Source organism: Phlebotomus papatasi, chromosome 2, assembly GCF_024763615.1.
Source record: "Phlebotomus papatasi isolate M1 chromosome 2, Ppap_2.1, whole genome shotgun sequence".
NCBI classification, from domain to species: domain Eukaryota; kingdom Metazoa; phylum Arthropoda; class Insecta; order Diptera; family Psychodidae; genus Phlebotomus; species Phlebotomus papatasi.
In genome coordinates, this window is record NC_077223.1 from 54683954 (window position 1) to 54805849 (window position 121896).

At 34.1% G+C, this 121896-nt stretch overlaps 8 protein-coding genes and 1 long non-coding RNA gene across 14 annotated transcripts in view; 4 read left to right on the top strand and 5 right to left on the bottom strand.

The window, feature by feature from the left end:
* Window positions 1-19160, bottom strand: part of LOC129801725 (protein Smaug) — a 28084-nt gene extending 8924 nt beyond the window's left edge. The window contains exons 1-4 of one of the 3 annotated variants that reach the window (XM_055847018.1): window positions 18987-19160; window positions 18479-18608; window positions 17916-18409; window positions 4520-5761 (exon numbers count right to left, since the gene is read on the bottom strand). In XM_055847018.1, the coding sequence (XP_055702993.1) occupies window positions 4520-5761; window positions 17916-18409; window positions 18479-18520 (1778 nt within the window). In that variant the 5' untranslated portion in view covers window positions 18521-18608; window positions 18987-19160. Of the gene's footprint in view, window positions 1-4519; window positions 5762-17870; window positions 18410-18478; window positions 18609-18778; window positions 18956-18986 lie in introns of those variants that run through there. The other 2 variants (XM_055847017.1, XM_055847016.1) reach the window with 2 other exon arrangements.
* A 6960-nt stretch (window positions 19161-26120) lies between these two features.
* Window positions 26121-29046, top strand: LOC129801727 (sodium channel protein Nach-like). Of its 2 annotated transcripts, XM_055847020.1 has the most exons (4): window positions 26478-27543; window positions 27646-28133; window positions 28206-28704; window positions 28801-29046. In XM_055847020.1, coding segments are annotated over exons 1-4 (1734 nt in total). In that variant the 5' UTR covers window positions 26478-26797; the 3' UTR covers window positions 28802-29046. The 2 variants fall into 2 exon arrangements, with proteins under 2 accessions (XP_055702994.1, XP_055702995.1); XM_055847019.1 differs by lacking the exon at window positions 28801-29046 and having other exon boundaries at window positions 26121-27543; window positions 28206-28765.
* Window positions 29047-29084: 38 nt separating this feature from the next.
* On the bottom strand, window positions 29085-56683 carry LOC129801728 (uncharacterized). The gene is made up of 9 exons (XM_055847022.1): window positions 56021-56683; window positions 42855-42894; window positions 42401-42652; window positions 36059-36233; window positions 33549-33632; window positions 31739-31872; window positions 31375-31666; window positions 31065-31306; window positions 29085-30999 (listed from the first exon to the last, which is right to left on the bottom strand). Exons 1-9 carry the CDS (start codon window positions 56032-56034, stop codon window positions 30619-30621), a joined length of 1614 nt encoding a protein of 537 aa, XP_055702997.1. The 5' UTR covers window positions 56035-56683; the 3' UTR covers window positions 29085-30618.
* Window positions 56684-62931: 6248 nt separating this feature from the next.
* On the bottom strand, window positions 62932-65678 carry LOC129801729 (uncharacterized). The gene is made up of 3 exons (XM_055847023.1): window positions 65054-65678; window positions 64920-64999; window positions 62932-64738 (listed from the first exon to the last, which is right to left on the bottom strand). Exons 1-3 carry the CDS (start codon window positions 65562-65564, stop codon window positions 64283-64285), a joined length of 1047 nt encoding a protein of 348 aa, XP_055702998.1. The 5' UTR covers window positions 65565-65678; the 3' UTR covers window positions 62932-64282.
* A 68-nt stretch (window positions 65679-65746) lies between these two features.
* Window positions 65747-72107, bottom strand: LOC129801730 (ninjurin-A-like). 3 transcript variants are annotated; one of them, XM_055847024.1, is made up of 6 exons: window positions 72011-72107; window positions 71510-71932; window positions 68863-69166; window positions 67808-67907; window positions 67203-67432; window positions 65747-67130 (listed from the first exon to the last, which is right to left on the bottom strand). In XM_055847024.1, the coding sequence occupies exons 3-6, from the start codon at window positions 69028-69030 to the stop codon at window positions 66753-66755; spliced, it is 876 nt and encodes a 291-aa protein (XP_055702999.1). In that variant the 5' UTR covers window positions 69031-69166; window positions 71510-71932; window positions 72011-72107; the 3' UTR covers window positions 65747-66752. The 3 variants fall into 3 exon arrangements, with proteins under 3 accessions (XP_055702999.1, XP_055703000.1, XP_055703001.1); XM_055847025.1 differs by having other exon boundaries at window positions 68863-69163; window positions 71510-72104; XM_055847026.1 differs by lacking the exon at window positions 72011-72107 and having other exon boundaries at window positions 67203-67378; window positions 71510-71854.
* Window positions 72108-72284: 177 nt separating this feature from the next.
* LOC129801731 (uncharacterized) lies at window positions 72285-78670 on the bottom strand. The gene is made up of 4 exons (XM_055847027.1): window positions 78325-78670; window positions 74129-74324; window positions 72586-72839; window positions 72285-72517 (listed from the first exon to the last, which is right to left on the bottom strand). Exons 1-4 carry the CDS (start codon window positions 78325-78327, stop codon window positions 72455-72457), a joined length of 516 nt encoding a protein of 171 aa, XP_055703002.1. The 5' UTR covers window positions 78328-78670; the 3' UTR covers window positions 72285-72454.
* Window positions 78671-85035: 6365 nt separating this feature from the next.
* On the top strand, window positions 85036-97966 carry LOC129801732 (nicotinamide riboside kinase 1). Its single transcript, XM_055847028.1, has 2 exons — window positions 85036-85182; window positions 92757-97966. Exon 2 carries the CDS (start codon window positions 92990-92992, stop codon window positions 93566-93568), a length of 579 nt encoding a protein of 192 aa, XP_055703003.1. The 5' UTR covers window positions 85036-85182; window positions 92757-92989; the 3' UTR covers window positions 93569-97966.
* Window positions 97967-98159: 193 nt separating this feature from the next.
* LOC129801733 (uncharacterized) lies at window positions 98160-99274 on the top strand. Its single transcript, XR_008751726.1, has 2 exons — window positions 98160-98366; window positions 98425-99274. It is a non-coding gene; the product is annotated as an uncharacterized LOC129801733 (long non-coding RNA).
* A 12576-nt stretch (window positions 99275-111850) lies between these two features.
* Window positions 111851-114548, top strand: LOC129801735 (fibrous sheath CABYR-binding protein-like). Its single transcript, XM_055847029.1, has 2 exons — window positions 111851-113886; window positions 113947-114548. The coding sequence occupies exons 1-2, from the start codon at window positions 112117-112119 to the stop codon at window positions 114181-114183; spliced, it is 2007 nt and encodes a 668-aa protein (XP_055703004.1). The 5' UTR covers window positions 111851-112116; the 3' UTR covers window positions 114184-114548.
* Window positions 114549-121896: the final 7348 nt, after the last annotated feature.

Sequence of the window (121896 nt, forward strand, 5' to 3'; positions counted from 1 at the left end):
AATTAGACAATTCAATCAAGCAATTGAATTGAATCAGAGCAAATAAATTAAATCTAAATCGTGTGCGCAAATTTATTATTAAGTAGTCCTATTTGGCGCCTGTTCTTAGGTCTGTTAAATGCTTTAAGCTACCCACTACTCATGAAGTTACTCTAAAATATGTTTTTTTTTTTTTAAATTAAACAGTAGATTCAGGTGGGCCTTTAGTTAAAGATGGAATTCTCTATGGTGTTACATCCTGGGGATTAGGTTGCGGACGGAAAGGATTTCCTGGAGTTTACTCTCGAGTGGCTTCTGTACGCAAATGGATTAAAAAAGTTGCTGATGTTTGAAATTAAATTAATCGGATAATTGAATTCTTGACTATACAATTATGCAAATAAATTCATATACGGTAAAGGCTCATAATTTTGTCCAGTTTCTTATTTTGGACACTTTTAGGATAAAATTGGACACTAAAAATATTTTTTAAAATTATGGATTTTTATTCCCATATTTGATGAATAGTGATATCTATCTAAATATTTGTTCTTTTTGGAAGATCTTAATGAATTGTTTTTTTTTAAAGAAATATGACAGAACTTCGTGTTTACATCAGTCTTATTTAGCTGTGATGAACTACTAACAATGTTTCTTCGCTTTTTTGAGTGATATTATTGAATATTGTGTTGATTAACATTAATGGTGATTTGTACATTTGACCTGAAGTGAGATTTGCCTTGTGAATCAGATTTTTCGTGTGAAAAATGGGAAATTTTTTAGGACATTCACCAGTGAGGTGATACTCCTTATTTTGGACAGGTGTTTTTCTCACGAAATTTCGTGAAATTTTAGCTTTTGTGATGACTAGGTTGGACAAATGCCTGGAGAAACAAAGGAGCATCATCTCTACGAAAGAAATGTAGCGAGAAATGCCTTGAAAGTCTCCCGGAAATGCCAGGGAATGAACGAATCCGCACGTACTTGGAGTACCGAAGTCAACTCACTTTAATGAATGATATGGAAAGTTTCCGGACTTCTTGTGACATTCTTCCCTTACATGAACAAGAAGAGGACTTGGTAAGATTGGTTCATGAAATAAAGAACAATGGGCATCCTGTTGAGGCAGATTAGCTGTCCAAATTTACAGCCAAGTTGTCCAAATTAATAATCAAGTTGTCTAAAATTCGAGACAAATTCACCTCTATATATCAATTCATTTTTAAACGTATTAAAACTAATTTTAGTAAAAACAAAGACAATAAACCCTTGCCAAGTTTCTAAACAACCGTTCTGAAAAGAGAGTAACATAAAAAGCCAATTATTATTGAAAATATCGCACTTCAAACTTGGAACATCGATGCTTATAAAAAGACTGGGCAAAATTATGAGCCTTTACCCTATATATTTTTTTTTGCTTAAATTAGGAAACATTGGGAAGTTCACATAGAATTCTTAAAGGATTATTGAGATAACTAATACCTAAATAAAAAATGGAATTAACTGATAATAATTGGTCGTTTATATCAGCTAACAACAGTTTATAAATTAAATATTTATATTCACAGAGAAATAATTTGTTATTCACAACAAGAATTTAAAAAAAAAAAATATGATAAAAAAGCAGAAAAAGTGTTCGAATTTACCAAGAGTTTAAAAGCTTTAGTAAAAAGCGAAATATATAGTAACACAAGATTTATTTTCCTGTAAAATCGAATTGTTTTACAGCATCCTTATTAGCCTGGATGTGTCGCTTATTATGTAGTAAAATTCGCATTTCATAAATGTGTGCGATGGTGTGTCAGTTTCTCCAAAATATATATAACGACGGCTCAAATCGATACTATTGTAATTTGAATTAGACACTTTTAACTTTGATAGATGTTATTTCTGAAATTGAGATCTTTATCTGCTAAAAATTTGGTAATTATCCAATGTACGGGTAACGAAATATTCAAATGTTTTCCAAAGATAATAAGTATCACTATTTTAACATCATCAAGCATTTGCCAACTCTTCTAAAATCCCAACCACGAATCTCATGAAAAATTGTCATTTTGAAATGGTATGTAGTATTAAAAAACCTAATATATTTCTGATTCATGTCCCTGTTTCATGTACATAGATTAGTACAATAGCGGGGCTGTACATAGAATGGAATGGAACCGTGGATATATGTATATAAATTAGAAATATTAACGAAAATGGGAAAATAATGAATGGCTTTCCGTTTGTTTAAAATTAAAAAGAAACTGAGAGATAAGCAGTAAATTATCTTGAATTATTTTTTTACATTTATTTTTCGAACAAAGAGAGCAGTATAACTATAGGGGAGACTGGGGCAACAAGTCACAAATCGAAAATTTCAAAATTCAATATCTGCCAAGGTAAACAAGATAGCGGCTCAAAATTTCTTCCATAGACAGCCTCCATTGACCTTCTTCAATGTCGTAAGTTTCTTAGAATTCGAACAAGTAATTTAGAAAATAAAAAAAATCGAAATTTTTAGCCTTATTTTTGAAATATTTTCCGTGCAGGAGACATCAATTATTAGCTACTTATTTTAAATTTGATGCACTGGTGAATATTTCCCAAATTACCTGGATATTCTTTGAATACGAATCCGATATCTATTTTAGAATTTTACAAAGATTCTTTTCTCCAGAAATTCTTTTATTAAAAATGGCCACTTGGGGTAAAAAGTAACAAAAACCGAAACAATTTCTGATGATCCACGGTGAAAAGAAACGTCAATGCTATGTGTCGCCACTTGTTGTTTGCATTGGTCAAACGATTTGCAGTCTTTTGTGTGTGTGTGTGTTTTTTTTTTGTAAAATAGCTTAAAATGCGTTTTTCTCGCTCAGATAGAGAAAACGGAGAAAAAGGTGTTTTACAAAGGTGTAGAAGAACTTGTGGGTATAAGCCGACGTTAATTGCAATCAATAATAGGGAAAACCGGAAGTCGTCGGAACAAGAGACAAGATATTGAAAAGCTCTCCACAATATACGCAGCCTTAATTGGAGCAAATGAAACGGATGGAATTTGATGGTATTTTAGGGGGAGTATGATCTCTGCAGATCTCTGCAGAGAAAACAAGAAAATAATTCAAATCATCAACGGTCAAAAAATCTCGAATGTAAAAACCGTTTCTTCACCTCTGGACTCCCCAGTACTACTAACAAAGAGAAATTCCCAGCAAGATTGAAGACGAAGAAAAAGATCCAAAAATTGTGCCAAATACAAAAAAAAAAAAAAAAATTATAAAATACAGTGTAAGAAAAGTGCCCCCATTCCCTTTTATGCCCTGGTGTAATCCTGACCAAAACCCTGAACGAGTCTCAGAGAAAGATTGCAAGACTTGAGTGAGTTGTTAGAAAATTGTTAATATTTAAAGATCCAAATAAAAACGGCTCCTTCTTCTTTTTACTCCAGCCACTGATGAAGGCTTGGAGACCGAGCCGAAAGCTCTGATGATAGTTGATGTGTTTCCCTGAGTGATTATCTCGTCCCGACGACTTCCGGTTTTCCCTATTATTGAGTGTAGAAGAACAAATTTCCTATGAAAATATGTATAATCTAGGTATTTTACTTAAATTTACGGAATCCCGTAATAAAGCGAATCAAAATATGATAGTATCTTATGCCTGATACTATTTGCCCCAGCATTTTTGAGAATGATCACAAAATTACCTTTTATAAAACAGCTCGATAAATATATTTCCTTACAAAATAGAAGAAAATGACTTTCACAGAGTTGTAGAGCAATAAATTTCCTATAAAACTATGCTAATTAGAAATTTCGGAGGTGCACCGGTAGCTTGTAAAAAAAAATAAAATATCCGTTTTGTTACATTTTGACCCAGTCTTCCCTAATCTCTTGATTTTTTCATCCTCCAAAATTGCCACCTTTCACCTCTCGGGGACCATTTTTTCTGTCCGTCATGATTTTACCACGCCTAGAGCCCAAATGATTAGAGATAGAACTCAGCCTTATTGGAATTTCCTACAAGTCTCAATCTGATCTAACCGGTTATGAATCGCTAATGAAGCAATTATTTTTATTTTATTTTAACATTCTTTTAGGCCAATTTCCGGGTGGTCAATCGGTATAAATCATTTGTGAATTGGTTGTTAAATTGTTTAAATAATCAAAGAGAAATTACATTTGGGGTACACTGAGAGAAATCCGAAAAAGTTAAAATAACATTCTGGAAATGTTTATTTTACCCTGAAGTATTGATCCGAAATCGGTGTAAATATTATGCTTAGGTGTATTAAGGGTTAAAGTTACCCTCTTTCGTGTTAATTTTACACTTCAAAAGGTGTAAAATTAACATTAAAAAATGTTGATATCTTTTTACACATAAAAAGTGTTAAAGTTATGAGGAAAAAAAGTTAATCGCATTCCCGTTTTTTTTCTCAGTGTAATCGAATTCACAAGTTCGAACATTCTACAAGGCTGAAATTTTTTTGCAAGTCCATTTTGAATTAGAAATTTGGCAAAGTAAATAAAGAAGATTAGAAGGAAATTGAACTAACCTTGTTTTTCCCATGGTGCTGATTGGAGTCTTGCTGTAGTGTCCTTTGGAGGAATTTGCTGATAATCCAAACTGCATCTTAATTTTGGACATCTTGTATTTGAATTCCTTCAGTTGATTCGTTTGCGCCACGAAGGCATCATTGTGCAACGCCTTCTCTAACACCCACATGAAGGCTCCAGTACTCTCCTCATCACCCTGCCCCGCTGCTGCTCTACTAACTAAAAGCCCAGCAATCAGTTCGATAACTTTGTACAGTTGCGCTGCCACATCATCTTTGCCATAGTGATTGACAGGCTTCATAGGCGTCAGCACTACATTGGCCAATTCCTCGAGAGCCGGCGTCAGAAAGGTTTGATCCTGAAGCAGACCCTTCTCGATCTCTAGCAGCCGACTGTGACGTTCCCTCAGTTTCTGAATGCAAAGGACCAGTTTATGTCGAGCTCCCTTTGTCACGCCCAGATTCTGTAGGTGCTCTTCTGTGATGTCCATCATCTGCTCGTAGGTGATGTTGGTAAACAGCCAAACATACTTGTGCAGTCGTAGGCTCTTGAGCCACTGTCCAATTCCACTCATACCCGACTGATGAGCAGGATGCTTAATAGAGCTGGGTCTAAAGTCATCCAAACGCGTCTCTGAACCACCAGCTGTGAGACTCTGCACCCCATGGGCACTTTCCACAGTTGTCAGGGAAAAGCTTCGCGGTTTCTGCATCATCTGGGCCAAATTTTCAGCTGAGGCCGAACTCGCAGTAGCCGCCTGTCCAGCAGCTGTCGTCAAACTGTTACTCCTTCTAGTTTTCAGTACCGCAGCAGCTCCATCGAGGAAACTGGGCACAGCCAGTAAATCCCTCAAAGTCAGTGATTCAAAAGCTATCTTTGTATTGGACTTATTTTCGTCATCAAAATCCAGAATTTCCGTACCATTTTTCGAGAAAGACACATCCTGATCATCCGAGGGTGTCTCATACAGCGGACCCCCTCCACCCGTAGCCTTAAACTCCACATTCTTTCCAATAGTCTTCCGAAAATCTTTCAGAGGCGTCGCACCGTCATCACAGAAGACACCACCCCACTTTCCGCCTCCGCATTCACCCTTCCCTGTTGCCGGACTTTGCCACAGTGTAGAGGTGCTCGAATTTGTGCTTCCTCCATTGGCGTCCAAAAGGCAATTGGACTGGGATTTGCTGCTGTACGGAGAACTTATGTACTCCTCCAGATTGTGCATCCAGTGCCCAAGAGATCTATCCGTTGATAAAATGGACCACTTTAATTTTTTTTTTTTAAAGTACTTTTTTTCTTTTTCATTTTGTCAAATAAAACAATTTTTTTCCAATTGGATGAAACATGAATTGAATGAGGGAAATTTTATTGAATGAGATTTCCTATGAGTATCACGTGAGGCGAAGCAAAGACAGCTCTTTTCTTTTGACAAGACAAAAAGACTTGAAAAGCCAGTAATAAGCCAAGATCAGCTTATAAAGGTGTGATTCCTTCGTTGCAAATTCGGATTGTGGTAAACTCGAACGATATTTATACATAAATAATGCAAATTTCGTTTAAATTGTATGTAACTTATTATCGTTATTAATGAGGAAAATTGGATGAGAAATGTATAAAAGTGTCTGAAAATCTATAAAGTAGATTGTCTCTGAAACTATTAGAGATAGAGGCCTCAAACTTTACATCCATTTAGAGCCTCTTTCAAGCTTGATATGTGCAAAATTTAACTTGAAAATAAAAAAAAATTTAATTAGAAATGCATAAGTGTCTGAAAATCTTTAAAGTCGATTATCTCGGAAATTATGAAAGATAGAGGCCTCAAACTTTGCGTACGTTTAGAACCTCTGTTAGCGACCCGTGAGAATCCGCGAAGATATTCGTAACCCACGAGAAATACGCGTCTCGCGAAAATCGGCGAAAAATTACGCGCCCCCCGAAAATCCTCGTAAAAATTCGCGCCACGCGAAAGTCCGTGAAAAAATACGCAACACGCGAAAATCCACGAAAATTCACCCCGTAAAAATCCACGAGAAAAATCGCGCCTCGCGAAAATTCGCGAAAAAATACGCGTCCCGCGACAATACGCAAAATAATTCGCGCCCCGCGAAAATCCGCGAAAAAAATCGCGACCCGCGAAGATCGGCGAAAAAATCGCGGATCGCGAACTGTATATATATCATCTTACAAATCTTCGAATATAGGCTCACTATGTAGAGAGAGAGAGAGAGAGAGAGAGAGAGAGAAAGGGAGAGTGAGAGGAAAAGCTTGTCCGACGCCGCTTCTCCTGCTTTTTTTCCTGCCTTTCGCAATTAGCAAATTTTCTTAAAATTGAAATCTTTAAAGTGAAATATATTGAGAACTGTTCGACGAATGTCTTAATTTTTTTTTAAATTGGTCTACATTTCTGGACTATAACATAAACATACAAAAAATCAAAATCGCATGCTTAGATTTCGAAATAAACTACAAAACGTGATTTTTAACCGATTTAGAACCGGTTTTTCAAAAAACTAATAGCACAGAAATCGTCGTACGCGTGAGTAGATATATTTTAAAAAAAATTATGAAGATATCTCTTTCCAAACTAGAGATATTGCGTACTACGGACGGCCGGACTGCAGCCGGACCTGAAATTGCCGGCTTATGATTTTCGGCATCAGGGATGCTCAAAACATATACCCTGTGAATTTCAGCTCGATCTGAGCACTTTGAGAAAATTCGAGGATTACAATAGGTGTGATTACAAGGAATCACACCTAAAAATTAATGGAAATTGCAATTTTCTCTTGGAAACTCACAGAATTAAAAAGTAGAAATAAAAATTGGTAGCGGGAAGTGGAGGACGTTTAAAATAAGTCTTCTTTCTTCTTAAAACTGGAGTTTTTCAAAATATATTTTAGTTCTATAAACCAATTACGAAGCTAAATTATATGATGATAAGCATAATAAGGTTCAGTTCCATTTAAAAATGGACAACAAAAGCTCAATTTTAAAGCTTAATATTAAATTCAAAGGTGCCCCACTTCCCCCTAAGTAGCGAGTGGAAATTAAGAATTTATTGAACTATTAAAATTTTTTGCTGATCAAAGTGGATTTTTTTTTACTGACCAAAATTAAATTTTTACAGACCATTCGCAATTATGATTCCGGTAACATCTCTTAGATTTTAGGCCTTAACTCTATCGTCTCCTTTGGGACTCTGGGTACTCATGGAAACAACAATTTTTTTGGATTATTTAGAATCGATAAAATTCCGATTCTTGTGGATGAGTACAAACTATAAGGATGTCCAAATCTAGGATATTTTTTCCAGGATCCCAATTAGCTCCTGAGCTTAGATATTTTTGGTCAAAAATCGTGAATTTTCGATTTTCTGCTTCCTTGCAGATATTGTGACTTTTTTGATATTTCTAGACCCGAATAAGGAAAAACCTCTCGGGACCAATAAGTATGATAACTAACAATTAGAGATTACATAAATTCGAAAAACAATTTGTTCTTAAATTTTCAAAAAACTTGTTCAAACTTGATGGGCACTCTCGTCCGCAAAAATCTAGAGGTCAAATATAAGGTTATCCTGCCAATGCCCGCCATTTGTTTTTGACACCAACCTTGTAAGAAAATTCCAAGCGGGAGCGAAATTTTTGCCAATATGGCCGATAATTTTGACATTTGGCAGCGAGGGAGATTGCTTTCAGGGAAGTTTTTCCTATTCTTCCAGATTTTGGTGAATTCTGATTGTCCAGGAAGTGTTTTTTTGGCTCTTGAGAAAGCTTAATGTGTCTGCAATAACATCGTGTTGAGAGAAATGTGTTTTAAAGTGTTTTTGTGTGAAATATTTTGAGGAATCTGTTGGCAAGCAGGAATTTGGTGTCGTCTTGATCACTTCCTGGACATCTCAAAAGATACTGGTCAATAATTCTTCTTGTTTTTGTGATCAATATTGTAAAGGAGTCATTTGACACGCAAAAATAATTCACAAAATTGATATTATTGGCTTTTGGAAAATTGAAGTTTGTCTCCTTTTCGTTCTTTTGGGGACGAGAGTTCCCACGAGTTTTCCAATTTCCCAGAGGCGGAGAAAATTCTTTCTCTACAAAAGTATCATATTTGACCTCTAAGACATACAATAAAGTGAGTTTTACTGAAATTCGCTCGCTGGATATGTTGTGGTCCGGAAAGAGTTAACAGACCAGAGCATGATTTAGCTAAGAGACAGCATAGCACAATTATATTCGCAATAATGGTTAAACTACTTTTCTATTGTTTTCCACTAAGTCATCTCTCGGCTTAAATCGTGAGTCTGCCTGGGGCATTAGATCGTGAAAATATTTTGGTATGAGATCACATCTCTATATTCCTCAAAGGTTTTTACACACGTCTTTCCCATGCTTTTTCTTCTTTTAGGACATCACAATACATTGAAATTAGTTCAATTTAATTTGAAATACCACTGAGTGGTATAAATATACATATCCAAAATATTTCATATAGCGTGGAATAAGAACTTCGTTTTCATGATTTATTTGTAATTTAAAATGTGTGTGCTGGAGTCTTTACTGACCAATAATTTGCTTGACCTTAACCCTCTAACGAGTAAGACCGTCTCCAGGCGGTCTTCACAAAAATCACATTTACAGCGACAATAAAGGTTTTGTTTATTTAAAAGTACTATAGTGTCCTCGGTAATAGTCTTATAAACATCTCTTGAAAGTTTGAACTCATTTGACTCTTCGTTTTGTTTCTATTCCCAGTTTTGTGTGACAGGTCAGAGAAAAAGCAACAAAAAATATTTGTGCAAAAAAACTCATTTCCAATTTCCGTAAAAATACCGATTTAAAGATATCTGACTAAAATAAATTTATTTTTTACTAAAAGATATGTCATTCTACTTTGTATATTTTATTTAAAAAATTTGAAAAAACTAAAAATGTAAATTTTAGAAGCAAAAAGAGTTTCAAAAATTTTTTTATATTTTCTCACCTAGCGCCTAAACTAAAAAAGATAATGAAGAATGGATGGGTTTTTCAACTTTATTGGATCATAATTATCCTAGAAAACATTGTTTTAGAACTTTTTTTCGCATATTAAAGAAAACACCGTTAGAGGGTTAAATATTTTTTCCTAAAAAAAATTGATTTGATGATTTGAAGAAGTATTTTCTCCTTCATTTTGACTAGTACCGTTCTTAAAATACGATACTATGCTTTTCTTAAACACCGCTTGTAGTACTCAGGAATGAGCCTCAGTGACCCTTATATGTAAAAGTGGCGCACTACTAAGATGCTCAGGAATTTCTTTGAGCATTACTGACAAAGAATGTGAAGCATTCTTTGAGAAGATGCTGTAAAACTTAGTAATTTCTTTATTTCTTGATTATACACTCGTTATCACTATACCACAACACGTTTTCACCTTAAAACATTAGCGCAATACAGCAAATCTACTCTTATTGAATGAATTTGTCTGAAAAACACTTCGCAATCCAAACGCTAAACGCAAAATGACAACAACTTCTACTGATTTCCCCTTAAATTTGACTTGGATCTATTAAAGACTTGTAGTATGCTCATAGCAGTCTTTAAAATTTACAAATAAGCGTAAAATTCAGTCGAGACGAAGTTTCGAGGCATTTCTTCATATACCGATTGGATATTAATAAAGAAAAAGAAGATGCGTTCAGCAGATTATTTACAGGGACAAAATGGATTTTCGTGGGTTCGCGGCACAGCTACAGCGACCATCTTTTTTCAGTCGGTATGGTGGTAGGAATGACGGTAATGGTGAACTAATAAATTCCTAAGCACGTTAAATTACATTTAAAAAAAATATAATTACATAAAATAGAATTACACAAATATGTATAAAAACGAAAATTTTTTTGTGATTTTTTTTAATTATTCTGATTATGGTCTTATAACAGGTTCATATCCGTTTATAATATTAAATTTAGAGTATTGCATAAGCATTCTCTCAGAAGATATATAGATGTTTTATACGATTGTCTCATTGAACTCTTCAGTTTCCTTTCACAGTAATGCTTATAGAGTCATTTGAGCCCCTTAACACTTGGAAGGACCCTAGTGGCAGCCGCTGCCAATTTTGTTTTCAATTTTATTTTTCATGATGAAGAATGTATCATTTCGCCAGAAGGTCTGATTGAATGCGTGCAGAATTTATCTGGCTATTATTTCGTTATAAATTTTTTTTAATAAAAATTAAATATTAATGTAAATATATTGCAAAAACAAAAAACTGCAATCGGAAGGACCAAGTGGCATTTTGCTGCCATATGCATTTTATATGGAAGTTTGACGTTCTGCAGATGTAATTTTCTTAATTGTTAGTGTATAAAAGCCTTAAAAGAACAAATTGAAAGTGTTTTTGCAAATTATTGAGAAGAATTAATGGGGAAAGTGACATGCCTTTGAATGCGTCAGTTTTTGAATACTTCAATTTTTCTCTTATTTCCCAAAGCTAAAAATCCATTTTGTTAAGCGAAGTTAATAGAAAATAGTTCATAGTATTAACTATTGTTAATAAAGTAGAATTTTTGCTTTGAAAAATAAGACAAAAAATGAAACATTCAAAGGCAGACCACTTTCCCTTACTCCATGATTCTGATAAAGATGAAAACATCGAATGGTTAAAAATCTTTATATACAGTACCCAAGGAGATGAAATTTCTAATTCAGACACCAGAAAAGAACTGACTAAAGCTCCGAATGTTTAAATATAAGTAAAAATATCAAAAGGGACAGATAATCCTAACCGGCTTATGTAGGTGAGATTCTTAACGTGAGCTAACTCAGTTATCTTGAATAAAATTCGTGAAATTATACAAGTTTTGTATTTGAACCAAAATGTCAAGGATTTGGATGAACTGACAGAAAAGTGTTATATGGGTGAAATGTAGACCAGAATGTTCTCTATAATTTTGCCGTAGAACTTGAACTCATCGATTACTCAGAAGCCAAGATAAGCGAGGTTTTTTGTTTCTTAACTCGTTTTTTCATCCAGAGTGCCCCAAGTGTTCATTTGTTGAACTTCAACTAAATCAAAGAATTGTTGTATTTTGCGGGACTTTCCATTTAAACCCCTATTTTAAGTGTCTTGGTGGAGTAGAGGCAGTCAAATTGGCATCTGAGTGATTTCAAAGCGTTATTATGGGAAAAATCAATTTTTTCACACTTAAACGGCAAAATCGGAGTGATAGCGTAGTCTGAGCGGAAAATGATGTATGGACGAAATGTAGAGACAAATGTGCTCTACAATTATGTTGAAGTAATCATCAAAATCGGTTCAGCGACAGTCGAGATAATTGAGGTTATGTGATATTGAAATTGGTTTTTCGACTGTGGCGCCCCTGGTGTTGGTCCCACGAAGTTCAAACATTCTAGAAAGTTGTAGCATTTAGTGAGATCTTTCGTTTAAGCCCTCATTCATCAAAATCAGTCACATAGAACCGGAGATATGATTTTTTGAATTTCGTGAACTTTGACCCCTCATATCTCCGGTTCTATTGAAACCACAGCGCACATACGCACCATTTTGGAAACGTCCTAGACTGGACTACAACATACTAAAATTTCATTAACTTGCACAATGCCGTTTTTTGAGAAAAGTGACTTTGAATTTCGATGAATTTTGACGCTATCACAGCGCCACCTGTGGTGACTTTTTGAACTTCCATCTGAAAGTGCTCATCGAGACGAAACCAAAAAGGTAAAATTTAGGCCGCTATGTTAATTAGAACCGGAGATAGAGGCCGGTCAATGTTCGAACTTTGACCCCTTATAGCTCGGGTCAGGGGTTATGGATCGACTTAAGGTTTTTTTTGTTTGATAGGTATAATCAACGGCTACAACATACTAAATTTTCAGCCCGATGCACAATGGAATTTTTGAGTTATTTAACTTTTAAGATTTAAAAATTTTCTTTTTAAAAAAAGCGCCCCTAGCGGTGGTTTTATGAACTTGCGATGTTAGAAGAGGAAGTGGCATTTCACGAGAGCTTTCCAAAAAGCCCTCACTTTTTAAATTCTGACAATTAGAACCGGAGCTATGGCCATTTTAAGAAATTTTTTTGGACCCTTATAGCTCGGGTCAGGGGGGTCGGGGGACCTTAAGTTTGGTATTGATGGAAAGCTCTAAGGCCCAGCTATAACATACTAAAATTTGAGTCCGCTGAATTCCATAGGGGCGGAGCTATTGAGAAAACAAAAAAAAGGGGGGTCTTCAAAATGGCGGAAGGAGGGGTGGGGGGTGGGGGGTCTATGCACCAAGTTGCAATTTTCACCCGATATATAACCTTTGCCGAAAACCGCAAGTCGATATCTTTTTTAGTTTAGGAGCTATTAAGCTCCAAAGAGCGGCCGGCCGGCCGGCCGGGAACGTAAAATAGCCACATATATATTCGTGATCAGGAAGTGCTGAAACACATTTTGGCCAAATTTGAGGTCGATCGGACGACATGAAATTTTGTTAGGATTATAGTAGGTGAGATTGTTAAGAATCTCACCTAATATTATGTAAAATTCGATAAATGGCAGCGGCTGCCACTTGGTCCCTCCGTGACACTCTTAGTTAGGGTTCTACGAAGTGTTAATGGTGCGCCACTTTTACATATAAAGGTCTCAACGACTATTTTAGGTAGTCTAAAAGCGTTACTTAAGTAAATCGTTCTTTGAGACTTTCTGATAAGCCATTATTCGGGAATTCTATAAGACTATATTAAAAAAAAATGTTTCTTGGGTAATTCGTTTCTCGGTCCAATGGCCAAGATCATAGTGTACCTAATATGAAACCCTTACCGAAAACCACAAGTCGATATCTCTCTTAGTTCTTAAGTTATTAACCCTTTGAGGACGATTGGGTATCACCGGTGACCCAAAAATGAAACTTTTCCTACGGCTTTCTAAAGTTGTATTAGGTGAGATTCTTAACAATAACACCTAGTATAATCCTAACAAAATCTCATGTCCTCCGATCGCGCTCAAACTTGGCCAAAATGTGTTTCGCCACTTCCTGATCACGAATATATGGGGGACAAAGTTACGTTCCCGGCCGGCCGGCCAGCCGCTCTTTGGAGCTTAATAGCTCCCAAACTAAGAAAGATATCGACTTGCGGTTTTCGGCAAAGGTTATATATCGGGTGAAAATTGCAACTTGGTCCATTGACCCCCCACCCCTCCTTCCGCCATTTTGAATACCCCCATTTTTTTTTTGTTTTCTTAATGGCTCCGCTCCTATGGCATCAATCGGCCTCAAATTTTAGTATGTTATAGCTGGGCCTTAGGGCTTTCGATCAATATCAAACTTAAGGTCCCCCGACCCCCCTGACCCGAGCAATAAGGGTCCAAAAAACAATTCTTAAAATGGCCATAACTCCGGTTCTAATTGTCAGAATTTAAAAAGTGAGGGCATTTTGGAAAGCTCTCGTGAAATGCCACTTTCCCTTCTAACATCACAAGTTCATAAAACCACCGCTAGGGGCGCTATTTTTAAAAAGAAAATTTTTCAATTTTCTAAGTTAAATAACTCAAAAATTCCTTATGCAATCGAGCTGAAATTTTAGTATGTTGTAGCCCTTGATTATACCTACCAAACAAAAAAACCTTAAGTCGATCTAAAACCCCTGACCCGAGCTATAAGGGGTCAAAGTTCGAATATTGACCGGCCTCTATCTCCGGTACTAATTAACATTTTAAACTAAATTTTGTGTTTCTGATTTCGTCTCGATGAGCACTTTCAGATGGAAGTTCAAAAAGTCACCATAGATGGCGCTGCGATAGCGTCAAAATTCATCTAAATTCAAACTCATTTTTCTCAAAAACGGCATTGTGCAAGGTAATCAAATTTTTGAGTATTGTTGTCTAGCCTATGGCGTTTCCGAAATGGTGCATAAGTGCGCTGTGGTTATAATAGAACCGGAGATATTGGGGTTCAAAGTTCACGAAATTCAAAAAATCATATCTCCGGTTCTATTTGACCGATTTTGATGAGTGAGGGCTTAGACGAAAGATCTCAGCAAATGCTACAACTTTCTAGAATATTTGAACTTCGTGAGAACAACACCAGGGGCGCCACAGTCGAGAAACTAATTTAATTATCATATAACCTCAATTATCTCGACACGTGCTTTACTGATCTTGATGATTACTTCGACATAGTTGTAGAGGACATTTGTTTCTACATTTCGTCTATTCTTCATTTTCCGCTCAGACTACGCTATCACTCCTATTTTGCCGTTTAAGTGTGAAAAAAGTGACTTTCCCCATAATAACGCTTTGACTCCAATAAGATTCCAATTCGACTATTTCTACTCGACTATGACACTTAAAATAGTTTTTTTTTTAAATGGAACGTCTCACAAAATACAACAATTCTTTGATATAGTTGAAGTTCATCAAATGAACACTTGGGGCGCTCTGGTCGAAAAAACGAGTTCAGAAACAAACAACGTTGATTATCTCGGTTTCTGAGTAATCGATGAGATCAAGTTCTTCAGCAAAATTATAGAGAACATTATGGTCTACATTTCACCCATATATCACTTTTCTGTCAGTCCATTCAAAACCTTGATATTTTGGTTTAAATAAAAAAAAATTGTATAATTTAACGAATTTGATTCAAGATAATTGAATGGCGTCACCCAACTTCAGCTCTAAATCGAATTTGCATACATTCCGAGTTAGCTCACGTTAAGCATCTTACCTATATAATAAGCTGATCTAGGCTTATCACTAGCTTTTGCTCTAAAAAGTTAGAAAAAACGATTTTTTCGGAACCTCATTTTTTGACCTTCTCGTCCTTAAAGGGTTAAGCTCCAAAAACTGGACGGAAGAAATATTTAGCCCAGTGAATATGATCAGGAAGTGGCGAGACACATTTTGGCAAACTTTGATCACGATTGGAGGACATGAGATTTTGTGGTGATTGTAGGTGAAATAATTAAGAATCTAACGTAATATATTGACCTTAATACATGAAAATAAGTTTTGAGAATTTATCATACTAAATATTGTTGAATTTGTCGGTTAAGTTAATATAATACGATAATATTGAGGAAACACCAGAAAGTTTGCTCCAAATCAGAGTCCATACGAAAATCTCTTTACATGATATCAAATTTAATATTTTGAATTGAATTGTCCGTGTCGCTCATATTTGAGATGTTGAATGAACTTTATTGTATCAAATTCTTCAAATTTTCTAGATCTTGGTCTTGTTGTTAGTCTCAGAATTAAAGCTAATATCGACTTATCAGAATATAGAGTTTATATAATAAAAAGTGTTAAAAGTTCGCTGTAATTATAATGAAACCGGTGGTTATGGAGGGTCAGAGTTCACGAAATTTTGAACTCTATTTCTGCGGTTCTAATTGACCGAATTTTGACGAATAAGGGCGCAAATGAAAGCTCTAATTTTCTAAAACATTTGAGTTTCATAGGACCGTAGTCAAAAGTGATATAGAGCACTTGCTCTATGATCAAGTGTCCCGGGTTCGAATCCCCTTTAGGTCACCAGCAATTTTTCTGGCGTTGTTCCGGATAGCATTCAATAAACTCCACTCCACTTGATTCCACGGGGCATGGGACTGACAATTCAACTTTTTTATATTAGGAAAATAATAATGTAGGGTTAATTAAGTTAATTCAAAACCTGCTTCAAATGGAAATTTTTCGCTACTCCAAATGGACACGTCACTGTTTTCGTGATAAATACAGTACTAAATTACTATAATTATATATTTTCTATACCACTGTTTCATTATTTAGTTAATTTTTCTCCAAATAAAGCGAAAATCCATTCATATTCACAAATTTTAATTTGTTAATTTCTCAGAAAAATTAAAAGTGTACCTTTTCACCATCGAGTTTTTCATCGATCGTCCATGTTTTTCAATGAAAAACACAATGAGGTGACTGTTGTTTATTCGTTTCGTTTAACATTTATGTCATATTTCTGGATAATTTTAGTTAAATTAAGTGCTAATCTTTATTGTTAACGGTACGTGAAGTTTTCAAATGAAATAATTACCTATTTCGTGAACAAAAAGGGTTTTTCTGAAGTGTCTGCAAATGCTTCAATAGGAACCCCCGGAAATATGATTTTTTGAAGAGATTTTTTATTGTTTTAGAAGAGAAAGGAGAAAAGACCAGGAATAAGAACAAATCCTTCACTCAAGAGCAACTCAATAAGGTTTTGGAAGCTTTTCGTCGCGGTTTCAGTTACGCTGTTTGTCTCCAATTAGAAACTTTCCCTTGTCTCCATTTGGATTAATTTGTTTCCAATAGAAGCATTTTACGCTCGCGTATTTTTCTTGTATTTAAGAAATTTTCAAATTATATCTAAAGAATTTTCACTAAACAGTAACATTCTAGAAGAGTCTAGGAGCAAATTTATGTAATTCTCTTCAGAAAAAATATGAACTTAATGTGTTGAATCTTCTGTCAAAGTTAAAGCGTCTGAAAATGGTTTTGAATTAGGACATTTACCCTATGTGTAGAAAATCTCGCTTCAGAGAAAGATTTTAAAGAAAGATCTTTCAACAATTTTCTGACATAGTTAAAGTTCGTCACATGGAGGAAAGCGGCACTCAAAAAAAAAAACCGCTTAGAAACAACCAAATTGAATTATCTATCACCCTTAATTTTTAGTGTTTTTTCCCTTTATTTTTCTTCTTCAGTAGGAGGCAGCTGCCCCTTTTGCCCCTAGTTGGGCTCGTCCATGCTCAAAATTGATACATTCAAGTTAAATTGCATTTGTATTTTGCAAATAATGATTTTTAACAAGCTAAAAATAGAATATTAAATTAGTTATTAATATTCCCCCTGCTAAAACTTTTTCCAGATTTTAGAAATCTATTCAAAATCTTTTTTTTTAGATCAAAATTATGTAAAGACTGACCGAAATATTTTAGCATAATGTATTAATCGATTGGAAAAAAAAATATTGTGAAATCTACAAAAAAAAAATCAAAAAGTATTTAATAAAAAGATGAAGAGATTTTGTGGAATACCACGCATTCGCTTCTACATTTGGAATTTTATTTTCCATTGCTAAATTGGATAAGCAAAGTATTTGTAGGGAGCCGAAGGTAAATTTCCACAGAAAAATCGTCCCAATGAAGGGGTTTTCTTTAGAATTCTGTTAACTTATTGATTGATTTGAATAATTTATATAGCAAAAACCACCGTAATGGAAGTGATTCAATACAACACAGTTACTATAAAAAAAGGTCATTACCAATTGGGAATTGGGACATCCACATAATACCAACAGTTCAAAATTCTGAAGCTGCTGGGCAAACAGAAATTATTTAGAAGGAAATGTATGAAGCAATTACCTAATGAGCAGAGGAATAGTGAGCCTAGTGTTATTGATAAGGTACCTTCTGTCGTCGTTGGTGACGGCTGGATGGATAAGGAGATAGGAGAGTATTTGTTGCACCAGCTCAGCGGGCACCAGCTGCCTCACCGCATCCTCCACGGCTATGGGTACAATTGCCATGTAGACCGCCTTGGCGTCCTCATTTCCTGGCTTCAGTAGTGGCAGGTACGTCAGCAACTCACTGAGTATGTCTTCTTTGCGCTCGCGTTTCCCCAGTGCCTCATATGCATCCGCCTCGTAAATAACCGAGTCCTGAGCATCGGATTTCCCGCCCTTGTAGGCTCCCAGAAGTTTTGCCAAGAAGACGCCGTTGTTGCTGTTACTCTCAAGGATCTGCAGGCGTGACTGGGAGTTGTAGTTCTGAGCAATGTTGTACTCAATGGACAGTTGCAAGAATTTGAGATTCGCAAAGGGAACTCGCTTCAGGAGGGCGTACAGCATCACAGTACGCTCGCATTCATTCCACTGTTCAAACAGTGTCGTCACGGTGCCCATCTTCATCAATTAATGGAAAAATCCATAAATCCTGGAAAATTTCACAATGATCTCCAAAAGATTACTCACCTGCTCGCAGAACACCGTTGATGGATGTCCCGGATATTTCATGTTGGCCTCTTGTCTTCCGGAAACGTTAATTTTGGGCCCTTTCCTTACTCTACCTCCTGCGCTGTCCCTCGCAATCGCTCCTAGGTCTCTAAAACAGTGTCAAAGGGTCAGAAAAAAACCGTGAAGATTAGAAAAGGTATCAAAATCCCAAGCTCAAGTTTAACTGAATTCTATACAGAAGCAACCCTAAAAATCGCCCAAAACTCCTCGATATGACCGTGACAACTGGCTTGGTGGCTAACAGTAACCTAACAGTACCTGGGTACATCTGGCCAGATAACAATGCCTCAGTAATCCTGAGCAATCAGGTTTTTACCACTTTTTCAACTTTCTGCGCGCAATCAAATATGGTGGGTGGACACAAATATTCGCATTTCTCTACTTAATCTTTCACATAATCTACACGACAGTCACAGCAGGATATAATCAATTGACCCAACAATAGAATTAGCGCAAAAATACGTACCTCAGAGAAGTCAGTGGTGTAAAATTTCACAAAAAATATCGGAGTGTTTCACGTTTCGAATCCCTCAAATCACAATCACGACAAAAACACACGAATGCATTCGAACAGAAACCGAAGGTATGGTAGGGTGTCAAAAACCCAAACCTTCAACCCAAAAATCCAATGAATTGCTGCTAAATTCACAATGCTTCTTGCAGTTTTTCGGGCAGTTTAAATTTGAATTAATTTTTAACACTAACCGGCGACTGGAAGCAATTTATTCGAGAATTTATTACACATTTTTAAGGAAAAGAAAACAAATTATTTCGTTCACATATTAGGTGAGATTCTTAATAATCTCACCTACTATAATCCTAACAAAATTTCATGTTGTCCGATCGAGCTCAAATTTGGCCAGAATGTGTTTCAGCACTTCCTGATCACGAATATATATGTGGCTAAGTTACGTTCCCGGCCGGCCGGCCGCTCTTTGGAGCTTCATAGCTCCTAAACTAAAAAAGATATCGACTGCGGTTTTCGGCAAAGGTTATATATCGGGTGAAAATTGCAACTTTTGGTGCATTGACCCCCCACTCCCCACCCCTCCTTCCGAAATTTTGAAGACCCCCCTTTTTTTGTTTTCTCAATGGATCCGGCCCTATGGCATCGATCGGGCTCAAATTTTAGTATGTTATAGCTGGGCCTTAGAGCTTTAGATAAATACCAAACTTAAGGTCCCCCCACCCCCTGGCCCGAGCTATAAGAGTCCAAAAAAAATTTCTTAAAATGGCCATAACAATTCTAATTGTCAGAATTTAAAAAATAAGGTAGTTTTGTAAAGCTCTCGTGAAATGCCACTTCCCTTCCTAACATCGAAAGTTCATAAAACCACCGCTAGGGGCGCTATTTTTAAAAAGAAGATTTTTCAATTTTCTAAGTTAAATAACTCAAAAATTCCATTGTACATCGAGCTGAAATTTTAGTATGTTGTAGCCGCTGATTATACCTACCAAACAAAAAAATACTTAAGTCGATCCATAGCCCCTGACCCGAGCTATAAGGGGTCAAAGTTCGAATATTGACCGGCCTCTATCTCCGGTTCTAATTAACACTTTGAGCTAAATTTTGGATTTTTGGTTTGGTTTCAATGAGCACTTTCAGATGGAAGTTCTAGAAGTTACCACAGATGGCGTTGCGATAGCGTCAAAATTCATCGAAATTCAAACACATTTTTCTCAAAAACGGCATTGTGCAACTTAATGAAATTTTAGAGTGTTGTAGTCCAGTCAATGACGTTTCCAAAATGGGGCGTAAGTGCGCTGTGGTTATAATAGAACCGGAGATATTGGGGTTCAAAGTTCACGAAATTCAAAAAATCATATCTCCGGTTCTATTTGACCGATTTTGATGAGTAAAGGCTTAAACGAAAGATCTCACCAAATGCTATAACTTTTTAGAGCATTTAAACTTCGTGGAACCAACACCAGGGGCGCCACAGTCGAAAAACCAATTTCAATATCACATAACCTCAATTATCTCGACACGTGCTCGACCTATTTTGATGATTACTTCGACATAATTTTAGAGGACATTTGTCTCTATACTTCGTCCATACATCATTTTTCGCTCAGACTACGCTATCTATCCGATTTTGTCGTTTAAGTGTAAAAAAAATGATTTTCCCATAATAACGCTTTGATACCAATACGACTCCAATTTGACTATTTTTACTCAACTAAGACACTTAAAATAGGTCTTTTTTTTTCAATGGAAAGTCTCACAAAATACAACAATTCTTTGATATAGTTGAAATTCACCAAATGAACACTTGGGACGATCTGGTCGAAAAAACGAGTTGAGAAACAAAAAACCGCGCTTATCTCGGCTTCTGAGTAATCGATGAGATCATGTTCTATGGCAAAATTATAGAGAACATTCTGGTCTACATTTCACCCATATATCACTTTTCTGTCAGCCCATCCAAATCCTTGATATTTTGCTTTAAATACAAAATTTGTATTATTTCACGAATTTGATTTAATATAACTGAATGGCGTCCCCCAACTTCAGCTCTAAATCGAATTTGCATCCATTCTAGCTCACATTAAGAATCTCACCTACATAAGCCGGTTAGGATTATCTGTCCCTTTTATATTTGTATTCTAAAATTGAATAAATAAAATGAATAAAATGATATTTTTATATTAATTGCTGAAACTACCATTTTGGCAAACAATATAAGCTGAGACTCCTACCCTTTAGAATCCTGAGGTCAAGTGACTCTCGACCTCGACTCGACATTAATTTTCCTCTACGTTTTACGTAGAGGCAGTGATACCTGATGACAAATTATGAGAATTCACTTATCAGTCTGACATATTTCCAAATTGTGCGTAAGGGCCTTGTCAGACCTGAGGATTAGCCGAGCGAGAGAAGGCTTAGCACAATTATATTTAACATAATGGTTAAACTTCATTTCAATAATTTTCCACTTAGTCGTCTCTCGGCTTAAGTCGTAAGTGTGTCTAGGTCATTACTAAGAATCTCTAAAAATCTAAAACCTGAAAATAGATACTTGCAAAATTATATAGAAGAACTATATAAGTAAATTTGTTTAAATCTTTAAATTTGTGCAATACCTGCGACATTTTTACAAGGAAAAGTGAAAAATAGCTTCACTTTTTATTAGGCTTAATATGGGCTCCTGCTCAGCTTTTTCGGTACGAGGTGAAATCCGACCTTGTCAGATCGAGCCTAAATTTTGGATTCATGAATCATGAAATATCTATATTATATGCACTAAAAATTGATTCTCATGGACGTTTCGTCCGTCCCGTCCCGTCCCGTCCGAAATACAAATGCTTCTGGAGAGAGCACGGAAAGAGATGTACCCTGGCGACCCTGGCATATAACTGTTTTTTACTCAACGGACTCCGGTAATATCACTTTGCAAGGGGATGGCAAGCGCTTTGCATCAAAATTACTCCGATAGTGTCTTTTTCCTATTATCGAACTAAATAATAATATTATTTATTCATATTTTGATCTATTTGACGTTGAAATGGCACCGTTATGTCCAACGCACAATAACTTTTGTTTAGTAAACATGTTTTCGACATTTCAATGAGAGTGAGTGAGATCTAGATCTAGTCGTCTAGCTCATTCTCATGGGCAATTTTGAAAGCATGTTCACAAACAAAAGTTATTGTGCGTTGGGCATTAGTGTACTAACGTAGTATTTTTAACATAAGAATTTATGCTTCGCCATATTTGTTTTATGATAAAATTCTGATATTAACCAATGTAAATATTTTAGAATGCAATAATTTTCTTTTTGTGACTTTAAGCGTTTTAACGAATTGAAAGTTTTTGAACGTTTCGTATATATACCAGAAACATCAAGAAATTCATTTTAATACTAAAAATCCTAAAAATAGTCTTAGGCAACGTAAAACTTCAATTTTAACTTGCTATAAAAAGAGAGGAAAACCGTCCCAAATTTGCGGAGTGCTCGAACTCACGTGTTTATCTTTTCATATGCTTTTGGGTACATACCGCTTTATTACTGATTAAATTAATTGATAAATGAAAAAAAAGCATTCCGAAACATGAAACTGCTTAAGAAAAGTAGATTTTAAAATATTTTGGCATGAGTACCAAGCATACGAACAAATGAAAAAGTAAAACCGAGAAATGTAAATCATTTACGGATGTATTACCGATTCACTACTGATTGAGTCCGATACATACGTATTGGAAATTGCAAGATCTTAAAGAAATTCCAAATTTAAGATAGGTCCACCAAAGTAGTTAAACTTTGATGTTCGAAAATGCGACATCGAAATGGTTTTCGAACATAGGTGTCTAAGGGACAATATTCGACTTAACTACCTCTAAAACATATCCGAAAATGAAAGAAATCGTAGGAGCCGTTTCCAAAATAAACCAAAAAACATGGTTTTTTTGAGCAGGAGGGGAATGGGGGGAAATAAAAAAGACTATGCTAGATAAGGTTGACTTATGAGGGATCGCCGAAGACTGGAAGTCGATATCTCTTATCGTTTGGCCTCTAGCCGTGTCACAAATTGAAAGAAAGTGGATTGAGATTATAACTGCTCCCTCTTTGAGTTCGAGAAGTAAAAAAAGCTTCATTAAGGTAATTAATGGTTAATTCAGAAAAATGTTTTAGTGGAAAAGTCGCAAAACTTCCATTTTATAATATTAAATCTTCTAAATGGAGCATTCTCATTTTTTTAAAATTTAATTTCTTTTGATATTTCAATACGAAGACATTCTCTGGATTATAATCTTTTAAGATTGTTAATAAAAAGAAAATATTTTGATTTTTTTAGTACCGCAAGCATCTAATTGTTCTTTAAGCCATAATTTTAATAGTTTTACACTTTTTACAATAAGATTCCGTCGTTGCGGGTGACTTTGCACGTTTTTTCGCTGTTTTTCAACTTTACCCTCTAAAAGTGGACAGTTAAAGTGAAAGGAGGGGGGTGAATGGGTAAAATTATTTGTATTCAGTTGTTAATGAATGGATTTTGTGCCACTAGCATTAATTTTATAAAATTTTACTATGTTTAAAAAAATCAAGAAAAAAGGCTTGCACTGGGGTTAAGGTGCGGGTGACTTTGCACTTTTTAATAAATACTAAAAAATCAACAATTTCTGTAATAAACGACAATGAAGATCTTCATATCTAAGGGTAAGATGCACGAGATCTACAAGTTGACGTGGTCGCCATCTTGATTTGACGTTTCTGTCCGCCATTTTGAATACCTGTCAAACCCTAAAACTGGTCCGATTGGGTTGAAATTTTAGTATGTTGTAGCTGATGTCAAGACCTTTTCAAAACGTATCTATGTTCCAGTCGACGTCATGTATTTACCTAGATACAGAGGCTCAAAGTTTAATATTTTGTAATACTCATGTTTTGGCGGTCTTTATTTTTTAATCTTAAATATTTGAAACCTAAAGGAAATGCCTCAGTAACCATTAAAAATGGTTGAGGCTTTAATTTTATATATTTATTTACTCTAACATAATTTAAAAAATAAATAAATAAACGAAAAGTGCATTTAATTATTTTTTTATTTTTCATCTTTGCAACTGCAGTTTTTAAGATTATTAAATAATGCGCTGTTATAAACAAAAACATTACTTTTTTTGTTTGTTTGATCTCACCGCCTAACGATAGCGCTGTCTTTTTCGTGATAGTTTTGATAAAAGAAGCTCCCTATAGTTCTGTATTCATGAAAATGTCAAAATTTTGAACTTGGAGCCCCTATATCTAGACAAAAACTTGACCTAGGTCGGATTTTATATATGTTCTGAAAAGGCCTTGGCATCAGCTAGAACATACTAAAATTTCAGCTCAATCGGACGAGATTTTTGTTTTGACAGTTATTCAAAATGGCGGACAGAAACGTCAAATCAAGATGGCGACCATGCTATCTTGTAGATCTCGGTCATTTTATCTTAAGTTCCCACAAAATTGGATAATTTTTAGCCAAATACTTCTATAATAAAGCTTTAGAAAGGCCATTATATGCAATTTTATAACATAAATCATGCGTTCTTAGGAAGATAATAGGGGAAAAAAATATTTTAATAAAAATAATCAACAAAATCGAAGTGGATTATTCTAGCCAGATAAATTTAGATTGAATCTGGGCAATTTACTGCTCTGAAATCGATTTTGGAATTGCACCTTCAGATAACTTTTTCACGGAGGCGTTTTTTGACAAAATACCTATACTAGCATTTCATTGACTATTACTGAAACTACAAGAATCCTTTTGGGGATCATTGTACCTTACTTGGTACATAACATATCCCTATATACTTTGACATGGTAGACCGGATCGGCGAAGACCATCAATAAGTGCTAGAATTTATGAAAGTCTTACGGACAGCAGAGTGCAAAGTCACCCCCCGAGTGCAAAGTCACCCGCAACGATGGTTATTAGAATATTTCAACTAAACCTATGATCACAATATAGGATCGAAGGAACACCTCTTCGACAGGGAACCCCTATTGACACTTTTGTCAAAATGTTGAATTTTATTTAATGCATCCAATAAAATCTGAGTAATATAACTTTTTTCATTAATCTGCGTTTCTCGATAAGGATAAGTGTTCGAATTTCGTATTCCAAATGGTGCGGGTGTCAATAAGTGCCGGCACGATTTCTTAAAGTGTCAATAGCTGTTCCTTTCACCCCAGAAGGATTTTTGAGTAATCCCTAATTTCAAAGTTACTTTTCCTAAATATATTGGAACTTTTTGAAGATCTTACTTCTTTAAAGACTTTAAATAATAAATGATCATAAACACAACCCTCCTTAAGAAAATGTATAAATTTAATTAAAAAGAGTTAGACTTTTTAATTAATTCTCTAACAGTTACCACATGTCAAAGCACGCATCGAAAACACACTTTTACAGCTTCTTAATTTACATTTACTGCCTTTCTTTACATTAATTTACATTAATTTTTAGAAGAAATTTCAGTAAAATTATAAGTAAATGGACAAATTTTAATTTAATAACAAGCAATTTTAATTCAATGGAAACTTTGTAATCGCAGTTAATGTGATTTTTGTGATGACCGTCTTGAGACGGTCTTACCTCATAGAGGTTTAAAAGGTTTAGAATCTCGAAAAAACGGATTAAAAACAAATAAGCAGTAAAAAATTAAATCTAGTCAGAAAATTATAATTTATTCATTAAATTCTAAATTTTTACAAAAGGTATCTAAATTATATAATTGAAATTTAATATTGTTACAGACAAAATTAATATTTAATCAAATTTTATCTTTTGCTTATCATATTTTTTTGATAATTTATAGAATTCCATAAAATCTCGAAAATTAAATTTTACTCGATAATATAATATCCAAAGCTCAAAATATGAAACGAATAAGTCGCGAATGGCCAACTTTGCAGGAGAGCGATTTCAAGCTGAGATTTTACATTCTGAATATAGGATTATCATAAGATTTGAAAACCCTATAACTTTGGGAATAATTAACTTTCCGGTATAATATTCGTCAAATAAGTGAATTTTGCAAAAGATCGACTTATTCAACTTATATTCCGACAAGTCCGACAAGAGAGTATTTTCCGACAAGGGGAAAATACTCTCCCTTCGAACGTTCATGCCTTTGAATAATCTGAATTTTATTTCAGTTTTCCTAAGATTCTTACACGTAAATTGTCACATAATTATAATTTTTACATTATCACATTATTTAAAGGATTATTTGAAAGGGAGAGTACTTTCCCCTATATAGAGTTAGAATTTACCAATAAACGAGCACATATATATATGAAATTATACTTCTTTTAAAATCTCCCATTTTAATTGATTATTTTGGACTGTGTGTCTTCAGAGTTGGATAAAATTAGTTTAGCACTATTAGAATCGTACTGTAAAATATTAAATAAAAAATAAATATAAAGTGTCATTATTTGTCTTTACTTTTGGTTTTAAAAGTTGTTTGAGCACAATACTTACGTATATAAATTATACATATACTTATACACTTGATCACAAAGAAGATGCACTGATTAATTCGCTTTGAAATTATCCGTTCAACCACCTTCTGATTCGACCTGTCTATAAAAACTAACTGATAGTAAAAAAAAAGAGTTCCCAAGAAGTTTGGCTGAACTTTTGGCCTCCCACATTTACCACTCAACAACTTGTCGAAACCAATTAAGAAGGACACTCCAAGTGTTAATTGGTTCATCGCGTGCTAATTAAGAAAGTATAAAAGGGCTCCCAATCCACTAAGGCCTACATAGTTAAAATTGAACCATGAAGGTGACACCGCATAAGACTACACTGAGGCGAAAGTCCAAATTCAGGATTAACTGGGAAACTCCTGTGAAGTTCTGTGTTCGCATTGATGAAAGAAATTTTGTGCTAAAAGCAGTAGCAGACACTTGTGAGATGTTCTGCAAGGAGACTACTCTTCATGGAGTACGCTATATCATTGGGAAGAAGAATCCTGATGGCTACAACAGACGCCTGAAGCAACTCACCATCATGATAAGTCGTTTAGTTTGGATGACTGCTTGTGTTTCTGGGGCAATCTTTGCCATCGCAATGATGACTTTAGTATGGGATCGCTTTCAGACAACTCCTACTGTGACAACAGTTGAAACAACTAGTCATCCAGTTTGGGATGTGCCCTTTCCCAGTGTAACTCTCTGCAATATCAACAAGGTTTATCGACCAAATACACTTAACATCACAAGGATCCTGTTGGATAATGGCATTGAGATGGATGCTGTGCAAGAGTTCCTAGAGAATCTTTCAAATCTGATATCTCCTGAGAATGTTGATTCAATTTACATCAAGACTTATTCTATTCTCGAAAAGTTCGGTTACAACAGTGAGCGCTTGATGATGGAATTGGTTCAACCTTGCGAAAGTTTATTAAAGCTCTGCTTTTGGCTTGGAAATGAGGTTCCCTGTCACAGTATTTTCAAGCTATCCAAAAGTTCAGAAGGATTGTGCTGCTCTTTCAATTATAGGGCTTTGAAGTCCTTTCTCGAAATGTAAGTTGGTTGTTTTATTCTTTAATAATTATAATAATTGTTATTTATTAATAATTTTAATAATAATTTATTAACAATGACTATTGATATTTTTTATTTTAGAGATATGGAGTCCAACGATACAATGGGTGGTACATCTGGTGTTCTTCATGTTAGTGGATCAGGTCGAAATGTTGGACTTCATATTGTTGTTGATATCGAACCTGAGGATTCGGTTGCAATGACCCGTAATTATTATGGAATCGAGGTAATGGTTCATGATGCTGAAGAGTTCCCTCAGTCTTCAGTCACAAGTGCAGTGGCCCAACCTGGCCAGGAGGTTGTGATTGCAGTTAAGCCCTCAGTAGTGTCTAGTCGACCTTCAGTTAGAGGAGTGGCTGTTAACAAAAGAAACTGCTATTTCAACGACGAATACAAACTTCGTGCAACTAAGAAGTATACCTTGAATTCTTGCATTGCTGAATGCCGCGTTGATACAATTGTTAAGAAATGCAAGTGCTTGCCATTCTTTTATCCCGATATATCAGCTTTTGCCAATGAGTATCGCCAATGTGACCTTCATGATGTGGATTGCCTTCGGAATTACAGATGTAAGTACAAAACAGATCAATATGGCAAGATGGCTAAACTTACTTTTATTGCAATCTTTGCTTCCTTTGTAGCGATTTTTGAAAGTTTGCAGCCACCCCTCAATACGCCGGGCTTTAATACAACAATTGACATCGGAATTGATTGTCCTTGCTTGCCTAGTTGCTCGGAACAGAATTATCAGATATCTGTTACTACAGCAAGTCGAACACATACAGGAATTAAGGAACCTCTCTACGGAAATGCAGACCTTACAAATCTCACTTCAATATTAGTTTATTTCAAGGAACTTACTTGTATAGAATACCGTCGAGATCTCTATATGTCATGGGATGGGCTTTTAGCATCTTTTGGGGGGATTTTTGGACTTTGCTTGGGTGGATCAGTGTTAAGTCTTGTTGAAATGCTCTACTATTTCACCATCAAATTGTGCATCAATCTGATCTCTTGCAAGCGTAAAGCAGACTCAGCAGCCAGAGTAACTTTGGGGAATCAATGGGTAGTTCCGTCGCAACCAAGGAAAATTCACATTTCTCAAGACACACACTACAGAGCAAGAAGGCAAATTGTTTGGTAATAATATCAAATTTTGTATTTCAATGAAAATCATTTATTTAAATTCCTATTTACAAGATTTATTTTCTTTATTCTACCATCACCTCTTCCCAGATTTTATATCCTACGACATTGGAATGTCTTTAAATAGGTTTCCTAAGACCAAATTGCCCAATTCTTACACCTAATCTTACGGCTTAATGCATACAGTGAGAAATTGAGGAAGATTGATGCCTGAAAAATATCTTGAGCGTAAAGTTTAAGGGCAAAAGAACATAGGTAGTGTTAAATCCTTGTTCATTCAACTTTAAAGAAAATATTATTATTTAACTAATTAATAAAATTTTAATCAATCAAATAGACTACTCTATGATTTTATAACAAGCATAATATGCATAATATTACCGCGTAAAGATTTAGGGGAAGTGAGGGATGCTTCGCACGCGCGAGCCTTCGATAATCATAAACCTCATCTTCACCGCAAAAATAAGCAACCTAGTCCTTCTTTCCTAGGTTCTTGAATCACAATTGCAAAAATGGTCTAAAATGGGAAATTTTGATGACTCACATTTCGTGTGATGTCTCACAGTTAAATTGATTTTCAGAAATAATCACTTACACCAATAGATGAAGGGTTAATCTGGGTTGATATTTACGTAATATTTTTTGCATCGGAGGAAAATTATTTTCCGACTGGCGAAAAAATCCTAAATACTACACTGCGTATTGGTTCAACCACTGAAAGTGTTATGGTTCGCCAACTCATCAGGTTACTCCAGCAGCTTAAAATCACAAGATAACCTCAAAGAGGAAAACAAAGGAAAAGAAAGATGAAGAAAAGACAGCTGATAAATTTTTAGGGTTGTCACATTTGAAAGTTTCACATTTATTCAGTCGATTTTTCGACATAAATTTTGCAAGAAAAACAGTGCTTCAGAAAAATTAGAAGAAAACTGTTTTAGATACCTTCTTTTAGTGAAATAATGGTTTCCGTGGATTCGTGGAACTTGAATCTAATAATCGGTTAATTATTTTTAAATGTGAGCAAGAGTTATTCCAGGAAAAAATGCAATGACGAACCTTAACAACCCATCGTGCGAATCTTGCCTTCACAGGCAAGGTTCGCACAAATCATCATACTTTTTTCATTTTCCTGTCTAGGAAAAAGAAAAGATTTTACGGCAGTGAATGAGACACGCATAGAAACTTAAAAGACCAGAGATTCTTGTGGTATAGCGCAATTGATTGTCCATTTTACCGTTCAGCCAGAAAAAAATCTTGAATATTAACTTCCAAAAAGCGTGCGAACTATCCCTCACTTCCCCTATTATATGTGAAAATTTATTTGCTATTGCTCGTGAGGAATTTCTTTCAATAAATTTTTCTTTAATATGAAAAACTTTAAAAGAAAATGCTGCAAAATGCGCACTCAAGCTTAAAATTTTACACCTGTAGTTTTCTGTCGAATCAGTGAAGAAGCGTGAAGTTTCTCAATGCTATTATAAGAACTGTTTGTATCACTCTTGTAAAACATTTTATAATTTGTTTCAACCAACAAAACCCATGTTTAAATTCCATTAAACATTCTATGAATAATTTTGTCTTTGTTATCTCAAGAAATTCTTCTTGACTTCTTTCTGCCTCAGCTTTGTCACTAAAATCACTAATTAGTTGCTCAATTGCAGAGGAATATTAAAATTATTATATATTAAAAGATCATCAGTTCACATTGGACTCAAATTTGAGAACCATTTGAAAAGTGTTAATCTACGCGAAAAGTATTTACAAAAAAATTGTTAGATAAATAAAATTATTGATTTGATTTTATTGTGTCCTGTTTGTCCGGATAATACGGAAGAATTTTGATGAATTCAAATAGTAATCTGTGGTGGGTTGTCTTTTGATCACATATTTTTTTTTAAATTAGAATCTTCATTCAATCTGCCCTTTGTGGTTGACATAAGCGTCATAGAATCCTGCATCTGCTTTTCTATATTTGAGTTTTGTGCATGTAGTCAAAAGTGATCCTGCTAAGACGAAGATCACTGCACAACTTGTGGCTACCAGCGTGAAAAGCATAGATGTCTTTAGACATGTTTCATTTGGTGCATCACGCTTCGTGGCAGAGTTGTCGTTAGTACTGCCATCTAAAAAATCATCATCCTCCTCCTGAAGCACTCGTAGAGATTGGAATAGGCTGATATTGTCAGAGATATTATCCCTAGGCGGTGGACTGTTGCTTTCAACAGTTGTTTGATTGGCGATCTCTCTCTTAGCAACGCTCTTAAGATTCCTCCAGTGACATGGTTGACTCTGAAATATCAGGAAAAACAAAATTATTATGATTGTCCTAAGAATGCTTTTTTAAGATTAATTACTGGGCATCTTCCATGACACATCCTAACGTCGCATTCGATGTAAAGGGCTGGAGAACCAGTGAATCTGAAAGTTTTCATGTAAGCGAAGACTTGTGTTTCAAAGATACCGCTTTCTGACCATGATCCTCGAAACCGTGAGATCAGTTTGTCATCAACAGGACAACCAAACTCATCGATCAGTTGTATCCTTTTGTTGGCTCCATTGTGTGCATAGCAGTCGTTAACAACAATATCAAATCCATCTGTACAATAAATTAAACCAATTGTGCCGATTAAATAAAATCATATTGAGGAAAGATCAATTCATTACCATATTTGCTCCTCATGTAGATAATCAAGGTAAGAGGGTCACCAACCCGAACAGGTCCAGCTACCCTCGCTCCATTGATTCCATATCCATTGCGAATTTCCATGTAACACTCCGGAGGACTGAGTGTGAATACAACTGGATTCCCCGTAGCTACTTCAACGTCCAAAAAAGGGAAAGTCACCGTCTTCCAAAAATCGTATCCATATTCGCACGTGACTTTGAAATGCTCATCGAATTCCTCTTCAATTAATGGATTGTATTGGACAGTGATGGTGTTCCACATAAAGTTTTTCTAGCCAAAGAATAATAATTGAGTTGAAGATCAAATTGAGGATCACTCAATGCTCATTTGAAGATTACTCACGGTTGGGTTTTTTCTACTATCTTCGCCATGGGCATTCTTCCCGAGAGTCCCACACCTATTGAGCTGAATGTAAAACTCATAGTAATCCCTTCCGGATCCATTGATGTACATGCAGTCGGGATCGTATGCGTATCCTGCGAAAAAACGACGATGCCTATGTAGATAATAGCTTTGAATGCAATTTGCAAGTAAGTACATTGATTCCCACACGATGTGATTTCGGTGCAAGAAAATGATCACTCAATTAATGATGTGTGTTTTATTTAGGAGGAAAATGCAGTATGAAGGTTTTTTTGTGCCTTGAAAACACGTTGCAGAAAATTTAATGAATCAACCTCCGCACAACAATCGATAGCCAAAGAGTGAAAAGACCCAGAGATTGCCAGAGATTCAAAAGCAGAGTGAAGAAATTTCACGGTCTGCATGATCATTCTGTTCTTACACATTGTTCCTGATGTCACGGTAATTTTATATTTACAGACTCGATGGAACACCATCGAAGGTAATAATCACGATCTTCTTTGCCACTTTTTAGACACTTTTAGTCTGTCTAATTAATTAACCCTTTGTCGAGATCATACTATTAAAGATCGTTGTTTCTTGCCTTCTGTGCTGAGATTTTTTTTTTTAATGATAGAACATGAACTTTTCAATAGAATTCTTGGATATTCTTGAAAGGGTAGGTCATTGAGTTTCTCATTGAGTTCTTTTTACATGGATTCAATTACTCAATCAATGGCTATTTAGAAAAATGCTTAAAGATGATGAGTAACTGAAATTAAAGGATAAAAAAAACATAATATTCTTTATAACAATGTTATAACTTTCATATAAAACAAACAATCCTGCAATTCAACGCGTAAAATCGTAGTACAACGTGTGCAATATACTTTATTGTATATTACAATTTCATACATAGTATTACATTTTTAAAAGTAATTTAATTTAAATCCTCAGAAACACACTATGTACTATACTAATTCTGCCATAAAGTTATTAAGAATCATGCGAAACTCAATGCAAAGTGCAGCATTTTGGGATTCTGCAATACTTTTGTTGACATCATCTTTAAACTTTTATCTGATTTCTGCTCAAAAGAGAGCCCAGCAAGGTCAACAAGTATCCAAAAGGTTGACCCTTAGAAATCATTTGCCTCCGTAGACAAAATCCTGGGAAATCCTAAGCTTCACAAAATTGAGAAAAAGAATTCAATGAATCTAAGGAAGAAAACCCCTTAGAATGAGAGCACACGATTATTCACCTTGTTTTGAAGAACGGTTTTAAAAAATTATTGTCGAAGGGTTAATGATCTAACCAAATAGTCGCATAATATCCTTAATGTAGTTCAATGAACACTTGCAAGTAAAATAATAGAAATGAAATTCTTTAAGAATTATTTTCCCATTGGCGCTTCGAGAGACATACGATGACAAGGTGCAATTTTCCCTTTCAGGTGTAATAATTCAATTTATGGGATCTCTTATGTGAGCAAATGGAAGTCTTTTTTCGTTCGCCTCTTCAGCCTTGTGTGTCGTGTTAATGCTTATAATAGATAGAACTGAAAAGTTCTCATAATAGCCCAATGCAAGTGCATCGATGAAAAGGGTTATAGGAAGTTTTGCAGATGGTTTCCATCAACAATGGAAACTTCTTAATGACAATTTGCACAATGACAGACTCTTCTTTGGCCGCATTCAACACTCTCTGGGCTAGGTGATCGGTCATGATGTAGGGTGCTTTTGGATGAATGAATTGGTGTGTGACTCAATGAATATCACACCGATGATGATGATGGTGGGAAGTCAATTACCTGCTGAATATAGAAGGCCAGCAAATGAACCATTAAATCCGATTCGGATCTTCATGTAATCATCCTGGCACTCGGCTTCAATGTCTGCAAGGAGAAAAAAATAGAAGCAATACAATGTTTAAGATGATGAAGAAAACCAACGAAAAGATTATAAGATGAACTCTTATGAATTACAATAATTAATTGAAATTTCTTCTCTTTCCATGGAATAATCATTTAATTATTGCTGGACATCCACCACAAGAACTCCATTGATATAGACAAAAAAAACCTCTTTAAGAAAAAGCACCATGAATCAAAGAAATGAGCAATGAAAGTGATCGTGATGGACAATTGAGAGGGAGTCTCCTTTGGAATAGTCCACAGAAATGAGATTCTTTTCTTGTTTACCACCACCAATTGTTGCCTCTAATATCTCAATCCTTTCTCTCTAGTTCAAAATACATGATTGATAACAGTTCTTACGGATAGTTCTTGGTCTTTTGTTCCCAAAAGAGCTCCAGAGGAATGCGAAAAATTTTTGTGGGAAGATCACAGCCAAGTTTTACTTTTTTCAGAGGTCAATGTCAAGATTAATGTGAAAAAGTTCTTCAGAGATACTTTATGGATGTATTACCCGAATTTCCTCGAAGAAATCATATAATTCACAGATTAAAGTTATTGAGGTGTAAGAAATTACAAGGTTCTAAATCTTTCATACCACGAACTCTATATATTAAAAGAAATATAAATAATCTTTTAATTTTTTTTCAACTATAAAATTCTGTTCTTAAAGCTTACGGAGCCATATTTTGTCGCTATTTCGCAAAATTTTAATTGTGTGAAAAATGGCAAAACGCCATTTAATTTTTACAATTTCCATAGACTGACTAAACAGTAAGAGGCATCGAGTTATGAATATGAGCTTTTGCGGATACCCCTCTATGATGAAAGCCAAATTTGGGGTGATTAATATGTACTAATATACTCGGTTGTCTGCATATTCTCTTTTATTAAATAATGGCATAATCTACTTCAACAACTTTTAAACATAATTTCACACAAAAAGCAAATGAGCAGCAATTACAATTAAATTTTGTTTGAAATTTGGCAGTATTTCAATTTAAATCTTAAAAAAAAAAAAGTAAAATCGTTATGCATGTTTTCACAAATTATTACACATTATTTGACAAGAGACTATATCTTAGATGTTAATTATATAAATTATTTTATAAGGATTTAAGTCTTTTACTGTGTAAAAGTTAATATTTTACTGATCGAATTTAATTTGACGAAAAAATATTTTTTTTACTGACCAAATTTAACATTTTACTGAACAAGTCAGTTAGTTACAATCAGTTTTTTGCCTTAAGTTTTTATGAACCGCAATGATGCGTGAAAAATCGATTCTAAGTTGAATTTTGGGGGTAAAGAATCACGTCGAGTAAAATGTTCTTGTCGGTCGAAATGGATAAAATTGGCTCGACGCAATTTTTTACATATCAAATTCAATAATCGAATTTTCAAGTATTCGATTTGCAAGCACCCCGAGCTTACCTAAAAAGAATCTCAACTACCATAAGTTTATCTGGATTTATCACTGGTTTTTATTCTATAATCCTTTAGGAAGAGAATAATGTACTTAAGGCCTTATAATACAAATATTTGTATACTATTCTTACGAACGCTAACTATGTTCTTAACTAAATTATAGAATTCGTCCAAATATGAAAGCTTCGCCTCTTTTTTGACAGGAATTCAAACCAGTTCAAAACCATAATGAACGTGATTTTAATCTTAATTTAATTATATTACTTTTATCCTATTTTTGACAGGGTTTAAGGAGATTTATTAAAAATGAAAGGCAATATTGAAATGATATAAATAAATTGTTAGGGTTTTGTTGTACGATTTACGATTACACTTTGTTTATCATATTAATAATAATACACCTTATTACTGCAAAGATTAATATAGTATCAAATTTGATATCATGATGTTATTAATTGACCAGAGTGATACTTATAAGAATTTTAATCACTTTTATTTATATTCCTATTTAAAATTATTTTTTGTGTTGGACATCACGTCATAATTCTGTTTAATATATATTTGCCAAAATGGCGTATTTGAATAAGAACGTTAGCATAGAGTGTTGTTGTTTGAAGACAGTCGAGGTCAGCTGTTTAATAAAATCCTAATACAGTCCTAATTTAAAAGCCAGTACCTTCAACGATATCACAAATATAAAAATGGTACGAAAGCAAACTTATTCAATTGTATTCATATTATTACAAATATTTAGGACCCTGACTTGTCTCGCAAGATTTACCACTTCCGAAAAGTTCTGTGACAACATAATTTTATTGAGAAGAGTGAAGCAGTTTAAGTTTGGATCATGCGTGGTATAAAATTGTGCTAATATGCGATATAATTTATGTTCCATGGGTAAGAGATTGTCAAAAATGGTTTATTAAATTTTTAATTCGGTAATTTCATTATTTTAATAAAATTTTAAATATTAAACTTACGTTGAACTCTTGTGTTGTTGAATCTGTAGCGTCTAGTGTAATCTCTGTCCCAGAGATCTGGTCGCCAGGATTCCAAATCAACAGCTGCTCCTGTATGATAGGAAGTTGCAGCAGGAATTCTTGTTCGGATTGGAGTTACTGGAATGTACCCTGCAGTGTCAGATAAGTAAACTACCTAAAGAAGCAGAGAGAAACATATTTTTGTTATTTTAGTATGTTGCAATTATGATCTAAGAGAATGGGCGACAGGAACGATGGTGAAGATTCGCGTATATGCAGAATTACGCCCACAAAATTTGAATATAATCTGCGCGTCAGGTGAGAAAAGCAGAAGGTAAACTGTTTCCCAATTTCCGGCCCTCCGAGACACCTTAACCGCGAACCATTCAAATTCCATCTAATTGTACAATTATTGCCTCGAAATTAATTTCTTTCAGTTTGTTGGGGTGTTTGGATGGCCTCATGAGGAAAATAAAAGACGCTCGAAGGTTGACGGAGGCCTCTGATTGGAAAGATAAGACATGCCGAACAACACACACTTTCCATATATTAATTATAAAAATAACACTCTTGTGCATTTGTCGACAAAAATTGTGAGGTTTTTAAATTTTTTCGTTGAAATTATTATTGAACTTATTATTGACTTATGATTGAAAAAATACACGAGGAATTATTTTAAAAAATATCAATAATGAATTTTGAGTTTCTCATCCACTATAGGTTTTTTGTATAACATCAATCCATAATTTAAAAAAAAGGGACAGATAATCCTAACCGGCTTATTGTAGGTGAGATTCTTAATGTGAGCTAACTCGGAATGTATGCAAATTCGATTTAGAGCTGAAGTTGGGGGACGCCATTCAGTTATCTTGAATCAAATTCGTGAAATTATGCAAATTTTGTATTAAAACCAAAATATCAAGGATTTGGATGGACTGCTAGAAAAGTGATATATGGGTGAAACGTAAACCAGAAAGTTCTCTATAATTTTGCCATCATAGAACATGATCTCATCGATTACTCAGAAGCCGGGATAAGCGCGGTTTTTTGTTTCTCAACTCGTTTTTTCGACCAGATCGTCCCAAGTGTTCATTTGGTGAATTTCAACTATATGAAAGAATTGTTGTATTTTGTGAGACTTTCTATTTAAAGCCCTATTTTAAGTGTCTTGGTGGAGTAGAGGCAGTCAAATTGGCATCTGAGTGATTTCAAAGCGTTATTATGGGAAAAACCAATTTTTTCACACTTAAACGGCAAAAAGATGTATGGATGAAATATAGAAACAAATGTCTTCTACAATTATGTCGAAGTAATCATCAAAATCGGTTCAGCGACAGTCGATATAATTGAGGTTATGTGATATTGAAATGGGTTTTTCGACTGTGGCGCCCCTGGTGTTGGTCCCATGAAGTTCAAATGTTCTAGAAAGTTGTAGCATTTGGTGAGATCTTTCGTTTAAGCCCTCACTCATCAAAATCGGTCTCATAGAACCGGAGATATGATTTTTTTGAATTTCGTGAACTTTGACTCCTCATATCTCCGGTTCTATTGAAACCACAGCGAACTTACGCCCATTTTGGAAACGTCCTAGACTGGACTACAACACTCTAAAATTTCTAGATAGTTTTCGGCCAGTAAACTGAGTATGAGGGACAGTGAAGAAGGAGGAAAACCCCTCCGAAACGTCGGCTTAGGAAATTAAAAGGAGAAAGGAGCCAAAGGTCAATACCGTGTTTCACTGTCCCTCATACTCTAAAATTTCATTAACTTGTACAATGCCGTTTTTGAGAAAAATGTGTTTGAATTTCGATGAATTTTGACGCTGTCGCAGCGCCACCTGTGATGACTTTTTGAACTTCCATCTAAAAGTTCTCATCGAGACGAAACCAAAAAGGTAAAATTTAGGTCGCTATGTTAGTTAGAACCGGAGATAGAGGCCGGTCAATGTTCGAACTTTGACCCCTTATAGCTGGGGTCAGGGGTTATGGATCGACTTAAGTATTTTTTTTTGTTTGATAGGTATAATAAAGGGCTACAACATACTAAAATTTCAGCCCGATGCATAAAGGAATTTCTGAGTTATTTAACTTAGAAAATTGAAAAATCTTGTTTTTAAAAATAGCGCCCCTAGCGGTGGTTTTATGAACTTATGATGTTAGAAGGGGAAGTAGCATTTCACGAGAGCTTTCCAAAACGCCCTCACGTTTTAAATTTTGATAATTAGAACCGGAGTTATGGCCATTTTAAGAATTGTTTTTTGGACCCTTATTGCTCGGGTCAGGGGGGTCGGGGGACCTTAAGTTTGGTATTGATGGAAAGCCCTAAGGCCCAGCTATAACATACTAAAATTTGAGCTCGATCGATGCCATAGGGGCGGAGGCATTAAGAAAACAAAAAAATGGTGGTATTCAAAATGGCGGAAGGAGGGTGGGGGTGGGGATCAATGCACCAAGTTGTAATTTTCACCCGATATATAACCTTTGCCGAAAACCGCAAGTCGATATCTCTTTTAGTTTAAGAGCTATTAAGCTCCAAAGAGCGGTCGGCCAGCCGGCCGGCCGGGAACGTAACTTAGCCCCCCATATATTCGTGATCAGGAAGTGGCGAAACACATTTTGGACAAGTTTGAGCGCGATCGGAGGACATGAAATTTTGTTAGGATTATAATAGGTGAGATTGTTAAGAATCTCACCTAAAATGTAACATACTTGCAAATTTTCAAAGCTGTTCCACCTTAAGAGCTTCTTGAGGACAAAAATTTATGCCATCGACCATGAAATGATTCAATGTGAATTTTATTGCTGGAGGATATTTCACAATTTTTATCCATTAAAAGTACTTAACAACATGTTTGTCGATCATGGTCGAGATTTGAAGAGCTTTTCTTTGACAAGAAGAATGCTGCATAGGATTTAGCTTATTGCGAAAGTTGGTGAATCTCTTAATGACTTTTCTTAGTAATACATCTTAAGTTTTCAGTAAAATTAATTCAATAAATTATGTGCTAAAACGCCCCCAAAAAATTTCACGTAATTTTTGGGGATTTGTTACTCTTAAAAGTATCAAAAGGGATCTCAAGGTGAAAATTCTTGTATGGGAAAGTGCCTTTTCTCTCCGTGATTTTGAACTACAATCCATACTGTTGATTCCCTCCATGGCCGCTTCGTGTTAAATATCGTTTCGTAATAGAAAAAAAGCTCCCCACCCCATTCAGCACCTCAATTGACCATCAATATATTATTTTACGTGAGATTCTTAACAATCTCACCTATTATAATCCTAACAAAATTTCATGTCCTCCGATCGCGCTCAAACTTGGCCAAAATGTGTTTCGCCACTTCCTGATCACGAATATATGGGGGCTAACTTACGTTCCCGGCCGGCCGCTCTTTGGAGCTAAATAGCTCCTAAACTAAAAAAGATATCGACTTGCGGTTTTCGGCAAAAGTTATATATCGGGTGAAAATTGCAACTTGGTGCATTGACCCCCCACCCCCCACCCCTCCTTCCGCCATTTTGAATACCCATTTTTTTTGTTTTCTTAATGGCTCCGCCCCTATGGCATCGATAGGCCTCAAATTTTAGTATGTTATAGCTGGGCCTATTGGCTTTCGATCAATATCAAACTTAAGGCCCCCCGACAACCCTGACCCGAGCTATAAGGGTCCAAAAAACAATTCTTAAAATGGCCATAACTCCGGTTCTAATTATCAAAATTTAAAACGTGAGGGCGTTTTGGAAAGCTCTCATAAAATGCCACTTCCCCTTCTAACATCACAAGTTCATAAAACCACCGCTAGGGGCGCTATTTTTAAAAACAAGATTTTTCAATTTTCTAAGTTAAATAACTAAAAAATTCCATTGTACATCGAGCTGAAATTTTAGTATGTTGTAGCCGTTGATTATACCTATCAAACAAAAAAATACTTAAGTCGATCCATAACCCCTGACCCCATCTATAAGGGGTCAAAGTTCGAATATTGACCGGCCTCTATCTCCGGTTCTAATTAACATATTGACCTAAATTTCGGCTTTTTGGTTTCGTCTCGATGAGCACTTTCAGATGGAAGTTCAAAAAGTCATCACAGGTGGTGCTGCGACAGCGTCAAAATTCATCGAAATTCAAACTCATTTTTTTCAAAAACGGCATTGTGCAAGTTAATGAAATTTTAGAGTGTTATAGTCCAGTCTAGGACGTATCCAAAATGGGGCATAAGTGCGCTGTGGTTTCAATAGAACCGGAGATATGAGGGGTCAAAGTTCACGAAATTCAAAAAATCATATCTCCGGTTCTATGAGACCGATTTTGATGTGTGAGGGCTTAAATGAAAGATCTCACCAAATGCTACAACTTTCTAGAACATTTGAACTTCATGGGACCAACACCAGGGGCGCCACAGTCGAAAAACCAATTTCAATATCACATAACCTCAATTATCTCGACACGTGCTTAACCGATTTTGATGATTACTTCGACATAATTGTAGAGAACTTTTGTCTCTATATTTCGTCCATACATCATTTTTCGATCAGATAATGCAATCTTTCCGATTTTGCCGTTTAAGTGTGAAAAAATTGATTTTTCCCATAATAACGCTTTGAAATCACTCAGATGCCAATTTGACTGCCTCTACTCCACCAAGACACTTAAAATAGGGTTTTAAATGGAAAGTCTCACAAAATACAACAATTCTTTCACATAATTGAAATTCACCAAATGAACACTTGGGGCGATCTGGTCGAAAAAACGAGTTGAGAAACAAAAAACCGCGCTAATCCCGGCTTCTGGGTAATCGATGAGGTCATGTTCTATGGCAAAATTATAGAGAGCTTTCTGATTTACGTTTCACCCATATATCACTTTTCTGGCAGTTCATCCAAATCTTTGATTTTTTGGTTTTAATACAAAATTTGCATAATTTCACGAATTTGATTTAATATAACTGAATGGCGTCCCCCAACTTCAGCTCTAAATCTAATTTGCGTACATTTCGAGTTAGCTCACATTAAGAATCTCACCTAAATAAGCCGGTTAGGATTATCTGTCCCTTATTTTATTTCTGTTTTAAAAAGAGGATCCGCTAGAGCATGACGCTCAAGACAGCATTTTCGGCACTTCTGGAAGAACATCGTGACAGATTGTGAGGAATTTCCGAGGCAGATGGTCCGCACCAACTTTATAACTTTAGAATAGAGTGATAAGCCTAAATCAGTTTATTGTTGGTGAGATTCTTGACGTGAGCAAGCTCGGATTGCATGAAAATCCGATTTGGAGCTGAAGTTGAGAGGTTTTATTCAGTTATTTTGAATTACGTTTGTGAAATAATACAAATTTTGCATTAATTAAAAATATTTATAATTTCTACACATTGGAAGCAATTTTTGCCAATTGTCTACAAAATGACATGGGAAATTTTCTTTCAAAAAGCGTATTTTTGCAAAAAATGTTCCCAGTAGTGTGCAAGAGCTTTAACCCATTCAGTCAATGTACTATAAATACTTGAGATAGAATGTTCATTTTGAAATTAGTTCCTCACAGTAATAGATGATTTTTTTTGAAAGAAAAAAATATCTATTGTGGGGTAGCGAAGAGCTGTTGTCAAAAATGAGTCTTAACGGTTACTGAATTTAAATTCTATATATTTAATTCATTAAAAATTCTATTGATGGTGTTCGAACATACGTGTTCATGGACGAAATATAATAATAATAATAATAAGAATAATAATAATAATAATTCATTGCCTTCATTGCTAATCTCCAATTTTTGCGTCTGTCGCCGACTTTAAAACCATATTTTTTCCGCAAATATTGGCCTTAACTAGGGGAAAGTACTCTAGGTTGGACCAGAAAAATGCGATTTTTTTGTAAGTAAACCGCAAAGTGAATTTCTGTTTTTTCTATACCGAAAAATTCTTTGCTTTATTAAGCTTCCATAACTATCACATTTAGCACTTACAAGTTGTAAGTTTTTCTTTCCAAGAAAAATGAAGATATGTTGTCAATTTGGTCCAAGGCATGATGCAATTTTTGCCTTCGAAAGTGACGGTACATACCTCTGAATATAGAATTTTCTAAGCAAATATTGCTGCCGAAACACTAAATGAAGTTCTAATCATTATCTTGAGGTCTAATGCACTGACAGGAACCAACACTGCAGTAAAAAACGCTAAAAAATATTTCTTTTTCTCAACTTTTCGTTTCAAGCCTCAGTCTCTTTTATTTTAGAAAATAGTGAATATTGAAATTTTCGTTTTGACAAATTTTGCCCCGTCTCTGCTACATATCTAAAGGAATAGATTTAGTATGTGAATTAAAAAAAGATTTATAGATAGATCTTACCGGATCACTTCCTTCGTGCGAAAGGGCTTCTCTACTCTGGTTTTGACTCTCAATAGATGAAGCAGCGGACTTGGTATCTTCAGCTCTCTTCTGAACCTTCGATGGTGTCTGATGACTAACTGGCACGAAGATCTTTGGAGTTGGCCTAAAGTTCGTCCTGTTGCCGGAGGATTTGCTCACGCTACTTGTGACATGACCAGTAACACTAACGTCCGTGGACGTCTCGAGAGTGTCTGCCCAGCATCCGGTAATCTGGTGGAGGGAAGCGCGTGTTATTGCACCAAGATCCGGCGAAAGTGTACATCTTGCATGTTGAGCAAGGGGGAAATTGACTCATCGCCAAGATTTAAAAAATGGAAGGAGAAGACGCAGCTTCTCAATTGATTCGGATTTATTTGCTCTGCGAGATGTCGGGCAGAAATGGGTTTTGATGTAAGATGCCCCATTGTCTTACCTGGACTATGACGAAAATATAGAAGGCGATCTGGCGCAATCTGTGAAGGAGAGATGAGAGAGACACGTAAGAAATTGCTCTATATTTATTGTTCCAAGAGGGTCTCGATCTTCGGCTCCTATTACTACAAGGTGCTTTGCGATTTTCACCTCAATTGACTCTCTTTCTTCACCTTATTCATCTAATTCATTGCTCTTGAGATGCTTAAAATCTCGGTGAGCATGTATGTATATTGTAGAAGAAACCGTGTTTTACTGAGAGTAGAATTCAAAAGTGCTTTGTCGAAATTATCTTTTTCTTCATATGTGAAATTTTATTTATTTTTAAAATAAAATTACACAATGTACAAAATTTTCCTCGGAAATTCTAACATATTGTAGAAATAATTGAGTCTTTGTGGAGGAAATGCAAAGAAAAATATCTTCGTTAGAAGTTAGAATCTCTGCAAATCATTCACCAAAATCACAATCACGTCTTTTTATACAGCATATTTATACTTTGTTTTGTGAAGAAAGAGAGTTCATCCCGTTTCCTTAATCTTCTTCAAAATTGCATCAATTTTGAATACATTTATTTCACCTTTGAGAAAAATCAATTACACACCATACTTCAAACCCATGATTAAACAAAGTATTGTTATTTTAATAAATGTTCCGTGGTGAGTTGAAACGTGCACAGGTCTTTAAATTTAATGTGACATACTGTTAATTATAATGGATGGAAATCGATGGGAAGTTCGTATATGAACAATCCAGCTACAATCATTAGAATAATTTTGAATTTTGGGATGTATGCTGGCAATGTCTTCGCGAAGAGTAATTTCTCTATTAGAGAGCAATCTTAGAAGTGAATTGCAATTGTAGCCTCATTTTTGAATGGGATGGGGGCCCATATTAAGCAAGACGGGAGCCTCCCTGAGTGGAGAAGCGTGATCGATTAGCATAGGCAAATGATGGTGTGGAATTGAGTACGCGTGATCTACGATTTGATCTAGCTGTCGATTCACCCTGTTCTTCCTTGGGGAAATGTTCTTTTGCTGGGTTCTTGTGCAAAGTGGGTCTGTAGATCAAAAGGCCATCGAGAAGGTGGAAGAAGCAATTTTCCATCCGACAAACACTCTCAATCGACCAATTTGGAGTCAACATTCCTCTACAAAAGATTGTGTGAAATTTTCTTTCAATCGTCCAGAAAAATATTCTTGCTCCACCAAGATTATCTTAATGTAGAAAATTGGTGAATAGCTCGAATTTCAATATAATTATTGATTTTATAATATTTTTGGAATATTAGAAATTTTAACATATCATAACATATACCATGTATTAAAAATCTTCTTAAAATGAGAGCAATTCGTAGCCACGCAACATTATTTTTTTGTTTAGAAAATATATTACAATATATTGCTTATACTGTTTTTTGGAAAATCAAATCAATTTAGCGCCCTCTAAAATTGTGCAGATCTACCTCAGTTTTCCTAAATATGTGACAAAAATTTTGCATTGTTCAGTTTCTTGCATTATTAAAGACAATTGAATAGCTTACAGTTAAATGTTTACTTAAGTTGCAAAGCATTTGCGGTTATAGCTTAAAGTTTGAGAATTGTATCAACAATAAATTCATTGTAATATTTCACCTTCTGACAAAACCCACGCGAGTTTCCGCAAAAAGAATATGCCACAAACAATATTCTAAAGCGCAACTCTTCATCCGCGATCGATGATCTCTATTCTCATCCCAAAGAAAAACGATCAATTCAGTGTTACCGCGTGTTTTTCCCAGGTGATGCAAAACCGCGAAAAAGAGTGGCTGGAAGAAACAGTCACATTGCTGGATAAAGTCAATGTATATAAAAAAAAGAATAATAAACAAACAATCATCAAATTCACGGGAGTCACTCGGGATATTTATTGATGCACGTCTATGTGGTTTTTGCAATTATCCCTCGCCATCCAATTCGATACAGATCGGAAGAAGCTATGTGCAAGAATCTTCTTTGTCTCCAATGTAGAGGATCTCTGTGGCTTTTACTGTTGCTTTTCGATATTAATTTAATTTTGGTTTTAGCAAAAGATATTTTAGTGTCTCGCGATCACGTTATGTCATCATCCAAAGTGGAAGAAACCAGCAAAGCATTAATTGAATCCCGTTTGCGCGCCAAGAATTTTTGCGCCTCTAAAAGAGTATCCCACATTTTCTTCACTACATTGTACATTACCTGCCCCAATATACCTTGGCCTTTATGGAAAATAGTTGTGAAAAGGAGAGAGAGGAGTTATAGAGTGACTTCATGGAAATGATCACGTTTCAATCATCCAAAATAAATTACATAGAGTGTGGAAAGAAAGAAAGAAAGAAATTTCCCAGAGACATTTCCTATTATTAACCACACTTATATTCTACAGCATTCTATATATATTCGACTTAGAAGTTGGGTGAAAAAAGATTCTCAAGTATCCATGGAATCTCCATGTGTGCACATCTCAAAATTGGATGCTTTTGCGCGCGCTTTTTCCAGAGATTGAGACACAAAAGCACCAATTATGGGCGCTTTTTCTGTGCCTCCTCCGCGACCACTTCCTCCATCATAACGGTCCTTTGGCATTCTGTCAACAAAGAGAACTCGCGGATGTCGTGACCTTGACTGATCTGACAACAATTCTAATTCTATATACCAAATGTATCTCAATTATCTGCACAACTCTTCACACAGAATATTGATTTTGACGGAATTTCTGCCAATTGTATATTTGAACATTTCATGGGAAGATGTACCTTCTATGGACGCTCGATGAACTCAAGATATCCGACTGTTTGCAATAAGGCCATGTTGGACTTGTGGGATAGTTCACAGTACGTCTCAAGTTGATATCACTAATCGTTTAGCATGATTATGGTAATGAGCGAAGTTTTGTTAGAAAACTGATCAACTTAGAGTGATCAAAAATATCTTTATAAATCAGGTCAATAAGTAGAGTAAAGAATATTTCTCATCCAGCTATATAAATTACATTATACGTGGATCTTGCAACACAACAAATCCAAAATATCAAAAATAGCAAAAATATTAAAAGATGCATGAACAAATGTATATTGAAAGCTCTCAAGTATTTCACGACGGTTGAGTGAAATAGCGCCATGCTATTTCCATCATCTTCTACCGCATCTGAATTAATATTGTGCATATCTTATAAAGCCGTGTCCAGAAAAGGGAGGCTAAAAGTGATATGTTATTATGGATTTTCTTTAAAACACAAAGAAACGAATAATCTTCTTGAAATTTTAGTATATGTTAATACCGTTAATACATATTTGAAATGCTTAGATAAATTTTTCATACACAAATATCACAAAATGGCGGACTAATGAATCTCAAAAAAATGGCGCCTCTTCAAAAAACTCGCTATTTGGAAGGTAACGTACAGCTCGTAATTCTTATTTGAAAAATACAATCTAAAACAATTTTCAATATAAATAAGTGTATTTCATAGTTAAACTTAGAAAACTGGAAGAAAATCGCGAAATCGGTGCATTTTTCAAAGGTTTAAAGAAAATATTCATATTGGACAAAAAAAATTGACTCTAACATGCTGTAAAACAGAAAAGTTGGCTTTCAATTTTAACAATTCTTTTAGTTCAACTAGAAGAGACTTTAATACCGAAGAGAATAAGCCCTTATTTGTTTCATTCGGTCGACAAGTTTTTTTTCGTAATCTTTCCCGTCAATTTGAAAAAATTGTAAAAATAAGAAGTGGAGAAAACGAACTTCAAAATTTTGGATGTTCGCCCAAGCGCTTGTAAATCTGCTCGGTGCCCTCTGCTGTCGTCCCTCTATCTTCAGAAATATATTTTGAATTGGCCTCTGAATTATTTATTTATTTTTTATTCTTGCATAGTTTATCTATTTAAGAAATAAAAAAAGAGCTCTTATTAATCAATAGAAAAAAGAGATATCTCCTAAAAAGTGGTCAAAACCACTTACGAAAATGAGTGATTTAATTGACGGTAGGGGGAAGTGGGGCACCTTTGAAATTGGGATTTTTCTCTTATTTTTAAGTGGAACTAAGCCATATCATACTGTAATTTAGTTTCTCAATCTGTTTGTGCATCTAAATTATATCACGATAAGGCTCAATTTTATTTAAGAATAGGTGAAAAATCCCAATTTCACAGGTACGCCACTTTCAAAGGTGCCCCACTTCCCCCTACATAAGTATCCACCCATGAGAAGATCTTCTTTTTAATTTTTGCAATTTTTATATTGTTTTTTCCTATAGTTTTAATAGTTTATTATTTTTAAGTATATGATTAAATTTTCAATGGGGAACAGTTTTTGATACTCGCTTTATTCTATTGTTAGAAAGCTTGGCTCATTGCTCTTAGAATCTGGTATATGCAATATGCTATGGGTAAACCATGGTCATCCATAATCACTTATGTCGAAGAAGACATTTTTTGCAACGTCATTTTTGGCCATCTACTGCTGGGATTAGAAGTGACCCACAATTCTAACACATGGACTATTTGTTAGAGGAACTCAAAGAGTATAATGTGTGGAAGAAACTTTTTTTTTGGAAATCTCACTTTTTTTATTCATCGACTTTTGCACGAATTTTGAAATGTTAAACGCAAGGAAAAAATTACAGAAATCCTTCTATCCCATTTTCTGGACAAACCGATAAAGATATCGACTTGGAATGTTCTGAGTATCCCCCCATAACTTGATCCAAAGAATCCAAATGTCACTTCAATTTCATGCCCACGTCTATCCTTCCCCTCCAGAAACTACTCTTTAGGAATATCTCAAGAACCAGACCATCGATGCGTTTCATTTTTGGATATGTTTGAGAGTGTCCTAGCGGATATTTCATCCATACATCTCAAAGACGTCCGACCTCTTCTTCTTGCACATTCTATTCTGGTCAGAAGAGAAGAATTTCTTCTGATCAATTTTCTGAGCAAAAAGAAAAAAATTAGTGAGTTTTATTGCTCTGAGTACCCCCCTATAAAAGTCAACCTAACGAATGCAAACAACACATGCATTTGCCTCTCATCCCACTCCTCCACCAGAAACCATTCTTTTGTGAATATCTCAAGAAATAAACCATCGATCCTTTTTTTTTTTTGGATATGTTTTACACATTGACCAAGGCGGATTTTGTCCTCAGACACTAAGATCATCCAGTGATGGTTTCCTTCAAGAAGTCACCCTTCTTTAAGAGCATTTATGACAAAAATTTCCTATAATGCGTAAACACCTTAAGTATAGGGGAAAGGCTCATCATTTTGTCCAGTTTCTTATTTTGGACACTTTGAGAATAAAATTGGACACTAAAAATAAATTGATTAAATTGATGGACTTTTTTCCAATATTTGATGAATAATGAATTCTATCTAAATATTTGTTCTTTTTGGAAGACTTTAACACTAAATACGTTAAATTTTGAATATGATTTGAGTTGAAATTGCTTTGTTGAACATTCAGTGTGAGCAATTGTTTACGAGAAATATGACAGAAATTCGTGTTTACTTTAGTCTTATTTAGCTGTGGTGAAGTACTAACAATGTTTCTTCGCTTTTTTTTGAGTGATATTATTGAATATTCATTGAATATTGCGTTGATTCACGTTAGTGGTGATTTGTACATTTAATCTGAAGTGAGATTTGCCTTGTGAATTAGATTTTTCGTATGAAAAATGGGAAATTTTCTAAGAAATTTACCAGTGATACTCCTTATTTTGGACAGGTGTTTTTCTCACGAAATTTCGTGAAATTTTAGCTTTTGTGATGACTAGGTTGGACAAATGTCTAAAGAAACAAAGGAGCATCATCTCTACGAAAGAGATGTAGCGAGAAAAGCCTTGAAAGGCTCCCGGAAAGGTCAAGAAATGCGCTAATCCGCACGCACTTGGAGTACCGAAGTCAACTCACTTTAATGAATGATATGGAAAGTTTCCGGGCTTCTTGTGACATTTTACGTTTCCCTTACATGAACAAGAAGAGGATTTGGCAAGATTGGTTCATGAAATGAAGAACAATGGGCATCCTGTTGAGGCAGATTAGCTGTCCAAATTTACAGCCAAGTTGTTCAAATTAATAACCAAGTTGTCCAAAATTCGAGACAAATTCACCTCTATATATCAATTCATCACAATCACAGATTGAGAAGCTAAATTACGTAACGATAAGGCTCAGATCGATTTAATATAGGAGAAAAATCCCAATTTCAAAGCTGCCCCACATTCAAGGATGCCCCACTTACCCCAACTGAAAAAAACTTCTTTTTAACCAAAACGAAAAAGCATCGTCCTTCTCTCTTTCTCATCATCATCTCTTTCTTATCATCGCCGCGTCGAGCGGGCGAGTAGCGATCGGCAATAGTCGTTGAGCTTCGAGATACCTATCGGCGACTTGTATGTATGAGTAAAAATGTCTAGTTTTCGTATATGATAATATGAAGGAGTCGTTGCCAGGAGTATAAATTATTTGTATGTGTGTGACCTGTGTGACTATTCCATAAATTGATATTTTCATTCAGAAAAAAATGTGACCAAACCAGCAAGGGGTTCCATGCTTTGCGAAATGCTCAAAATAGTGACATTGATGGTATTCATTCTTTCATTTTCAACCGCTTATCCCTATTGAGGTCGCGGCCCATGACATACAAATTAACAGCTTATGCTTGTCGATCCTCCGCCATTTCAGAAAGATGTTCGGGTTCGATCCCAAGGCGTTCCAAGGCAAGATTCTGAATTTGATTCAGCCACCTTGTCCTAGGTCTGCCTCGAGATCGACGCCTTCTCACAATGGCTTGCATCGCTTTTCTGGGAAATCTTTTCCTATCCATGCGCTGGACATGTCCATACCATCAAAGTTGTGATCTTTTAACCCGAAGAAGCAGCTCCTTGACTCTTAGTTCCTCACGAACGGCCACATTCCTCACTCGATCTCGACGAGTGATTCCCTTAACCGCCCGGAGGTACCTCATCTCGGCAGCTTGTACTCGCGATCTTATACTTTCGCTCATTACCCAAATCTCATGACCATAGATGAGAATAGGAATAAATAGAACTTTGAAAACCGATAACGTAGACGACAGGCTGAGCTCGGCCTTCTTCACCACGCTTCCGCCAAACTCCCTCATTACTATGCTCATTTGATATGGTATATATGGTATATATCCCTTTAAGAATGAATGGGATACCGAGGTGCCAAAAATAAAAAATAGTTTTTGTTTTTGGGAAATGTAGGGGAATATTGGTATGGTTCGTACAGAGTGAACCTTCTAACAATGCAAATTTTCTCTTTGTATGCAAAGACCTAGTTCGTCATTTCTTAGCCATAAGATAGATCATTATTAGGCTCATTAAATGAGATGAGAAATGGTAGGTCAGCTCTTTGCAAACAAAGAGAAAATTTACATCGTTTGAAGGTTCACTCTGTGCGAACCATGCCTACATTCCCCTAGTCATTTAGCATTTACCGGTTCAGAACTGATTTTAACCGATTAATAAATCACTCAAAAAAATCGTCCAAAATATCTTAGGAATAATAAAATTGAATATAATTTCCAAAGATCCTAATTATCGGCTCATAATTGGTTCATTATCGGTTCAAAATTCAAATGGAATCGGTTCAGTCTTACCAGAAATTTCAAAACTCTTATAACCAACTCAAATACGACTCTATTTGGTTATGAAAGGGACAGATAATCCTAACCGGCTTATGTAGGTGAGATTCTTAACGTGAGCTAACTCGGAGTGCATGCAAATTCGATTTGATGCTGAAGTAGGGAGACGCCATTCAGTTATCTTGAACCAAATTCGTGAAATTATACAAGTTTTGTATTTGAACCAAAATGTCAAGGATTTGGATGAACTGACAGAAAAGTGTTATATGGGTGAAATGTAGACCAGAATGTTCTCTATAATTTTGCCGTAGAACTTGAACTCATCGATTACTCAGAAGCCAAGATAAGCGAGGTTTTTTGTTACTTAACTCGTTTTTTCATCCAGAGTGCCCCAAGTGTTCATTTGTTGAACTTCAACTAAATCAAAGAATTGTTGTATTTTGCGGGACTTTCCATTTAAACCCCTATTTTAAGTGTCTTGGTGGAGTAGAGGCAGTCAAATTGGCATCTGAGTGATTTCAAAGCGTTATTATGGGAAAAATCAATTTTTTCACACTTAAACGGCAAAATCGGAGTGATAGCGTAGTGTGAGCGGAAAATGATGTATGGACGAAATGTAGAAACAAATGTGCTCTACAATAATGTTGAAGTAATCATCAAAATCGGTTTAGCGACAGTCGAGATAATTGAGGTTATGTGATATTGAAATTGGTTTTTCGACTGTGGCGCCCCTGGTGTTGGTCCCACGAAGTTCAAACATTCTAGAAAGTTGTAGCATTTGGTGAGATCTTTCGTTTAAGCCCTCATTCATCAAAATCGGTCACATAGAACCGGAGATATGATTTTTTGAATTTCGTGAACTTTGACCCCTCATATCTCCGGTTCTATTGAAACCACAGCGCACATACGCACCATTTTGGAAACGTCCTAGACTGGACTACAACATACTAAAATTTCATTAACTTGCACAATGCCGTTTTTGAGAAAAGTGACTTTGAATTTCGATGAATTTTGACGCTATCACAGCGCCACCTGTGGTGACTTTTTGAACTTCCATCTGAAAGTGCTCATCGAGACGAAACCAAAAAGGTAAAATTTAGGTCGCTATGTTAATTAGAACCGGAGATAGAGGCCGGTCAATGTTCGAACTTTCACCCCTTATAGCTCGGGTCAGGGGTTATGGATCGACTTAAGGTTTTTTTTGTTTGATAGGTATAATCAACGGCTACAACATACTAAATTTTCAGCCCGATGCACAATGGAATTTTTGAGTTATTTAACTTTTAAGATTTAAAAATTTTCTTTTTAAAAAAAGCGCCCCTAGCGGTGGTTTTATGAACTTGCGATGTTAGAAGAAGAAGTGGAATTTCACGAGAGCTTTCCAAAAAGCCCTCACTTTTTAAATTCTGACAATTAGAACCGGAGTTATGGCCATTTTAAGAAATTTTTTTTGGACCCTTATAGCTCGGGTCAGGGGGGTCGGGGGACCTTAAGTTTGGTATTGATGGAAAGCTCTAAGGCCCAGCTATAACATACTAAAATTTGAGTCCGCTGAATGCCATAGGGGCGGAGCTATTGAGAAAACAAAAAAAGGGGGGTCTTCAAAATGGCGGAAGGAGGGGTGGGGGGTGGGGGGTATATGCACCAAGTAGCAATTTTCACCCGATATATAACCTTTGCCGAAAACCGCAAGTCGATATCTTTTTTAGTTTAGGAGCTATTAAGCTCCAAAGAGCGGCCGGCCGGCCGGCCGGCCGGCCGGGAACGTAACTTAGCCACATATATATTCGGAATCAGGAAGTGGCGAAACACATTTTGGCCAAATTTGAGGTCGATCGGACGACATGAAATTTTGTTAGGATTATAGTAGGTGAGATTGTTAAGAATCTCACCTAATACGCTATCTAGAGCTTTTTTAACTTCTGATCTTCAAAAATCATTATACTGAATGATTCAACGGTATTTTTGTACATAGACAAAATGTGTGCCCTTCTAAAATGTATCCAAAAATGAAAAAAATTGAACGACGGGTTTTCGAGCAATCTAAGAAAAACATGGTCTTCAAGGGGAAGGGGTGATATGAAGGAAAATGAGAAGGATTTTAATGGTTCACAAAAGTTCCAAATCTCTGTCTCTAATCATTTGGCCTCTAGAACTGATAACTTTGGAGGCATAGACGGACAAACAGCGTTAGATCATGTTGCAGAAATCTTCTGAAACGCGAAGATCTGATGAAAAAGGGATTCCAGGGGAAGGGAGAAGATGGAAATTTAGGAGGAAAACATCGAGAGATTTATAATATGTATATGTGTACAGAGCTCTCACTCTGGAGTTCGAGAAGTTAATAAAACATGGACAACACAAATGTTGAAAACAAAATAATATAATATATTAATTTATATTTAAATAGTTATACGAGTTATACAGTCTATCTTATTAATTATGTACAAACATGTCAATTTATAAAATTTTGATATGAAAGCCTTAAACGTATCATATTTATTAAAATTATTTAAAAAATTATTGAATTATTGAAAAATCTTTTTAAGTAAAGGGACAGATAATCCTAACCGGCTTATGTGGGTGAGATTCTTAACATGAGCTAACTTGGAATGCATAAAAATTCGATTTAGGGCTGAAGTTGTGGGACGCCATTCAGTTATTTTGAATCAAAATCGTGAAATTATACAAATTTTGTATTTTTTTAAACCAAAATATCAAAGATTTGGATGGAGTGACAGAAAAGTGATATATGGGTGAAATGTAGACCAGAACGATCTCTATAATTTTGCCATAGAACATGATCTCATCGATTAATCAGAAGACGACATAACCGAGGTTGTTTTTTTCTGAACTCGTTTTTCGACCAGAGCGCCCCAAGTGTTCATTTGATGAACTTCAACTATATCAAAGAATTGTTGTATTTTGTGAAACTTTCCATTTAAAACCCTATTTTAAGTGTCTTGGTCTAGTACAAGCAGTCAAATTGGCATCTGAGTGGTTTCAACGCGTTATTATGGGAAAAGTCCATTTTTTCAGACTTAAACGGCAAAATTGGACAGATCGCATTATCTGATCGAAAAATTATGTATGGACGAAATGTAGACACAAATGTCGAAGTAATCATCAAAATCGATTAAGCACATGTCGAGATAATTGAGGTTATGTGATATTCAAATTGGTTTTTCGACTGTGGTGCCCATGGTGTTGGTCCCAAGAAGTTAAAATGTTCTAGAAAGTTGTAAAATTTGGTGAGATCTTTCGTTTAAGCCCTCACACATCAAAATCGGTCACATAGAACCGGAGATATGATTTTTTGAATTTCGTGAACTTTGACCCCTCATATCTCCGGTTCTATTATAATCACAGCGCACTTACGCCCTATTTTGGAAACGTCCTAGACTGTACTACAACACTCTAAAATTTCATTAACTTGCACAAAGCCGTTTTTGAGAAAAATGACTTTGAATTTCGATGAATTTTGACGCTATCGCAGCGCCACCTGTGGTGACTTTTCGAACTTCCATCTGAAAGTGCTCATCGAGACGAAACCAAAAACCCAAAATTTAGATCGATATGTTAATTAGAACCGGAGATAGAGGCCGGTCAATATTCAAACTTTGACCCCTTATAGCTCGGGTCAGGGGTTTTAGATCGACTTAAGTATTTTTCTGTTTGATAGGTATAATCAAGGGCTACAACATACTAAAATTTCAGCCCGATTGCTTAAGGAATTTTTAAGTTATGTAACTTAGAAAATTGAAAAATCTTTTTTTTATAAATAGCACCCCTAGCGGTGGTTTTACGAACTTGCGATGTTAGAGAGGGAAGTGTAATTTCACAGGAGCTTTCCAAAAAGCCCTCACTTTTTAAAGTTTGATAATTAGAACCGGAGTTATAGCAATTTAAGAAATTTTTTTGGACCCTTATAGCTCGGGTCAGGGCGGTCGGAAGACCTTAAGTTTGGTATTGATGGAAAGCCCTAAGACCTAGCTATAACATACTAAAATTTGAGCCCGATCGATGCCATAGGGGCGGAGCCATTAAGAAAACAAAAAAATGGGTATTCAAAATGGCGGAAGAAGGGGTGGGGGGTGGGGGGTCAATGCACCAAGTTGCAATTTTCATACGATATATAACCTTTGCCGAAAACCTCAAGTCGATATCTCTTTTAGTTTAGGAGCTATTAAGCTCCAAAGAGCGGCCGGACGGACGGACGGACGGACGGACGGACGGACGGGAACGGTTTTTAGCCATCTATATATTCGTGATCAGGAAGTGTCAAAACACATTCTGGCAAAGTTTGGGGCCGATCGGAGGACATGAGATTTTGTTAGGATTATAGTAGGTGAGATTGTTAAGAATCTCACCTAATAGTATAGTAATTCATGAATAATTCCAAGAATTAAGGGGCATGAAATCAATCTTACATTGCTCTTATTTCAAATTTCATAGACGATGTACGTATTGATAAATCAACAAATAATTATGTTAAAAAAAACATACCTAACAAAACTTACATTATGATTCTGAAAAACGGTGGTAAGTTATATTTATTGCCGTAGAAGACAAAAGAGTCTAATATAAAATTATCCTTGGTGTAAAAATTGAAGAATGTTTTTCCCACCATAGTTAGTGTTTTGTTGTAATCTACTCGTCGAATTTCAAGGATTAAGTGTAAAGATTAACAAACTAGAGGGAACGAATCTTCGTAATTTATGGCTTTTGTGATTAATATTGATTGACAGTGATTGCAATTTTGCGTGGTAAAGTGGCTTGTTTAAAAAGAGCTCTTGGTTAAGAGGTGTACATCACATAATCAAAAATATTTTAAGTAGAAAAATTGGATCTGAAATAAGGTCGATTCTTAACACCAGACTTAGATAATATCAGGCGTTTTATTGTGATTGCTGAAATGGATAAATTCTATGAATTCGCAGGAGAGACTTTTTAGTGAATTTGCTAATCTGATCAATCACTATAACTTTCTGGCAATCAATCTACTGGCCCAATTCTTTCTTTCCAATTACACTTTATGAGATCATCTCCTGACCATCAATTAGATAAGAATCATGCACATCATTCTCAAAGATGGAATATAAAATTACTTCATGGGAATGTTTTCTAAGAATTTTCAGTTGAATCCTAAGAAGCATATATAGATAATAGTTTATTTGTCGCTAAAAATTCTCACAAGATGCAACTATTAAAGCATCTAGATTCTAGAAGTAACACAATTGAGGTGTCTCTTAGCGCAATTTTTATCAGCGACAGTGATCGTTTTCAGGGCATAAAAGTGTGACTCTACAGAACATCACCTTTTGTGTTAGAATTTTTTCGTCACTTCAACTATATTTTAGCTCTTTGAGGGCGTTCTTTAAAATTGACAACGCAGTTGACTATAATTATTTCTGGCTCATATTCTTGCGCCTCGATGGAATTCTTGGTTTCTTGGGCCAATTTTTTTTTTCTTTTTTTTTGGGAAAACGGGATCGGGAATTGTCAGATGGGGAGTTCAGTTAGTTAAAATTGCTCTCACCTCTTTTGACACATTTTGACGAATTGCAATAGATTTTTTGCACAAAAGTTTTTTTTCTTGAATTTTAATGCCTCCACAATTTGAGGTTGATGCAGGAAGGTGGGTGTTAGGTGTGATATCAGTCACCACAGAAGAAGCTGTTAAATGCACTACAGTTAGGAAAATCACTCATAGAGCAATTCTTTTGCATCACATGCTCATTTAACCACTAAAGAACTGCAAATCTTGGGATGTTTTCACTTCCAGATTTAAACAAAAAATAGCAAGGAAAATCTCTTAGAATCTTTCACAGAGCTCCAAGCATTTTCCTTTTGGCATTCACTCTAAATCACCTCACAGATCTTGGTCCAAAATTTTCTTACACACTTTGAGCTTCAGGAACGCTCTTCCAGTTTGCTCAATAAACGAATTCCTTGGCCTCAAACACCCTGAGCTATATGGGGCTATACACTATAACCCACACACGAAAAAAGCGAAAAGAGAAGAGCAAAAGAAGTTTCACTTTTAATTATTAGATCGCCGTGGTCATAATGAATTCACAATTGCAAGAGTTGAGTTACGCAAGATGCTGCTTGAATATTTTTCCGCGCCACTGGGAACTCCGATAGCTTTCCCCGGCTCCAGCTTCTCCACAAATGCTCAGGTTTTCCCGCCTCACTCGCGAGCACAGCCGGACAGGTGTGAAACGAAGCGAGCACGCAGGTGAACTTATAAAGCTGCCTCTATAGTCATTTTCAACGAAGACGTCATGTGAAAATGGAGGCGCCCGGTGGAAAAGAGCTTTGATTCGGGCTTTGTTTTTCTTTTGGTATTTTCTGCACAATTGGAGTGATTTATCACTCTATCAATTGCTGAGAAATCGTGAATGAGATGCAAATCGAGGGGTTACCACCTTTTCTTTAACCCTTTAACGACGAGACGAGACACTTTACGAACCGAAAATCAACAATAAAAAGGAAACTAATAAACAAAATCAGTAAAACGTCCTACGGTCCTACATTTACCCTTGGAAAGTCCAACAGAGTCTGATTCGGTGCATTTTTTGCAACTATGAACGATAGGGGCAAAAAAGCCCAAAAATTTAAACAATTTTTTTGACAATACCAATGACGGATAATTTTCACTCTAATGAAAAATTTTAGGTATGAGTATTGTAGTTTTCATTCCCAAAAAGGTTTTGCTTAAAAAAAGTTGGAAGTATAAAAAATAATTAAAATCGATTTTTAAAATGAGAATTTAAAAATTCGTCGTTTTTAAGCTTAAATATTGATTATATAGCAAATAGCTGGAGACTTGCAAAAAATATCCTAGATTTCTTCAACCTTCTACATTGAAATTACGTACAAACATAAGAAAAAAATAACTTTAGCTAGACAGGAAAACATATTTTCTTTATGGGACACTGATGTTCCAATCGTCATTAAAAGGTTAAGCACTCAGTCAGCCACAAAAATATTTCAGAGAAGATTTTCCCGCGCAAAAAAATTGAAATGGGAAGAATTTTTACTGGGCAAATACATATCTGAATAAGGGATAGAATTTACGGTTCTTTTGTGTTTAAAGTGAATTGTTATAACACTTTTTTTTTGTTTCGAAAAAAAAATGAGAAAAAGGACTTACGGAAAATCGAGTTAATGTTACGTGCCTAAGAAAGTATAAAATATAAGCAAAGTCTAATATTAACTCTCCTCAATTCTTCCGGTTCTAATATTCTAAGTGCAATATGTCATTATAAAAGTTATTGATAAGCCTAGATCAGTTTATTGTTGGTGAGATTCTTAACGTGAACTTACTCGGAACGCATTCAAATTCGATTTGCAAAGTTGGGGAACGCCATTCAGTTATCTTGAATCAAATTCGTGAAATTATACAAATTTTGTATTTAAACCAAAATATCAAGGATTTGGATGAACTGACAGAAAAGTGATATATGGGTGAAATGTAGACCAGAATGTTCTGTATAATTTTGCCGAAGAACTTGATTTCATCGATTACTCAGAAGCCGAGATAAGCGCGGTTTTTTGTTTCTCAACTCGTTTTTTCGACCAGGTCGCCCCAAGTGTTCATTTGGTGAACTTCAACTATATCAAAGAATTGTTGTATTTTGTGAGACTTTCCATTTAAAACCCTATTTTAAGTGTCTTGGTGAAGTAGAGGCAGTCAAATTGGCATCTGAGTGGTTTCAAAGCGTAATTATGGGAAAAATCAATTTTTTCACACTTAAAGGCAAAATCGGACAGATCGCACTATCTGATCGAAAAATGATATATGGAGGAAATGTAGCCACAAATGTCGAAGTAATCATCAAAATCGGTTAAGCACATGTCGAGATAATTGAGGTTATGTGATATTGAAATTGGTTTTTCGACTGTGGCGCCCCTGCTGTTGGTCCCATGAAGTTCAAATGTTCTAGAAAGTTGTAGCATTTGGTGAGATCTTTCGTTTAAGCCCTCACTCATCAAAATCGGTCTCATAGAACCGGAGATATGATTTTTTGAATTTCGTGAACTTTGACCCCTCATATCTCCGGTTCTATTGAAACCACAGCGCACTTACGCACCATTTTGGAAACGTCCTAGACTGGACTACAACATACTAAAATTTGACGCTATCTTAGCGCCACCTGTGATGACTTTCTGAACTTCTATCTGAAAGTGCTCATCGAGATGAAACCAAAAAGGTAAAATTTAGATCGCTATGTTAATTAGAACCGGAGATAGAGGCCGGCCAATATTCGAACTTTGACCCCTTATAGCTGGGGTCAGGGGTTATGGATCGACTTAAGTATTTTTTTTTTGTTTAATAGGTATAATCAAGGGCTACAACATACTAAAATTTCAGCCCTAAACACAATGGAATTTTTGAGTTATTTAACTTATAAAATTGAAAAAATTTCTTTTTAAAAATAGCGCCCCTAGCGGTGGTTTTATGAACTTGCGATGTTAGAAGGGGAAGTGGCATTTCACGAGTGCTTTCCAAAACGCCCTCACTTTTTAAATTCTGACAATTAGAACCGGAGTTATGCCAATTTTAAGAATTTTATTTTGGACCCTTATAGCTCGGGTCAGGGTTGTCGGGGGACCTTAAGTTTGGTATTGATGGAAAGCCTTCAGGTCCAGCTATAACATACTAAATTTTGAGCCCGATCGATACCACAGGGGCGGAGCTATTGAGAAAACAAAAAATGGGGGTCTTCAAAATGGCGGAAGGAGAGGTGGGGGGTGGGGGGTCAATGCACCAAGTTGCAATTTTCACCCGATATATAACCTTTGCCGAAAACCGCAAGTCGATATCTTTTTTAGTTTAGGAGCTATTAAACTCCAAAAAGCGGCCGGACGGCCGGCCGGCCGGTCAGCCGGGAACGTAGATTAGCCACATATATATTCGTGATCAAGAAGTGGCGAAACACATTTGGCCAAGTTTGAGCGCGATCGGACGACATGAAATTTTGTTAGGATTATAGTAGGTGAGATTATTAAGAATCTCACCTAATATAAGGCGATTAACGACACTTGAATGATGGCAAGCTAGATGTTGGCTCTTCGGGGAATCAGGAAGGTTTCTAGCCCTTATTCTGACTTGGTTGTGGTGAGTCTCGGACGTGAAATACACTTACTCAGATTTTTATGAGTTGACACTGGGGATGGTGTCGTTGACATTAGGCCGGTCTAAAATTTTTAGTGGTGTTTAAGATTAGAATTTACTTTTGATAGTAGCTGCCGCTGCCAGTTGAGTAAAACTCTAGAAAAACTGTTTTTTATTCTGATTTATTGTAAGGCTTTTATGCAATTTTAATTTTCTTACTTCAAGTCACTATTTTATCTAAACAATTCTTGTTGCATTTTTAACAACATGGAAAGCTCAGAAGTTGCTGATCAATTTAATAGTTTCCGCGTCGTCTTTCACCTCAGTCAGGTGATCTATGCTATATTATGGACGAAAACAGTCCAACTTTATTTTTATTAATTCTTATAGGATGTAAGGAAAATCTATTGACACTTTAAGAACTTGTATCAGGACCTATTGACACCCTCTACTCTGTACCATTTAGCATACGAAATTTAAACATTTATCCTTATCGAAAAACGTAGATTAATGAAAAAACGCCATATTATTTACATTTTACATTAAATAAATTTCAATATTTTGACAAGAGTGTCAATTCCCAGTCGAATAGGTGTTCATTTAACCTAATTCTATTTAATTGCATTCTATTATTTTTTATTTAATCAATTTAATTTTGAATACAAACTTTTCTTTAAGTCCCACTCAACAAGGAAATTTTTTATTTGTGCATTCAATGAGTCAAGTGGTAGAGTTCTCGTTCTGAAGCAGTGTTCCGCCGACTTCAAATAAATCAAACTTTAGGTAAACCAGAAATTTTCTGACATTTAAAGTGTTGGATTGATTCTTCACTGTACTTGATACGCCGGGGCGTGGGACTGAAACTCCAACCGTGTGAAAGTGGAAAAAATGAATGTCCCGAAAATCTCGCTTGCGAAAAGGTCTTGTTCCTCTGTGGAATGTTGCACCACAATAATTATTAAATTTTCTTTTCAAAATAAAGTAAATTTTAAATGAAGATTGAAAAACAAATGAAATTCTTGCACAAATGCAAGTGCTATTTAATTTATCATGAGTTGAAAAGCTCCTTAAAAAATTACAAAGCTGCAAATTTTAAATTGTGCAACAGGCCCCTCTGATATTTAGAATTACTATTTGGCGTCTTCTCATACTCTAAATACCTTCTGCAATCAATTTCTGCGTCTTTCGGTGATTAATTTTACCCATAAAATAGCTGTGAGAGTCACTGTTGAAGGGCGAGTGCAATTGAGATACACTTCCTAATTCACTCTCTTGGGCCAAGGTACCTTCTTCCTTCACACTTTTCGATTAATTGCCGTCACGTTCCTGCGAAATGCCCCCATATCTTCCATCTGAGAAACGCCCTTCTATGCTCTTTTTGCATTCCCACCTGTTCCGGGCAAAATCTGAGAAGGCGTTTATAAATCGTCCGTTTTCTGTTCTCGAAAATCTACCAGACATTTACGGTGGTCTTCTACATCCAAATTCACAGCAATTTATGATAAAATTCTACGTATCACCCAATCAAAAGCGTTCTAATTATCTTGTAAAGCTACTGGAATATGGTAGGAAAACTCAAGAAGGAAGTTTAATTGCCAGCAATATCAATTTGGCTACAGCGGAGGTGCAGAACTTTAATTATATCAGTATGTTTTCAGCGAATGTACTTGAGATCTTCGCTAAATTTGTCGCTCAGTGGATTTTAAAATTGTTGGGAAAAGTTCTATGATCTGGTAAATAAAATTCAATATTAAGCAGCTTTTTAAAGAAATCTCCTTATCCTTAATCGTTTTGCTAATTATAAGGCTTGATTACCGAATATCAGTATACTGATCATTATTGCTTTTAGATGCAGACTTTTTGTTCAGTCCTGTGTGCGTTAGAAAGTATGCAAACCAATTTGTTTAGTAAAAAGTTAAAAAAAAAAGAATATTAAAACGTCCCATGCTTTGCAAAATGTTCGAACACGTGACGTAGATGCTATACCTCAAAAGTACTTTCTCAATATTTACCATCACGATTCAAAATTCGCTTAAGAAAAGCTTAGAAGAGATACAATCGAATAAAAATTAGAATTAGATATTAGTTTATAACCAGTTTATTACCACCACATGACCAATTTGATCTGGTTCATACTTGTCAGAAATTCCAAGATTTTTCCAACGAACCCTAATGTGGTCTTACTCAGTTTATAAATGAGGAGTTCTCAGAGTTAAAAAAAAACGCTCCTTTAGCAGAGAAATGCTTACAACTTGAGTTTTTTTTTTGTTCTGAGCGATATTTTTTTACTCTGCTTACAGTCTTTTCAACCTGTGACCTTGAAAAATATTTGAATAATTTATCGAAATTTTCATATCTGAACGAAATTTTCGCCTAGGAGCTAGAAGATGGAAATTTTATAGGGTGAAAATATTGGAACTGTATAATATATACTGTTGTCTTTGAACTTGCGACAATTTGAACCTTGAAAATTTGTTAACCCTCTAACGGGTAAGACCGCCTCCAGGCGGTCGTTCTATAAATCGCATTTATTGCAATAATATTACTTATCTGAAGTTGAAATATCTACAGTGTCCTCAGTTATAGTCTTACTAACTTATTTTCTGAAGCTGAACTCATTTTGACCTTTCGTTTGCTTACAATCTTCAGTTTTGTGTGACAGGTCAGAGAAAAAACAACAAAATGTCGCTCGCTTAAAAACGTTTAAATAAAATATTCATAACATTCATTTATTTTACTATTTGTTCACTATTTTTCAATTAAAATATTTCAGTCTTTTTATGCCTTAAACGGATATGACCGCCTGAAGACGGTCTTTATCTTTTCTCACCTGGCGCCCAAACGGAAAGAGATAATGAAGAATGGATGGTATTTTTGAGTTCAGTGGACCATTAATTACCCTAGACAAAATTATTTAACTACTTTTTTTTTGGATATTAAAGAAAACACCGTTAGAGGGTTAAAGTATGACAAAAAGTAGAAAATTTAATTTTTACACGTAAACGGTTTTTAACTAGTAACATTTTTGGTTTTATTACTGAAAAAACGAAATCTGGCCATATTAGTATTCTAACAGACATATTTTTTAAGAATATTAAAAAGGCTTTATTTTAATAGTATGATTTGAATTTTATTTATAATCCTGTACTTTGCTAAAAAGTCTGTTTTATTGATAAAAACCTTTTAAATATTTTTTCTAGAAAAAATGTAAATAATTTTAAAATATCCTTATAAATTATTTTAAAACAGAAAGTAAAGTTTAAAATCGATTTATAATCATTTATAATTTTCTTATATTTTATTACATTTTTGTTATAATACACTTGAACTACTTTGGTATAATTTCAAAATTTATAAACGTGTATGACTATTTCAAGTACCGTCAGCTCCAAACAAGAATATTATAAATGTACTCACAGTAGTATAAAAAGATGCTATCGTTGGATTCAGAAACCTTAAACCTACATCCCAAAAAAAATTATACCCGATGATACACAAAAAAATTTATTCATTTTTATTAAATAAACTTAAAATTATATAACCTAAAGTTGAAAATATTACACATAAATTTTCCTACACTAATAGGTATACACAATTAAAATATAAAATATATATTAAAATAATTTTGACTTAAGTCTTTCTCAATAAATTTTATTTGTTATCTCTTATTTTGATAAAAAAAAATAAAATTATAAAATCCATATTTTACGTATTAAATTCTTCACATATTTCTTTTTCTTATCTGATAACAGAGTCTGTCAAAGAAATCGTCATTGAGGATTATTCCAGCAAAAGTTATGAGAAAAAAAATTAAAAATTACTCGATACAATTTTCGAACTTTTTGCCTACAATTTTGCTGTAAGTGAATTAAAAATAGCATTAACCAGCAAATTTTCATTGATTGAGTATGATAGAATAGTTCAAAGAGTTCACAATATTACAAATTATGTTGAAAATAATGAAAATTAATATTAAGTGGTGAACTTTAAATGTCTCTCCTCAAACAAAAAATTATACATAAAATGTTTTTTATCCATTTTTTATTAAATAAACTTTAAATTATATACATTTAAGTTTAATAGATCAGACTCTTATTTTCCAACACTAATATACACAACTAAAATAATCAAGACATCAATAACTTTTACTGCTTTAAATCTTCCTCAATAAATTTTATTTGTTATTTTTCGTTTGTTTAAAGCAATAACATTATACAATCAATATTTTACGTATTAAATTCTTCGCATATTTCTTTGTCTTATCTGATAACAGAGACTGCCAACGATATCGTCATGTTGGGTTCAATACCTCTTTTCGAGTGCGAACTATAAAACCATTTTGCAAAAATGCTTCATTGGTCTGAAAATCAAGGTTTTTTCTCTGCATGTTAAAACATTGAAAAATTGCAAAATTTCCTTAAAGCATGGCAAAAAAAAATTTGGTAACACCGTCTGCATAATAAATTTTGGAGAGACCTTAATTATTCGGCTACAAGAACGAAATAGAAGAAGGTTGAATAAGCTGCGAAAGGTCAGATTTACTGGTGAAAGGACTCAGTCAGATGTCGCTAATGTTAGATAAACTGCATGTTTTGTAAAAATTTAGTAATGGGCTATAAAACTATTAAAATTATATTGTTATATTGTGGAATTTTTTGTGGAGAAAATGCTTAACGATCACGCAAGAGCTGCTCCAGGTTCAACAGGAACATCAAGTGAGGGTAACTTTGGTGGTTCTGATGGAGGAACAGGAAAAACAGGTGGCGAAGCAGGTGGTGAAGCTGGAGGTACAGCAGCCCCAGCATTGCTACTTCCTCCAAATGTACTGATGAAGACGTTAATAAGGGTGATTAGGAAGACGCCTAGAACTGAGAGGTTGTTGATTCTGTTTGCACTGGCCATTCCACTTCTTTTACGCATGTTGAATCTATGGCTCCAGATGAGCATAATGCCAACAGCCACTTGGAGAACAAGACTGCTGATGATGAGAGTGATGCTCACATAGAAGTACACGTTGTCATCCCGCGTTTCCAGGATATACCGGAGTTGATTTGTATTAGCTGACAATAGGGCCAAGTCTAGCATCCCTTGAGCCATACTTTTCTTCTGCAGGTACTGTGATATATCCACGCCCTGGAGTTTTAAGCAAAAAAAAGGAAAACAGATAATTTCCAAAATTCAAATTTGTAATCTCTTAAAATAAGAGATGCAACGAGTTACTGATCTACAATCAACAATTTATTTCAAATTCCTGTTTTTTGATATTTTTTGTACTCAAGTTGTTTTCAAATAATTTTTCTCGCATATCACTTACTTTCGGTTTGTGAGGCGGACCAATGCCGCCGGGAGGTACACTATCTACAACACAGTCTTCTGGTTTTTCTGGTGGAATGCCTTCAAGAATATCTTATTAAACAAAAAATTTCTATTGATTTGCAATTTTTGTACCTTTTTCTGGATCTTCTGAAGAAGGTTTATCTTTCGTGGAATCTTTTATTTCTAGATCTTCATTTTCATCTGCCGTGAGAAAATCTGAATCATCACTATCATCAGATTTCTCTAATAAATCCCCTTCAGTCTTCTTGGAAAAATCTCCATCTTCACTCTTTCTTAAAGACTGCACATCATCGTCATTCTTTAACAAATATTCTTCTTCAGTTTTCTTTGGAATAACTTTTTCTTCACTTTTCACACCACTTTTTATTCCTTTATTAACTTTTACTTCTGGTATATTTTCTTGGTCTTTTTCAAGAAGCTTCATTTCCTCTTCGGGAAGTATATTGACTGACCCATTTTCACTTTCTTTTCTTTGTCGGCGACTTTTGAGAGACTTATAAGCCCCCGATAAACTATCTATCATTCTTCTTCCGGTTTCGCGCTTAAATGACGGATATTTCTTGCTGAACTTATCAAAAGCGACATCCAGCACACTCTGATGGAATCCTGCGCCACTAGCCATTAAGTTTCTCTTCCAGAAACGACCAACCCGAGCACTTGACAAGAAGCTAACTGAGGTGCTTCCAACGGTGTCTTCTTCACAGATTCCGACAAAATTGCTCGCTTTTCAACATTATGTCTAGGTGAGTAAATCAATCAGCCACTTGGAATTTTATCTGTAAAACTCAAACTGCCAGAAAATACAAAAAAAAACTTAATGTATTTAATCATTTACTATTTCATTGTTACATAGGGGAACGTAAGGATATTTGAAGAGTATTGTACTTCCTAGCAATGCATAGTGATCATTTTCAATTTAACTTAATATTTTTATTAAATAAGCATACCAACAGAAACCTCCTTTACCACGATCATGGATTAGGAGAGGTCGAGGTACAATTAGCCAGCAAATGACATACTTCTTTGATTTCAATTTGTGATAAAACGTTTGAACCAGACCAATAAATATTTCAATGAATAGGGAGAGAGGTGTTTACTTTATATATAAATAGAAGTTTACTTAATATTTCTTCTAGGGCACACTAGAACATTACAGTGTCTAATTCTGCCCTGGTCTCCCCTATATCACTTACATAAAACAGATATTAAGAAGATTGAAGTATGGTACAGTGAAGTAACAGGGAATCGCACCTAAATTGAACTTTTGAGATTTCCTTAGTATTTTAGATGGACAAAAGGAAAAAACATGAAGTAGTTTTTGAGGACTATTTTTACTTTTTCGTGGTACAACTTTTCATCATTGCTCATTAGAAACAATAAGAAATCCAAAAAATTGCAATTTAAGTCCGATTCCAAATTATACCTCACTGTATCCTTCATTTTTTTTAAAAAGTGAGTCGTTTATATAAAAATAAAAGTGTAAGACCTATTTTGAATTCTAGGTTCTATAAATTTTAAATTAGAAACCGTTTCCTAAGATTCTAATGATTTGCCAATAAGCAAGAAAATATCACGAATAATAATTGTTTGATGCGAGCGTTTATAAATTACAATTGCCTTCACATATGAGGTTTGTTATCTCATAACAAACGCTATCTCGTGTCTTCTTATCTTAGCAGCTCAAACAGAAATAAACCAGCCTTTGGCCACAGACATACCAAAAATGCACTTTCGAGCTACTTTGAGAATTTTGGTTTAATTTTGAGAATTATAATTCAGGAGGTGTCCTCGTTGGAACATAAATTGGGAATTAGTTTCTCATTTCTGGAGGAGGATCTGCTACTCCAAAGGACGATATAAAAACATTGACAATGGTGATTAGAAAGATTCCAATTACTGTGAAGTTATTAATTCGATCTGCTTTGCAAATATCATCCTGATTTTTAACATTGTAACGGCTATTGATGATGAGTCCTATACCAACGGCAACCTGAAGGATTAAACTCATTGATATGAAGGTAACGCTGAAGTAATAATAAGGATGCCTGTTGTAGGATTCTAAAACGTAGCGAAGTTGATTGGCATTAGCTGATAAAAGCGCCAAATCCATCATGCCTTGAGCCAGAGTCTTCTTATGCTGATATACATTCACATCTGGAATGATTCTGGGAGTATCCGGAACTGTCATCTGTTGACAAAATTGAAAAACTTAATAATATTGATTGACTTAAATACAAATGAAACTTTGGAAAGTACTAACGATGCCTGGTCCAAAATCTGGAGCATAAGGAAAATTAGCAGGAACGCTTCCTCGGCGTGGTCCGAGACCATTTGGTGGGATGGCCTTTTCGTCAATTTCATCTTCTTCTCCAACCCTTGGACCTATGTCTGGTACTGAGGAAGGAAAGAACCCATCATCCACTCCTGGACGAGCAGCTGAAGTAAAAGGTATATCATCATCAGGACTGTCATTTTCATCGATTTCTGGTCCTAAAATGATACGATAATGAAAGGTTTCTAAGCTTGGTTAGAACTTCAGGGAACTTAAAACTTCTCTATTTAATTTCCGAAAGAACAAATATTTTTCAATATTAGATAAAAAAAAAATATTTTTAAATTATCCTTATCAGAATCAAATGCACAAAACATGTTACAATTCATATGATGTCACTGTAGAGCAATCCAAAATCAGTGTTTACATAAGATTACAGACCCGAAATCTGTGCTTGCCATTTAATGTTATATCACGAGTGTCTTATCAGACATTTTCGAGTGACTCTTTTTATTGGAAGCTCTGCAAGTGCCGAAAATTTAGATAATAAACACTACACTAGGGCAATAAAGTGAAACTAAAAGAAAATTCACCTGCAATTGGTGGGAAACGGCGAGGAAGATCTGTTTCCAAAAGAGGTGCAGCATCATTAATTGCAGCATCTACACTCCTCCGACTTCTCCTCGGTGATCTCTACCATGCAAAAACGAGGAAAAATTCAATGAGTCTTTTCATCATAGTGAGTCAATCAAATACGGAAACCGAATCATTCACGCATTTGACAGAAATCTCTCACAAAAGCTCTAGGAATGTTTTCAATTAATTTCAACAAGCAAGTAGTTAAGATTAGAAGCATAGAAAATTGAAATTATCAGTCCAAGGAATCTGCGAAGATAATTTGCTAATAAAGTGGGGAAGATATTTCACGCGATCATGCAACAGTGATAGATAAATTACAATTTTAATCACTTCTGCAATATCATACTCATATAAACAATACCGAGTTTGTCGTATTGAAAAGTAATTTTTATTCACGTTCGTCGATTGACTTTTGCATCATCTTTTATTCATGGGAGTTTCCACAACTAGATAATCATTGCTGTGTTAACAAAATCGCTTGACAAAGAACTTTACTATAGTACTATAATATAGTAGACTATAGTAGTTTACTTTCAACAATAAGATTTTTTTCAGCAAGAACTAGATAACTTTATGCTTAATTTGAACTATTAATTAAAATAGATACAAATACTGAGTATTAAAGTTTATCATTTTGGAAGTCACCACGGGATGACTTTTATAATATCACGCATATATATTTAAAGAAAGTCTTAAGGACTGACAACAAAGTTTTTCTATCCTCTTATCTTCGCAATAGTGCTATAAAATTATTGTTTGCTGAATAAAACTGGTTTAACAAAGGCGATTATCTACAAACAATCAGATAAAATGAAGTTAAAAGTGACTCCTGAGGTATTTATTTTATATAAAATCTAATGATTCAACTGAACAATCAAAAGGTGTGCTCATGGGATTTTTTTTTCAATTTCTCACAAATTAACACGATCCATTGACTCTTTCAAGCATTTCTGTGAATGATAAATAAATGCCAAGTACCGAGCAAAGACTTTTCTTATTGGGAACTTACGCTTGCTGAACCAGGAGAAGCTGATCGAGATCTTCTGTAGGCATTATCTGCTGAATTCCTCCGGGATCTTCTGCCTCGAGGTACTTCACTTTCTTCATGGAAAGTTTCTCGTATATTTTCTCCAATCGTTGGGAGATGTATAGCTACATGGTGAGTCGATGTGGACATCTTTAGACTTTCCAAAATTCCCAAGTCAAAATGACTCACTCAATCTTAGTACAGTTTTGTCTCCGGAAATCTTTTTATCTCCTAGATCCCACGTCTTTTCGTTCTATATTTTAAAGCTTTGAATTGTTTCTTTCTACTGGAGAAAACAAAAAAAAAACGTCCAAGGAACGTCACTCTTTTTTTAATCATATTCTGAATTTTTAATCACGCAAGTGAATTTATTACAGTATTCAAGACATTTATTGAATCATCACACACTTCTTTCTTTAATTTCAACGTAAAAAAAATTTGAAAGCTGCAAATTCTCAGTATCACGGAAAATTGTTATGAGGAAATGTTCTGATTCTGAGAGCAGAGTATATTTTTAGAATTACACGAAAAGAACTAATTTTATGGCAAGAAAAATTATTGGTGTAATTTGCGTGAAGTTGCACAAGCCAGACCTTCTAAAAAATGAAAAACAGAAGTTTGATCTTCAATTTCTTTCAATGTCTCAGAGTTGAGAACATAATGGATTGGAGATAAAATTAAAGATTATTATAATAGGTATTTATAACAAATAGGTTATATCTGTAAAAGATTGATCGAACAAATGATCGTAGGGAATGTATATGAAATAAACAAATAATTCTAAAAAAATTTTTTAGCTTGTGTAATTAACCAATTAATAAGTAAAGCCACCTAAAACTACGCACGCACACAAACAAACAAACACACACACATGTATATATATATATATATATATATATATATATATATATATATATATATATATATATATATATATATATATATATAAGTAAATCCAAAATGAACATTATAAATTAAATAAAAAATTGCGCTTGACTTAAATCATCCTAGAAAAAATTCGAATAAAATTTTTAATTATTTAATTAACGGAAAATATTAACTTCATTCGAAAACATGTATATTCATCTAATTTTATTACACTGTCTGGCCAGAACAAAAATCGGAGTTAATCCTTGATATATAGTCTGACAAAAATCAGAGTCCAGTTTGTATTATAGGTTTCATTGTGATATTCAGTCCTTCCAATTGACCAAAATAAATTTTATTCATGCTACAGTGTTTATCGTGTTTTTGATATAATCCATTGGCCAAAATAAATCTGTTTTTTTTTTAAATACTTTTGCAAAGGATATATGAAAATAGTTACTAAAGTATTGACAGCTTAAGAAATATCTTTCTCAGCTACAATTTCCTCGTCATGTAAAAATAATTATATTATTTGTGATTTACATGTATTTTATAGATTACTCTAATATTAATGATGCTAAAAAGCCTCGTCCACTAGTAGATCAGATCAGTTTTTTATTTATATATGGAGAGTAGACTTGAAATGGACCTACTATCCCGAATATAGTAGAACTACTCTCTTCAGTTTCTTCCGGTGTTCGTCAGAGGATTGCCTTCTTCTCAATCAAAGACTAAAAGTTTTTCTCCAAAGCTTTCAACCCTCGGTATGGGTCTTCCTCAGTGGGTCAATTATAGTCTTTCTATTGATTTGGAAACGTTTTTCGTCCTCTTAACACTACACATAGCCACAAAACTTACTTTTCTTGGGAAAATTTACTATTATTTTTTTTTCTTAATATAATTTTATTTTTTGTTTGCTGCTTCCTCTTCAGTGGTTTTGTTCCAACACCTCTGACGAACACCGGAAGAAACTGAAGAGAATATACAACTGCGTCAGATACAATATTCGAAGAAATAGTAGAACTACTTTCTTTAATTCTATATATAATATTTATCTTATGATGAAATGCCATTTATAACGAAACTTTTTTCTTTAGAATGTTTAGAATATAAATATTTTTATAATTATTTAAATTTAAAAATGAGTTATTTCTTTTAATTTTCTGAAAGACTTTGCAAAATTAAATTCAACCTTATCTTAATAAAAGATAAATGATATTTCTGTCCATATTTAAAAAAAAAATGTAAGTGCCGCACATAAAGCTAAAATATCTTGATCATATTACAGAAACATTAAAGAAAAAGTTAAAACTCTTCACAGGTCGAATAAAAAAAATAGTTTTTGTCGTTTATTATCAAAAGAATAAGAAATAGGAAATGATAAATTTTATTTATAAAATTGTCAAACATTAAAATATTATGACAGAAATTTGATATTATCTTTCTTTATATGTATAAAGCAACGTTAATAAGAAAGCGAAACCTCAAAATATTTTTTGTTAAAAAAAATACAGTTAGTGTATGTTACAACAATTAATTCCGGAGTATGGTTCTACATATTTTTTTCTGTTTCTGAGAATTCAAAAGCATCGCTCTTTATCTATATTTTTTTGTAATGAATGTTTTTCCAACTCTGTTTCAAATAGTGTAATTTGTAATTGTCTTTTCCATTATTTTTCATTAGTTAATTTTAGCCAAATTTAGGATTTTATAATTTCTAAAAAATCAATCTAAATTAATTGAATGAAAAACTTATATTTACCTGGGTTTAAAAAAATGCACTAAAGAACTAGGTCAACAACTAGGGAAATGCACAAGTCACGATTCACTATGGAGACGCCTTATTAAATTTCCTTGCACTTTCTTTACTAGTTTCTACATAAGCACTTCAATTTCAGGGAATTTAATGTATTCTAAAGCTTTTAGTGATTTTTCTGATTGATTTTTCGTGGAGATTACATAGAAAACGTCACAGAATTTTTCCTTGTTTGAGATTCTTTTAGAGAGATTCCCGTCTTCTGTAGCTCTTGGTACCAGTCTGAGATCGCGACTGGGTCCGGCGACTTAAAGAATATCCGTGCCAACCAAGCCGATACAACAAATTGGCCGCAAAACCAGTTGCGCCATCAAAACGTCATCAAATCATCTCGTGAAGGGGGGATTTTCCATGTTTGCACTCATTCAACTGAATCAGGGGAAAATGCTTCAACACTCACTCTTCGTACTTCAAATGCTCATAATCGATATTCAACCCTTTTCTTACCACAATTTCCTTGCACGAAGGTCCCAAATACACAATTCCATTCATAACATTTCGTAGAATTATTTCACGCTCTTTGTTTCTCTTTGATGCTTTTTTTGATCTGGTTAAGAAGTTAATATTTGCCATGCATTGACCTGAGCTGACATCATCTCAGAAAATAACATAAAATGATCACGATCTTCGAATAAGCAAAACGAAAGGCGTCAGTCTGAAGATCATAACAAACTTAGGGAATTGGCGGGAAATTTTCCGCCTAAAAATAGGCAATTATTACGCTCTTAAAATTTTCTTTTATTTTACAAAATACTCTCTGATCCACTTGTATCATCTTAAGTCTAACAATACACAGATGTTTTTTTCTTAAAATTAAATGAGATAGTCCCTCATTTCACTTATCGCTGGCACTTTTACAGATTTCACTCTCCCAGTATCTCCATAAAACACTCACACAAAGCACAAATGGTCATTACAGTCGTCATCCTCTGGACTAATACAGCAGTATGTCACCTGGCAATCGAGAATGACCGTTAATTAAATAAATATTATAAGATAAAAGTATTGTAAATTCAACTTACTAGAGCATTGAAGTCACTTCGTTTGGTTCTAATTTCGTGTGAATGTCCATGACGGTGTCTTCTGTGTTCCCGGGAGAATTTTCCAAGGAGAGCTACGTCAAAGGAATCCCCAATATCATTACTCTCGATGTGGAAATGTTTTCTTCTATTTAGAAATTGCTGGAGTTTGTGTGATAAACTTATGCGAATGAAGCCATTGTTCTCAGGGTAGGAATCCTGCCAACCGTGGTTAAGTGCTCGACGATGTCTTCCATCTGAAAAGAATAATTGATTATTGTTCATAAAAATTCGTTATTGAAAAACATTTTATTGAGATAATAATTTAATTTTTCAATAGAAATGTTCATGGATTGGTATGAGGTACAATTTTGATACACCTTTCCAAATCAAGTGAAAGGAAAAAGGAAAATTTTAAGAATTCGTGCAATTTCCAGGATAAGTTGAGAGACTTTTATGTCCTAGACAAACTTACCGCTGAAGCCGAGAAACGACTTTATGGAAAACTAATGGCAATGTAGTCTAATCATTATTTTGAATACAATTACGTTAATCCGTGTCGGCTTAAGTTGTAGCGCGTAAATATCTGTAGCGTATTAGCGTTATAATAATGTAGACTTGTATCTGAATAATAATTAAACTAAAATTCTTTCAATTTACCACTGAAACATATAGGCCTATCGTAGACCTAAGAAGGGGAGACTCAGGAATTGCAATTTCTCTGTCGCGAATATTTTTGGATTTTGTTTTGCATCAAATCAAACCGGGTGGGTATTAAGTCAAACAATAAGTAAATTACTGTTCTGGCTATTTTTTCTTTATAATACCCAAGTAAGATAAAATGAATTAAATTATTAACATTTCTGTCTTACTATTAAAACTGAGATAAAAATAAACTAAAAGAAAAGTAAAAATTAAAAGAGAAGTTATCTGAATTTAAATGTATAAAGTATTTAAAGAAAAATGCCTAATTTTCAGCACAAAATTGCTACTAAATCTGTTTTAATTTTTGATTGATATTATTTTCTTACTCAAATAACATTGATTGGGATCAAAAACCCGTTGTAATTTACATACAAATATCATTGAGAATGATGACAAATCCATGCTACATATCAAATATATCAAGAATATAAATTATGCAATATTTTTTTAGGTTTCTGACCCACAATAGCTTCCAAAATTTCCAAGATGATCATGGAAGATTCCATGTCAAAGAAATAAGCTCAATGGGTTCACGATCGTGTATTATCCACATATTTTGCGACAATTTGGTTCAAGGGGAGTGGTGGAGACACAAACAAATCATTGACCGCTGGTGTCCTTCACCCAATTTTCTCGGATTTTGCAAATTGTCTCGAATTTGCATATGTCATGAGGAGTTTGAGGCACACAACTCGACAAAGTCACGGTCGCGATTACGAGTAAATTATGCAAATAAGCGGAAGCGCCATATGAGAAAAAGTCCTCGATCACCCCGAGATCACACTCCGTCTTCTTCCAGCATTGAAATCTAATGATCCTCCATGCAAGGTAAAACACTCACTTTCAGTCTCATTGAAAACTTTGTACGAGTACACGGCCGGATCCAACTCGTGACTATCGGGGCTTCGGATCTTCCTGGCCAGGTTATCGCACGCGTTCATTGCATGCTCCTTCATGTCACGTAGAGAACATAGTTGAGAATTCACATGAACCGCCAAGATGGTCGTGGTAAGCAAAAGAATCACAGAATATGTTGCCTGAAAGAAGAATGGACAAGAGTATTGTTATTAACTCTATGAAGTGAATATATGTTTGTCACACAATATTCAAGTTCAATAATTTTGAATAATTTTGAGGAACTGTTTAATAAGTAAGATAAATTTATTCGTGTCATTTTCAAAAATTACATACAATTTTAATAAATATATTGGGATATTATTACGCCTAATTATTATTTGAGATTAAGACATTATTCACATTGATTCTAATAAAATATTTTATCTCAAAATATTTTAGTCCTTTCTGCTATCCTTATTTATTGAAGCCTTGAAGTTCCAGGCAATAAAGGAATGCGAAGCAAGGAAAATATTTTTTGAATATTAAATTAGGTACACATATCATTCTTGAAAACTAATATTTATGTGATTAAGTTGATGCTTTTTTAAGTAGTTTAGGTTCACAGTTTATAAAATTATTTTGAATGGAAGAGGTATCTTTCATGATAAATTTATTAAAAGAATTGTAATTTATTGCTTAGTCACTTTTGACAAAATGATAAGTAATAATTCTAAGCGTAAGGCATATGACTTATAAAACAAATATAACCAAAGTATAATGTTGTAAAAGCAAATATGCAAATAAAAATTATTGAAGTTTTTATGAAATTTTGAATTGTATGAAATTTTACGATATTTATAGATTAATGAGAAAAATTTCATTTTTTTATTATAAAATTGATCACACTGACTTGATTGCACGTAATAGAACAAATTAAATTGGAAACAATTTAATTTGTTAACATTACAATTAAGTGCAATTTTAATAATCATTATTCTTTTATTTATAATCCATTTAAACACTTTTAATTGTGATTTATAACTTTTTTGAAACATTCCTTTAAGAAATGGGTTGCTTACTATTCTAAATTAATTGCATACGTGAAGAGTTTTCTGCACAAAACTTTGTTAAAAAAAATATTTATTTATTTTATTTTATTTCAATATACCGTTGCAATATACCGTTTTATTTTATTTCAATATTTTATTTCAATAGTATCATGAATTCATGTTGGTATCGTCCTCTGAAGTCTAATATCTAATTTTAAAAAAATCACAGGGCTTGCAACTGTCCCTGTTTGCTCTATTAATATTAGTTTAAGAAGTGAATCAATATGTTGATAAATTTTGAAAAATCACAAATAATTCTATATTCTCATAGATCTTGCACTTTCTTTAGCAATAATCTTTACATAACTGAAAAAATCTAGTTCAGAATGGCATAATTTTTCTATTAGTCAGGTTATTATATAAGATTTTTTTGAAGGGGTTTAAAAGAGAATCCGAAGAGATTACAATTTGCGAGAATATGCGTTTTGTGCGTGTCAAATTAAAACGCAATTTTACATTACTTATAAAAAATGACAAATGTATAAGAATATTTAATCAGTGTCGAAAAAATTGACATTCACTCAATGTTAATTTTGTAATTAATTAATTTATGGTAGATATCTTTATTTTCAAAACAATGCAATTCTATTATAACATGGGATGATCACACAAAATTCTGGCTTAATCTAAAAGACATTAAGGGGTAATTTTGTCTCATTCTCTGATCTGAATGAAAGACAAATCATTTAAAACTATGTGAAAAGTTTAACACTCTCTCTTCATGTGATCATTTCAAAAATACCTCATTTTCCATCACGTTAAAGTATATAAATCTCAGTGGAGAAAAAATATATTTTATTTTTAAAAATGTGAGATGTACTCATAAAAAGTGAGAATCACTTTTTTATTTTTAAGACATGACACGTCGAATCGAATTTCACGATAAACCAACTCTCAAAATTCACCAAGTTACAGTGCAATTGCAATTTATCAAATGTAATTAATTTTATATATTATTTTAATGTGAGAAAAAAAATTCCACGGACTTTAACCTTTTTCTTGTCATTTATTTTAGAGTATATGAATCATTGATCATGCAGACAATTCATGAAATATAAATTGAATTTTTTAGAAGATTCGAAGAATTTCCTATTTATTTCGGCTAGTGTCAATGAATATTTTGGAATCTTTCATGAATATTGCAGTAAACTAAGATCCATCCGCATTTTTCTGATATCACTTGATTAGATAAGAAAACAGGCGCTAACAGGTGGCCCCCAAATGTGGGTGATTCTTTATCAAGATATTTTCTCATGACTATGTTCATCTGACGTCACGTATCATGTTGGTCAATTATCTAAACTTTGTTCAGAGCTGCAACAAATCTTATCTTGAATACCTCTCAATATAGCATTTTCTTGAAGCTCAGCGACATCGTAAATCAGCTTTCGATGCAACTTCCGGGTATATTTAAATTTCAGGGAGATGAGAGAGAAGAAAGTTTGTGTGAAAGTGAAAGGTGGAGGAAATTGTGTAATTTTTGACGTGAAAAATCAACAAGATCATCAACCTTCTAGGTTACTCTTCTAATAACAGTCCTTTGAGATCATCTCAACAACTCATAAATCTTTCAAGGAAAAAAAAATCGAAAAATTTGTTTTTCGAACCTATTTTCATTTGCACAAAGTATTTAAAAATAGTACTTCTGTGAACTTCCGGGCACTTTTATATGACACTCCAAATGATCCGAGGGGTACTTAATTTTATAAATTGGAATACATGAATTTTTGTGATAAACTAAGGATATTTTAGGAAAACTGATTTATATACAAATCTATCCTTATCAGAATTATTGCATTAAGAATACATTTTACCACATATGAAAAAATTAGGGCGATACTACGTATTTAGTATTTGTACTAAATAAAACCATATTTTCAAATAAATTAGTAATAAATTCTGAAAAAAAACAAAACCTATACACTATACGTAAAGTTGTCAGTATCCTGATTTTATATTCGATTTAACTTTATATGAAACAAATATTAAGCAAGATAGTAACACCCACACCCCTCCTTCCGCCATTTTAAATATCCTCATTGTTCATCGTGCTCAAATTTTAGTATGTTTTGGCCACGCAATATACTTATTTAAAAAAAAAATTTAAAAATAGATCCGATAACCCATGACCCGAGCTAAATGGGGTCAAAGTTCGAAAATTTACCGACCTATATCTCCGGTCCTCTATGAGCAAATTTGACGAGTAATGGCGCAAATGAAAGATCTCACAAAGCGCTATAACTTTCTAGAACATTTGAACTTCGTAGCGCCAATGCTAGAGGCGCCACAGTAGAAAAACTAATTTTCATAATACATAAATTCAATTATCTCGACTCTTGTTCAACCAAAAGTTTAACGATTTGCATATTTCGTTTTTCTTATGCAATTTTTGATCATGTGAATCCAGTTGAAACATAATTTTTGTCGATTTAGTATGAAAAAAAAATTTCCCAGATTTTAACTCTGTGTAAAAGTTAATAAAAGAAACAATGAAGTCAAGTAATGAAAAGCAAGTCTTAGCAATTTCATCTATTAATAAATAATATTTGAAACACTATTTTCTCTCTTTTTAGTCCGTGGAAAAAATTGTGTTTTAGTTTTTTCATTATTTTATATTGAAATGAAAATTGTTCATACTCGTTTAATAGTAGAATAAATTTACAAAAAAAAAATCTATTAACGACAAAAAATATTATTGAAAATACTTTTTTTAATTTAATCACAAATCGTATTTTATTCCGGTCCGAAATTTAAATAACTACTCTTTTCAGGTATTTAGTATAAGAAATCGCGATTATTTGCCCCTCGCAAAGGTCTCCTATAAGAATCAAGCCAATCTCTGACGATAGCATCCATGTGACTGTCTTGTTTTTCTCTTCACCCACGGCAATTTTTATTTGATCACGGAATTTCACTTGACGATTAACCACGAGGTTCCTCTTTTGGGAAAATCACACGCACCATAAAAAATTGGCCCTTATCAGTTGATTTTTAAGAAAGAGAGCAGTTGAACAATTTGGGAACACCAACGAATAATAATTTGTTCTGAGAGACGATTTCATTTAAGAAAAAAATCAGAAAGAATAATTACCATCTTTTCAATCAGCTTCCACGGGAATTTAAGTACGTTTTTAACGAATAAATTATCACAATAAATTAAGTAATAACAAATGTTTTTTTTTTTGTAGTTTAATCCTTAAAATAAATTCAGTTTCAACCACTGCAACTTCTTCTCTGTATTCCTCTAAATTGTTTATCTGAAATATCGCTCATTGCACTTTTATCACTGCAATTGGATTACACGATCGCCTCTATGTTCTCACTTTATCACAATTAGTTTTTTAGATTTAACAATCACGAACTGTTTGGACAACATGAAAAATTGATTCATAATTGATGTAGCTTGTGCAACGAACTGCCGCGAAATGCGAGAAAACCACGCTCTTTTATAAGACTACCAACTCATCGCGATACAGAATTCGCGCCAATTCGTTGATCGCTCACGATCATCCAGTCAAGTGATCATTAGGCGGTTCCCGAATCTCATACCTATGATGATGTCCTTAAACTTTTCCCCTACTCGATGTTCAAGAAATTCGCTATTTCTTCATCCATCAATGATCACGCTGATGATCATCTAATCAAAAGATATTTGGATGATTTATTGCAAAATATATTTTGCATACTCTTTATGTGATGGTTAAAAGTCTGAAATGTTTTTTTTGTCATTGTATTTGCGTATTGCTTATAACAATGCGGAAAATATTAGAGCATTTTTAGTATTTATTTATTATAAAGAACATGTAGCAAGATTCATGAGAAAATGCAATTTTTTTTATAATTTTGGAATGTATTGTCTCTTATTTGCGTTTCATTTTTTAAAGATTTTCTTATATGAAAAAGATCTATGCGTTTTAGACAAATAGGACTCATAAATGGAAGTCCGGTAGGAAAAATATTTTTCGTCACATGTTTTCTACATGTTTTCTAAAAAATATTTACAATAAAAAATTTGACGAGAATAATAGAAAAATTAGAAATCTTTCCGATAAATGAATAACTTGTTCGTGATCACAATAAATTAAAGTTAATTTTTATTGTGTAAAGCAAAGGTTCTAAATAGAAAAAAAACACGTGTGAAAGAACATCTTTCAGAGTCATTTAAAAAGGAAAAATAATAAAACAGATCTTTAAGATTTTTTATCTGAAAAATTTATTATCGTTATTGTACTGCAATCTTTCATCATTTTATTACTTATTTCTTTATTTTTATTTTCAAAAAATATTAAAAGCAGCAAAAATCAAGAAGTTGTGAATCTACTTAGAATTGTATATAATTTTCTTACTAACATTAATTTTATATTCTTTACTAAGTTTTATACAGACCTAAAATAATTAACTTTAATTTTAAAAGTTCAAAGAAAAACAATTATATTACCTTCATGGATTTGAGAAAAAAAACATATTGTCTTCTGGCCAAATAATGATCAATCACGCAATAAAGTCTCAAAAAATTATCAAAAATGTAAAATAAATATTCAATTGCCAACTAGCAAAGTATAATATTTTTAACAATTAATCTCAGTGGTGACCTCTTGAACTTAAGTGGGAGTGATAAAAAAAAGACGGTCCAGACTCTTGCTTGTTTTCGCGAGCCAGAAATATGGCTAAAGTATAAGAGAAAGATCAGCTAAGATCGTTTCTCATTTTGATTTATAAACATATTTTTTTGCTCTCTCTCCATGTGAGCCAGAGAATTTAGAACAAATTTCAAACTGACCTAGATAATGTTGGAGAATTTCTTTTTTTTTCGTCATTTCTCTCCTTTTTTGCCCCAGCTCGTGTTTTTTCGGCAATGAAAATGTGACAAGAGCATACGCGTTTTTAATTTAAAAGAAGAATAAGAAGCAGTAAAAAAAACTAACACACGATAAGATTGTGCGAAATGAAAAATATTTAGAGAAAAAGTTGAAGACAATGACTCTGGAAGTGTCTCGCAGATCTTTCACATTCGTCACATTTTTTTCCTGTGCTGCATCAGTGCATTAAAATGAGTTTATATTTTGTTATCACACGCTTTTTTCTTCTTTCGCCCAAAATATTTATATTTTTTTCCTCTCTTTCTCATTTTTATTGCAAATCAACTTCTCGGGTGAAAATGTGTAAGTATTCTGACTTAAGTAAAAATTGTATTTCGCCAGTGAAACGTGGAATGGGATCAACAAAGATCTTTCTTTTCGATTTCTTTCGCGGAGACTTTGAACTTTTCTGAAAAATTAATTAGGGTGAAGTGATATAATTTTGAATTAGTGTTACAAGTTGGACAATTCGCCGGTACGAGTTGGACATGACTTTTTTCTTGATAAATACAGTACAACATTTGTATTTAAGCACAAGGAAACAAATTATAAAACTAAAGCATTAAAAATAAACAAATAAAAATGAAGTAATAAATTTATCAAGACAAAAAGCCCCGTCCAAATTGTACCATTGTCCAACTTGTACCGCTTTACATGGTATTTTCAGAAATCTTCCGATAAACTACTTGAACGACTTGAACTGTTTAACTTCAATGTGCACTGTATATTTTGTTAATACAAGCTTATAAAGTTATTTTGGAAAATAAATTCAAACAAGATTATATTTTAAATTTCTTATTCATTTGCTAATCTTAATTATATAAAAAGAAAGTAATTTTAAAACCGAAAAGAATGGGGAAAGAATAATTTCGAGTGCTCATATCCGGAGTTTTCTCAAGAAAAGATAATCGAAGATCGGTTTCTAAGGACAAAAAAAAAAGACATTGAAATTGGGTGTGAATTTAAAAAATACATCCAATTGTGTTATTTGTATGCAAATATTTGTTGAGGTTTGACAAATTGACAAAAAAAAAACGAACTAATTCAATCAACAATATTTTTGAGTATTTCGAATTTTACATCCAAATTTGAACTTCCTATAATAAACTTTTGAAAATTTTTATGAACTTTTTTCAGAATAGATGTCATTTAACAATATTCTCAAAAGTGCTCTTGCGTAATTTAGCTATATTCTTAGAGTCTGTATTTTGGTTCATTTCATGGGGAAAGGCATAGTGTTCATAAGTTCAAGGATTTCACAGTTTTTTCTACTGGGCATTTCCTTCTTGAGTTTACTGGTTTACAACCGATTTGAACCGATTTATAATCTATACTCAAAACATCGCCCAAAATTTCTTACAAGTAATATAATTGGATTTCGGATGAGATTGAGTTCAAAATTATTTGCAATCGGTTCAGGCTTACCAAGAATTCCGAGACCTTTCCAACGAGACCAAACATTATATTAGGTTGTGAAATAATGCTCTCTAGAGCCTTTTCAACTTCAACCATTTACATTGAAAAACTGTTATTGGGAATGATTCAACACGGTATTGATGTATATGAACCAATGTCCGTCTGGGCAATCTTTAAAATATATCCACAAATGGAAAAAAAATCGCACGATGCGTTTTCGAGCAATCCCCAAAAATATGGTATTGGCGGGATGAGAGTGGAATAAATGTTAACAGTCCTAGGATAACTTTTATGGAGGATCTCCCGAAGGTACTAAGTTTCTATCTATAACCGTTCGGCCTGTATGCGTGGTAACAGTCGGACGGACTGCCGTTCTACCCCGTGGAGTTGCTTGTAAAGTCGCTGACAGATAGAAAAATTTTGAGTTTTTCAATAAATTTTAATATTATTATTGTTATTATAGGGGATAATTATCACTATAAAACTTTACTATAAAAACCAGAATTGGTAAATAGTCAAAAGCGTTTTGTGCCAAATGATAGCCGTCATTAAACTTAATTCAAAAAATCTTCCTTTCCACATAAATAGAATTTTATCGGTAATTTTCATTCATGCGGATTACGATAATTTGAGTGAAAATAACAAAGATAAATCGTGTACACTGTACAGGTACAAGGTGTGCAGTTTATACGCAACACAGAACAGCTTTTATTTTGTAAATATGTATGTTTTAGTAACTTCTTATAAAAACAAGCAATATGAGCAGATCCATATTGTGAGATTAAAATAACCGAGATCTTGGAAAGCGGGCAGAGAAGCACAACTGGTGGTGGTGGCCCGACAAGGTTACTCTTGTTAAGGGTGTGTTGATGAACTCGTAGCTCAGGATCGACTGACTGCTTGTGAGAGCGCACCATCGGAAGGCACATTGGCTCTCTGCCTAAAGTCTTATGCTCATCGGAAGGCATGTTCACTAATAGGCTTTCTTAAAGATGCACACCCTTTACCTCCCACTCAGAGGGCTAACCCTAAGGGACAAGGCACATTACGTACCAAATCAGTCTTTGGGAATTCAAAATAACGGCAGGGACTTTAGCCGCGGAACCGATTAGTCTTACAATATTTTATTAAATTTACTCAGAAAAAAAAGATTTGTCAAAAGATTTGTAGATTTGGAGGTAAATTTGTAACCTAACAAACTTTGGAGGTAATGGTTTGTAGTTTTACAGCCGAATTTGTAACTGAGCATATTACAAATAAAGGTTTGTACAACTACAAACTTTGGAGGTAAAAGTTTGTAACTCATTAATTTTACAAATAAAGGTTTGTTCAGCTACAAACTTTGGAGGTAAAGGGCTGTAACTATTAAAGTTTCAATTTTCACTGTTTTTCGAAATTTAAACCGATATTATTTTTAATAATAATAATGAAAATAATAAGAAGCCATAAAATCGTAAGTAAAATTCTTTTTTCAAGCAGTTAATTATTATAAGTACGTGATGTTCCTTCCCAAGTGAGTTCTTCATTTTTAATATTTTGGCGAAAAATGAATGCCGAGTAGTACAATTGGTTGCAGATTTCTTTCTTTTTTTGACAGATTCGTGAATTAAAATAATTATTTAAATATATGAATAAACGCAAAATATAGACAACTCGAATGAATCTCGCTCATTATTTATGAAATGTCTATAACATGTTTAAAAAATAAAAGTTATTGTGCGTTGCTCATAAAAACAAGCGACATTTAGGATCAATGATCTCAAATATTACTTTTCTAGTAATTTGCAAATATCTTGCAGAGCTATTTCATTAAAGAAAATGGTTAGAGGCAAATATTGAGTCAAATTGTCTATTTTGAGAATTCTTTTCAATTTCTCGGAATTTTCAGAGGAAATGTCAATAACTCTTACTCGACTATTTGTTCTTTTCTATTTTGAAAAAAAAAAAAAAACTTTTCTAAATAGAAAACGAATGAAGTTGTGGAGAAAAATTATGAGTTAGGCCTCATGTTCGAAGAGTGACTTCTGGCCCATTTTTTTTTACAAGATATCTTGACCGATTGATCCCAATTTCCCCTCCTCGCGCGAAAAGCGTATGCTTCCAAGAAAGCTATTTTTGCTACGGAAGATGCCACGAAAACCGCAGAAAAGTTGAACGAACGCATCCGTAAAATTACGCAGTGGTCGTGTGGGCCTGCAATCCGTGTCAGCTGTGACGTCACGATTCACCTTCTTCCCATATGCGCACGAGGAAATTCTCATGAAATTTTGTGAAATTAGTGCGCGCGGTATACTTTGGCAAATTAGATATCGCTATCGTTCATTTTGGCGCCAAATTCCTCAAACGGAAGGTGCTTGGTGAACTAGTTGGTGTCGTGATCAGAACCACGCAGTCAGAGGAAGTGATTAATAGAATATTTGGTGAATGACGATCACTGGGTGGCAGCCGAATTTTGACTCTTTGACTTCTTGGAAAGATGATTTAAGATATCGAAATCCAAAGAGTATTCTAAAGAAATTCATTACTAGTTCAGAATGTTGAGAATTTCCTCATCTCTGTGTTAAAATCTGGTGTTTTTTTTTCTGGGCTAGAAAACCGTGAAGAAGCACTCTTGAAAAAGTGAAAGACTGTGATTCTCTCACCTTCCCAATACGATGAGGTTTATGGGCTTGACCGTGTTGAATGATTTGCATTATAATTTCTCTAATTGGCCATCGCTTTTAACGTCACAGTCGCCAAAGAGGTATCCAACTGCCATTCTGGGTGCTCAAAAAAATCGCTACATTTCATTGAGGATTTTTTTTTGTCAGAGAGAATCTCCACGTGAATTTTCGATAAGAGTGACTCAACATGATTTACTGTCGTCAAGGCGTTTTTGCTGCCCTGATCTTGGCGGAGGGAGCTAAAAAAAATTGTTTTTGTGCAAGGCAAAAATGTTATGATCCTATGATAAAATCAAATGAGGTTTTTCAGGGGATGTCGGTACTTAAGATATGGAAGGAATTTTTATTATCTTGGATTTTTGAAATGCAAGAAAACTTTTTGAAAATCATAAAATCGTTATTTATCAACCCAGCAGAACTTAATTTAAATTTTATAACAAAACCACGGGCGAAGAAAAGTATCAATAAATGGTTTGAGGCTAGGATTTTATTTATAGCACTGAAAAAGCAATGACTGCCCTCTCACAGAATCCGCACTAAAAAATATTTGACAACACTTTGTTTACTTTTTCCACAAATTCGCATTGCAAAACATTCTTCTGGGATGGATTTTTAATACTTTTTTCACCTTGACAAAAAGAATGTTCATTGAACACGTGATAAGTTGTGTGATTGTACAAATAATTTAAGAGTGTCATCGAGGATGAACGATTCAATCATCGGGAAATTCATCTTGACTGTAACACTGTGCGTCTTTATTTACTACGTCTCTTGGCTCATTCTGCCGTTTATTCAAGTTGAAGGTGAGTTTTAGGGCTATTTCTCTAAAACAAAATCAGCTAATTTTCTTTTGGTTTTCCTTAGGAGACTGGATACACTCCCTTTTTCTACCTGTGGAACTTGCATTCATGCTTCCAGCGATCTTTGGCATCTGTTTCTTAGGAGCTCTTGCAGCCTTCACAATTTACCACGTCCGGAAATACGTTAAAATCATCTAAGCATCTTCCACAGGTAAGACAATTAATTTCCTTACAGAAAAGCATCTGCAAAATAAACTCAAAAAGCCTCATTCGGAAATAAAGTAAAAATAACTTTCCTACCTTTCCACTAATTTACCTGCATGAATAAATTGAGTAACAGGAATAAATTGATTATTGACCACTATTTACCTGTATTTGCTTAACCGAGAAATTCTTTAGCACATGCTAATTAAATTTGCAACCCGATTGAGTCTTATTTTCTCAAAATTATCCAATACTCTCATATTATCTAAAAAAAAAAATAATAATCTGAGAATTTGGAGATGAGAAAAAAAATTTATTAGTAAGTTCTTGTAGATTCTGTCTATATTCATAAAATATTTTCTGAGTTTTTTTCTTCGTACCAACTAAAGGTTTGTGAATAATGTATTTGCAATCAAAACTCAAATTTAAAATTATCATTAGTGAAATGTTAAATCGGGTAATTAAATCAATAAAACAGAACATTTTGTTATTCATCTAGCTTTCAAAATTTAAAACTCTCAATGACGGATATTACCAAATAGAAAAATTTACCGTCCCACTGAAGATCATTTCCCTCCATCACTTTTGGAAAATGTATTTTCGGGTCATTTGCTAAAAGTTGATTATGTGTAAATTTTTCTAAAATTTAGGTTCAAACATTGCCAAGCATGGGGAAATTTTAGATAGATTTAGATTTAGGTTTTCATTGTATGAATAAATTATCCAATTGACAAAGATTAATATGAAATTTGATCACAGACCAATTTTCTCTATCTTAACCAGAAACGTTCTTTTCAAGTCATTTTCCAAAAGGTGTTTTCAGCGAAACAAGTTCATGAAAAGGCAGATTGGTTCACGAAAAGGCAGAAAAACCGAACTGTCGAAATTGGCCGAAAAAAGTAACTTATTGTACTAACCCAAAGCAATTTTTGCCACTTTTAAAAAGATTTTTTAGAGAATATTTTATTATCCTTGAAAATATCTTTCAAATGTCTCTAAAGGTAAAGAAATATTTCAATTTTCTGTTATTTCCCAAAGCAAAATTCTATTTTATTAATCGAAGGTTATAGAAAGTAGTCAGTTGTATAATCCACAGTTTATAAAATAGAATTTTGCTTTGAGAAGTAAGAGAAAAATTGAAATATCAAAGGCACGCACTTTCAAATGGAAGCCACAACCATACACCGCATTCTCTGTATTTTTTAACACTCATTTAACACTCATAATTTTAGGATTAGTGTCAGTCAAATTTATTTATTATTTATTTAACTAATAAGTAATAAGTATTTAATAAATAATAGATAAAAAAAATTAAATAATAAATTAAATACTTAAATTTAATGCCCAGCGCACAATATGTTTTCAAAATTTCCTATGAGATAGAGCGAGATGACTAGATCTAGATCTCAGTCACTCTCATTGAAATGTCAAAAACATGTTTACTAAACAAAAGTTAATGTGCGCTGGGGATAAGAATCAATGAGTGTTTAAATTTGATTAGTAATTTTATTTGAAAAAAGATTTCAAATTTTCATTGTTTTTTCAAATATTTTCGTCATGATATTGAGTCAATTTAACCCTTTAAGGACGATGGGAACACCGGTGTCCCATAAAGAAAATAAATTTTCCTGACTACCTATGTAGCGACCACTTTTGATTCCAAATAAAAAAAAATTAAACTTTTGGTTCGCACATAAACACTTTAATGAAAAAGGAAGTTTAGGAAGACAGAATAATTATTATAATTTCTGAGATGCAACAATTTATGGTAACTTTGCAAATTATTTTTAAATATTTGTCTAATTGCGCGTAATTCTGATGAGTCCTCGAGTTTGCACAAATACTCAGACCAAATTTATAATTTCCGGAGTAGAAATTCCGTGGGCGCCAGGACTGACGATCGGGAACGGTCAGGAACCAAGAGAGAGTGAAAGTACATTTTACTGATCAAGTAATTTGGTTTCCCCCTTCCCCATCAGGCTCATTTTGGTAAATTAGGTGGGGTTTTTATAATACAATCACTCTAAAATACAGTGTGCCACACTGTGTGGCGCAACACCTAAAGTTATTTTTTCCTTATGTTTGTGCATAATTGTAAATAGTAGAAGGTTGAACGAATCTAGGATATTTTTTGCCAGTCTCTAGATATTGACTATAGTAAATATTTAAGCTCAAAAATGGCGATTTTTTAAATTCTCAAATTCATAATTGATTTTATTTATTTTTTATACTTCCAATGTTTTTTAAGCAAAATCCTTTTGGCAATAAAAACTACAATACTCATACGTAATATTTTTCATTAAAGCGAAAAATATTATTCATTGGTATTGTCAGAAAAATTACTTACATTTTTTTGGGCTATTTTTGTCCCTATCGTTCATAGAAGCACAAAATACACCGAATCAGACTCTGTTGGACTTTCCAAGGTTAGATGTAAGACTTATCATTGATTATGTTTCCCAGTTTAATTTTTATTGTTGATTTTCAGCCCGTAAAAAGTGTCTCGTCGTTAAAGGGTTAAACTTGAAGTTTCATGAATACAATTTGTGGCAAAATTTTGAAGATTCGGTTTATTTAATTTCGCAGAAAAAAAGATTAACGATAAAATTAACGTAACAAAAAATAAGAGGTTTCTCAGAAAAAAAAATCGCAAAATTTAATCCAATTTTTATGTATTTGAGGTTCTTGAAAGATCTATAAAATAAAACCCTTTACTGGGATTTTAAAATGCCAGGAACTGTTCTTTGAGGAAATTCTTCTGTTTGATCCATTTTTATGTACCAATTTTGCAAATATTAAGAGTTTTAGACTAAAGGGTACAAAAACTTACTAGTTAGTTAATTAGTTAGTTAGTTTTTACACACAGAAAAATTTGTACACAAAATTGTTACACCGAGGGCTGTCCAGATTTGAAAAAGTGTTTGGTAAAATTTTAAGCAAGTGTTTGGCACACAATTTGTTAACTTTTGGTACACAACTTTTTACCATTGGGTACACAATTTTTTAACATTTGGTGGAGAAATTTTTAACATTTGTTAACATTTTGTGTATTTTTTGTTTTATTTCTTTTTAACCACGGTTAACGTTTTGAGCAAGTTCTAGAAAAAAATATTTTGTAAAATTGTTCGTAAATGTTTGTGAATTCCTATTGAGGATTTACGAAACGCTCGTAAATCATATAACCCACTAAAATGTTTCTAAAGTATTATATTTTTTCGCAAATACTGTCTGTAACATGATCAATCAATGAGCATTTTTTGCTCTTTTACAAACATTTGTTCGTACATTTTTGTTTGTAAAAGAACAAAAAATGCTCATTGGTTGATCGTGTTACAGACAGTATTTGCGAAAAAATATAATACTTTAGAAACATTTTAGTGGGTTACATGATTTACGAGCATTTCGTAAATCCCCAATAGTAATTCACAAACATTTACGAACAATTTTACAAAATATTCTTTCTATATGTAGGCTAATAGCATTTTTCAACGATAACTCAGATTTTCAATTATAGCTTCCATTGTGTGACTTATCGCTAAAAGAAACATTATTCAGTCATTACTAAAAATATTTTATTTAAATATAGCTAAAATATAACAATTTCTCTATACACATTATATATTTTTTTGAAAACTATACAATAATAAGAGTTAATTATGCAAAGTGAGAAATATTTCTTGTGTTTAATTTTGTCAACATACATATTTTACATACATATTTCTTTCTTTGTTTTTACCTTAAGAAGTTACGTGGGTCAAGAAGACTTAAAAATGAAATATTTTCTCTAATTTTTTTCAGAATTATAAAAAAAAATGTAATTGAAGCTCTCAAGCATATAAAAAGTACAATATTTGAATTATATTTTTCTAAAATTTTTATTTAAAGAATTTAAAAATTTAGCCATGGTAATACCTGATTTTTAGAGATTTTTTTTGGAAAAAATATACTTTTCAGTGGAAAAAATTTCTCATAATTCGTTGATCTGAAATCTAAAAATCAAATATTCCCTGTTAACCGATGAGTTAAACTAGTCCTTGAACGAAGAATTTTATGTTTGTTTGATCAGAACTTATTTTAAATTTTCCCTAAAATCAAAAAGTTATTTTCAAAAATCCTTCGTTCGTGGACTAATTTGACTCATCAGATAACAAAAAATATTTAGTTTTTGGATTTCAGATGAACCAATTCCGAGAAATCTTGTCCACCGAAAAGTATATTTTTACTAAAAAGGTCTCCAAAAATCCCCAGAAAGCCTCAAAAGCTGAATTTTTAAATTTTTTGATTGAAAATGTTTGAAAATATAGTTCAAATGTACTTTTATATGCCTAAGAGCTTGATATAATAATATTTTTATTATGTTGAAAAAAATTCCAGAAAAATATTATGCTTTTTTTATCAAATTTATATCATTTTACTTGGATACTATAGTATCCATTTAAATATATATATTTAGATTTTTTCAGCAATTGTACTTACAATTCATCACAATTAGTGATTCATCAACTGGCACATAAAAGCGTCTTATATCTAATCGTGTTCCACCTTAAATAAGTATGGTTGGAGACAATTTTGAAGTTATTTATTAATTTCCCGACTGAAATACTATGAAATCTTTGAATACTTGCTTCAAAGATGGTCGCTTAGTTTCACGGCTACTTCCAGTTGAACGTAGAAGCGTTATTCAACAACTCATATATTTCTGGGGACCATTCTGAAACAATTATTTAGAATAAGTTAATTCTCAGTCAGTCTATTAGTAACATTAAATGGATAAGAGAAGGTAAATATGATTCAAATCAGTGAAGAAATCCGTTTTCTACCATATTACTAACTTTTTGCATAGAAAACCCATTATTAAGAGTGGTTCTACAAAAATTGGTATAGAAAGTTGTTTGGTTAATAAATAAATTCATTTAATTGGGTCAAGCAAATGTTTTTTCTAAAAATTTCATTAACTATCGAAACATATCACATCAGATAATTCAAAATTTGGAAATAAATGACATAAAATTATTTTTATGTTTATAAAAATTATTTTTACAGCAGTAGTATAAAATTTCACAAAATTTCAAGAACGATCTGAAAATTTCAACATATGCTTCTTTAAAATTTTTGAAAAGAATTAGGATAGAAAATTGTTTGAATTATGACTAAATTTATTAATTTTAAAATCTTAAACATATTATACAATAAAATTTGAAGAAAAAATTACGTTTGTTTTTTCCTTCAAATTAAATAATTATTTAATTTAATATTTCGAAAGTTTCAAATTTTTCTTGAAATTATCATATGCCTAATGCACTAACTGAAAACTTGGACACAATGGGGCCCAAATGGAGGCTTGGGTGCTGCTGTCTTGTAAGGTACAGCCCCTTTCTAATCTAATCTGAATTGGAAACCTCGAATATAGTAAATTTTAGATTTAGAAAATATGGCGGATTACCTTTACGATGAACTTGTAGAAAAGATCTGACGATTTCATAAGAGCTGGTGGAGCCACCTCCACAGTGGACTTCCAATTTACTGCCACTTTGTGGAGCAAGGGATGGCCTTGGTTAATCTAGCAAAAGGAGCAGCTTTGAAATAAATATATTTCTTCCCAAATGCTGAGATAGTTGACGGCGTCAGTTTCATCAAACATCTCCAGCTTCCCGGAGTTATTCTCGAGCTGTAGACAAAAAAAAACATAATAAACCGCTTCTCTGAAGAATTTCACAAATGGATGGAAAACTTACCTGCTTTTTCCAGGTCTAAAAACACTTTTTTCTCACGGAAATCGACACTAAACCACGCGTTTTCACCATCATATTTGACCACCGTATTTATATCATCCGCCATGATTCGCGAGAAACTGTCAAATGATGAGAATATTGTGCAAAACTCTCCGTACTAGTACCATGCGACTTGCTTTCTCTCTCTCTTTGTGCTATGATTTGTCTCAATCTCCCTCTCGCTGAGAGAGAAAAACTGCTAGAGTACTAAATGTACACGATCTTAGCTCCTTTCGGTGAACAAATCATTGCGTACACTTTTTCGTGATCTCTTAGTGTAGCAAATAATGTGCACAAAAGTTATTGCTTTTATGTACAGAAATTTTTGTGTACAAATTTTTCTGTGTGTAGAAGGAAATTGTTTGTTAAAATGTATTTTCATCTCTGTCGGACTATTTTTCTCAAGTATTTGAAGAACTAAAGTTACTAAAAATCCATTCCCGACAGCAATTCGGATAAAAATTGCCCAGGAATAAATCATCTAAAATCACTCAATTTGCGTATGGTAAGGAATGGATTAATTCATTTTCATTCCAAATGGAATTAAAAAAAGGGGAAAATTGGGCAACATAAACGAGGCAGCACCAAACACTGCGATTTTTCAATCAGATAATCGACTTCAGAAGACAAGACTTATAAAAATTTATAGGCGCTGATGCTTGTCCGCTGAAGAAATGGTCGGGATAGTCCAAGTAGTTTTGAACTAAAAATTAGTTTTTAGTTCTATCCCGTGTTCAGTGGTGTCCCAGTGTCCCCTAGATGAATACTTGAGCTTTTGGAAAGCTTAAAAGATTCAACAAAAGTTCTTTATAGATGAATAAAATGTATTTTTCTTTGTGTAAAAATACCCTCAAGGTGAGCTAAATGTTCTTGATTTTTTTTTTAAATTTCTCTTGGGGAGAGGGAGGCAACAACCCTTCACTGCTCTAAAAATAATGACTCCGGCATATCTTTTAGGTCAGGAAAATTTCGTGAAGTCAAAATTCACATCCCTTTCTTTCTCAAAAGTACTCCTTAAGTCTATCCTATTCTCTCTTTTAAACATCACTATAAATTAAATTTAGTTCAGCCTAATGTTTTGTTCAAAACTATGGAGGATACACTTATGCAAATCTTTTGAGAGAGAAAGGAACATGAATTTTGATTTCATGAAATTTTACTGATCTAAAAGGTGTGCCGGAAGAATAAATGCTTTCTTTACAGACTAAACATTTATTTTCGAATACTTAAAATATTGTATAGTAGGAGAAATTCTTATTTCTCCTATAGTTTTTACTGATTAAATAAAATAGAATAACATAAAAGACACTAATTAAATTCATTTTCTAAATTAGTTATAAAAAGAGAACTTAAATAGAAAATTTTACACTAATTGTAATTCAATTATCTGTTGATTTTCTATCTCTCGATACCTATATTAAACAGCTTATTAATTTAATGCTAGAAAATTATATGATAAGGACGATTAATATTTAATTTTCTCAGTACTAAATACAACTGAAAATGATTATAATAATTTTAATGTAAAATTATGAAAGAAAAAAAAACATAATTAAATACTGATAAACAATCTGCTGAGCTTGTGGAAAAGCTATTATGGAATTTCCCATTATTACGCACTATACTTTTAAGCCTCTATGTTACTTTAATATTATTAATTTTGTTTTTTGTTCATAAATCGCAACATTGTCCATTTATTCACTCTTCCGACACTTCATAACTGACGTTGCATTTCATGCAAAGTAATGTTCATGTTTGGGAGATCTCCTGCAAATTTTTTTCCATTTTTTATTTTGTGTTATCAAAAAAGCATCCATCCCAGCGGGAAGGGTTAAGAGTGTCAGATGAGTTGATGTCTCAGCGGAGAGATCGACCCCTTTAGTCGGCAGCTGAATGTCCGAGTGCGTCACCAGAGATTGTTGAGCTGCTACCACGAAGAGGTCAGTCCTAGATCTCCATAAATACCCGTCGTGACCTTCCCAATCGCGCGCGATCATCACCTTGGTTACATCCCGAGACCCTGGACGCGGAATAAGTTGTAGGATGCGGCAAAATTGGTTGGTTGTGGGCATTTCCGGAGCCACGTGCAGTGGCAAGACGACCCTTGCGACACATCTCAAAGAGAGACTTGCTGGTGATCCTTCGAGAAGACACATTGGCTGTGTTGAGTTAATCAATCAGGATGATTATTTCCTGCCTGAAGATCATCCACAGCATCAGCATATTGATCATTTAGGACACGTGAACTGGGACATCTTGACGGCTCTGGATATGGATAAGATGTGCAGAGATGTGGAAAATATTCTAAATCAAGCTTCAGAATCTGTAACCAATATTCTAATAATAGAGGGTTTCTTGGTTTTCAATCATCCATACCTCGTGGATATCTGCAATCCAAAATTTCATCTTCACATACCGTACGAAATTGCTTATGCCAGGCGCAGGACTCGGACTTATTGTCCTCCAGACTTTCTTGGATACTTTGAGACATGCGTGTGGCCGATGTACGAGAAGCATTTCCAGGAGATCAAGGATAGGACGGATATTAGGCTTCTCAATGGCACCTTGGCACCTGAGAAGTGTTTGGATTACGTCAGTGACATTCTCAAGCAATATTTGTGACGACTTTGATCATTTTTTTCCTGGAAGAAGAGCTTCCAGGAAGGGTGATTATTCAGGGAACAATTTTATTTGTTGGTTAGTGATTGTGGAAGCGGTCAGTTCATTTATCTCGAAGAGTTATCAAGAGTGTCTCGATTGACAGAGCTGTGGTGTTTTTGTAAGAAAGTAGATCATTCAGGGGCTGATAATTTCTCGTTTCTATGAAGACGAAGTTTGTTATTCGGATTAAAATAATTATATTTTTTTGTTATGTAAAAAAATCATAGATTATTGACAGAAAAAAATCTCTTACCAGAAAAAATAAAATAGTTTTTTCCATAATTTTGGAGCACAGTTGTTAAGCCATTATCAGTTTCATTCTGTAAAAGGGATTTAAAGCTTTATCTTGGAAAAGGGACAGATAATCCTAACCGGCTTATGTAGGTGAGATTCTTAAGGCGAGCTAACTCGGAATGCATGCAAATTTGATTTAGAGCTGAAGTTGGGGTACGCCATTCAGTTATCTTGAATCAAATTCGTGAAATTACACAAATTTTGTATTTAAACCAAAATATCAAGGATTTGGATGGAGTGACAGAAAAGCGATATATGGGTGAAATGTAGACTAGAATGTTCTCTATAATTTTGCCGTAGAACTTGATCTCATCGAATACTCAGAAGCCGAGATAATCAAGGTTGTTTGTTTCTGACACGCAGAGCGCCCCAAGTGTTCATTTGATGAATTTCAACTATATCAAAGAATTGTTGTATTATGTGAGAATTTCCATTTAAAACCCTATTTTAAGTGTCTTGGTCGAGTAGAGGCAGTCAAATTGGCATCTGAGTGGTTTCAAAGCGTACTTATGGGAAAAATCAATTTTTCACACTTAAACGACAAAATCGGACAGATCGCACTATCTGATCGGAAAATGATGTATGGACGAAATGTAGGGACAAATGTCCTCTACAATTATGTTGAAGTAATCATCAAAATCGGTTCAGCGATAGTCGAGATAATTGAGGTTATGTAATATTGAAATTGGTTTTTCGACTGTGGCGCCCCTGGTGTTGGTCCCACGAAGTTCAAATGTTTTAGAAAGGTGTAGAGTTTAAAGAGATCTTTCATTTAAGCCCTCACTTGTCAAAACGGAGATATGATTTTTTAAATTTCGTGAAATTTGACCCCTTATATCTCCGGTTCTATTATAACCATAGTGCACTTACGCACCATTTTGGAAACGTCTTAGACTGGACTACAACATACTAAAATTTGATTAACTTGCACAAAGGATTTTTTTGAGAAAAATGAGTTTGAATTTCGATGAATTTTGACGCTATCGCAGCGCCACCTGTGGTGAGTTTTTGATTTTCCACCTGAAAGTGCTCATCGAGACGAAACCAAAAAGCCAAAATTTAGGTCAATATGTTAATTGGAACCGGAGATAGAGGCCGGTCAATATTCGAACTTTGACCCCTTATAGCTGGGGTCAGGGGTTATGGATCGACTTAAGTATTTTTTTGTTTGATAGGTATAAGCAGCGGCTACAACATACTAAAATTTCAGCCCGATGTATAATGGAATTTTTGAGTTATTTAACTTAGAAAATTGAAAAATCGTCTTTTTAAAAATAGCGCCCCTAGTGGTGGTTTTATGAACTTGTGATGTTAGAAGGGGAAGTGGCATTTTACGAGAGCTTTCCAAAATGCCCTCACTTTTTAAATTCTGATAATTAGAACCGGAGTTATGGCCATTTTAAGAATTGTTTTTCGGACCCTTATTGCTCGGGTCAGGGGAATCGGGGGAGCTTAAGTTTGGTATTGATCGAAAGCCCTAAAGCCCAGCTATAACATACTAAAATTTGAGCCCCATCGATGCCATAGGGGCTGAGCTATTGAGAAAACAAAAAAGGAGGGTATTCAAAATGGCGGTCGGAGGCGTGGGGTGTGGGGGGTCAATGCACCAAGTTGCAATTTTCATACGATATATAACCTTTGCCGAAAACCGCAAGTCGATATCTCTTTTAGTTTAGGAGCTATTAAGCTCCAAAGAGCGGCCGGCCGGGAACGTACCTTAGCCCCCCATATATTCGTGAACAGGAAGTGGCGAAATACATTTTGGCCAAGTTTGAGCGCGATCGGAGGATATGAAATTTTGTTAGGATTATAGTAGGTGAGATTGTTAAGTATCTCACCTAATTGCCCTAATTGTCTGTATATATATTTCGATAAAATATGATTTATTCATGCAATATTTCACAGAAAAAAAAGTTTAACCAAAAAGTGGAAGATGGTTTGGGTCAAATTGATAGCAAAAATCTGCACAGTAACTTTTACTGTGCCCATTTTCCAACTAGTTTGCTTTTTTGTCTTTAAAAATGGCTTGAAAAAAGAATTTCTCTTTATGGTAAAAATTGGTCCTGGTCAAAGTTATAGAGCGATCACTTTCCTAAAAAAAAATATTTTGATTACAAACCTCTTACATCTATTAGGAACTTTTGAAAAATAAAATATTCGTTTTGCTTTAAGTTCCCATGCTCTCAAATGTTAATGGGTGTCTTAAAATTTGATCCTAGTATAAAGAGGTCTTGAGAGGTTATCTTAAAATGTGAGGTTACGTTATACCCTATACTATAAAATTTTTTTTTCGCGAAATTGCTGTAATTTGTTACAAGATTGATTAGAAAAACTGAGATGTAGTCTGAATCATGGTAATTATCAAACATCCAAAACAAACTTCACCTAGAATTGATTTTTTATACATACATTTATTGTCAATGATCTAAATAAATGATGATTCTTTGGTTGAAACAAAAATGTGTGAAATCCGAATAAATATCAAATTAAAATTTTGATACTTATAGCCCCTACATACTAGAGAAACTTATGTCAATATTTGACAGTTTTTTACACAAGCGTATATAAGTTCCTTTAATATGAACATAAATTTCTCTTAAGGCCTCTATACACTAGAGAAATTCATGTCCATATTGAGGCAAATTTCCATATTTTTAGGAAAAACTCTTCAATATGGGCATAAATTTATCTAGGCCATTACAATTTCCTTCATGGTAATTTTTTTTCAATATAGAAATTTTTTTTTAATATTAACATAAATATATAAATTTAGTAGAGCACACGTCTAATTTACTAGGGATCACTCCTGGATCGAGGCAGGAATTCTTTAAATCTGGAAAGATTGTCACTAGTTCTGATTGGAGATTTTCTGTACATGAAGTACACATATTCTAGTTGGAAAGTGAATTGAGCTCCTAAGACAAAACTTAGCTTAACTTCTATTCCCTAAGCAAAATTCCTTGTTTGTTTTAGTATAAAATTAACCAAACTAATTGCTAAGTTAATTTAAAATTTTTTCTAATGGCCTCTACAAACTAGGAGAAAATTGCTTCTAGTGTGTAGACACCATAAGAAAGTGTGCACTATACAAAAAGGATTTTAACCATTTACACCATTTACCTTATCCTTTGATATATTTGAAATTTAGGCTTAACATAACCTCACACTCTGTAATGACTTCCGAGTTTGGACTGGAGTTAGGAATTTAAACTAATAATATAATATTATAAAACATTTTTCCAATTAAAAGAACAATTTTATTGATTGTATATAGAGAAAAATTTCCTTAAAATATAAATCTGATTTAAAATTTTATTATTATTTTATGTCATATCCAATGTCTACTGATAAGCCCCTTCTCTTTTACCGAATTTTTAATGTCTTATGCTCTTTATACATTATAAGAAATTTTTGTCAAACTAAAGCATTTGACATAATTTACGTGCACATCTACAAACGATTTACTTCAAAACGCTTCATTCTGGTAAAAATTTCACGAACTTTGCAGATGCCTAAAAAGAAGATCGTATATTCTAAATTTGAATTTTTTCACATTATAATTATTAATTATACTTATTATCAAAGCAGTAAGGTTATTATTGAAGTAGACTGAGGCATCCTATTATTTTTTTTTTTTCAAAATGGCCTTTAGGCCTAAGTACAATAAATGAATTTACTATTTCTAATAGTAAATTAATGTAATTTTAAGTTCATAGTCAGAACAGATGAATCGAAAGCTTTAAATTAAAATATTATATCCAATGGTTACCTAAAATTGATCTATCTAATACTTCTATTAGACAAATTAGACATTTTATATGAATTCCACAACTCAAAAACAAAATATTCCCTTGAACCTGTAGGAAAATTTAATAAAGGAAATACAATGTAGAAAATACTCCCATTAGTACAAAAAATTGAATAATGCAATTCCAGCACATGTGAAGTGTGAAAGACAAAATGAACTTGCATAAAAAATAAAACATTATAAAAAGTAGCATATTTTGTTAATAACTAATCTCGAATTGTATATTTTTCTTAAAATAAATATAATTTTTCTAACAATATCGAGATTTATCATTCGTCACTATGACGCCAAAGAAACGATCATCGCTCTCAGTTATCTCTTACTTTGCTAAATTACCGAACAAAGGCTGCAAATTGAGTTGAATTGAGGGAATTGATACGAGAATTAAACTAAAAATTCTTGTTTGCCGAGAAGCTTTCTTTTGAGGGAAATATCTCTAATCTCTTTCAGAACACTTTATCAATTGGAATGTCTCCTGAGGAATTCCGGAAAGAAATTACAGAATTTCTTGTTATTTCGGATAAACTCAATGATTCTTGGGAACTTCGAATTGGCAGGAATAATTTAAATGAAGAAGTTCCTTATTTGCTGAAAAAAGGAACAAAGATTTCTTCCCGAGGAAAAATTTTCAGCATTGAATTTCATGTGATATACCATGTAAGTTACTGTGTTCCTGTCCTGGGTTTTGAAGCATTTGCAAATGATGGATCTTCAGTTTCTCACGAAGATGTTTGGAGTCTCCTCAAGATAGAAGATTCTTCTCGTGATTTTCTGTCTGTACTCACTCAAATGGATCATCCGGCACACTTTCGACCACTCTGGACACTGCATCCTTGCAAGACATCAGAGATCCTCGAAGGAATTACTGGAAATAGAATTGTCGCATTCTTGAGCGCTATAGGACCAAGTATAGGCATCAAACTAAATCTTGAATATGGTCTAGCGATCTTATGAGTCGGATACTTTTATAAAGTGGTGAGATTCTTTTCATTTACACTAGACGACAACATTTTATTACAAAGTTGGAAGCGTTGAAAATAGAAGTTAGAAATTTTTCATATCTGTCTGATTACAAAGGCCTCTACACACTAGGTGAAAATTTTGCAAAAAAATGGTTTTTGTTAAAGAAAATTTGCAGGCGGAATCGTCAAAATATTCAAAGAAAAGGCCATTTTTTACAAAATTTGCTTTCAAGGGCTACAACAAATATGGTGTAAAACAATTTTTCGGCTCTTAGTTATTGAAATATAATTTTGTCCGATTTATTTCTCTAAATTTGTCATTGTAACAACTATCTCCGTTTTAGATAATTTAGCCATTACAATTGAAATTGTTATATTTACGGTAGACTCTTTCTAATTCGGTTGAATTCATTGGATTACTATAGTCACTCTGGAATTTCTCAATAACTTGGATGACATTTTGGTCCCAAATTTCCGGATTTGAGGAATTCTTCTGTATATATACAACATCTCTGAATTCAAGTCAAGATCGTAATTTTTGAAAAAAAAAAAACATTAGAAGTAGATTTTTATTTATGTAAATAAAGAAAAATATAGCAAAAACACGAATTTTGTCGTTTTATGGAGTGGACAGCTTGTTAATCTCTTTATTATTGTTCTTTCTGAAATCTAAGGTCGTATAATGCCCAACGCACAATAATTTTTATTTTGTAAACATGTTTTTGACATGTCAATGAGAACGAATGAAACAGAGATCTAGTTATCTCGTTTTCTCTCATAGGAAATTTTGAAAACATAAACAAAAGTTATTGTGCGTTGGGCATAAGTTTAAAACAAATCTTGTTGTACAAACATTTTTTTCTCTTCTTTTTTTTTTAGAAATCTGGCATCGGAAAATGTTTACAGATTTTAGAAGGCAATTGGAGTTATCTATAACTTTTATGAACTTTTTAGGTTTATGTTATTGCCGTAAGGGGCACTTTCACGTAACTGCTTTGAAAAAAATTGATTAAAAAAGAATTAAGATTGGATCATGAATATTTTCCTTTATGTTATGTAAATATTTTTTAAAACTTTAAAAGACTTCTTTGATAATTCTATACGCTTTTGTATGGGGATTCAAAGTTTTTTTTATTGGATTTTTCATACATATATCCTTGAATGAGTTTTCACCCATTGACTAACTTCAATAAATATGGTAATTTAAAAAATCGAAGAATCGAGGATTCTCTATAACTATTAAACTTACCATCTTATATACTTCTTCGTGATAGAGTCGCTGAACCAGGCTTTCTATTGTTTTATTGGAGTGATCGGTATTCAAGTCGTAGATCGTAGGGAAAGCGCGCTACCTCCGGACGATTTATGCTTCGCACAAAGCATTTTTTTCAATGTGTTGTAAATGAATTTTGCCCATTGTAATATTATATTTTAATAGCTAGTCCAATGTCTCAAAATTTCAGAAAAGGGCTATGGGAATAATAAGGAACATAGAGAAAAAGTCCAATTGTCCGAAGCTTGAGTTGTCCGAAGGTAGCTACCCCTACAGCTTAATTTAATTTTATTTAAATTGCATTAAATTTATTTTCATGTAAAAAATTGGTATACCACTGTTATAAAAGGGGTGGCAAAGCGTCCGAGGCTTTGCGAGCTGCTCGAACTCTCGAGAAAGAGCTCTGCCTTATATTCCTTTTCGCTATTTTTTTCTGGTGCATAATTATTGTCGAATTTAATTTGTCTATAAATCACTGCAAAACCATCTTGAAGTTGAAAATTTTTCAAGAAAAAGGTTTCAAAAAAAGCATAACCTTTTAATTAAATAACTGAACAAATCGGATGAAAATGAGGTATTTGACCCTCAATAATTCAAGATGGCGATTTTACCGGTGAAAGGTGTCTAAGGACGAAATGTTCAGCTGGACTACCTCCATAACATATCCAAAAATTAATGAAATATCCAGCGCCAATTTTTTGCAAACTTCGAAAAACATCATTTTTGACCTATTTTTGGGGGTTAGGGAACGCATGAAAGGGAAGGAGGGAAAATAAAGAGGTTAAATTCGAGATAATGTCATTTGAGGAGGGGTCACCGAAGACCGGAAGTTGATATCTCTTACCGTTTGAATTTTATATGGGTCAGAAGACTGAAAAAGTGCGAAAAACAGTATTTTCAAAATAGAGCTATTACCGTTACTTTCCCGATCCATCACCGATTGTGACCGATGCAGTAGGATTCAGAATTAAAAACCCTTCCAAAAAAGTTCAAATTTAAGCAAATCCGTTGAAAATTAGGCCCTCCAGGACGGTTGACCTTTGACCTTGAATAATTCAAGATGGCGATTTTTCCGATGAAAGATATCTAACCACGAAATGTTCAGCTGGACTACCTCCAAAACATATCCAAAAAATGAACGAAATCGCCAGGGCTAATTTTTTGCAAAGTCAAAAAACCATGTTTTTGGAGGGGATAGAAGGGGTGGGGAGTTATTTGGGTAAGTTAGTTCGATAGAGAATGTTGACTTGTGGAGGGGGGTCACCGAAGACCGGAAGTCAATATCTCTTACCGTTTGACAGCTAGGATGGAGAAAAGTTGAAAAAAAACACGATTGTTAAAACTGCTCTCTTTCTTGGAGTTCGAGCAGTTAAAAAAGAACCGGATGTTTTTGTACTCGAATAGAATTTATTGAGCTTTCCCAAATATATTGCAAAATTCTGCAAAGTTTTTTTTTGCTCCATCAATAAATACAAACTCTATCAGTTGATCGATGAAGTTTCCGGTGAAATAACAAAAGTAGAAATAATTTAAATATACTTTTAAAAGCCGCATGAGTTACTCAGCCCTACTCTGTGGCTCATTTGTGGCGATGTTATTGTACTCTCGTCTCTCTTTCTTGGTGAAATTGTTGTTTTGGAGGCCCTCTTCGAAGTTGGTCAGAGAGCCACTTAAAAAAAGAATCTAACAAGGTAGTGTGAGAGATAATTTATATTTTGGACTTTTTCGTCTTATTGGAGATTGCAAGAGCCGAAAATAGACATTAGAAAATTGGCGCCACAAATTGCCGGAAGAGATCGATGGCTGGTGGCTGAGCCTCTTAAGACATTCATTTACTGACACTGACCTCAAAGTCGTGTGCCCGCGAACTGCAAATTTTTTTCTTCCTCTATATATATCACGATGTTATTTTTTTCTGTTCATTTGCTTACACACATTTTTCATGCAATAGCCACAAGAGGTGAATTATTTAATGGCCTGAACATTTTCTTTTCTCGAACTTGAACCACTTTTTCCAAGCGACGTTGGTCGCATTTTGAGCTTCGCTAAAAATGCTGAATTTTTTTTATAAACATTATTTATTCATGTAGCCAATGATCCTAATATTCTAACTCTTCCAACTATGTTTATATTAGGTGAGATTCTTAACAATCTCACCTACTATAATCGTAACAAAATTTCATGTCGTCCGATCGCGCTCAAACTTGGCCAAAATGTGTTTCGCCACTACCTAAACACGAATATATGGGGGGCTAAGTTACGTTCCCGGCCGGCCGGCCGCTCTTTGTAGCTTAATAGCTCCTAAACTAAAAGAGATATCGACTTGCGGTTTTCGGCAAAGGTTATATATCGTATGAAAATTGCAACTTGGTGCATTGACCCCCACACCCCACCCCTCCTTCCGCCATTTTGAATACCCCCATTTTTTTTGTTTTCTTAATGGCTCCGCCCCTATGGCATCGATCGGGCTCAAATTTTAGTATGTTATAGCTGGGCCTTAGGACTTTCGATCAATAACAAACTTAAGGTCCCCCGACCCCCTGACCCGAGCAATAAGGATCCAAAAAACAATTCTTAAAATAGCCATAACTCCGGTTCTAATTATCAGAATTTAAAAAGTGAGGGCGTTTTGGAAAGCTCTCGTGAAATGCCACTTCTCCTTCTAACATCACAAGTTCATAAAACCACCGCCAGGGGCGCTTTTTTTAAAAACAAGATTTTTCAATTTTCTAAGTTAAATAACTCAGAAATTCCATTATACATCGGGCTGAAATTTTAGTACGTTGTAGCCGCTGATTATACCTACCAAACAAAAATACTTAAGTCGATCGATAACCCCTGACCCGAGATATGAGGGGTCAAAGTTCACGAAATTCAAAAAATCATATCTCCAGTTCTATGTGACCGATTTTGATGAGTAAGGGCTTAAACGAAAGATCTCACCAAATGCTGCAACTTTTTAAAACATTTGAACTTCGTGGGACCAACATCAGGGGCACTACAGTCAAAAAACCAATTTCAATATCACATAACCTCAATTATTTCGACACGTCCTTAACCGATTTTGATTATTACTTCGACATAATTGTAGAGGACATTTGTCTCTACATTTCGTCCATACATCATTTTTCGATCAGATAATGCGATCTGTCCGATTTTGCCGTTTAAGTGTGAAAAAATTGATTTTTCCCATGATAACACTTTGAAACCACTCAGATGCTAATTTGACTACTTCTTCTCGACCAAGACACGTAAAATAGGGTTTTAAATGGAAAGTCTCACAAAATACAACAATTCTTTGATATAGTTGAAGTTCATCAAATGAACACTTGGGGCGATCTGGTCGAAAAAACGAGTTCAGAAACAAAAAACCTCGATTATCTCGGCTTCTGATTAATCGATGAGATCAAGTTCTACGGCAAAATTATAGAGAACATTCTAGTCTACATTTCACCCATATATCGCTTTTCTGTTACTCCATCCAAATCTTTGATATTTTGGTTTAAATACAAAATTTGTGTAATTTCACGAATTTGATTCAAGATAACTGAATGGCGTACCCCAACTTCAGCTCTAAATCGAATTTGCATGCATTCCGAGTTAGCTCACATTAAGAATCTCACCTACAATAAGCCGGTTAGGATTATCTGTCCCTTTTGATTTTGAATGCAGAAAAGCTTACAAAAATTTGCGATATTGAATTGCTGATAGCCCCTCAAGTCATCGCTGATTTTAACCCAGTTATGTCAATTTTAACGTTAGCAATTGATTGATGTACCTAGTTTGTGCAGCATAAATTATTTTAATGTGATTCAACGTATAATTCAGGTGATAACAAGTTGGAAAGTAATTAATTTTTAATTGAACTATTAATAATTATCTTGATTTTCATCGTTCAATATTTCATAAACTAGTTTGGATTGTAAAAAGTTTAATGCGTTTGAAGAATGTCAAGCATAACAGTTCCTAACTGTTTGTATTTTATTTATTTATGTTATATATTGTAAACATTTTTCATACATTGAATATTTTTTAAATCCATGGAAAAGCTGGAAACAAACAATAAGCAAGGAATATTAGAATGTTATAGTAATGTATAGTATGTATAGTATGTAATGTTTTGGACGTAGTCCAGCTGAACATTTCGTCCTTTGACACCTTTCACCGGAAAAATCACCATCTTGAATTATTCAAGGTCAAATGCCTCATTTTCACCCGATTTGGTCAATTAATTAATTAAACGGTTAATGACTTTTTGACACGCTCTTCTTAAACAATTTTCAACTTCAAGATGGTTTTGAGGTGATTTATAGACAAATTTAATTCGACAATAATTTTATATGCACCAGACAAATTTGCGAAAAGAAATATAATGCAGAGCTCTTTCTCGGGAGTTCGAGCAGCTCGCAAAGCCTCGGACGCTTTGCCACCCCTTTTTGTAAATATCCAGATGTTTGTTATATTATAAATATTTCAGCTCAAAAGTGACGAATTTTCAAATTACCGCCATTGATGAACTTTTTTTTTTACTATTTTTTTCATATTTCTATTTTTTTAAGTAATAACTTTTCGGCACGAGAAACTACAATAACTATACATAATATTTTTCATACACTGAGAAAAAAAGAGGGTGCGATTAACATTTTTTCCTGGTAACTTTAACACTTTTTAGGTATAAAAATACATCAACATTTTTTAATGTTAATTTTACACCTTATTAAGGATAAAATTAACATGAAAAAGGGTACCTTTAACCCCTAATACACCTAAAAAGGGTAATATTTACACCGATTTCCGATCAATACTGTAGAGTAAAATTAACATTTCTGGATTGTTACTTCAACTTTTTCGGATTTCTCTCACAAGAACAAAAATTATGATTCATTGGTGTTGTTAGAAAATTGATTTAAATTTTTGGCATATTTTTGTTCCTATCGTCCACAGAAGCAGAAAATACACCGAATTAGACTATGTTGGACCTTTCAAAGTTAGATGTAAGACGTTTCACTATGGTTTATCGGTTTCATTTTTATTATTGATTTTCGGTCCCTAAAGAGCGTCTCGTCTTTAAAGGGTTATACAACTAAACTTTTTTGAATGTTTCCCATCACAGTTTAATTTTAATCTATTGCTCTTTTTAAGAAATGTGAAGTACAGGACTAGCTGTTAAGTACTCCCTATGTCCCAAAAAAGTCTTCTTTCTGAAATAAACTTACTATAAAGATACAGTGATGAATATCTTCTATGTACATTCTTCATCTTCACTGGTATTTAATATTGAGGTCTGCCCATGATGGTAAATTAAGAAATCAGTGTCTCAAAACTTCTTTCTTTTATAAATTTTCAGTAAAATTTAAGTGCTAAAGGGTAGAGATATTGACTTTGAATTTCAGGCGACCCCCCTCACAATAAAACAACATGAGAATTATTTCCTCCCCGTCCTCCCCTTTCACCTCACAAACAGCCATTAATGGCCTCTACACACTAGAGAAATTTATGTCTAATTAGACATAGTTTTCTCTAGTGTGTAGAGGCCATATTTGACAAACTTTTGCATGGTGATAGAGGTAGACATTTTGTTACGAATCTCAAATTGAAAGACAATTTGGATTCCATGTTTGTTGATTTTCATACAGTTCCTACGAACTTTAATTAATTCTTTACGAAAAACTTTTCTCTTTGTACAAACGCATGCAGACACAAAGCAAAAACAGTTAGCACAGTTGCTGATCCAATCGTCTACGATATTCTATGTTATCGAACATATGAAAAGCTATGTAAATATGCAAGCTTCTCTCCATGCTCTTGTAGAATCCTTTCAGAACTATTATGTGACATTCTTAAAGACTACTTATGTCACTTCTTAAACGGTCGCAATTATTTTATATTGTCAAAGGCATCAAACGAACTCAAGATATTTTAATTAAAATTCTTTTTCTTTTTTTACCATTACTCGTATTCAAATATTCACTTTGTACATTCCAAAGTAGATAGGATCGTTAGGATAATTTCATAAGATTTAACATAATCTCAGATGCTTTGACTAAATTTGCTCTCTTAAAGTTAACAGAAACATTAAGAAATCTCATAAGGCTTTTTTATAGTTAATTATTATTGAGATTTTCTTAAAAATCGGCTAAACTGATACTTTTTGATGTTTGTTTTTTTTGCGGTATGCATTTAATTTCTTCATAAAGAAGCTTAATTATACAGCCACGAATACTTGTAATTTTATTGCTCCTTTATTAAATATAAGACAAAATGAGAAACATATATTTTCTTCCAATGAAAAAGTGAATAAAGTGTTTAGGTAATATTTTCTCACAAAATTCACCGAAAATTCCTGATCGCCTCCAAGTGCTAAACACCATAAAGACCTTCATCCAATAAATTGCCCTGCAATTTTGCACAAAATAATTGCCTGAGAGATCTTGAGCTGGAGATGGGTTTGTTGTGTTCTTAGAGACATTGCATTATGGAGAGAGAGCAAAAAGAGGCGCAACTTACATTTTCACTTGAAGATGCGCAAAGGTGCTCTCGAGAACCGGTTGCACTGGGAGCATATTCTTATTCTCAAATGCCTTTTCGACTCGCCAAGTGAGTTGTGTCGTGGCCAATGACTTGTGCACGAACTTGTGAACCTTTTGCCCAGCAAAATTCCATCCGCCGCAGACTCTTCTGGCTGGTGCCTTTGGGGGTATGCTCTAAATGGACGGCGCCCTCGTCTATCTCTGGCTATAAATAGATTTTCTGGTTTTACCATCGGGATCTCGCCAGCCAACTTTAGAACCTGCCATTCTTCATTCTTCTACTCTTTTACCATCTACCTGCATTGATCAATTCGCTAGGAATATTGCATCGATTGCTGACTTCTTTTAGAAACTACTTTCTAAGCTCCATCATCATCATTTTTCATTCAAAAATTTTTTTCTTTATCAATTTCGGAAAATATTCCTTTTTTCACTACATTTTCACACTCTCGCTGTTTGAGTAAAAGAGAAAGACCTTTCTTTATTAAGATCGAGGCTAAACTATTAATACAGTGCCCTAAGAAGACAGAATAGTCAAATTTCAAATTGATTGAAGTGAAAGGAGAATCTTCAATGGCCTCTTTCTGCAGAATAATAAAAATCTCAAAGATAGCCATTATTCTGCTGAATCTCTTCCTTTAAATGCTTTTTTTGTTCTAGCAGTTAGGGGAGCGTCAATAACCCAATTACTGAACAACAAGATTGATAGCGGACGGTTCAAGAAGCGTTAGAATGAGGAAGCAGCAAAAAAGTGCTTTTACTATACAAACGAATCTCGAGATTCTTGCTCTGCGGGATATTTTGAATCCCCTCATATCTGTTTTGTATATATATTCTTTTTTCTAGAGAAGAGATGTGTTTTTTGGCTCCACGAGACTGTCCGAGACACCGTTAGGAGATGTCCAAAGAGAAAAGAGTGACTTCTTGCAATTCTGCGGTGTCATTTAAAATTTTTATACCGTGGTTAATTAACATATTTTCAACCAAAAAATTTTATGGGTGCGAAACACCAAGAAGATTAATTAATATTATCTTCTTTTGGACAATATCTAATACATTTTTTCTCGTCCATCGTCTTTCTATTTCTGCACAAAGCCATCAGTTTGGTATAATTTTCAATTTTGCAATTCTTTTCTCTCTCTAGAAATCTATATCGCAGCTTTTTTTTTGGGTGAACCCCATCTAAATGATCCTCTTCATTTGAATTTGAACTCTTTTGCGTATGTTAAAATTATGCAAAACTATTTTATTTGAAAGTTTATCTCCTCAGAAAGTTCTCGAAAAAAATACAATCAAAAGAAGCACAATTTACAGCGGATGCTCGATGGACTAAGTTGCATTCGATACTGGACAAAGATGTCTAAAAATAGATTTTTTACTTTATCATCGCATTTCAAAATTCCTGACCATTTTACCACAAATTAAAGCAATTATGTCCTCATATCTTATCCAAGATGGAAGAGAGGTCCATTGACCGCTATTATTTTGTCAAATAACATACAGAAATTTAGGAGTCCCACCTTGTGATAATTACCCCAAGAAAATTCCTGAGGCATCACTCATAACTTGTTGATATTTTCGACAAAACAACATTTCAAAATTAAAGATTGCAATTATTTAATCGTCTACAACCGTGTGCGCAGTGCATTGAAAAACACGCATTTTTTTTTGTTTAGAAAATAAAACGTATGAGCTAAGAAAAAATTTCGAAAAGATCTCTGCGTCAACTACATTGTACTATACAATTCTATTCGAAATCGGGAATTGTAATTTTGAAAACTCAAATATCCTTGGATTATACTTCAAATTAGAATTTACTAAAATTTATTTACTAAAATGTAGACCACGCCCCCTATAACCCTCTATCAGGTAGGACCGAGGTAAGATCGTCTCAAGACAGTCATACACCCAAGAAGCAAAATAGATGTCTTATAGAACCAAGTATCAGACAAGTCTTTAAGTGCACTTTTAAAAGACTTAAAATGAGAATTTTCTGTTGAAATTCCTAAAGAATCCTATAGAAAGCTCTTAAGATCCTTAATAGTGCGCAATTTTACTTGTAGTAATCCCAGTGATGTAACCAAGAGCGATATAAGCAAATAAAATGATTTTTGGTTCTATAATGTCTTACTTAGGGAATTCTACAAGACTATATTAAGAAAATATTGCTTCTTGGGCACAAAAATCACATTTACTGCGATTACCGTCGTTGCGGGTGACTTTGCACGTTTTTTCGCTGTTTTTCAACTTTGCCCTCTAAAAGTGGATAGTTAAAGTGAAGGGAGGGGGGTTTTTGAGTAAAATTATTTGTATTCAGTTGTTAATGAATGGATTTTGTGCCACTAGCATTAATTTTATAAAATTTTACTATGTTTAAAAATATCAAGAAAAAAGGCTCGCACTGGGAATAAGGTGCGGGTGACTTTGCACTTTTTAATAAATACTAAAAAATCAATAATTTCTGATAATAAACGACAATGAAGATCTTCACATCTAAGGGTAATATGCACGAGATCTACAAGATGACATGATCGCCATCTTGATTTGACGTTTCTGTCCGCCATTTTGAATAACTGTCAAAATCTAAAACAGGTTCGATTGGGTTGAAATTTTAGTATGTTGTAGCTGATATCAAGTATTTACTTTGATACAGAGGCTCAAAGTTTAAAAATTTGAAATATTCATATTTTGGCAATCTTTATTTTCTAATCCTGAATTTTAAAACCTAAACGAAATTCCTCAGTAACCATTAGAAATGGTTGAGGCTTTTATTTTATATATTTATTTACTCTTACATAATTAAAAAAAAATAAATGAAAAGTGCATTTATTTATTTTTTTATTTTTTCATCTTTGCAAAAACAGTTTTTCAGACCTTCAAATAATATGCTGTTATAAAGAAAAACAGTACTTTTCTTTTTGTTTGTTATTTAGATCTCATCGCCTAACGATAATACTGCCTTTTTTTGTTATGGTTTCGATAAAAGAAGCTCTCCGTAGTTCTGTATTAATGAAAATGTCAAAATTTTGAACTTAGAGCCCCAGTACCCAGACAATCGCTTGACCTAGGTCGGATTTTATATATGTTCTGAAAAGGACTTGACATCAGCCAGAACATACTAAAATTTCAGCTCAATCGGATAAGTTCTTTGTTCTGACACTTATTCAAAATGGCGGACAGAATCGTCAAATCAAGATGGCGACTACACCATCTTGTAGATCTCGGTCATTTTATCTTAAGTTATAAAAAAAATTGGATAATTTTTAGCCAAATACTTCTATAATAAAGCTTAAGAAAGCCCATTATATGCAATTTTATAATATAAATCATGCGTTCTTAGGAAGACTATAGTGAAAAAGGAATTTACTAAAAGTAATGAACAAAATCGAAGTGGATTATTCTAGCCAGATAAATTTAGAATAGATTTGGGCAATTTACTTCTCTGAAATCGATTTTGGAATTGCATCTTCAGATAACTTTTTCACGGAGTCGTTTTTTGACAAAATACCTATACTAGGATTTCATTGACTATTACTCAAACTACAAGAATCCTTTTGAGGATCATTGTATCTTACTTGGTACTTAACATATCCCTATATACTTTGACATGGTAGACCGGATCGGCCAAGACTATCAATAAGTGCTAGAATTGTTCAAACTCTCACGAACAGCAGAGTGCAAAGTCACCCCCCGAGTGCAAAGTCACCCGCAACGACGGTACATTTTTTTATTTAATTTTTTTTTAGTGTATTTAGAAAATGTTAATGACATTTTTTCTGATGGTGAATGTAAATAAACGCAGTAAATGTAAATTCAAATGCTGTAAAAATATGTTTTCGATGCGTGTATTGAAATTTGGTAATCCTATAGAAGATTAAATATTTGTGACAAATTTTCAATTTAAATGCAATTACTTCTCAAAATTACTTCCTTAATTTAAATTTTTGTTGTTAACTACAAGCAAGCATACCTAAAAAGAAGACTTAATTTGTTATTTAAATTTTGTTATTTATTTCCAAAGCTTTGCAAAACAAACAAAAATGTACGAACAAATGTTTTTAAAAGAACAAAAACTGCTGTCAATCAATGATCATGTTAGAACAATGTTTGTGAAAAAAAGTACAAAAGATTTATGAACAATTAAATGAAATACTTTTTTTCGTGTGTAATAAATTTGAGTGAACCACTATCTCCTGAAGTATTCCTAACGGCGTTATCACACTTGCACATTAAAATTTTAATGTGATTCACATTAATTGTCGCTTGTAAGCGTCCAAATATGTTATTGGTGTCTTTGAGTCACTTAATATTTGGGGTTTTTCTACTTATTGATAAAGAAGTGGACTTGGCCTGCAAAAATAAGTTTAAATTCACCTAAAGCATAAATATTTTTCACATTAAAAAATTAAAGGGAAAATCGCATTAATTTTTCGCATTAATGCTATAAATCAATTTATATCAAATTTTGCGGGCCAAGTCTACCTTTTTATCAACAAATAGATCAAATTTTGAATATAAAATGATTCAAACACACAAATTTCACATTTGGACTCTCACCAGCGACAATTAATGTGAATCATATTAAAATTTTAATGCGCAAGTGTGATAACACAGTAAGAATAAAAATAATATTCCTCTTGAACTGCTTGAATGAAACGTGACTGAGGTTTATTCAACTGAATGGAAAAAGTCTCCCTCGAATCGTTTTCCCGATGGAACTCATTTTATGATAAGGTAGTAGAAGCTAAATGTCCCTGGCATATTTAAGATGTAATATAAAATGGAATCAAACTTTGATGGTAATCCAACAAGTAAAGAAAACCCAGAAATTGTCAGTTAAATGGTACCACACTGTAAGATATGTTATTTTGGCGCCGATATAGCCATCATTCAAAACACAGCAGTGCTACCAGAAATTGCTGGTTTTCCCCAAATGCACCGATACTTTTCTTTGATACCCTCAATTTGAAATAATTTTCAAAAGAAGCATCTTGAGGTCATTCATCTGCGATGTCCCCACGAAAAGATCACCGCTTCGCGATATTTGCATAAAACAACCAATGATGCTGATGTGAAAATTTGCAGTCGAAATTCCACTCAATTATCACTGTTCTTGGGTGATTATCAAAAAGTATCAATTTACTGATCATCCGTAATCACTAGATCGTGAGAGAAACTCTTTGATATTTCGGGCAACCTTGACTCAAATTTGGCGCCACCCATTTTTTTTTAATTTGTTCTAAAGATGAATATAAAAAGAAGGGCGCAATATCAAGGGTGATCGCGAAAATCTAAAAATAGATCTTCTAAGAAGAACTTCTCAGATAAGATCAAAATTGGTATTTTTCCATTTATGGGTGAGAATCTGACCAATAGATGATTTCGCGCGATGATCCTAGAATGCGATCGTGGTGCGATCTTCTGCACCATCAGCGTGGTCAGAGCCGATCGTGGCGCAGTGCGATGGCTGGCCAGTGGGCAATAAAAGAAGTAACGGGTCAATGGCTGGCGATCGTATAAAATGCCTTGGGTGCCTTTTGGATAATTTAGTCTGAGCCCACAAGTTGCCGCGATTGCGTCTCATCGTCTTGTGTGATTCTTGAATTTCAAATTTTGAGTCTTTCTTGTTCTTTTAACGGATAATGCGAATTATTGGTGTTTTAGCCATCCTCACACTCTCGGGTGTTGTGAATGGGGCCACTATTTTTCGAAATGCCCGAGAAGTTGTCGCGGAAGTGGAAAAAGTGATTCAGGATGCTCCCCTGGCGGATGCCAAGGAGTCAGTGAGCCTCGTTGAAGCTCCTGCGATGAAGGAGATCATACCCGAGGCACCCACAAATGAGATCCCTGTGGCACTAGAGGATGGTGCTAAGGAGATGGTGGTGGAGGAGATCCTCCCCGAGGAGGCTCTAGTTGTGAAATCGGAAGTAGTGCCCGCAATTGTGGCGGAAATTATCAAGGAACCTGTCATGGAAGTAGAGGAGGTTGATGTGGTGAATTCTGTGAAACAAACGTCCATGGAGGAGCCACAGAGGCCTGAAATGCCCATGGAAGAGCCACAGAGACTTGAAATGCCTATGGAAGAGCCACAAAAGTCTGAAAATCCCATGGAAGAGCCACAGAGGCCTGAGATGCCCATGGAAGAACCACAGAGGCCTGAGATGCCCATGGAAGAACCACAGAGGCCTGAGATGCCCATGGAAGACCCACAGAGGTCTGAAATGCCCATTGAGGAACCTCAACGGCCAGAGATGCCTAATGAAGAGCTACAAAGGCCAGAAATGACAATGGAAGAAATTAGAGAGCCTGCTCCTGAAATACCCTTAGAAGAGGCACCTCAGTCTGAAGCACTGCCTGAAGAAAGGCCAGAGGAAATTCGAGAACAGACACGTGAAATTGAGAGGATTCCTGAAGAGCAAATGTCAGAGGAAAAGCACATTGTGATGGAACAACAGCGTGAAGAGATGAGGCCCGAAGATATATCTGAAAATGAACTGAGTGAACCTGAAATGCCCAAAATTATTGAAGAAGCTAAAATCCCTGAAATTCTTGAAGAATTCCGTGAGGAGATAATGGAGAATGAGGAAAAGAAATCAGAGGCTCAACGTGAGGAAAAAATTGAGGAGAAGCCACAGGAGATGCCCATTGAAGCACCCCAAGAAATGGGTCGTGAAGAACCCATTCGGGAAGAACGAGAGGAAGAGAAACCACAGGAGATTCAAGAGGAGAAATTGGATGAGAAAGTTGAAGAAAATCCAGAAGAGAAATTCGATGAGGAGCCCAAGGAAATGGGACGAGAAGAGCCTATTAGCGAAGATGCCCAGGAACCAGAAAACCCACAAGAACAGCCTCAGGAACAGCCACAGGAACAGCCTCAAGAACCTCAAGAACAGCCCCAGGAACAACCTCAGGAACAACCTCAGGAACAACCTCAGGAACCACCTCAGGAACAACCTGAACAGCAACCCGAAGAACCTCAGGAACAACCACAAGAACAGCCTCAACAGCAACCCCAAGAGCCTCAAGAACAGCCTCAAGAACAACCTCAGGAGCAACCACAAGAGCAGCCCCAAGAAGGTCGTCCTGTGGAACCAGAGGAGTCTCCACGGCAGAATGAAATCCCAGCTGAGGACAAGCCCACTACAACACGCCCAAACAACCCAAACATCATCCAATCTTTCCAGGCTTCCTTAGGTAACCTGTTGACTCAAAATCCTCTGGCTCAGGCAATTCGTGGACCAACCAACAATAAGCCTGCTGATGATGCTACACCCGCCGCAGAGCGTCCCAATCTCCTCCAACAGTTCTCAAATTTTATCAGCCGACCAGCTTCAGCCCCAGCTACCCAAAGTGACGATGCCCCAGCACAGCAAGCCAACCAGAATCCTATCCAGAACGCCTTTAATAGTGTCGTAAGTTCCATTCAGAGGCCCATTCAAAACTTCCAGAATTTTATTTCGGGCAACCAACAGCCACAGCCAGCTCCTGAGAAGGCCCTGACTGCCGATATGGCTCCAGCTGCCCCAGCTGAGGAGGCCAAACCCGCCGAGGAGACCCAAAATTCCCCAGCTGAGGAGTCTCAGAGTTCCCCAGCTGAGGAGCCTCAGAGTTCCCCAGCTGAGGAGCCTCAGAGTTCCCCAGCCGAAGAGCCCAAACCCGCCGAAGATCTCACGCAAACGCCAGCGCCAGAGGCCCAAGAGGAACCCTAAAGCCCTTTAGCCCACCCCTAGCTCCCCTGCCACTCAATCCCTTATCTTAAGCGTTTTAGGTCATAGAACTTCTCTATAAACTAGTTAGGCTCATCGCAAAAAAAAGACAAATATACTGTAGGTGTTCTAAGGTCGCAGCTCCTAAAATTAATTTTCTTCACGAAAAGAAATGCCATTAGCAGCTCACGAGAGAGAGAGATTAAATCACGTGCCTTTTTATTTATTTGACGACCTCAATAATGCCCGAGGTCGATGAAATCCCAATATTTATAATTTATTATTTGTGTGATTTCGAGATGCTCCCAAGTATTTCGGAAGTATAACGCGAGATTCATTCTTTGATCAAATAAAGAACAAACAAATTACCATGTCTTTTACTTTTACACACACTCAAAATATTTGGTAACTTCTGAGACTGATTTACGTGCTTGAGAGAACATGTTCTAATTGATGGTAAGTATGCGTGAAATGGCAAATGTGATATATTTATGTCACTCAAAATACCTCATCGCAATTCGACTATCAGTTTAAACAAGCTGGAAATGAGTATACAATGTCTTTTTAATGCTTGACTTAATAACCCTTGATGCATGCTAATTTTGGCCAAAAAAAAACAATTAAGTCAAAGTCATAAATTATAAAACAACCGTGTTGCAATTTTGACCAGAGCCATAATAAACTGCGAAAGCCGAAAGCTTTCTCATTCAATGTATAATCATGTGAAATTTCAAAAGCTTCCTTTCAGAAATGTAATACAAATACATTTCCTGCAGTGTATACAGTTGTAATTTGTAACACATGAAATAAATTATGAGGCACTGTCGAAAAAATGTAAATTTTACAAATTTGTCAATATGTTAAAACATACTTAGTTAAACTGAAATATTAGATGAGATCATATATTCTGTCAGTAGAAGAGGTAAAAAGTTTGGAGTGGTATATCTCAGCTCCTGATGAACATAATTGGATGAGTGAACTATTGTTGGAAAGCTTGGTTCATTAGCTTTCAGAATCTGGTATATATAGTGTGCTATGAGTAAATCATGGTCATCCAGAACCATTTATGTCGAAGAAGACACTTTTTGCAGCGTCATTTTTGACCATCTACTGCTGGGACCAGGAGTGACCCACAATTCTCGCACTTGGACTGTTCGTTAGAGGAACTCAAAGGGTATAATTTGTAGAAGAAACTTTTTTTTTGGACATCTTACTTTTTTTTATTCATCGACTTTTGCAAGAATTTTAAAATGTTAAACGCAAGGAAAAAATTACAGAAATCCTTCTATTCCATTTTCTGGACAAACTAATGAAGATATCGACTTGGAATGTTCTGAGTACCCCCCCATAAGTTGATCCAAGGAATCCAAATGTCACTTCAATTTCATTTCCACGTCTATCCTTCCCCTCCAGAAATCACTTCTTTAGGAATATCTCAAGAACCAGACCATCGATGCATTTCATTTTGGGATATGTTTTAGAGAGTACCCTGGCGGACATTTCATTCATACATCTCAAAGACGTCCGACCTCTTCTTCTTGCACTTGCTAATAATCTGGTTAGAAGAGCAGAATTTCTTCTGATCAATTTTCTGACCAAAGAGACAAAGTTAGCGACTTTTATTGTTCTGAGTACCCCCCCATAAGTCAATCTAAGGAATCGAAACAACACATGCATTTGCCTCTCATCCCACTCCTTCTCCTCCAGAAACCACTCTTTTGGGAATATCTCAAGAAATAAACCATCGATCCTTTTCATATTTGGATATGTTTTTGACATGGCCAAGGCGGACATTTCGTCCTCAGACACCAATATCATCCAGAAATTTATTCTTGGAATTTCCAAGGCCAATTAATAGACTGCGTAAGGGAGTGTATTTTTAACGGATTTAGACAGAATGTAGTTTATTTGATAGATCTTAAATTTTTTTACAAGCTTATTCAATTTTTACTTGGTTAAGTATTTCTTTTATGTTGAAATTCACTGGTACAAAAGTTTAAACACTTATTTTCTAGATTCCAAAAAAAAATTCCTGGATGATATTGGTGTCTGAGGACGAAATGTCCGCCTTGGCCATGTCAAAAACATATCCAAATATGAAAAGGATCGATGGTTTATTTCCTGAGATATTCCCAAAAGAGTGGTTTCTGGAGGAGAAGGAGTGGGATGAGAGGCAAATGCATGTGTTGTTTCGATTCCTTAGATTGACTTTTAGGGGGTACTCAAAACAATAAAAGTCGCTAACTTTGTCTCTTTGGTCAGAAAATTGATCAGAAGAAATTCTGCTCTTCTAACCAGATTATTAGCAAGTGCAAGAAGAAGAGGTCGGACGTCTTTGAGATGTATGAATGAAATGTCCGCCAGGGTACTCTCTAAAACATATCCCAAAATGAAATGCATCGATGGTCTGGTTCTTGAGATATTCCTAAAGAAGTGATTTCTGGAGGGGAAGGATAGACGTGGAAATGAAATTGAAGTGACATTTGGATTCCTTGGATCAACTTATGGGGGGGTACTCAGAACATTCCAAGTCGATATCTTCATTAGTTTGTCCAGAAAATGGAATAGAAGGATTTCTGTAATTTTTTCCTTGCGTTTAACATTTTAAAATTCTTGCAAAAGTCGATGAATAAAAAAAAGTAAGATGTCCAAAAAAAAAGTTTCTTCTACAAATTATACCCTTTGAGTTCCTCTAACGAACAGTCCAAGTGCGAGAATTGTGGGTCACTCCTGGTCCCAGCAGTAGATGGTCAAAAATGACGCTGCAAAAAGTGTCTTCTTCGACATAAATGGTTCTGGATGACCATGATTTACTCATAGCACACTATATATACCAGATTCTGAAAGCTAATGAACCAAGCTTTCCAACAATAGTTCACTCATCCAATTATGTTCATCAGGAGCTGAGATATACCACTCCAAACTTTTTACCTCTTCTACTGACAGAATATATGATCTCATCTAATATAAGTTAGACAATGTTTTTGTACTCTACAATGCAAAAGTTTTTCATGCAAATTATTTTATTCTAACGGCGTTGTCACACTTACACATTAAAATTTTAATGTGATTCACATTAATTGTCGCTTGTAAGCGTCCAAATATGTTATTTGTGTCTTTGAGTCACTTAATATTTGGGGTTTTTCTATTTATTGATAAAGAAGTGGACTTGGCCTGCAAAACTAAGTTTAAATTTACCTAAAACAAATATTTTTCACATTAAAAAATTAAAGGGAAAATCGCATTAATTTTTCGCATTAATGCTATAAATCCATTTATATCAAATTTTGCGGGTCAAGTCTACCTTTTTATAAACAAATAGATCAAATTTTGAATATAAAATGATTCAAACACACTAATTTCACATTTGGACTCTCACCAGCGACAATTAATGTGAATCATATTAAAATTTTAATGTGCAAGTGTGATAACACAACACTTCACGCTCTTTTAATGCAAAAAAATTATCTTTGATTTAGAATTGATAAGTTTGAAATTTAAAAGACTTTAAAATTTGTATAAAAGTACTCAGAAACAATATCTGTTGATATGTTCAATAGGTTTTACTTACAGTGCCCGCTCTCTCATCCGGATCGCTGTAATTCGGAGGAGTTATCGACGGTTACATTTAAAATCGTTTTGAGGTCACGTATACATGTGTGTTGAGCAATGACAATGAATTATCCTGTGATGTTTTTGTTTAATAAATTAAGTATAATAGCATAGAATTCTCTAATTATGTCTTTTTAAGCTTCTTTAAAACTTTTGTTCTAATTATAGAAAAAAAACTTGTATTATATTTTCGTGACGTTGAACAAATTCAAAAAATCCATCGTGATTACGAAGCGGACATCTGTCATATTGTCTCCCAATCATCCGGATAACAAAGCGGGCACTGTACATATTTTTTAATAAGTTACTTTAAAAACTTAACATTATTACGAAACACTGACAAAAAAAAATAACATGAGCTTGTGAATACACAAAGTTCTTTACAATTATTGTAATAATTATCTCTCACTTTTGATATAAAGGAAGCTTCAGAAACTATAATAACACACTAAAAATAAGTTAAAATTTGAAAAAAATAACAAAACTTTAAAGTTTAATTATCATTGAAAATGACCTAATTTAAGGGGTTATATCCAGAACGCGTAAAATTCGTGTTTTTTTTTTGCTGATTTTTTTGTTATTTTGCTAATCCATCGATCAATATGAAATTTTCAGGGGTTATTGCATTTGTCTTGAGGAATAGTATTTTTTATTTCAATTTTTACTACCAAATGGCGGCGCAGCAGTGCGCGTACGGAAGGTAGATTTTTTTTGATGCGCTTCACGGCGACCAGTAGATCTGGAGTAATTTTCATCCGATTGACTTGAAATTTTCAGAGTAGCTGCTTAGATAGACTCTCTAGAGAAGTACATAGGATTTATAAGATTGCTAAACAATTACATATTTATTATAAATAATTTAAATCAATTTTTTTTAAAAGAAAAAACCATGATTTTTTTTCAAGTTGCTGTCAAAAATGCAAAAATTTATATTTTCCAATTATCCTATGTCCTTCTCTAGAGAATCTATCTAAGCAGCTGCTCTGAAAATGCAAGTAGGGGAAGCTGAGTTTTACTATAATTTAATTTAGATTCACAATTGTTGCGTCTATCTGAATAACATTTCGTTATAGCCTAGTTGCCTTTAGAAATATGCAAAAAAAAAATCGTATATCAATCTAGCCCACAAGTCAAAGTAGTAACCACCTCACCTCCCCCTAAAACACATAATTTTCGAAATAAAACATTATATAAAATCATCATTTAATTTTGAACTCTCATAATTCTTAGAACTGTCAAAGAAACTTGTTAATTAGTCTCTTTCAAGGTAGCAATCGGAAAATGGTGTTATTTCAATGAAAAATGAATATATCTCTCATTGGTATGATTTCTGAAACGGCGAAATTATCACGTGATAAATTCGTCGTTCTGAGATCTCCGCTGTGTTTCAAGAAATCGTAACAAAAATTCATATTTACTTTGAAAACTTCATGGGAGACTGGGGCAAAAAGTCACAAATCGAAAAATTCAAAATCTTTCAAGGTAAAAAAGATAGCGGCTCAATTTTTTTTTCTATAGATAGCCTCCATAGACCTTCTTCAATGTCGTAAGTTTCTTAGAATTCGAACAAGGAATTTAGAAAATAAAAAATATCGAAATTTTTAGTCCTATTTTTGAAATATTTTCCTTGCAGAAGATAACAATTATTACCTACTTATTTTCCAAAATTTATGCACTGGTGAATATTTTCTAAATAATTTGGATTTTTTGAATACGAATCCGCTATATCTATTTTAGAATTTCACCAAGGTCCTATTCTCTAGAAATCTTTTTATTTAAAATGGCCTGTGGGGGTAAAAAGTAATATAGAAGTAGGGGAAACTGGGGCACCACCAAACACGGGGTGGCACCAAACAATGCAATTTTTTAATAGGATATTCGATTTCAGAGGACAAGATTTATAGACATTTTTAGGCGTTCTAGAGATGCTTGTCCTCTGAAGAAATGGTCAAGCTAGTCCAAATAGTTTAGAAATAACAATTAGTGTTTAGTGCTACCCCGTGTTTGGTGGTGCCCCAGTTTTCCCTAAAAGTATAGAACAAAAAGTAGCAAAAAGCGAAGCAATTTCTGATGTCTCACGGCGAAAACAAACGTCATTACCATGTCTCACCGCTTGTTGTTTTCATTGGTCAAACGATTTGCAGTCTTTTGTGTTTTTTTTTTCTAAAATAGCATGAAAAGCGCTTTTCTCGTTTTCTCACTTTTCTCGCAGAGAAAACGGTGTTTTACAATGGTTGTAGATGAATAAATTTTTCTATGAAAATATGTCCTCTAGGTATTTTTTTCAAATTTACGGAAGCCCGTAATGAAGCAAATCAAAATATGATAATACCCCATGTCTGGTATTATTTGCCCCAGCATTTTTGAGAATGGTCACATAATTACCTTTTAAAAATCGGCTCGATAAACGTATTTCCATACAAAATAGAGGAATATTCCTTCCACAAAGTTGTAGAGCGGTAAATTTGCTATAAAACTGCGCTAATTAGAATTTTTTTTGAAGTGATCAAGTAACTTGTAAAAAAAATAAAATATCCGTTTTGTGACTTTTTGCCCCCGTCTCCCCTACTTACAAAAGGCGATCTAAGAGCTGTGAATTTCTCACGTGAATAACTCACGAATTTCAGAATTCAGCAGAAGAATCTCATTTACCATAAGCTGCTTTAGGTTTATCACTATAGTTTTCTATATAAGATAAAAGCTTTATTTACAGTACGACTCCAATAGTGTTGACAATCGATAAAATTTTAATTATAACAATTGAAAAAATAATGAAAAATTCCAACTACAATAAATAATTAATTATAAGAATAGAATCAAAATCGTTGACACTGTTGCAGTCCTGCTGCATTTCAAAATAATACCTTAAAAAATAACTCATCCTATACTTACTCATGTACATCCGTCAGAAAAGATTTGCATCTTTTGTGCTTCACGACGATTTCACCTGAAAAAAAAATCCCAAAAACTTCTCTTCAATGTAAAAGCTTTTGAACAGCTAGAAGCTTAACTTTACCGTTTGTCCCAATTGTCCCCTTTTTAACTCAACCGTGTTTTCTGTCGTGTTTTTCATTTTTATTTATACCTTATCAATTAAAACATCAAAATGAACAAAAACATCATGTTTTCTTGTCTTCGTATTAATAGTGTTATTTTTCTTCGCCACAAAGACTGTGGAATGTATGTTTTTTTTAATTAATTCTTCTATAGAAACTGATTTGCAAATAAAAATAAATTGCTTTGTGCTTTTATAGAGAGAGTAGAAAATGTGCTTGTAAATTAAGCTTTTTAAACATTTCTTTTTTTTTTTGAGCAAATCAATTTTGTAAGCTCACATATTTCAGAGCCAAAATGACTCTTATGAAGAATTCTTGATTTTTTTTTCTGTTGTTTTAGAGACGGTTTTATAGTTTTATTCTATGAGAAAACTTAACAAGAAAATTTGCACTCAAACACAACACAAAGATATTTATTCTTAAAATATTCTGTATATGTTTATATCATTAGAATTATTGATTTTTCACAGAAAAGAGGGATAGAAGCTCATGATTTGGTGCACTAAATAGATATAGGCGTTTTATTTTAAGAGGTAACAAATGGGAAATGCAGACTTTTCTTTCACATAAAATTAGGATTTAAAATTACATTGTTATCTTTTCTTTAATTATACTTTGTTTAATAATGCTTTTTAAATAGTTAGCATAGAAATAAGTTTACATTTTGTGAATTATTTTTTTTATCTGCTTCTATGTCAAAATTTGTTGCTTGCATTTTCACACTATCTTATCAATTAATCATTTCTTGTTTAAATATTAAAATATATGTATGTAGTACATAAGATATTCACCTTTTACTTCACACTCCTATCGCCTATACGGCATGTTTATCATTTTTTCTGTCTTTTTTTTCCTATTACATTTTTCTTCTTTTCCGAATTCTTCATCTCTCCTTAATATCTGTGATGTGATATAGTTTTTTTTCTTTTATTCAATCATCCTTTTTTCAGAATGATATTTATTAAGCGATTCAAAAGCTAAAAGCTTTCTTGTCACGTGATATTATCTTGCGATATATTTTTTTTAAATCTAGTTTTTTTCTTCTCAA

Excerpts from the sequence above, each read along its gene's own strand:
- LOC129801727 (XM_055847019.1), top strand. The coding sequence starts at position 26,798 with ATGAAGGTGACACCGCATAAGACTACACTGAGGCGAAAGTCCAAATTC. Across the intron at positions 27,544-27,645 it reads TTGAAGTCCTTTCTCGAAAT|AGATATGGAGTCCAACGATA; the intron begins GTAAGTTGGTTG and ends TTTTTATTTTAG. Across the intron at positions 28,134-28,205 it reads TTGCCTTCGGAATTACAGAT|CGATTTTTGAAAGTTTGCAG; the intron begins GTAAGTACAAAA and ends CTTCCTTTGTAG.
- LOC129801728 (XM_055847022.1), bottom strand. Across the intron at positions 31,873-33,548 it reads TGGCCTTCTATATTCAGCAG|GATACGCATACGATCCCGAC; the intron begins GTAATTGACTTC and ends GTTTTTTCGCAG. Across the intron at positions 31,000-31,064 it reads TGTGTCATGGAAGATGCCCA|AGTCAACCATGTCACTGGAG; the intron begins GTAATTAATCTT and ends CTGATATTTCAG.
- LOC129801729 (XM_055847023.1), bottom strand. The coding sequence starts at position 65,564 with ATGGCTAGTGGCGCAGGATTCCATCAGAGTGTGCTGGATGTCGCTTTT. Across the intron at positions 65,000-65,053 it reads TTCAGAAGATCCAGAAAAAG|GCATTCCACCAGAAAAACCA; the intron begins GTACAAAAATTG and ends ATATTCTTGAAG. Across the intron at positions 64,739-64,919 it reads GTCCGCCTCACAAACCGAAA|GGCGTGGATATATCACAGTA; the intron begins GTAAGTGATATG and ends TTAAAACTCCAG.
- LOC129801730 (XM_055847024.1), bottom strand. The coding sequence starts at position 69,030 with ATGTCCACATCGACTCACCATGTAGCTATACATCTCCCAACGATTGGA. Across the intron at positions 67,433-67,807 it reads CCGTTTCCCACCAATTGCAG|GACCAGAAATCGATGAAAAT; the intron begins GTGAATTTTCTT and ends GTATCATTTTAG. Across the intron at positions 67,131-67,202 it reads CAGATTTTGGACCAGGCATC|ATGACAGTTCCGGATACTCC; the intron begins GTTAGTACTTTC and ends TTTTGTCAACAG.
- LOC129801731 (XM_055847027.1), bottom strand. Across the intron at positions 72,840-74,128 it reads AGTTTTCAATGAGACTGAAA|ATGGAAGACATCGTCGAGCA; the intron begins GTGAGTGTTTTA and ends TATTCTTTTCAG. Across the intron at positions 72,518-72,585 it reads GAAGTGACTTCAATGCTCTA|GTGACATACTGCTGTATTAG; the intron begins GTAAGTTGAATT and ends CTCGATTGCCAG.
- LOC129801732 (XM_055847028.1), top strand. The coding sequence starts at position 92,990 with ATGCGGCAAAATTGGTTGGTTGTGGGCATTTCCGGAGCCACGTGCAGT.
- LOC129801735 (XM_055847029.1), top strand. The coding sequence starts at position 112,117 with ATGCGAATTATTGGTGTTTTAGCCATCCTCACACTCTCGGGTGTTGTG. Across the intron at positions 113,887-113,946 it reads AGAACGCCTTTAATAGTGTC|CCACAGCCAGCTCCTGAGAA; the intron begins GTAAGTTCCATT and ends GGCAACCAACAG.